We start from the raw sequence: 144179 nt of genomic DNA on the forward strand, positions 1-144179 counted from the left end.
CAGCCACTTCACAAAAATCTACGTGTGGTATCAGGTAAGATTCTATAATTGCATGTAAAAATACATGTGCTGAATAGACTACAGAGACAGGGAAACAGGAATTCACATATTTGTTAACTTTAAAACACATGGAGAAATATTTTAACAAATAATTGACTAGATTTATAACTCCTACCCTAAATAATGCAAAAGGCAATTCCACTATACACCATGCCTTCTCTGAACTGCTTGTATTTCTATTTTTTTTTGGTTTATTTTTCTCCATCTTATTAGGATTAGTTGTCAGAGTCTAGTAGGGTAAGTGTTAGTGTGAGGTATTCAGTATTTTGAAAGGAAAATTGGAAAATGAATCCAAAGTGTATGTAAATATGTGGTACACAAAAATCTTCCCACTCTCATCCAGAACAATGCCTTGACATTACAATCGCGCAGAGTAAGACACAATTAGAAGAGAAGAGTTAGAAAATCTGTGAATAAATATCTGGAATGGAATATGCTCAGGAGTTCACAACCTTGGAGGAGGTAGAGGAGATTCCAAAAGTAAGGGACAGTGTAATCATTCCAAAAACATGGAGCTCTGCTGGCGTAAAGACTTCTTGAGAAACTGCCTCTGAGGGTGGGCACTTGAAATATATGTTGTTGTCGGGAGCTTCAGCTTCGTTTGTAGTGAGACCATCAAATCAGCGTCTTCATCTATGTGACCTGGAGGACATGGTTTCTTATTTTCCCTGAACATGAGTCAGCAGTGCTGAATACTCTCTTTGTAGGTAAACTGTGGATACGAGGGGCTAAGTGTATCCACATGGGCCTGTGAAGCTATTTGGTCATTCTCCACTTTTCGTGGTGTTTCTTGCTGCTGCACTGGGATTTTGGTATTTGCTTCAAGAAATACAAAGAATTCAACTGTTACTCTGTGCGTGAGGGGGTTCTATCACGTGTGGTGGGTCAGGGTCTGCAGGAGAATGCACCTAACAGGCTTATATCCCACATAGTTGCCCTCTTGACCATAGCAACCTGATTCTAAATATTTCCCTAAAATCTCTGCATATAACAAGATGCCTTTACATTGAAGGGACTGCTGGCTGCACCACATCAGTCACAAGCCATTTGGAAGCCAAAGGCAGATCCACATGAACACACCGCAGATGTTTTATCACACACCTGCCCACCAATGCTCTAGGCCCATTCCTCAGCAGGGTCCAGCTTCCTGGCATCACTGTTCTGCACGATTTTTATGAAAACCAGTCAATCAAGGCACTGACTGTTATTCTTATGATCGGCCACAGGATATCCAAAGAATCTCCAGTGCCAACTTGTCATGGGAATTTTAAAAATTTCATGATATATTGACCTAGCCATTTTTCAAGGATGAAGTTGGAGGCATTCTGGAACTATTAAATGGTGAGGAAGCTCATTTCAATGAAATATCTGGAGATCTCTCACAGGAAAGACTTCCCAAAGAGTGGCCAAAAGGTCACATGAATCCAGGAACATTGAGGTCTACAATGTGAGGTCCATGTGTGTTTTGACTCTCAACAATGTTTGCCAAGTTTTTCAAACAAAATCATGTGATATCCTGGCTGAGATTTCCAGTGTTCTGTGAATAATTACCCTGGGCCTAGATCTCAGTTTCCAAGGGCGACTCTCATGCGTGGCCTCCTAAAATTCCAACACTATTCATGGCAATACTTCTCTGAGTTCAGTACGAGAACTCAGTCTTTATGCAGAATCCCACCAAAGTTCAAGCCAAGGTGGACCATGTAATCTCTACTAACCGCCACAAAAATGACTACAATTAAAACCAAAACACTCCCACATGGCCCTCATTTTCTTCCATACAGACACTCATCATAACCTCTGGCTGGAGGTTTCCGTGAGGGGTGCAGCCCAAGACAGTGTCCAAAATAAGCTTCCTTGCCCCTCATTTGCCTAAAGTCAGGGTGGCCTGGACACCCTTCCTGTGAACTAAGAGTCATCAAATAGGCCTGCCGTTTATTTTGCTCTGCTTCTTAAATTTGAGGCCTACTGATGGTGGGATTTAGATTCCTCATGTGAATTGGAGTCATGAGAAAACCCAATCACCTATGGGCTAGAATCTGCAGGGCTTTGAAGAACTTATTTGACCCAAAGGAGGCCTATTCTCACTTAATGGAGGTCAGGAACCTTACCACGGAAGGAGAGAGACTTCATCCACAATGATTGCTCTTTTGGACATTTTGCTTTTGGATGCATACATGGGATCTCTCTTTAGATCCATCAGGTGCAGAGAATCTAAGCCACAGAATTACACAAGGCCAAGAGGCTGATTAAGACATATCCCTTTCCAAAGCAATTAAGCAAAGAGCCACAGTTGATGCCCCTTCATTTGCAGTTGAAAACTTTTCTTCAGGCTTCAAAAAGGGTGGCCTGAGGCAAAGACTTTCCTGACATTCAGGGCAACAGAACATTAGGTAAGGAAAAGGCCCAAAGCATGGTTTCTCCACTGAGTCTTTACTGGTCACACTGATATCTGAGTTTTCTGAGATGCTCGCCATGCCCTTCATTTAACCAACACATGGCCGTGTCATAGAGCTTGGAGGTGGTACATATCTTGGACACAAAACCATGAGCCTATTCTGGAGAGTGGCCAGAATTCAGGAAGCAAACAGTAACTTAGGAAGATAGCAGGTGTTGCCGGTCCATAAGGCAAGCCGCAGTCCATTCATAAATTGGGAAGGATGAATGCTGGGAAGCTTTCTACTAGACAAGACTCATCCATTGATGCATTCTCTTTGCTAATGTCTACAACCACTGACACAGTGAGATACACAGACATAGAAACACTCGCCTTTTCATACGACTTTCTGGAAACACTTTACTCCAAACCAAACAAACCGCCTTTCAGACATATTCTCAGAGCATGAGAAAAAAACCACAAACCCACACCCCCAGCCAGATAAGCACTTCCTTCCTCCAAGTAGGTTTGTGACTATCCGGAGTGTCCTCTGACTGATAGGCCATACTATGTTCCCCTGAAATGGCCTCTCCTATCTCACATCTGGTGTCCATGGCCAATTCTGTGAAGTTGTCAGGAGCCAGCAGTTAGCCACTGCCTTCTTTCTCAGGAAAGGCCCCTCTTAAGAGCTTTCCTGTCATTTGTCCATTCTCACATCAGTAGATACCAAGAAAGACTGACTCTGTCCTTGTTATATCAAACAAGTGAGACCACTGGGTCTGGGACTGAGACAGGCTCTAGGTGCCTGGCTTCCTGGATCCCAAGTTCAGAAAGTGCCATGAACAAAAAAGTGAGGTGAGGTAACTTCTTTCAGGAACTGAATGAGGTTACTGCCTTGGCAACCAGTTTGTCCTAACACATGCATCCAAGTGTCCCATGACATGTAGGCTGACCGTATTTCTGTGACACTTTCACAAGTTAGAATGGTATATCAACCATAGGCACCTGGGAACAGCTCTCCACACAGGCCTCATTTGGTCCATCTTCTCTAGATTAAGAAGAGAGAGGCTGATTCAGACAAAAGCCTTCATCCTGACCAGGTTGTTTGGCATGGAAGATGACTTTTGATCTCTCAGGACCTTCATACCTGCCTACATCTTCTCCAGGGATCAATTCTGCATGGACCTTTGAGGTTCTCAGCAGGTGGACAATCCCCTACTTTCCTGTATTGTAAGACCAACTCTGTCCCTGCTCTTTTGTAAATGTAGATTGAGGGAACAGTTTATGGTTAGGGTTAATTACATGTTTGTTTTGGGTTAGGAATCATTTTGCTGGATGAATAATGGTATTGGGAATCTGTGATATATATAAGAACATAGAGTTGAAAAATATGTATGAAAACAGAAATGTAGTAAGATTTAAAGTCCATATTGGCATTGGGCCTTTGATTTGGATACTTAGCTTTGAATTACGTTCTGCAGTGATGTATCAGATAAATTGATTATCAATGACATAGGACCTTGTACCTTGGATGATAGATTGTAGAAAAGAACATCCACTCAAACAGGGATAGTCCATAGGATTAGGAAGATAGTCGGTAGGTTTTGCAAGAAGTGTGAGTACAGGATATGGACCAAAAGTTCTTTATCAATAGGGTTTCAGTAATAGAATGAAGGTCAATGTCAGCACATGTGAAGAGTCAGTCACATAGGTAAACTGGGGAAAATATGTAGGAAAGGAAACATCAATAGAGACAGTAGGAAATCAGGCAAAGTATAGAGTGAGTGATAGGATTAGACATTTTAACAGGGTTGATGTTGACTATATAATCTTCGAAGAAACAAATATGTAGTCACCAATAGGATGGACATTTGAGAGAATTAGGCAACCTAGACATCAATGTTTTTAGTAATCCATGCTCCCATTCAATTTAGGCTTTTGTACAAACATATGTGTGATCTTTGCATTTTGTATCCAAAATAGTACTGTGATAAAATGTATAGGTAGATCAGGTGACATAAGTATTTTTTCCACCATTTCAGGGAGCAATATTTTGAAGATGTATAAATTAGTATTGCGGGTACAAAGAGGTGTACCCTGTGTGTATGAATATAGAGATAATGCATGAATAGATGATACTGTGAATAAATAATATAACTGATTCCACTTTAAATAATGGATTAAATTGATATCTTAAAATTTACAAGAAATCTTATATTGATACACAGTCATTCATTCCTATCAGTTATACATCTAATGGTAATATGAGGGTTATGGTTTGTCATTAAGGGTGTGTGAGTTTTGCTTCAAAAGTAATTATGGAAATCGAAAATAATGTGTTTGTAAAGAAGTCTCATGAAGAGACTAGTCAAGAAACATGGAGGAATACGTGTGTTCTGAAGCAGGAAGTAATTGAAAGTGAAACAAATTGATATAAATTAGCGAACTTGTGGATGAAATATATATCCCATGATGTGCATAAACTGAAGAAATAGTAATGTACCAGTGTTGAATACAAATGAACGTCAAAATACATATCATGTCCCATAGGAATCTACTTGCATTGATGTTAAACTTGGTCAGTAACTGTAGAAATATTAGGATTTGTATGCATCATTCACTGAAGTTAGTTTTCAGTACTAGGAAACAAATATGTATTTCAGGTGGATGAATATTTCTGAGAATAATCTTGTGAAAAGTTGACAATAAATCCACATAAATGAACATGAATAAATTTTGGGAGTGTATAATAAGACACATATATTTCATATTTTCAAAAATCTGGAGAGTGTGTATATATATATATATATATAGATAGATATAGATATAGATATAGATATATATAGATATATAGATATATAGATATATAGATATATAGATACATATATATACATATGCCTATATATATATACACACACACACACTCACACAGACATTAAAAAGTAGCAATATATATGCCAATCGAAATTTATTACGAAATATATATAATCCACACATCCCAAAATATACTTTTTACTGAACATGGATTTATATATAATTTTGTTCAGCTAGAAAGGTCACCAATAGTTTGAATTTTCAGTTCCAACAGCATTAAGAGGAGTGATCTCTTCTCACAATTTGCATCTGCCAAGTCAGCAACCTCTCAAGTATATACATGTGATACCAGGTAGGATTCTATATGTGCATATAAAAACACATGTGCTGAATAGGCCACAGAGAAAGGGAGAGAGGAATTCACATATGTGTTAACTTTAAAAACACATGGAGAACTGTTTTAATTAAAAATTGAGTAGATTTATAATTCCTAGCCTATATAATGCAAAAGGCAAGTCCAATTATACAACATGACTCCTCTGAACTGCTTGTATTTCTATTCTGTTTTGGTTATTATTCTCCATCATGTTAGGATTAGTAGTCAGAGTCTAGTGGGGTATGTGTTAGTGTCCAAAATAAGCTCTCTTACCCCTCATTTGCCTAAAGTCATGGGGGCCTGGACACCCTGCATTTGAACCAGGAGTGATAAAATAGGACTGCAGTTAATACTGCTCTGCTTCTCCATTTTGAAGCCTACTGCCTGTCAGGTATAGATTCTTTATGTGATTTGGAATAATGAGAAAACCCAAGCACTTCTTTAGGGCTTTGAAGATTTCATTTGAACCAAATGATCCCTATTCTCACTTGATGTAGGTCAGGAACATAACAAAGGAAGGCAAGACACTTCATCCACCATAACTGATCTTTTTGCCATTTTGGTTTGGATGCACACATGGGATCTTTCTTTAGATCCATCAGGTGCTGAGAATCTAAGCCACAACCTCACACAGGTCCAAGAGGCTGATTAAGACACATCCATTTCCAAAGAAACTAAGCAAAGAGCCACAGGTGATGACCATTCATTTTCATTTGAAAACTGTTTTCTTCAGGCTTCACAAAGGGATGGCCTGAGGCAAAGACCTTCCTGACATTCAGGGCAACAGAAACATAGGTAAGACAATGGCCCAAAGCAGGGTTTCTCCACTGAGAATTTCCTGGTCACACTGATATCTGAGTTTTCTGAGATGCTCGCCATTCCTTACCGCTATCTAGTACATGGCCATGTAACAGAGCTTGGAGGTGGTACATATCTTGGACACAAAACCATGAGCCTATTCTGCAGAGTTGCCAGAATTCAGGAAGAAAACAGGAACTTAGGAAGATAGTAGGTGTTGTCCCTCCATAAGGCAAGCTGCAGTTCATTCATAAATTGGGCAGGATGAATGCTGGGAAGCTTTCTACAAGACAAGACATATCCATTGATGCATTCTCTTTTCTAATGTCTACAACCACGGACACAGTGGGATACACAGGCATAGAATCACTCACCTTGTCAAAAGACTTACTAGAAACAGTCCATTCCAAACCAAACAAACTGTCTTTCCTACCTATTCTCAGAACATGAGACAAAACCACAAACTGACACTCACACTCACAAAGGCATCTCCTTCCTGCAAGTAGGTCTCTGACTATCTGGAGTGTCCTCTGTCTGTTGGGCCGTATTATGTTCCAATGAAATGTCCTGTCCTGTCTCAGATCTGTCTCCTTTGCAAACTCTGTGAAGTTCTCAGGAGCCAGCGGTGAGCCACTACCTGCTTTCTCAGGAAAGGCCCCTCTTCAGATCTGTCCTGACATTTGGCAATCCTCACATTAGTAGATACCAAGAAATACTGACTCTGTCCTTGGTACATCCAAACAAGTGAGCCCACTGGGATTGGGACTGGGACTGGCTCTGGCAGCCTGGCATCTTGGATCCCAAGTTCAGAGAGTTACATCACCAAGGAAGTGAGGTAGGTCACTTTCTTCAGGAAATGTATGAGGTCACTACCTTGGCAATCACTTTGTTTTAACATTTGCTTCCAAGGGTCCCATGAGATAGAGGCTGCCCCTACTTTCGGTGACAAGTTCACAAGATAGAATAGTATAACAAACATAGGCGCCTGGGAACATCTCCCCACACAGGACTGGTTTAGTCCATCTTCTCTACATTTAGATAGAGAGACTGATTCAGACACATCCCTTCATCCTGACAAGGGGGTTTGCCATGCAAGATGACTTTTGCTCTCTCAACTCCTTCATAGCTGCCTACGTCTTCTCCAGGGATCATTTCTGCATGGACCTTTGAGGATCTCAGCAGGTTTAAGAACCCCTACATTCCTGTATTGTAAAAGCAACTCTGTCCCTGCTCTTCTGTAAAGTTTGATTCAGGGAAGAGTGTATGGTTACGGTTAATTAAAGTTCAATTTGGGTTAAGAAACATTCCACGGCATGAATAATGGTATTGGGAACCTGTAATATTTACAAGAATGTAAAAGTGAAATATAAGAATGAAAACAGAAATCTAGGTAAGATTTGAAGCCCAGAAGGGCATTGGGCCCTTGATTGGGATACTTAGCTTTGAATTATGTTCTGCAGAAATGTCTCAGATAAATCAATGTTCAATGGCATAGGACTTTCTACCTTGAATGATGGAATGTCAAAGAGAACTTCTAGTCAAGAAGGGATAGTCGGTATTATTAGAAAGATAGTCTGTAGGTTTAGAACTAAGAGTGAGTATAGGATTTGGACCAAAAGTTCTTTTGCAATAGGGTTTCTGGTAGAGATTGAATGTAAATGTGAGCACATGTGAAGAGTCAGTCACAATGATAATCTGGGGAAAATATGTAGGAAAGCAGATATCAATAGAGACATTAGGAAATCAGGCAAATGAAAAAGTGAGTGATAAGATTAGACATTTTCAACGGGCTTGAGGTTGAATATATAATCTTAGGAAGAAACAAATATGTAGTCAAGAATAGGATTCACATTTGAGAGCATTAGGCAAACTGGACATGGAAGTTTTTAGTAATCCATGTTCACTTTCCATTTAGGTTTGGTAAAATCATAAGTGTCACCTTTGCGTTTTGTGTCCAGAATATTACTGTGATAAAATGTATATGTAAATCAGGTGACATGTGCATTTCTTCCACCATTTCTGGGAGCAATATTTTGAAGACGTATAAATTAGTATTGGGGGTACAAAGAGGTGTATCCTGTGTCTATGAATATAGAGATAATGCATGAAAAGACCATACTGTGAATAAATAATATAACTGGTTCCACTTTAAATAATGGATTTAATTGATATCTGAAACTAAGTAAGAAATCTTATATTGATATACAATCATTCATTCCAGCTAGTTGTACATCTAATGGTAATACTAGGGTTTGGTTTATCATGACGGGTGTATGAGTTTTGCTTCAAATGTGATAATGGAAATCGAAAATAATGAGTTTGGAAAGAAGTCTCATGAAAAGAGCAGTCAAGAAACATAGAGAAATACATGTGTTCTGAAGCAGGAAGTGACTGAAAGTGAAACAAATGCGTATAAATTAGCGAACTTGTGGATGAAATATATATCCTATGATGTGCATAAACTGAAGAAATAGTAATGTTCCAGTGTTGAATAAAAATGAATGTCAAAATACACATCATGTCCCATAGGAATCTACTAGCCTTGATATTAAACTGGGTCAGTTACTATAGAAATATTAGATTTTTTTTTGGTGTTATAATAGAATTTATTTTACCACTAGCATGCCACAGAATGTTGAGGAAAGAGCAATGGATTTTTAGTTATCGCACTAATAATCTAACATTTAATGACTCTTTTGGATAGTCTAGAAATTACATAAGGCTATGTAACATAATTTTTTTAATTTAACATTCATAAAAGCTTGGAGTTTTGGTAATATTTCTACTTTTTTATTTTTAATTTTTTCAGTTGTGATTGACCTTCATTTTGTTTATTTGTTTGTGGTGCTTAGAATAGAACCCAGTGTCCCACACATGCTAGAAAAGCATGTTACCACTGAACCACAAACCCAGCCCCTCCACTTTTATCTTTACATCGAACATGCCTCTCCCTCATCTTTACTCACTTTCTTCCTCATTTTCCCCCTTCTCTCTCTTGCTTTTTCGTTTTCCTTTCATATCTGTTTTTCTCTCATGTCATTACAAACAGTAGTATGCTATGAAATTTAAATTTAAGACTGTTTTTTATAGTCATTGTTCTTTTCTTGAGAAAATTTAATAATTATAATCACCTGATAGATATATTAAAATAAATTTTTATACATATGTATCTATATTCATGCATATGCATTACATATTATATATATATACATACATATACATTTAAAAGTACTTTGATTAGCCTGTTAAAAATAATATAGACCAAAACTTTCTTAATTCTCAAGCCTTCCAGAATTAACATCTTACAGTGAAAATCAAATAAACATATTTAAATAAACAGGTATCATTCTTTTTATCAATACTGATAATTTAAGGTTTTATATCACATTAAGCTATAATACGGCATATTAAATCTTATGAATTAGAAAAAGTTTTTTGAATAACCTATTATTTAAGGACCATATGCACTGACATTTTAAAGGCTTTCTTGTGATTTCAATTTCTATCAATTGTGTATTAATTGCCAAATGCTTATTTTAGTACTTTTCATATTCATAATTGATATAAAGTCAATTGTTTAATTCTTCTTGTAAATAATTACTTATTACAGTAGGGACATTATTAATAATTCTAAATCTGTATAAGAAAATAGTACAAAGATATTTTCATGCAAAATTAAGAATAATTGTGTGCTCTAAATGTCTGATTGTTGATACATATAACAAAGAGCTTTTGATGAGTCTCTTCCCCAGTTTAACATAAAATGCAAAGATATTGTTGGGTATATATGTGCAAATAAAGATAAAGAAAATACACATTATCAGCTAGAAACTATTAAATAAAAGGTGAAAACAATAATCCAACACATTGTACGAATTTGTCAGATGAGGTAGTATTCTGGAAGAATAGCCTAAGACTAGACCTGGTCCATGACAAAATATTCACGAAAAAAAATGAAATATGAAAAATATAGAAAATGCTATGAATTTTTCATGAAGGTAGGTGAATTATCCTTTAATCTCAATTTATGTGCATTTTCAAAAGCCAATTTCCTGGTAAAATAAATTTGTGATAGTTACAACTAAACGAAACAAAGTTTCTGCTTAGCAAAATGAATGCATCTCAACCCATTTTTAGCTGATTTCTTCCCTCTCAATTTTAAACCGTTATTTATTTATTTATTTCTATTGGTTGTTCCAAACATTACAAAGCTCATGATATATCATCTTTGATACATTTGACTCAAATGGGTTATGAACTCCCATTTTTTCCACAAATATGAATTTCAGAATCACATTGGTTACACATTCACATTTTTGAACAATAGCATATTAGTGACTGTTGTATTCTGCGACCTTTCCTATCCCCCACTATCCCCCCTCCCCTCCCCTCCCATCTTCCCTCTCTACCTCATCTGCTGTTGTTCAATTCTCTCCATTGTTTCCCCTCCATTTCCCCTCAAATCCTCTTATATGTAATTTTGTGTAACATTGAGGGTCTCCTACTATTTCCATATGCTTTCCCTTCTCTCTCCCTTTCTCTCCCCCAACTCGTCTTTGTTTAATGATAAACTTTTCCTCATGCTCTTCCTCGATGTTCTGTTCTTAGTTGCTCTTTTAATATCAAAGAAGACATTTGGCATTTGTTTTTTTAAGGATTGGCTAGCTTCGCCTAGCATAATCTGCTCTAATGCCATCCATTTCCATGCAAATTCTATGATTTTGTCATTTTTTAATGAAGAGTAATACTCCATTTTGTATAAAAGCCACATTTTTTTATCCATTCATTTATTGAAGGGCATCTAGGTTGGTTCCACAGTCTAGCTATTGTGAATTGTGCAGCTATGATCATTGATGTGGCAGTATCTCTACAGTACGCTCTTTTAAGATCCTCAGGAAATAGTTCGAGAAGGGTGATAGCTGGGTCAAATGGTGGATCCATTCCCAGCTTTCCCAGGTATCACCATAGTACTTTCCAAATTGGCCTCACCAATTTGCAGTCCCACCAGCAGTGTACAAGTGTACCCTTTTCCCCACATTCTCACCAACACTTATTTTGTTTGACTTCATAATGGCTGCCGATCTTACTGGAGTGAGATGGTATCATAGGGTGGTTTTGATTTGCATTTCTCTGACTGCTAGAGATAGTGAGCATTTTTTCATGTACTTGTTCATTGATTGAATGTCCTCCTCTGTGAAGTGTCTGTTCAGGTCCTTGGCCCATTTGTTGATTGGGTTATTTGTTATCTTATTGTTTAATTTTTTTGAGTTCTTTGTATATTCTGGATATTAGGGCTCTATCTGAAGTGTGAGGGGTAAAAATTTGTTCCCAGGATGTAGGCTCTCTATTTACCTCTCTTATTGTTTCTCTTGCTGAGAAAAAAAAATTAGTTTAAGTGAGTCCCATTTGTTTATTCTTGTTATTAACTCTTTGGCTATGGGCATCCTATTAAAGAATGTGGAGCCCGACCCCACAGTATGTAGATCGTAGCCAACTTTTTCTTCTATTAGACGAGTGTCTCTGATTTGATATCTAGCTCCTGGATCCATTTTGAGTTAACTTTTTGCATGGTGAGAGAAAGGGATTCAGTTTCATTTTGTTGCATATGGATTTCCAATTTTCCCAGCACCATTTGTTGAAGATGCTATCTTTCCTCCATTGCATGTTTTTAGCCCCTTTATCAAATATAAGAAAGTTGTAATTTTGTGGATTGGTTTCTGTGTCCTCTATTCTATACCATTGGTCCAGCTGCCTGTTTTGGTACCAGTACCACGATGTTTTTATTACTATTGCTTTGTAGTACAGTTTGAACTCTTGTATCGCTATACCTCCAGATTCACACTTCCTGCTTAGAATTGCTTTTGGTATTCAGGGTCTTTTGTTTTTCCATATGAATTTCATGATTGCTTTATCATTTCTACAATAAATGACGTTGGGATTTTTATTGGCACCGATTTAAACCTGTAGAGAACTTTGGGTAATATCAACATTTTGATGATGTTAATTCTGCCTATCCATGAACAAAGTACATTTTTCCATCTTCTAAGATCTTTTTCTATCTCTCTCTTTAGGGTTCTGTAGTTTTCATTATATAAATCTTTCACCTCTTTCGTTAGGATGATTCCCAAGTATCTTATATTCTTTGTGGATATAGTGAATGGAGTGGTTTTCCTCATTTCAATTTCAGAAGTTTTTCTGCTGATATACAGGAATGCCTTTGATTAATGCGTGTTGACTTTATATCTTGCCACTTTGCTGAATTCATTTATTAACTCTAGCAGTTGTTTGTAGACCCTTTTGAGTCTGTTAAATATATTATCATGTCATCTGAAAATAGCGATAATTTAAGTTCTTCTTTTCCTATTTTCATGTCTTTAATTTCTTTTGTCTGTCTAATTGCTCTGGCTAGTATTTCAAGAACTAAATCGAATAGAAGTGGTGATAGAGGGCATCCCTGTCTTGTTCCAGATTTTAGAGGGAATGCCTTCAGTTTTTCTCCATTTACGATGATGCTAGCCTGAGGTTTAGCATATATAGCTTTTACAATGTTGAGGTAAGTTCCTGTTATCCCTAGTTTTTCTAGTGTTTTGAACATAAAGGGAGGCTGAACTTTGTCGAATGTTTTTTCTGCATCTATCAAGATGATCATATGGTTCTTGTCTTTAAGTCTATTGATGTGGTGAATAGCATTTATGGATTTCCGTATATTGAACTAGCCTTGCATCCCTGGGATGAATCCTACTTGATCATGGTGCACAATTTTTTGATATGCTTTTGTATTACATTCACCAGGATTTTATTGAGAATTTTTGCATCCTAGTTTATTAGAGATATTGGTCTGTAGTTTTGTTTCTTTGAAGTGTTTTTGTCTGGTTTCGGGATCAGGGTGATTTTGGCCTCATAGAATGAATTTGAAAGAGCACGTTCATTTTCTATTTCTTGAAATAGCTTGAAAAGTATTGGTATTAATTCTTCTTTTAAGGTTTTGTAGAGCTCCGCTCTATACCCATCCGCTCCAGGGCTTTTTTTGGTTCGTAGTCTTTTGATGGCTTCTTGTATTTCTTCCTTTGTTATTGGTCTGTTTAAATTGTGTGTGTCTTCCTGACTCAATCTTGGCACATCGTATGACTTAAGAAATTTATTGATATCTTCACTATCTTCTATTTCATTTGAATATAGGGTTTCAAAATACTTTCTAATTATCTTCTGTATTTCTGTAGTGTCTGTTATGATAATGCCTTTTTCATGCCGTATGTTAGTAATTTGAGTTCTCATTCTTCTTCTCTTTGTTAGCATGGCTAAGGGCCTGTCGATCTTATTTATGTTTTCAAAGAACCAACCTTTAGTTTTATCAATTTTTTCAATGTTTTTTTTTGTTTCAATTTCGTTGATTTCTGCTCTAATTTTAATTATTTCTTGTCTTCTACTACATTTGCTGTTGTTTTTCTTTTCTTTTTCTAGGTTTTTGAAGTGTAGTGTGAGTTCATTTATTTTATTTTATTTTATTTTTTTGAGGAAAGAACTCCAAGAAATGAATTTCCCTCTTAAAACTGCTTTCATTGTGTCCCATAGATTCCAGTATGTTGTGTCTGTATTGTCATTTGTCTATAAGAATTTTTTATATCCTCCTCTATGTCTTCTGTAACCCATTGATCATTCAGTAGAATATTGTTCATTTTTCCATATGATGTAGGATTTTTCCTTCCTTCTTTTATCATTTATTTCCAGTTTCATTCCAATATGATCAGATATGGTGCATGGTATTATCTCCAAGCCTTTATATTTACTAAGGGTTGCCCTATGGCATAATATATGAACTATCTTTGAGTAGGATCCTTGTGTTGCTGAGAAGAACGTGTATCCACTTGAGGATGGTTGATATATTCTATATATGTTGGTTAAGCCTAGGTTATTTATTGTGCTGTTGAATTCCATAGTTTCTTTATTCAGTTTTTGTCTAGAGGATCTTTCTAATGGCGAGATCAGTGTGTTGAAGTCACCCGTAGTTATTGTGTTGTAGTCTATTTGACTCTTGAACTTGAGGAGAGTTTGTTTCATGAGCATTGCAGCTCAATTGTTTGGTGCATACAAATTGATAATTGTTATGTCTTGTTGGTGGATGGTTCCTTTTAACAGTACATAGTGTCCTTCGTTATCCCTTTTTATTAACGTAGGTTTGAAATTGATTTTATTTGATATGAGTATGGCTACTCCTGCTTGCTTCCGAGGGCCATGTGAGTGGTATGATTTATCCCAACCTTTTACTTTCAGCCTGTGTATGTCTTTACCTATCATATGAGTCTCCTGAAGGCAGCAGACTGTAGGATTTGTTTTTTTGATTCAGGTTACTAACCTATGTCTCTTGATTGGTGAGTTTATGCCATTAACATTTAAGGTTACAATTGAAATATGATTTTTACTTTCATTCATGTTTATTTATTTATTTATTTTTAGTTTGGCTAGTTTTTACTTTTTGGTTATTTTTCTCCCCCTTTACTGAGATACCTCCTGCTGTTAGTTTGGGGCACTATTTTTCAATTCCTCTTCTTCTAGTATTTTGCTCAAATGCTTTGCAGTGCTGGTGTTCTTTCTGCAAATTCTTTTAGCTTTTGTTTATCGTGAAAGACACTAATTTCATTGTCAAATCCCAAACTTAATTTTGATGGATACAGTACTCTTGGTTGGAATCCATTATTTTTCAGCGTTTGAAATACATTGTTCCAGGATCTACTCGCTTTCAAAGTTTGTGGTGAAAATTCAGTCGTTAACCTAATTGGTTTACAACAGAATGTAATCTGCCTCATTTCTCTTTTAGCTTTTAATATTCTCTCCTTGTTCTGTATGTTAGCTATCTTGATAATTCTATGTCTTGGAGTTGGTCTATTATGGTTTTGAATGTTTGAGGTCATGTAGGCTTCAAGGATTTGGCAATCCATTCCATCTTTTATCTCTGGGAAGTTTTCTAGAATTATTTCATTTAATATGTTGTCCATTCCTTTGGTTTGAATCTCTATGCCTTCTTCTATCCTGATGACTCTCAAATTTGTTTTTTTATGACATCCCATATCTCTTAAATAGATTGCTCATGGGATATAAGCATCTTTTCTGTGTTCACTATATTCTTTTCAAGTTGATAAACTTTGTCTTCATTATCTGATCTTCTGACTTCTACTTAATCTAGTCTATTTACAATATTCTCGTTTGAGTTTTTAATGTGGTTTATATTTTTCTGCATTCCTAGGATTACTGTTTGATTTTTTTAAGAACTCTGTCTTTTGGTAAAGCTCCTTCTTTGCCATTTGAATTTGTTTGTTTAATTCATTTTCAAAATATTCTTTTATTGCTTGGACTTGCTGCCTCATGTCTTCTCTAATATTTCTTTCCATCTGAGTTAGGGATGCATTGAGTTTTTTCCCTATCCCTGTTTCTGATGATTCTAGGTCCTCCTGTAGAATTAAGTTGTCCGGCATTATTTGTACAACTTTTTCCCTTGTTTTTTCATGAAGTTCACATTACTTTCCAGCTCCGTTTGATTGCTGTGTTTCTGCTCTCTTCTATATATTTGTTTTGGTTTTATATATCTCTATTGTAGCTCCTTTGTGTTGGTAGACTGTGCATGCTAAAGTGGATTCCACTGGGAAGGAATTCCGACGGCCGAGCTCCAGTGATGTCACCTCTCTGCTATGGTGGGCCCCAGGCTCTTTGCCCGGGTGTTCACATGGGTGTGTGGGACTGTACTGTCTCTGTTTGTTTTCAGCTCCTGGTCGCGGGTGTGCAGGCGGTCACAAGCTGTCCAGTCACGCAGTCAGCGGGTGGGCTGTCACCGGCGGTTGTGCGATCTCTAGCCACCCATTAGGGCAGGCATATGGCAGGTGATTGGTCGCTGGTGGGCAGGCGGTCTCCAGCCGTCCAGTCGCACCTGCAGCGGGCCGGCTGTTGCCAGCGGGCGAGCGTTCTCCAGGCGCCCAGTCACGCGGGCCTGGCCTCTAGTCCCCTGGTTTCTCCTGCTAGTCCTGGTTTCTCTTGCTACACCAGTTTTCCCCTGAGTAATGCCCTCGGCAGCTCAAACTGTACTCTGGCCTGCCGTTTCTTGGGTGTGGATTGTGTCTATTGGGAACCCCAGCACTCTATTGTTTTTTTTTTTTTTTTTTCCGTTTGCCCCTTCCCCATCGCTGGCTAGAGAGATTTTGTTTTCACCACTGATGGGAGGGGGAGTAGAAGGTCAGGTGCCTCTAGTTTCCCCCCCCCATCTTTATTCAGGCTCTCTCTGATAATCCCTCCCCTGGAAAGCTTAGGAAAGATTTTATGCAAATATCCTACTGTATGGGAGATGAGCGGAAAACACACAACTGTTTTATTGTTGCAATCTGTCGGAGAGTGGCGGTGGTTACTTCAGCTCTCCAAGATGGTTGCTGTTGGTTTCCTTGGTGGAGTTTCCGTTGTGGGGGATAGAACTGTAGCGCTTCCTTCCCTGACTGAGATCCCGAACTCCGCCTGGGGCTCAGTGGGGGGTCAGCCGGCAGGATTCCACAGAATCTGCAGCAACGTTTCTCCGTGGATGCTAGTCGCTTCTCGGTGGTGCCCCGACGTCTGTAGCCACGGGGCGGGCCGCACGGATCAGTAAGCCCAGATCTCCGGTTGCATATTCAGCTCACGTTTGAGACTCAATTACCGGACCTCGTTGGTGGAAATCATTCTTTTAGGTTTCGGTGCACACTCATTTTTCTATAAGATCCTAACAAGATAGTCTTTTGTCATTTTAACTCGTTATTCACCTGCAATGTGGCGTGGTACACTGGGTGTGATGCACTCTATTCACGGCCAACTTGCAATGTCGAAATATTATGTTTTGTATGCACCATTTACTGAAGATAGTTTTCAGTACTAGGCAACCAATATGTAATTCAGGTTGATGAATATTTCTGAGAATTATCTTTTGAAAAGTTGATTATAAATCCACATTCATGATATGAATGAATTTGGGGAGTGCACAATAAGGCACATATATTTCATATTTTGAAAAATCTTGAGAGTATATATATATATATATATATATATATATATATACACACAGAGAGACATTACAATGTAGCATTATGTATGCCAACGGAAATTTATCGTGAAATACATATCATCCAGAGATCCAAAAATATTAATTTTACTGAACATGGATTTATGTATAATGTTGTTCAAATAGGAGGCTCAGCCATAGGTTGAATTTTCAGTTTCAACAGCATTTAGGAGGAGTGATATCTTCTCACAATTTGTATCTGCCAAGTCAGCCACCTCACAAAAATGTACGTGTAATACTAGGTAGGATTCTATATATGCATATAAAAATACATTTGCTGACTAGGCTACAGAGAAAGGGAGACATAAATTCACATGTTTGTTAACTTTAAAAACACATGGAGAACTATTTCAACAAAAAAATTGACTAGATTTATAACTCCTACCCTATATAATGCAAAAGGCAAGTCCAAGAATACCAAACATGCCTCCTCTTAACTGCTTGTATTTCTATTCTGATTGGGTTATTATTTTCCATGATATTACGATTAGTAGTCAGAGTCTAGTAGGGTAGGGGTTAGTGTCAGGGATTCAGTATTTCAAATGGAAAATTGGAAAATGAATCCAATGTGTATGCAAATATGTGCTACACAAAAATGTTCCCACTCTCATCAAGAACTATGGCTTGACATTACTTTTGCCCCAAGTAAGACACAATTAGAGGAGAAGTGTTAGAAAATCTGTGAATACATATCTGGAATGGAATATGCTCAGTAGTTCACAACACTGGAGGTGGTAGAGGAGTTCCCAAAAGTAAGGGATAGGGTGAACACTCCACAAACATGAGGCTCTGCTGGCCTAAAGACTTCTTGAAGAACTGCCTCTGAGGTTGGGCACCTGAAAAATATGTTGTTTTCTGGAGCTTTAGCTTCATTTGTAGTGAGACCATCAAAGCTGGGTCTACATCTATGTGACCTGGAGGACATGGTTTCTTATTTTCTAGTGAAGATGAGGCAGCAGTGCTGAATTTGCTCTTTGTAGGTAAACTGTGACCACTGGGGACTAAGTGTCTCCCCATGTGGACTGTGAAGCCATTTGGTCATCCTCCAAATTTCATGGTGTTTCTTGCTGCTACACTGGGAGTTTGCTATTTGATTCAAAAATACAAGGAGTTCTAGTGGGTCACAGTGCTGGAGGGAGTTCTGTCACATGTGGTGGGTCAGTTTCTGCAGGAGAATGCACCAAACATACTTCTAGCCCACATATATTGCCCCATTGACCATAGCAACTTGATTCTGAACATTGCCCTGAAATCTCTCAGTATTACAAGATGCCTTTATATAGAAGGGACTGCTTGCTGCACCATGTCAGTCACAAGCCATTTGGAAGCCAATGGAAGATCCACAGGCCCCACCACAGATGTTTTATCATACACCTGACCACCACGGCTCTAGGCCCACTACTCAGCAGGCTCCAACTTATTGGCATCTCTGTTCTACACGATTTTCATGAAACCGAGTCAATCAAAGCACTGTCTGGTATACTCATGATCAGCAACAGGACATCCAAAGGTCCTCCATTGCCACCTGGTCATGGGAAATTCAAAAATTTTATGGTATTTTTGTAGCCATTTTTCAATGATGATGTTGGAGGCACTGTGGGTTAAAATTCACTCCAGAACCATTAAATGTAGAGGAAGCACATTTCAATGAAAGCTTTGGAGAATTCTCACAGGCAAGGCTTCTCAAAAAGTGGCCAAATGGTCACATGAAGCCAGTCCCATTGAGGTCTACAATGAGGTCCATGTGTGTTTCGACTCTCAAATATGGCTGACAAGTCTTTCAGAATAAAATCACGTGATATCTTGGCTGTGATTCCCAGTGCTCTGTTGAAAGCCACCCTGCACATAGATCTCAGTTTTCAAGGGGGACTCTCATGCATGGCCTCCGAAAATCCCAACGCAATTCATGGCAATAATTCTCTGAGTTCAGTTCCAGAACTCAGTCTCTAAGGGGAATCACACCAGAGTTCATGTAAAGGTGGACCCAGTCATCTCTTCCAAACACCAAACAAATGGCCACAATTAAAACCAAAACACTCCCACATGGCCCTCATGATCTTTCATATAGACACTCATTATAACCTCTGGCTGGATGTTTCCATGAGGGGCGAAACACAAGACAGTCTCCAAAATAATCTCCCTTGCCCCTTAATGGCCTAAAATCAGGGTTGCCTGGACACACTTCCTGTGAACTAGGAGTGATCAAATAGGCCTGCTGTTAATACTTCTCTGCTTCTCCAATTTGAGGCCTACTGACTGTGGGGTTTATTTTTTTATGTGAATTGGAGTCATTATAAAACCCAAGCACATATCGGCTAGCTTCTGCAGGGCTTTGAAGAAATCATTTGACCCAAAGGATCCCTATTCTCACTTGATGGAGGTCAGGAACCTAAAAGAGGAAGGGGAGAGACTTCATCCACAATGACTGCTCTTTTGGCCATTTTGGTTTTGAATGCACACATGGGATCATTCTTAAGATACATCAGGTGGTGAGAATCTAAGCCATTGCCTCAAACAGGGCCAAGAGGCTGATTCAGACACATCCCTTTTCAAAGCAATTAAGCAAAGAGCCACAGGTGATTCCCATTTATTTCCATTTGAAACCTGTTTTCTTCAGGCTTCACAAAGGGGTGGCCTGAAACAAAGACCTTCCTGACATTCAGGGCAACAGAACAATAGGTAAGCAAAGCAGGGTTTCTCCACTGAGACTTTATTGGTCACACTGATATCTGAGTTTTCTGAGATGCTCGCCATTCCCTTCAGCTATCCAGTACATGGCCATGTAACAGGGTTTGGAAATGGTACATATATTGGACACAAAACCATGAGCCTATTCTGTAGAGTGGCCAGAATTCAGGAAGAACGCACGAACTTTGGAAGATAGCACGTGTTGCCCATCAATAAGGCAAGCCAAAATCCATTCATCAATTTGGCAGAATAAATGATGGGAAGCTTTCTACTAGACAGGACACATCAATTGATGCATTATCTTTTCTAATGTCTATAACCATGGACACAGTGGGATACACAGATATAGAAACACTCGCGTTGTCAAATGACTTACTAGAAACAGTTCACTCAATACCAAACAAACCGCCTTTTCTATCTATTCTCAGAACATGAGGCAAATCCACAAACACACAGCGACACCCACAGAGGCACCTCCTTCCCCAAAGTAGGTCTGTGACTATCCAGAGTGTCCTCTGACTGGTGGGTTATAGTATGTTCCCCCGAAATGGCCTGTCCTGTCTCAGATCTGGTCTCTTTAACCAACTCTGTGAAGATGTCAGGAGCCACTGGTGAACCACTATCTGCTTTCTCAGGAAAGGCCCCTCTTTAGAGCTTTTCTGGCTTTTGGCCATTCTCATATCAGTAGGTACCAAGAAAGACTGACTCTGTCCTTGGTATATCCAAACAAGTGAGACCACTGGGACTGGGACTGGGACAGGCTCTGGGTGCCTGTCTTCCTGCATCCCAAGTTCTTAGAGTTCCATCACCAAGGAAGTGAGGTGAGGTCACTTCCTTCAGGAACTGAATGAGGTCACTGCCTTAGCAACAACTTTGTCCTAACAGTTGCTTCCAAGGGTCCCATGAGATGGAGGCTGCCCCTACGTCCTGTGACACTTTCACAAGTTAGAATGTATATCAACCATAGGCACCCGGGACCAGCTCTCCAAACAGGACTGTTTGAGTCCATATTCTAATGGGTGGCACTAGAGCAGATAATGCTTAGTGAAGCTGGCCAATCCCTAAAAAACAAATACCAAATGTCTTCTTTGATATAATGAGAGCAACTAAGAATAGAGCAGGGAGGAAGAGCAGGAAGAAAAGATTAACATTAAACAGAGACATGAGGTGGGAGGGAAAGAGAGAGAAAAGGGGAATTGCATGGAAATGGAGGGAGACCCTCATTGTTATACTAAATTACATATTAGAGGTTGTGAATGGAATGGGAAAATAAACAAGGTGAGAAATGAATTACAGTAGATGGGGTGGACAGAGAAGATCCGAGGGGAGGGGTGGGGGGATAGTAGAGGATAGGAACGGTAGCAGAATACAACAATTACTAGTATGGAATTATGTAAAAATGTGGATGTGTAACCGAAGTGATTCTTCAATCTGTATCTGGGGTAAAAATGGGAGTTCATAAATCACTTGAAGCTAATGTATGCTAATGTATGAATATGTTATGTCAAAAGATTTGTAAGGTTTTGAACAACCAATAATAAAAAAAAGAACAGAGAGGCTGATTCAGTAACAACCTTTCATCCTGACCAGGTTGTTTGCCATGGAAGTTGACTTTTGCTCTCTCAGGTCCTTCAGTGGTGCCTATATCTTCTCCAGGGATCACTTCTGCATGAAACTTTGAGTTTTTCAACAGGTGGAAGATTCACTACATTCCTCTATTTTAGGACCAACACTGTCCCTGCTCTTCTGTAAAGTTAGATTGAGGGAACAGTGTATCGTTTCGCTTAATAACAGGTTTGATTTGGGTTAGGAATCATTCTGCTTGATGAATAATGGTATTGGGAACCTGTGATATTTATAAGAATATATAGGTGAAATATAAGTATGAAAACAGAAATCTAGGTAAGATTGGAATCCCACTAGGGCATTGCGCTCTTGATTGGGATACTTAGCTTTGATACATGTTCTGCATAGATGTTTCAGATAAATCAATAATCAATGGCATAGGACCTTGTACCTTGGATGATTGAATGTAGAAGTGAGTATCCACTCAAACTGGGATAGTCGGTAGGATTAGGAAGATATTCTGTAGGTTTCAGAAGAAGAGTGAGTACAGGAATTGTAACAAAAGTTCTTTAGCAATAGGGTATCACATAGACAGTGAATGTAAATGTCAGCACACGTGAAGTGTTAGTCAAAATTGTGAACTGGTGAAAATATTTAGGAAAGCAGACATCAATAGAGACATTAGGAAATCAGGGAAAGTATAAAGTGAGTGATAGGATTAGACATTTACAACAGGGCTGAGGTTGAATATATAGTCTTAGGAAGAAACAAATATGTTGTCATAAATAGGATTGACATTTGAGAGCATTAGGCAACCTGGACATGAATGTTTTTAGTAATCCATGCTCACTTTCCATTTAGGCTTTGGTACAATCATAAGTGTGACCTCTGCTTTTTGTGTCCAGAATATTACTGTGATAAATGCATACGTAGATCAGGTGACATGAGTATTTCTTCCACCATTTCTGGGAGCAACATTTTGAAGACGAATAAATTAGTATTGGGGTTACAAATAGATGTACCCTGTGTCTATGAATGTAGAGATAATGCATGAATAGACCATACTGTGAATAAATAATATAATTGGTTCCAACTTTAAATAAAGGATTGAATTGATATCTGAATATATACAGAAAATCTTATATTGATATACAATTATTCATTCCAACCAGTAATACATCTAATGGTAATATTAGGGTTATGTTTTATCATGAAGAGTGTGTGAGTTTTGCTTCAAAATGATTATGGAAATCAAAAATAATGTGTTTGAAATGAAGTCTCATGAAAAGACCAGTCAAGAAACCTGGAGGAATACATGTGTTCTGAATCAGTAAATGACTGAAAGTGAATCAAATGCCTATAAATTTGTGAACTTATGGATGAAATATATGTCCTATGATGTTCGTAAACTATAGAAATTCTATTGTACCAGTGTTGAATAAAATGAACTTCAAAATACACATCATGTCCCATAGGAATCTACTTGCATTGATGTTAAACAGGGTCAGTTAATGTAGAAATATTAGGATTGTATGCACCATTCACTGAAGTTAGTTTTCAGTAATAGGAAACAAATATGTATTTCAGGTGGATGAATATTTCTGAGAATAATCTTGTGAAATGTTGATTATAAATCCACATACATGAACATGAATGAATTTAGGTAGTGTATATAAGACACATATATTTATGAACATGAATGAATTTAGGTAGTGTATATAAGACACATATATTTTATATTTGGAAAAATTTGGAGAGTATATATATATATATATATATATATATATATATATATATATATTAAAAAACACACACAGACAATAAAATGTAGCAATATATATGCTAATCGAAATTCTTCATGAAATGTACATCAGCCACAGATGCAAAAATATTTATTTTACCGAACATCGATTTATGTATAATGTTGTTCTACTAGGAGGCTCACCCATAGGTTGAATTTTCAGTTCCAACAGAGTTTAGGAGGAGTGATCTCTTCTCACAATTTGTATTTGCCAAGTCAGACACCTCAGAAGAATATACGTGTGATACCAGGTAAGATTCTATATGTGCATATAAAAATACATGTGCTTAATTGGCTACAGAGAAAGGGAGACAGGTATTCACATATTTGTTAACTTTAAAAACATGTGGAGAACTATTTCAGTTAAAAATTAGCTAGATTTATAACACCTACCCTATATCATTCAAAAGGCAAGTCCAACTATACACCATGCCTCCTCTGTACTGCTTGTATTTCCATTCTGTTTGGATTATTTTTCTCCATCATATTAGTATTAGTAGTCAGAGTCTAGTAGGTTATGGTTTAGTGTCAGGTGTCCGGGCCGGCTGGACACTTCAACGTGGGCGTTGAACCTTGTTGGGGAGGAATGAAGGGACAAGAGTGATGAGAGAAGACAGCAAGACAACAGTTCTGATCATGCTGAAAACTTTTATAGTTCTCACAGTGTATTTATATGCTGCGGATGAGAAAGCTCTCTTATCGGCAGTTGCTGGATGTCTTCACAGGGTGAGATAACCTCAGGATATTTTAGGAAGACGGATAGCCGCAGGATGTCTCAGGGTGATAGATGGCTGCGGGATGTCTCCCAGGCAGGAAATCTCGCAGGGGTCTATTTCTTGTAAGTGTCAGGCTATTCTTTGAAGGAGAACTTCCTTCTAGCCCCTGACATCTTCCCCCTTTCTTATATTAAATATTTGACCATACCTTACAGGCCAATGTTTTAGGGGGTTATAGAGGCTCTGTTTCTCTAACAGGCCTTAGAATATCTCCTGATCTGATCGAGCATGTTTACTAGGAGATTTCGTGGTGGCCTAGGCATGTTTTTTAAGGAGACGGCTTTGAGGGGGAAGCATGCCAACTGCCATGCACCAGAGCATGTCACTCAGAAGACTTGGGTTTTGGGAACCATGGATCCATCCTCCTGCAGTCCTTCCTGCACCCTCTGTTATTATGGCCTAACGTCCTCACTCCATGGGTGTTTCCTCCCCCAAACAGAGGGGCCCATGGAGGACGAACCCTTATGGCAAGGGCAGAAGATGGTTGGTCAGAGCTGTTACTTAGAGTTTTATATAAGAAAGCGAGATCTGTGGGCATGTAACCTTAAGAAATAAGCTTGTGAGGAGGGTAGAACATCCTTTTAAATGTTGGCAGCACGGTCTTTCATATCCAGGCGATGATAGTGGACCTGTAGGGGCTTAGAGGCCAAAATATTAATCTGTTCTTTAATAAATTGTAACAGCCTGTTTATAATGCAGGGTCCTAGGGACACCATTAAAAGTAAACCCAACAAAGGGCCTAATAGGGGAAGAAGATAGGGCAGAAATCCATTAAGCCCAGTCCAGAGGGGATTTTCAAATATTTCCCTTCGTCTCTTTTCTAGATCTTCTTGAAGCTGCTTAATTTTAGTGCATACTATGCCAGAATTATTGGCATAAATGCAGCATCATTCCCCTAAGGCCAAGCAAATACCTCCCTGGTTAGCTGTCAGCAAATTTAAGCCTCGTCTTTTTTGAAGGAACACTTCTGCCAGGGAGTCTATTTGGTCCTGCAAATCTTTAATGGTTCATGATAGAGTTTTTATCAGTTGTTACTGATAGAGTTTATAATTTGTTGAGACAGGCGATGGTAAGAGTGAATAGACGTGCCTAAGCCAGTGTACCTGTGCCCACAGGAACTGTTATTCCAAGGCTGGCAGATTGTTGGCTGCATCTGAAAAAGAAGAAATTTTGTCCTCATGAGGAGTCCCTCTGTCCCTGTTTTGAGGTAAGTCATTAACCTGTTTAACCAGGAGTTCTGGTAACCATCTTGGGGCTGTTTGATCTTGGTCCAAAACATAAGCTGAGCCTCCTCCCCAGATGAGGACAGGATCTGGGCCTTTTTATTTATTTGTAAGGGGATTGTGTCACATAACAGGTGGGCGAACAGAATTGGACGAGGGATGGCAGTGTCTGTCTGCTGCCAAATGGCCTTCATTGTCTAGGGTAAGAAAAATAAGGGCAAATAATGCATTGTTAAGGCGATGCCTGGGTGTGGTAAATACAAGGGAGGAAGCCTTAAGGAGGGTTAGCCAAGTTTTTAAGGTAAGGTGGGCAAGTTCCACAATGCCTTGGCCCTGAGGTTTGTATGGAATTCCAGGAGTATGACAAATTTGCAAGGTAGCACAAAACTGTTTAAACTTGGCAATGGTATATGTAGGATAAATATCTGTTTTAATATGTATTGGTTTACCCATAACAGAAAAGGCTGAAACAAGATGAGAAAGGACATTTTTGGTAGCCTCTCCAGAATGTGGTGATGCAAAAATAAAGCTGCTGAAGGTATCTACAGAAATGTGTATATATATTTGGCTATTACAAATTCAAGAAAATGAGTAACATCCATTTGCCAAAACTGATCGGGCAGTAATCCTAGGGGTTAACTCCCAAGTGTTGAATGGGGAGGGAGGCAGCGCAACTAGGGCATGCTTTTACTATTTCTCGTGCCTGTTGCCTGGTAATTTTACAAAGTAATCAAAGGCTCTGGAAATTTAAATGGTGTAGATTGTGTAACTCCGTGGCCTTTTGAATGGAGCCACAAAAATTGGAAAGATGGAACGAGTTGCTGCATCAGCTTGGGCATTACCTTGAATTAGAGGGCTGGAAAGATCAGAGTGTGCCCTTATGTGTCCTAAGAAAAATGGGTGTTGTCTGACCTGAATTAGCTGCTGAAGCTGGTGAAACAGAAAGGCCGCATTGTTAGAAGCCTTAATGGGGGGTGAAATCACCAGCAGGTGCACAGAATGAGCAATGTAGCCACTGTCTTTATAAATATTAACAGGATTATAAAAAATGTTATAAAAACTTGTGTTATGTCAAACAATTCCACAAACTGTGGTGACTGATAGACAGTATCAAAGGTGGTAGGCTGGTTATTGACAACAAAGACCGCTCGGCCATTACAGGAACCATCTGTAAAGACAGTAAGGGCTTGAGGAATGGGAGCATTTTGAGTAATTTCAGGAAAAGTAAATGGATGTAACTGGACAAAATGTAAAGGGGGGTCATTGGGGAGGTGGTGATCAATTGTTCCCAAAAGCCTGATAGGGAAATACCTCATTCATCCCTTGTCTCTAGTAAAAATTGGGTTTGGTCCTTAGTATATGGAATAAAAATATTATCAGGGTCTTTGCCAAAATGTTGTAGAGAAATCAAATGACCTTTAAAAATAATAGAAGCTACCTGAGCAAGATAAACAGTAATAACCTTCGAGGATGTGGTGGGTAAATGGACTCAAAACAAGGGGCAGTCTTTATTATTAAAATGTGGATCTCGCTGCCAAAATATTCCTGTGGGTGTATGAGGAGTGTGTAAAATAACCAGAACCAGAGGAAGGTTATAAGAAATTTGCGTAACAAATTGTTGGGCAATGGCTTCTGTGACATGGTTTAATGCCTGTTATGCCTTGGGAGTAAGATTTTGAGGGGAGGAGGGGTGGGAATTACCTCTCAAAATATCATTAAGGGTCAAAAGTACACAAGTGCATAATTTTAAATATGTTATTAGCCATTGAATATGCCTCAGTAATTTCTGAAAATCTTTAAGGGTGTGAAGATGGTCCACACGTAGTTGTATTTTAGAAATTTGGATCTGATTTCTGTAGAATTTTAAGGCCCAAACTTTTATAAGAGTCCTGTGTTTGAACCTTATTAGGAGCTATCTGTAGTCCCAAGGTAGTGAGGATTTTGTAAAAGTCCAAGTAACAATTATTAAGATCATGGGTATTAGGTGCAGCAATTAACAAATCATCCATATAATGTAAAATATAAATTTGTGGCCCTCGCTCTCTCACAGGGTCTACTTCTTGAGCAACGTATTTTTGGCAAAGAGTAGGGATGTTGGCCATACCTTGGGGAAGAACCTTCCATTGAAGTCTCTGCATAGGGCCCTGAATATTAATGCAAGAAAGACTAAAGCCAAAATAGGGTCTATCCACAGGATACAAAGGAATGGTAAAAAAGCAATCTTTTAAGTCCATAACCAGTTTACAATAGTTTTTGGAAATAGCCACTGGTGTGGGAATGTCTGGCTGTAGTGCTCCCATCGGGAGTATAACTTTATTAATGGCACACAAATCTTGTAAAAGGCGCCACTTGCCTGATTTTTTCTTGATAACAAAAATAGGAGTGTACGATGGTGAGGTTGAGGGCTCTACATGGCGGGCTGCCAGCTGTTCCTTCACTAACATGGAGGCAGCCTCCAAATTTTCTTGGGTAAGGGGCCTCTGATCCACCCACACAAGAGTCTGAGTCTCCCAAATAATTTTATCTCCATGGGAACAGGAGGGTCAGGAACCGACACTAAAAATCCAAATATCCAAGTCCATATGTATTTTTTTTTATTGGATGTATAGGCTCCACCAGTCCTTGTCTCAGCCTCCCAAGGCCTGTACCAGGGACAAAATTCATACGGAGCATTTGATGAGTCACCATGGAATTGGGACTGGCAAGAATAACTTCTATTTGACTCAAAATATCTCCAGCCTATAGGTAAACAGGGAGGTCAGGAACAATGAAAGAAGTGACAGTTCCCTTATTACCCTCTTTATCAGTCCAGCTAAGAGCAGTAGAGCTGACCAGAGGATTTTTTGACTTTCCTATCCCTTTAAGGTCAGTCAAGGATGGGGTGAGGGGCCAACATGATCGCCAGTATTTTTGAGAAATAATTGTCGCATCAGCTCCAGTAAGTACAATTGCTTGGTATTCCTTTCCTTCAATAAGTAAGGTAAGGGTGTGTCTAATATGAGAAATGGGATGAACCCAATATACCTCAGAGGAGCCCAAGGAGGCAGTCCCCCACAGTAGGTTTGGGAGGTGGAAATGCCCCTTAATCTAAGGGAAGAAGTATTAATTGTGCAAGACTTTTTCCTCCTGGGATGGCCGCAACTCTATTAATAACTGTGGCCATTATTTTTATTTCTCCAGTGAAATCATTATCATTAATGCCAGGGAAGACCTGAACACCTTGTAAGGTAGTAGAGGCTCTTCCAAGAATAAGGGCACACGTATGAGATGGAGGGGCACCCATAATTCCAGTTGGTATTATCTGGGGCCCTTGCATTGAGTCTAATATTGTATCAGTGGTGGCACAGAGGTCCAATCCTGCACTGCCTGGAGTGGGTAGTTGGAGGGAGCCAATTGTGGAGAAGGATTTTGAGGTAGGTTGGGAGTTTGGGAGGGAACAAACCTCATTGCCCCAGGGAGTTTCCTGAGAAGTAGGAAGAAATAGGCTGTCTGAGGGCATTTGTCATTGATCTACACTCACTGGCCCAGTGATGACCTTTACCATATCAAGGACAAAGTGTAGCTGGGGTCGGTTTAGCTCCAGTTTGAGGAGACACTATTCTTACTCTTTGTTTGCCCGTCGGACACCTGCATGCAAAATGGCCTGGTTGTTTACAAGTAAAGCAAGTACTTGAGCCAGTATTGTAAAAGGCCTTGGTAAATGCGGCACTAATTTGAGACCCATCGCATGGGCTGCACCCACGCCTGCACAGATTCTAATAAAGTCAGAAAGTTTCCCTTTATCCTTATGATGTCGAAGAACATCCTGACATGCCGGGTTGACATTTTCAAAGGCAAGATGTTTTACAAAGGTGCTTTCGCTTTCGCTTGGTCCAAGCAAGCATTCCACAGCTAGGTAAAGCCGGGGAACAAAGTCGCTATAAGGCTCATCGGGCCCTTGTCGAGTTCTTGCCAGGGAAGTGATAGCCGAGGCCCTTTCAGGGAGGCGTCTCCAAGCAACTAAGCCAGCCATCTAAATCTGCGCAAAAAGTCCAGCAGGGAAACGTGCCCGTTTAGTTTTAGTGTCAAAAGTTGCATTGCCCACTAGCTTAACATAAGTCCAGGATTTAGAGGAGGCCTTTGTTAATTTTTTTTGAGTAGTTTCTGACAGGGCTCTTTGAAATCTGCATTCCATAGCGGGAAGTCTCTGGCACTGAGGGCAGCTAGGTCTAAAAATTTCCAATCATTGGGAGTAAGAAATTGTGTGCTGCCGCTTTCTAATAAAGCCAACGTATAGGGCACAGTGGGGCCATAGTGAGCACAAGCCTTTTTAAGTTTTTCAAGAAAATGGAGGCTAAATTTTTTGTAGACACTCTGGGTTCCTTCCTGCCTAGGGGTGAACTCCTCATCCTCTAAGTCCTGATCTCCTTGATCCATTTCCCCCGCTTCCTCCTCTTTTTCCTCTTCTAAGTCTTTGACCTCAGCCTGGGCAGGCTTATCTATCTGACTGGTGGTGACTGGAAGGCGAGCACAGGCCGATGGAGCGGCTTCGCCTTTGTATTAGACCACTGTGGGCCAGCTTGTGTTGACTCCATTCCTAAGGCTAATGAAGAGAGCTCAGAGTCAAGGGATCTTTATTCTTTTAAAAATTGGATCTGTTCCTGTCCATGTTGGAGAGACTCTCTCAAGGGAGCCAGGTTAGGCAAGGGAAGTGGGGGAAAAATATCTGGGGGGACATTTGGCCCCTTAAGGGCCAGAGCAGAAAAGGCAGGAGGGATATAGGAGGGAGGGGAATGTGTAAGTCCTATAGTCTGTGGCAGGGTCCTGAGAGGTGGAGAGTCTTCTGAATGGTAGCGAGCTGCTTCCTTCTCCAAGGTAGCCTCCTCCCCAGGGGTCAATGTTTCTCCGGGATTTAAAAGTGCATAAAGGCGGTTGGAAACCATTGGAGCCTTATTCATTAGGGTGGGATTTTGAGGAAGATCAGGAAGGTCCCAGGGTCCTGGGGAGACTAAGAAGGGTCTATGTCTATACTAACCCATGGGCATGCCGAGAAGGGACGAGAGGTCTTTTGCATAGTCTCTTCCCCAATCCTGACAAGTATTAAGGTACCATTGTCAAAGGGTGAACTTTTAAGAATTTCACTAATTTATTTCCAGAAAGAAAAGGTAGGAACAGGCACTTTTTCTGGGCCAAAGGATTCATAATAATCTTTTAAAATGTCTCCTACTCTAAGCCATCTTTTACCATCAATGGTACCTTCAAGGGGAAACCATGGAAAAAATTCTTCGATGTATGAAAAGAAAAATATTAAGTCATTTTTCTTAACACGTGCCCCCCATGTATTTAAGGATTCCTTGTGGCCTGACAAAAACAAATCATGTGACGAAACTGCTTGTCCCATGGTGGGTCACTCACTGTGCGTCATCCCCACTCTCCTCCTGGATCTGTCTCTCAGTGGTGTCTGCTGAGGCAATCGCGAGCTCCACTTGTCCAAATCTTCCAGGAGGACAGGGTTCCCCCTCAGTCAAAGGCTCGAGCCCCAGTCGTTGGGCGCCAGTTGTCCTGGCCTGCAGGACACATCAAAGTGGGTAGCAAACCTAGGTGGGGAGGAATGAAGGGACAAGAGACATGAGAGATGACAGCAAGACAAAAGTTCTGATCAAGCTGCAAACTTTTATTGTTCACACAGAGGAATTTATATGCTGGAGATTTGAAAGCTCTCTTATCAGCAGTTCCTGGATGTCTTCACAAGGTGAGATAACCTCAGGATATTTCAGGAAGACAGATGGCCACAGGATGTCTCAGGAACACAGATGACTACAGGATGTCTCCCAGACAGGATGTCTCCCTGGGGGCTGTTTCTTGTAAGTGTCAGACTATTCTTTGAAGGAGAATTCCTTCTACCCCTTACAGTCAGGGATTCAGTATTTCAAATGGAAAATTGGAGAAAGAATCCAATGTGTATGCAAATATGTGCTACCCAAAAATCTTCCCACTCTCATCCAGAACAATGCCTTGACATTACCTTCACCCCAAGTAAGACACAATTAGAGGAGAAGAGTTAGAAAATCTGTGAATACACATCACGAATGGAAAATGCTCAGGAGTTCACAACCTTGGAGGTGGTAGAGGAGTTTCCAAATGTAAGGGAGAGGGTAAAACTCCACAAACATGGAGCTCTGCTAGACTAAAGACTTTTTGAGAGACTGCCTCTGAGGTTGGGCACTTGAAATATATGTTGTTGTCAGGAGCTTTAGCTCCCTTTGTAGTGAGACCATCAAGCTGGGTCTGCATGTATGTGACCTGGAGGACATGGTTTCTTATTTTCCAAAGGACATGAGGCAGCAGTGCTGAATTCTCTCTTTGTAGGTAAACTGTTGTCACTGAGTGCTAAGTGTCTTCCAGTTTGGAAACCATTTGCTCATCCTCCAATTTTGTTGTGTTTCTTGCAGCTGCACTGGGAGTTTGGTATTTGCTTCATGAAATACGAAGAGTTCAACTGGGACACAGTACTGGAGGGAGTTCTGTCACATGTGATGGGTTAGGGTCTGCGGGAGAATGCACCAACCAGGCTTCTATCCCACATAGCTTGCCCCCTTCACAATAGCAATCTGATTCTAAACATTGCACTGAAACCTCTCCATATAACAACATACCTTTACATACAAGGGTCTGGGGGCTGCACCATGTCAGTCACAAACCATTTGAAAGTCAATGGCAGATCCACATCACCCAACCACAAATGTTTTAACACACACCTTCACACCACTTCTCTAGGCCGACTACTCAGCAGGGTCCAAATTACTGCCATCTCTGTTCTACACCATTTTCCTGAAACCCAATCAAACAGGCACTGTCTGGTATACTCGTGATCATCAATAGAACATCCAAAGATTCTACAGTGCAAAGTGGTCATGGGAATTTCAAAAATTTCATGGTAATTATCAGACATTTTTCAAGGATGAAGTTGGAGGCACTGTGGGTTTCAATTCATTCAGGAACCATTAAATGGAGAGGAAGCTCATTTCATTGAAAATTCTGGAGAATTCTAACAGGCAAGGCTTCCCAAAGACAGGCAAAAAGGTCACATAAAGCCAGGCGTTTGAGGTCTACAATGTGTGGTCCATGTGTGTTTTGACTTGCAACTATGGCTGCCAATTCTTTAAGAATAAAATTATGTGATATTCTTCCTGAGATTCCCAGTGCTCTGTGGAAAGCCACCCTGGGCCTAGATCTCAGTTTCCAAGGGCAACTCTCATGTGTGGCATCCTAAAATCCCAACACAATACATGGCAATACTTATTTGAGGTCCATTCCAAAACTCAGTCTCTAAGGGGAATCACACCAGTGTTCAAGACCAGGTGGACCCATCATCTTTTCCAACAGCCACAAAAATGACCACAATTAAAACCAAAACACTTCCACATGGCCCTCATCTTCTTTCATATCGACACTCATCATAATCTCAGGCTGTAGTTTTTCATGAGGGGCACAGCCAAGGACAGTATCCAAAATAAGGTCCCTTGCCCACATTTGCCTAAAGTCAATGTGGCTGGGAAACCCTTCTAGTGAACCAGGAGTGATCAAAGAGGCCTGCCCTTAATACAGCTCTGATTCTCCATTTTGAGGCCTAATGAATGTGGGGTTTAGATTCTTTATGTTAATTGGAGTCATGAGAAACCTATGAACGTATGATCTAGTCTCTGCAGGGCTTTGAAGAACTCATTTGACCCAAAGGATCCCTATTCTCATAGATGGACGTCAGGAACCTTACAGAGGAAGGTGAGAGACTTCATCCACAATGACTGCTCTTTTGGCTCTTTTGGGTTTGGATGCAAACGTGGGATGCTTCTTTAGATCCATCAGGTGCTAAGAATCTAAGCCATAGCCTCACACAGGGCCAAGAGGCTGATTCAGACACATCCCTTTCCAAAGCAATTAAGCAAGGAGCCACAGATGATGCCCATTCATTTCCATTTGAAAACTCTTTTCTTCAGGCTTCCCAAAGGGGTGGCCTGAGGCAAAAAACTTCCTGACATTCAGAGCAACAGAACAATAGGTAATTAAAAGTACCAAAGCAGGGTTTCTTCACTGAGACTTGTCAGAAGCCAGTGGTGAGCCACTATCTGTTTTCTCATACAAGCCCCCTCTTCAGAGCTTTCCTGGCATATGGCCATTCTCACATCTGTAGGTACCAAGATAGGCTGACTCTGTCCTTGGTAATTCAAAACTAGTGACACCACTGGGAGTGGGACTGGGACTGGCTCTGTGTGCCTGGCTTCCTGGATGCCAATTTCCATCACCGAGGAAGTGATGTGAGGTCACTTCCTTCAGGATCTGAATGAGGTCACTGCCTTGGCAACCACTTTGTCCTAACAGTTGCTTCCAAGGGTCCCATGAGATGGAGGCTTCCCCTACTTAATGTGACAATTTCACAAGTTAAAATGGTATATCAACCATTGGCACCCGGGAACAGCTCTCCATACAGGCCTGATTTGGTCCATCTTCTCCACATTAAGAAGAGAGAAGCTGATTAAGACACAACCCTACATCCTGACCAGGTTGTTTGCCATTGAAGATGACTTGTGGTCTCTCAGGTCCTTCATAGCTGCCTACATATTCTCCAGGGATACTTTCAGCATGGACCTTTGAAGTTCTCAGCAGGTAGAGGATCCCTACATTTCAGTATTATAAGACCACCTCTGTCCCTGCTCTTCTGTAAAGTAAGATTGAGGGAAAACTGTATGTTTAGGGTTAATAACAGGTTCAATTTGGATTAGGAATCATTTTCTGGATGAATAATGGTATTGGCAACCTGTGAAATTTATAAGAATATAGAGGTGAACTGTGTGTATGAAAATAGAAATCCAAGTAAGATTGGAAGCCCAGAAGTGCATTGGGCCCTTGATTGTGATACTGAGCATTGAATTACATTCTGCACAGATGTCTCAGATAAATTGATATACAATGGCATAGGACATTATACCTTGGATGATTGAATGTAGAAGCGAACATCCGGTCAAAAAGGGAGAGTCAGTAGGAATAGGAAGATAGTAGGTAGGTATAGGAAGAAGGGTGAGTGTATGATTTGGAACAAAATTTCTTTAGCAACAGGGTTTCGGATAGAAAATGAATTTAAATGTCAGCACATGTGAAGAGTCTGTCACAATGATGAAGTGGGAAAAATATGTAGGTAAGCAGATATCAATAGAGACATTATGAAATCAGGGTTGAGTTTGAATATGCAATCTTAGGAAGAAACAAATATGTAGTCATCAATAGGATTGACATTTGAGAGCATAAGTAATCTTGGACATGGATGATTTTAGTAATCCATGTTAATTTTCCATTTTGGCTTTGGTACAATCATAAATGTGAACTTTGAATTTAGTGTCCAGAATATTTCTGTGAATAAATGTATATGTAGATCAGGTGACATGAGTATTTCTTCCACCATTTCTGGGAGCAATATTGACTGACTACTTCTGATTGATAGGTACAGATTCTTTATGTGAATTGGAATCATGAGAAACCCAAGCACCTCTTCAGGGATTGAAGAACTCATATGACCCAAAGGATCCCTATTCTCAATTGATGGAGGTCAGGAATCTAACAGAGGAAGGGAAGATACTTCATCCAAAATGACTGAACTTTTTGCCATTTTGGTTTTGGATGCACACATGGGATCTTTCTTTAGATCCATCAGGTGCTGAGAATCTAAGTCACAGCCTCACACAGGGCCAAGATGCTGATTCAGACACATCCCTTTCCAAAGAAATTTAGCAAAGAGCCATAGGTGATGCCCATTCATTTCCATTTGAAAACTGTTTTCTTCAGGCTTTACAAAGGGTTAGCCTGAGGTAAAGAACTTCCTGACATTCAGGGCAACAGAAAAATAGGTAAGCAAAAGGCCCAAAGCAGGGTTTCTGCACTGAGACTTTCCTGGTCACACTGTCCCTGCTCTTCTGTAAAGTTAGATTGAGGGAACAGTGTATGGTTAGGGTTAATAACACGTTCGATTTGGGTTAGGAATCATTCTGCAGGATGAATATTCGTACTGGGAATCTGCAATAATTACAAGAATATATAGGTAAAATAAAAGTATGAAAACAGAAATCTAGGCAAGATTTGAAGCTCAGATGGGCATTGGGCCCTTGAGTGGGTTACTTAGCTTTGAATTATGTTCTGCACAGATGTCTCAGATAAATCGATATACAATGACATAGGACCTTGTACCTTGGATGATTGAAAGTTGAAGAGAACATCCAGTCACAAAGGGAAAGTCCGTAGGTTTAGGACGATAGTCTCTAGGTTTAGAAACAACAATGAGTATAGGATTTGGACCAAACGTTCTTTAGCAATTGGTTTTCAATAAGAGAGTAAATGTAAATATCAGCACATGTGAAGAGTCAGACACAATGATGAAATGGGGAAAATATGTAGGAAAGCAGATATCAATAGAGACATTAACAAATCAGGCAATGTATAAAGTGAGGGATAGGATTAGACATTTTCAACAGGGTTGAGTTTGAATATATAATCTTAGAAAGAAACAAATACATAGGATTTATCAATAGGATTTACATTTTAGAGCATTAAGCAACCGGGACATGGATATTTTTAGTAATCCATGCTCACTTTCCTTTTAGGCTTTGCTACAATCATAAGAGTGACTTTTGCTTTCTGTGTCCAGAATATTACTGTGTTAAAATTTATATGTAGATCAGGTGACATGAGCATTTCTTCCACCATTACTGGGAGCAATATTTTGAAGACGTATAAATATTGGGGGAACAAAGTGGAGTACCCTGTGTCAATGGATATAGAAATAATGTATGAATAGACGATACTGTGAATAAATAATATAACTGGTTCCAACTTTAAATAGTGGATTGATTTGATATCTGAAAATATACTGGAAATCTTAAACTGATATTCATACATTCACTACAACCAGGTATACATCTAACGGTAATATTAGGGTTATGGTTTATCATGAAGAGTGTGTGAGTTTTGCTTCAAATGTGATTATGAAAATCAAAAATAATGTGTTTGGAAAGAAGTCTCATGACAAGACCAGTCAAGAACACTGGAGGAATATATGTGTTCTGAAGCAGGAGGTGATTGAAATTGAAACAAATGCCTATAAATTTGTGAACTTGTGGATGAAAGATATATCATATGATGTGCATAAACTGAAGAAATAGTAATGTACCACTGTTTAATAAAAATGAACCGCAAAATACACATCATGTCCCATAGGAAAATGCTTGCATTGATGTTGAACTTGGTTTTACTGTAGAAATATTAGGATTTGTGTGCACCATTCACTGAAGTTAGTCTTCAGTACTAGGAAACAAATCTGTATTTAAGGTGGATGAATATTTCTGAGAATAATCTTGTGAAAAGTTGATCATAAATCCACATACATAAATATGAATGATTTTAAGGAGTGTATAATAAGATTCATATATTTCATATTTTGAAAAATTTGGAGAGTATATATATATATATATATATATAAATAAATACACACACACACACACACACACACACACACACAGACAGACATTTAAACTAGCAATATATTTGCCAATTGAAATTCATCATGAAATATGTAACATCCACAGGTGCAAAAATATTGATTTCACTGAAAATGGATCTATATATAATGTTGTTCTAATAACAAGCTCACCCATAGGTTGAATTCTCAATTCCAACAGTGTTTAAGAGGAGTGATCTCTTCTCATAACTTGTACATGCCTAGTCAGCAACCTCACAAAAATGTACGTTTGATAACAGGTAGGATTCTATATGTGCATATAAAAATACATGTGCTGAATAGTCTACAGAGAAAGGAGACACCAATTTGTTGAGAGCCACAGCTTAAGGGGCCCCATCAAACTTCCAGTTACCAGCAACATTCCCCTGCGAGATGATTATTGGCTCACAGCGGCCCCAGCAACATCTAGCTGATTGGCTCCTCTGTGGTGATGCACAATGGAGATGCTCATTGAGCTTTTTCCCCGCTCTTTCCGACTGCCAGCTGATGATTGGCTCACAGCAGCCCCAGCAACATCAAGCTGATTGGCTCCTCTGCGATGATGCACATTGGGCAGTTTCCCTGCCCTTTCAGACCACAGAGCTGCTCATTGTGGGACTTTTTTGGTTCCACCCACCTGACCCAGCCATATGGCCTCAAGAGCAGGAGGATTGTGGGAGGTGGAGAGGCTTGTGGGTGTGACAGAAACTTTGCAAGGAAGCCAGTGGTGGCAGTTGGGCTCTGAGGGTTTTTCCTAAGGAGCTGTTTTGCTTGGCGTGTGTGGTTCTAAAAATAAACTTTGTTTCTTTTGAAAAGTCGCTCTTGAATCGTGCCCAGCCAGACTGCAGCATTTGGTAGCTCGCACGGGGAGCCACTGAGGGTAAGTGATAAGGTAAACTGCTAGCCCCTGAGGGAAGGGCGAGAGGATCGGTAGCCATTTTAAGATTCCTCTTTTGTTTTGCTTCACTTTTGTTGCCTGTCCATGGAGATGAGTGAGATGGATGAAAAACCGCTCACATCTGAGAAAAAAAATTATTTACTTCTGAGGAACAGATAGGGAGAAAGGACGGATGCACATGTCAGTAGGATATAAAGGCTATAATGACTTTTTGTTGTTCCCTTTTTATTTTATTCTGTCTCGGTTTTGTTTGGCATCGTCTTGTTGGGTTGTATTATAGTAGAAATACAGGATCAGAAATTAGTAAAAAAACAAACTGAAAGAGTGTTAAGTAAATTGTTAGAGGAAGGAGGCACCTCAGTAAAGTCAAGGACAGTCAGGGCATACGTTGATACAATACAAAAATGTAGCCCATGGATTTTTAAGGAGTTGTTAAATATACCATAATGGAACCATCATGGTGAAGATTTAAAAGGGGGGAAAAGAACAGCCCAGGGACTCTGACAGTTGGCACATTGCCATTGAGGACGTTTATATCTGGTTTGCTTAGTCCGAAGACTTCAGATCAGACAAAGATAGAGGAACAAAGCTTAGGTCAGAAAAAGCCATCAGGGGCAAAGTTACAAAAGGAGACTGCTACTAACAACTTTCAATAACTAGAGGGCGTAAGTGTCCAACCAACAGCGCCTCCTCTACAGGAGACTGTTACTAACACCTTTCTATCACCAGAGTATGTAAATGTCCAAATAACAAGGCCACCTCCATATGCTAGGAGGCCCCCAAACCCCGCAGTTGATAGTTCGGTTCCTGAGACAGGATCTCAAGTATTAACATGCCCTGTATTTGAGGTAGGAGGGCAGCGAATTCACCATGCTTTAAATTTCAAAATAGTGAAGCAGCTAAAAGGGGCTGTAACAACCTATGGTCCTCAAGTACCCTTCATTGTAAGCTTGGTCGAATCCATTAACAACTTGAATATGATGCCAGTAGATTGGGCTAATATGTGTAAAGCTGTGCTAAATGGAGGTCAATACCTTTTATGGAAGGTTGCCAATGAGGAATTTTGCAAGGAGACGGCTAGGTGAAATGCAGAAGCTGGTTATCCTCAGAGAAATCTAGATATTTTGTTAGGAAAGGGACCTTATGAGGACCAGCAGCAACAAATTGCATATGATCCTGGCGTATATGCACAAATTGCTGCAGAGGCGGTTAGGGCATGGAAGACTTTACAAGGACATGGAGGTTTACAAGGTCAATTATCTAAGGTAATACAAGGAGCTAATGAATCTTACACTGAATTTGTAGATAGGCTTATTCAAACAGCTACCAGAGTTTTGGGGAATACAGAACAAGCAATGCCATTAATAAAAACTGGCTTATGACCAAGCGAATCGTAGGTGCAGAGATATCACTAGACCATGGAAACATGAAGATTTAAACACATATATTAAATTATGTAAAGACATTAATGAATAAGAGGAAGTCATGGCAGCTGCAGTAAAACAGGCTTTAGATGCCAGAGACATCAATGAACAAGGGCAATTTGTGGCAGCTGCATTAAACAGGCTTTAGATGCAAGGCCAGGAACATGCTACAATTGTGAACAAACAGGACATTTTAAAAGGAATTGCTCCATAGGAAGAGGGTTTAACAAAAATAGGTACCAAAGGAGTAGAATACTGGGTATTTGCCCACGATGCCGTAGAGGGAGACATTGGGCTAATGAATGCCGTTCTCAAACCACCATAGAGGGTACTTCATTATCAAAAACGAACAAGGACTAGCTGTTTATCCACGATATCATGGAGAAAGGCACCGGGCTCCATTGCCAAAAAATGGACAGGGGAGCCCAATGCTCTGGGGCCCAAAACCACAAATATACGGAGCACTGGAGGAACCCAGCAACCCCATCAGTGTAGTGCCCAGGACACATTGTGCATCAGACGCCTCATCAGACAAATCAGAGGGAGCGCAGGGTTAGACATCTGCACCTCCGTCAGATCAGTACTAACTGTAGAGATGGGGGTTCAAATCATTCACACATGGTGAAAGGACCTCTTCTCAAAGGAACAGTAGGCTTATTATTGGGACGCAGCTCTTCTAATCTAAAAGGACTTATGATAAGTCCTTGGGTAATTGATCCCGATTATGAAGGTGAAATAAAATTTATAGCCAGTTCTCCAAAGGACACATCAGTAATTTCACCAGGAGATAGAATAGCACAGTTACTAATAATACTCAGTCTGCATGATAAATTTTCCAGTCGTGCTGTAGAAAGAGGTTCCAAGGGATTAGGCTCCACAGGTGTAGATTTGGTTATGCTTTCTTTAAATTTAGATTCTCGCCCCAGGCTAAAACTAAATATTCAAAGACACGAATTCAATGGGCTACTTGATACAGGTGCAGATGTTAGCATTGTCTCTCATCAAGAATGGCCAAAACATTGGCCATTACAACAATACACTCAAACATTTTGAGACCTAGGAGTGGCAACTAATCCCCATAGAAGTGCAATGGTATTGGATTGGAAGGATCCTGAAGAATGTGAAGGAACTATACAGCCATATGTATTGGATAATCTTCCCGTAAATTTATTGGGATGAGATGTCCTAGATCAATTAGGTTTGACATTAACAAATAACATCAATCAAAATGTACACACTATTATGGCTAGAGAAGGTTTTAGGAAAGGAAAAAGATTAGAAAAACAAGAACAAGGTATAGCAGCGCCAATACAAATAGACCAAGCAACAGAGAGACATGGGTTGGATTTTCAGAAAGGGCCACTGAGACAATAAAAATTACTTGGAAATCAGAAAGACCAGTATGGCTTCTTCAGTGGACCCTGACTAAAGAAAAGATACAAGCAGCCCAGTTCCTGGTCAAACAACAATTAGCGGAAGAACATATACAACCTTCTGTATCTCCCCATTATACTTTCATTTCTGTCATCAAAAAGAAATCTGGTAAATGGAGATTATTGCAAGATTTAAGAGCCATTCATAATGAGATGGTTATTTTGGGACCTGCTCAATCAAGGATTCCTCAATTGTCTGCTTTCCCCAAAACTTGGTATGTTTTAGTTATACATATTAAAGATTGTTTTTTTTTTCATTTCCAATTCTTCTTGAGGATAGTCCAAGTTTTGCATTTACTATCCCTGCACTGAATCATGAAGGTCCTGATCAGAGGTATGAGTGGAAAGTACTCCCTCAAGGGATGGCTAACAGCCCAACTATTTGTCATATTTATGTTAACAAAGTAATCCAGCCACTTAGAAATCAAAATCCTGAACTACAAATATTTCACAATATGGATGATGTGTTATTAGCACACAAGTTAAAAACCCATTGCTAGAATGTTATGCCACACTTACAAACTTATTAAAAAATTATAATCTAGGGATATCAATTGATAAAATACAATTAAATTTTCCAATTAATTATTTAGGAGTTCTATTATCCTCAACCATGGTCAGTCCACCAAAAATTCAAATACGAGTAGATCAACTCAAATCAATTAATGACTTTCAGAAGTTATTAGGAGACATTAATTGGATAAGGCCTTATCTAGGTATACCAACAGGACAGTTGGGACCTATATTTGATATCCTAAAAGGTCCATCTGATCCAAATTCACCCAGAATGTTTACGCCTGAAGCAATAAAGGCATTAAAAATCATTGAAACATATATGGGAAATATGCATTTGGATAGATTTGATAAAATAATGCCTTTATTATTTATTGTACTACCAACAAAAAATATTCCTACAGGAGTATTTTGGCAAGAAGGTCCATTATTATGGATACATTTATCTTATTCTTCTAACACTATTATTACTAGGTATCCTGAGGCTGAGGGACAATTAATACTCATAGGAATAAAAGCAGCAAAGGGAGTGTTTGGAATTTCTCCCAATAAAATTATTACTCCATACACTATGAATCAAATTGATGAATTAGCTAATGAGTTAAATACTTGGGCAATAATCATGTGTAAATCTAATGTTTTATTTGATAACCACTTACCATCTAATCTTTTATTGTCTTTTGGGTCATTGCATCCTGTAATTTTTCCAAAAATTACAAGAAAACTCCTATCATGAATGCTCCAAATATATTCACTGATGGGTCAAGTAATGGTACAGCAGCAATAGTTACACCTGATCAAATTTTTACATTTTTAGCACCCCAAAAATCAGCTCAAAAGGTAGAGCTTAATGCAGTATTATAAGCTTTTGTGATGTTTAAAGATTCTGTGTTTAATTTATTTTCCAATAGTCAGTATATAGTTAATGCTATAGTATCTCTTGAAGATGCTGGTAGGATTTCCCCTTCCTCTACTGTTTTCTCTTTCCTTTCCAGTATACAAAGTCTAATCTGGGACAGAAAATATCCATTCTTAATAGGACATATCTGGGCACATACAGGATTGCCTGGAGCCCTTAGTTTGGGCAATGATTTAGCAGGTAAAACTACACATGACATACATACATATTTTCTGTACACTAGAAGAAGTTATAAATTTTCATAAAAAGTTCATTATCAATGCTAATACTTTACAAAAGCATTTTAAAATAACTAAGGAACAAGCTAGACAAATAATAAAACAATGTCAAAATTGTGTGACCATTTTACCACATTTTAATCTTAGAGTCAATCGTAGAGGATTGATACCTTACCATATATGGCAGATGGATGTCACACACTTGCCAGAATTTGGAAAATTAAAATATTTGCATGTTACAGTTGATACTTCTTCTGGATTTTTGATGGGCTCCCTTCATGGGGGAAAAAAACTAAAGATGTTATAGCTCATTGCTTACAAAATTTTGCCACTGTGGTCATTCCAAAGCAGTTAAAAACTGATAATGCCCCCGGTTATACTTCTACCTCTTTTAAACCATTTTGCTCATCATTTGGCATTACTCATATATCAGGAAACCCATACAATCCACAGGGACAAGCCATAGTTGAAAGAGCACATCACACTATTAAAATGTACTCATTAAAGTAAGAAGACAGAATTGGGAAGGGATATAAATTCCCCAAAGATAAACTTAAAATAACCCTTTTTACTCTAAACTTTTTAAATTTGGATTTTCAGGACTTAGTGCTGCAGAAAGGCATAAGTGTCCAAAAAATGTGTATAAGCCCGAGGTACTTTGGAAGGATATTCTAACAGGACAATGGAAAGGTCCTGACCCATTAATTTTCTGGAGTTGGAGGTCTGTTTGTGGGTTTCCACAGGAAGAACAGCAGCCGATTTGGATTCCAGAGAGATTAACTAAGATCCCGACCCAGTGATTGCCTGGAGTCGGGGGTCTGTTTATGTGTTTCCACAGGGAGAACAGCAGCCGATTTGGATTCCAGAGAGATTAACTGAAGCGATTTCGATAGACCAAAATAAGATGATTTGGCTCAAATCCATAACAGCTGATATCCAAAACTCCAGTTTGGCTATCCTTACATCTGCGACAGAACAGGGATGCTTTTTTCAATATCTATTTTATTATTGCCCTTTCTCAAATCATGAAGTTCTCTTTTGTTTTTTTGAGCTCATACAGACCTAGGTTAATGTTTTGCTTATCAGTTCTATTTTTTGACTGTAGAGTTTTTAAACATTGCAATGATGATTTCACATGTAAAATGTTATAAGGCCTTTACTATTATATTATGTGTTGTATGTATTTATTATGTGTGCACACTTGTGTTTTGTGTTATATATTTGAATGTGCGTATGTCCATATATCACATATGATGAGTGCTAATGAAATAATATATCCATTTTTTTTATTCACGTGAATTAAATTGTTTAATTTAAATTGGGTAAACAACTGTTCAGGATTGTTTTAATATGTGAAAAAATAGGAGGTTAACAGACGTGTTTGTTTACTTTCACTTTTCCTTTTCATTATATTTAATTATTCTCTTCAAGATAACGTAAATTGTTAAGAAAATTGTTTTCTTTTAGTGCCTTCAGGAATGTTACAGAATTTTTTCTTTAGCCATTATTGCCAGAATTCCTATCTTCATCCCAGTGCCGGTGAAGACAAAGATAAAATCAATCTACAGATTCTGCAATAGCCATCACTGAACTGCTTGTAGAACTTGCCTGGATTATGTATCACTTGTATGCATTGTGAACTCACTTGTATGCATTGTGAACTATCTGCTGGTGCAGCGAATTGTGGCAGTGTTGGGGTACTTATGCTGATGCTGTCATCAGTGATAGAATTTTTCCAATAGGAGCCATCAATTGACTTGGTGTATCTTCCCTATTCTCACTTGATAGAGGTCAGGAAACTTACAGAGGGAGGCGAAAGACTTCATCAGCAATGACTGCTCTTTTGGCAATTTTGGTTTTGGATGCACACATGGGATTTTTCTTTAGATCTATCAGGTTCTGAGAATCAAAGCCACAACCTCACACAGGGCCAAGAGGCTGATTCAGACACATCCCTTTCCAAAGTAATTAAGCAAAGAGCCACAGGTGATGCCCATTCATTTTAATTTGAAAACTGTTTTCTTCAGGCTCCACAAAGGGGTGGCCTGAGGCAAAGACATTCCTAACATTCAGGGCAAGGGAACCATAGGTAAGCAAATTGCCCAAAGCAGGGTTTCTCCACTGAGACTTTTCTGGTTACACTGATCTCTGAGGTTTCTGAGATGTTCCCATTCCCTTCAGCTATCCAGTACATGGCTATGTCACAGAGTTTGGAGGTGGTACATATCTTGGACACAAAACCATGAGCCTATTCTGGAGAGAGGCCAGAAATCAGGAGGTGAACAGGAACTTAGGAAGATAGTAGGTGTTGTCTATCCATAAGGCAAGCCGCAGTCCATTCATAAAAAGGGCAGAATAAATGCCTGGAAGCTTCCTACTAGTCAGGACACCTCCATTGATGTATTCGCTTTTCTAATAACTACAACCACGGACACAGTGGATACACAGACATAGAAAAACTCGCCTTCTCAAATGACTTACTAGAAACAGTCGACTCCAAACCAAACAAACAACCTTTGCTACCTATTCTCAGAACATGAGACAAAACCACGAACTCACACCCACACCCACTAAGGCACCTCATTCCCACAACAAGGTCTGTGACTATCCGGAGTGTCCTCTGACTGGTGGACCATACTATGTTCCCCCAAAATGGCCTGTCCTTTATCAGATCAGGTCCCTTTTGCCAACTCTGTTAAGTTGTCAGGAGCCAGCAATGAGCCACTACCTGCTTCCTCAGGAAAGGCCCCTCTTCAGAGTTCTCCTAGCATTTGGTCATCCTCACATCAGGAGGTACCAAGAAAGACTGACTCTGTCCTTGGAAAATTCAAACAAGTGTGCCCACTGGGAATGGGACTGGCACTGGCTCTGGGTGGCTGGCTTCCTGGATCCCAAGTTCAGAGAGTTCCATCACCAAGGAAGTGAGGTAGGTCACTTCCTTCAGGAACTGAATGAGGTCAATACCTTGGCAACCACTTTGTCCTAACAGTTGTTTACAAGGGTCCCATGAGATGGAGGCTGCCCCTACTTTCTCTGACTCAGTCATAAGTTAGAATGGTATATCAACCACAGGCACCATGGAACAGCTCTCCACACAGGCCTGGTTTTGTCCATCTTCTCTACATTAAGAACAGAGCGACTGATTCAGACACAATACTTCATCCTGACCGGTTTTTTTGCCATGGAAGATGATTTTGTGCTCTCAGGTCCTTCATAGCTGCCTAAGTATTCTCCAGGGATCATTTCTGCATGGACCTTTGAGGATTTCAGCAGGTGGAAGATCCCCTACATACCTGTATTGTAAGACCAACTCTGTCCCTGCTCTACTGTAAAGATAGATTGATGGAACAGTGTATGCTTAGGGTTAATAACAAGTTTGATTTGGCTTAGGAATCATTCTGTGCAATGAATAATGGTTTTGGGAACCTGCGATATTTACAAGAATATATAGGTGAAATATAAGTATGAACACAGAAATCTAGGTAAGATTTGACGCCCAGAAGTGCATTGGGCCCTTGATTGAAATACTCAGCTTTGAATTATATTCTGCACAGATGTCTCAGATAAATTGATATACAATGGCATAGGACCTTGTACCTTGGATGATTGAATGTCAAAAAGAACATCCAGTCAGAAGGATAGTCAGTAGGATTAGGAAGATATTCATAGGTTTAGAAAGCAGAGTGAGTATAGGATTTGAACCAAACGTTCTATAACAGTAGGGTTTCGGGTAGAGAATGAATGTAAATATCAACACATGTGAAGAGCCAGTCACATTGATGAACTCTGGAAAGTATGTAGGAAACCATATATCAATAGAGACATTAGGAAATCAGGCAAAGTATAAAGTACGTGATAGGATCAGGCATTTTCAACAGTGTTGAGGTTGAATATATAATCTTAGGAAGAAACAAATATGTAGTCACCAATAAAATTGACATTTGATAGCATTAGGCAACCTGGACATAGATGTTTTTAGTAATCCATACTCACTTTCCATTTAGACTTCGGTACAAACATAAGTGTGACCTTTGCATTTTGTGAAAGAAGTCTCATGAAAAGACCAGTCATGAAACCCTGTGGAAAACATGTTTTCTGAATTAGGAAGTGATGAAAAGTAAAACAAAATGCCTATAAATTTCTGAACTAGTGAATTAAATATATATCCTATCATGTGCATTAACTGAAGAAAAAGAAATGTACCAGTATTGAATAAAAATGAATGACAAAATACACATCACGTCCCATAGGAATCTACTTGCATTGATATAAAACTGTGTCAGTTACTGCAGAAATATTAGGATTTGTATGCACCATTTACTGTTAGTTTTCAGTAATAGGAATCAAATATGTAGTTCAGGTGGATGAATATTTCTCAGAATAATCTTGTGAAAAGTTGATTATTAATCCACATACATGAATATGAATGAATTTACGGAGTGTATAATAAGACACATATATTTCATATTTTGAAAAATCTGTAGAGTGTGTGTGTATATATATATAAACATACACACACACACACACACACACACACACACACACGCACACACACAAACAGACATTAAAAAGTAGCAATATATCCCAATTGAAATTCACCACGAAATATATGTCATCCACAGATCCAAATAAATTTGTTTTACTGAACATGGATTCATGTATAATTTTGTTGTACTAGGAAGCTCATCAATAGTTTGAATTTTCAGTTTCAACAGCGTTTAGGAGGAGTGATCTCTTCTCACAATTTGTGTCTGCCAAGTCAGCCACCTCACAAGAATGTACGTGTGGTACCAGGTAGGATTCTATATGTGCATATAAAAATACATGTGCTGAATAGGATACAGAGAAAGGTAGACAGGAATTCACATATTTGTTAACTTTAAAAACACATGGAGAACCATTTCAACAAAAAATTGACTAGATTTATAACTCCTACCCTATATAATGCAAAAGGCAATTCCAATGATACACCATTCCTCCTCTGAACTGCTTGTATTTCTATTCTGTTTGGGTTAATTTTCTCCATCATATTAGAATTAGTAGTCAGAGTCTAGTTGGCATGGGTTTGTGTCAGGGATTCAGTATTTTGAATGAAAATTTGGAAAATGATTCCAATGTTTATGCAAATATATGCTACAAAAGTATCTTCCCACTCTCATCCATAACAATGCCTTGAGATTACCTTGGCCCCAAGTTAGACACAATTAGAGGAGAAGAGTTAGAAAATCTGTGAATACATATCTGGAATCAAATATGCTCACGAGTTCACAAACTTGGAGGTGGTAGAGGAGATTCCAAAAGTAAGGGACAGGGTAAACACTCCACAAACATGGAGCTCTGCTGGACTAAAGACTTCTTGAGGAACTGCCTCTGAGGTTGGGCACTTGAAATATATGTTGTAGTCAGGAGATTCAGCTTCCTTTGTAGTGAGACCATCAAATCTGGGTATGCTTCTATGTGACCTGGAATACATGATTTCTTATTTTCCAATAAACATGAGGAAGCTGTATTTAATTTTCTGTTTGTAGGTAAACTGTGGCCACTGGGGGCTAATAGTCTACTCTTGTGGACTCTGAAGTCATTTGGTCATCCTCCAGTTTTCCTGGTGTTGCTTGCTGCTGCACTGGGAATTTCGTATTTGCTTCACAAATTACAAGGAATTCACCTGGGACAAAGTGCTGGAGGGAGTTCTGTCACCTGTGGTGAGTCAGGGTCTGCAGAAGAATGTACCAACCAGGCTTCTATTCCACATAGCTTGCCTCCTTGACCATAGCAACCGGATTCTGAACATTGGCCTGAAACCTCTCCATATAACAAGATACCTTTACATAGAAGCATCTGCTGGATGCATCATGTCAGTCACAAGCCAATTGGAAGCCAATGGCAGATCCACATGGCCCCACCACAGATGTTTTTTTATCACACACCTGCCCATCACTGCACTAGGCCCACTACTCAGCAGGGTCCAACTTCCTGGAATCTCTGTTATACACCATTTTCATGAAACTCAGTCAATCAAGTCACTGTCCTGCATAATCATGTTCAGCAACAGGACAACCAAAGTTTCTCCAGTGCCATCTGGTCATGGGAATTTCAAAAATTTCATGGTATTTATCTAGCAATTTTTCAAGGATGAAGTTGGCAGCATGTGGGTTTCAATTTATTCAGGGACCATTAAATGTTGTGGAAGTTCATTTCAAATGAAGTTCTGGAGAACTCTCACAGGCAAGGTTTCCCAAAGATTGGCCAAAGGGTCACATAAATCCAGGCCCATTGAGGTCTACAATGTAACGTCCATGTGTGTTTTGACTCTCAACTAAGACTGCCAAGTCGTTAAGAATAAAATCATGTGATATCAAGCCTGAGATTCCCAGTGGTCTCTGGAAAGCCACCCTGGGCCTAGATCTCAGTTTCCAAGGGTGACTCTCATGCTTGGCCTTCTGAAATCCCAACTCAATTCATGGCAATACTTCTCTAAGTTCAGTTCCTGTACTCAGTCTCTAAGGGAACCACACCAGAGTTCAAACTCAGGTGGACTCAGTCATCCCTTTCAACTGCCACAAAAATAACCACAATTAATACCAAAACACTCCCACATGGCCCTCACCTTCTTCCATATAGACACTCATCATAACCTCTGACTGTAGATTTCCATGAGGAATGCAGCCCAAGACAGTGTCCAAAATACGCTTTCTTGCCCCTCATTTACCTAAATTCTGAGTGACCTGGACACCCTTCCTGTGAACCAGGAGTGATCAAATAGGCCTGCCGTTAATACTGATCCACTTCTCAAATTTGAGACCTACTGACTGTGGGGTTTAGATTCTTTATGTGAATTGGAGTCATGAGAAAACCCAACCACCTATGTGCTAGCCTCTGCAGGGAATTGAAGAACTCATTTGACCTAAAGGATCCCTATTCTCACTTGATTGATGTCAGAAACCTTACAGAAGAAGGCGAAAGACTTCATCCACAATGACTGCTCTTTTGCTATTTTGGTTTTGGATGCACACATGGGATCTTTCTTTAGATCCATCAGTTGCTGAGAATCTAAGCTACAGCCTAACACAGGGCCAAGACGCTGATTCAGACACATCTCTTTGCAAAGCAATTAAGCAAAGAGCCACAGCTGATGCCCATTCTTTTTTATTTGAAAAAGGTTTTCTTCAGACTTCACAAAGCGTTTTCCTTAGGCAAAGACCTTCCTGACATTCAGGGAAACAGAACAATAGGTAAGCAAAAGGCCCAAAGCAGGGTTTCTCCAATGAGACTTTACAGGTCACACTGGTATGTGAGTTTTCTGAGATGCTCGCCATTCACTTCAGTTATTCAGTACATGGCCATGTCACAGAGCATGGAGGTGGTACATATCTTGGATACAAAACCATAAGCCTATTATGGAGAGTGACCAGATTTCTGGAAGAAAACAGGAACTTAGGAAGATCGTAGGTGTTGCCCATCATTATGGCAAGCCACATTCTATTTATAAATTGGGCAGCATGAATGCTGGTAAGCTTTCTAAAAGACAGGACACATCCATTGATGCTTTCTCTTTTCTAATATCTACAATCACGGACACAGTGGGATACAGTGACACAGAAACACTCGCATTGTCAAATGACTTACTAGAAACAATTCCCCCCAAACCAAACAAACCTCATTTCCTACCTCTTCTCAGAACATGAGCCAAAACCACAAACCCACACCCACACCCACAAAGGCACCTCTTTCCTCCAAGTAGGTTGTGACTATTTGGAGTGTCCTCTGACTGTGGGCCATTCTAGGTTCCCCCAAAATGGCCTGTCCTGTCTCAGATTTTGTGTCCTTTGCCAAGTCTCTGAAGTTGTCAGGAGCCAGCAGTGAGCCACTACCTGTTTTCTCAGGAAAGGCCCCTCTTCAGAGTTTTCCTGCCATTTGGCCATCCTAACATCAATAGGTACCAAGAAAGACTGACTCTGTCCTTGGGAAATTCAAAAAGTAAAACCACTGAGACTGGGACTGGGGCTGTCAATGTTTGACTGGCTTCCTGGATGGCAAGTTCACAGAGTTCCATCACCAAGGAAGTGAGGTGAGGTCACTTCCGTCAGGAACTGAATGAGTTCACTGCCTTGGCAACCAATCTGTCCTAAGAGTTGCTTCCAAGCTTCCCATGAGATGGAGGCTGCCCCTGCTTCCTGTGACCCTTTCACAAGTTAGAATGGTATATCACCCATAGGCACCCAGGAGCAGCTCTCCACACAGTTATCATTTGGTCCATCTTCTCTACATTAAGAATGGAGAGGCTGATTCAGACAGAACCCTTCACCCTGACCAGGTTGTTTTCCATGGAAGATGACTTTTGCACTCTCAGGTCCTTCAGAGTTGCCTACATCTTCTCCAGAGATTATATCTGCATGGACCTTTGAGGTTATCAGCAGGTGGAAGATTCCCTATATTCCTGTATTGTAACACCAACTCTGTCCCTGCTCTTCTGTAACGTTAGATTGAGGGAACCATGTATGGTTAGGGTTAATAACATGTTTGATTTGGGTTAGGAATCATTATGCTGAATAAATAATGGTATTGGGAACCTGCAATATGTATAAAAATATATAGGTGAAATATATGTATAAAAACAGAAATCTAAGTAACATTTGAAGCCCAGAAGGGCACTGGGCCCTTGATTGGGATACTTAGCTTTGAAAAAATTGATATACAATGGCATAGGAGCTTGTACTTTGGATCATAGAATGTAGAAGAGAACATCCAGTCAAAAAGGATAGTCGGTAGTGAAAGGTTAATAAAATAGGTACTTGTCACTTACTGTTTTTCTGTATGCTTAACAAAACACTGTTGAAATCTTGAGAACTGTTTGCTAATCTTGTTCCCAGAATGTGCTGTCCCCAACTGCCAAAGTGTAGAATGTACTCCCTCACCCTGTTGCATGCAAACCGACCACTCGCCCTGACCCATCAGTATACTTCCCTCCCTGCCCTCTCCAAGGAAAATATATATGTTCTGCTTAAACTGTTCTCAGGGCTCTCTGCTCTATTCAAGTGAGCTCCGAGCCCCAGCATGCTGGACCCAGAATAAACCCTTTGCTGTTGGATAAGACAGTCTGTTAGTGGTCTCTTCCTTCCATGCTCACCCGACCTTTACATATGGAGATTCCACCGAGTTTTGGCAGCGGTGGACAAAAGACCGTAACGGGTTCCTCTTGGGTTAAGTAAGGCGCCTCTTTCTTGTTTCAGTGTTAAGGTTAGTGCTGGGCAAAATGGCTGTCGATGAAGAGCGTGAGTTCTCTCCGATGGTGGCTGACAGACGTGTCACAGAGCCACAGGCCACGTCCCTGGGGAACTTCCCAAAGACTCGGGAAATCGAGGAACAATAGTCTCTTCGAGTCAGTAATATTTTGTATCTGATTCGGAATTGCCAGCCCATTGGGTTTTGCTGGCTACTCAGTCCTGGTCTCAGTTTTGGATGTCCATTGAATGTCTTTATTGTCTTGTCTTGTCTGTGTCGTGTGTCTTGCATTCACTCTTTGTGTATCTTTCATTATGGGACACAGCACTTCAATGCCCCTGTCCCTGACCCTTGATCACTGGACCAAAGTCCGCTTAAGGGCTCAGAATCTTTCTTTTTTAGTTAAACGCTGGACCTTTCAGAATCTCTGTGCCTCAGAATGGCCCACCTTTGAATTTGGATGGCCCCTAGAAGGATCTTTCTACTTCCCACTAATTTAAGAAGTCAGAGATATTGTCTTTCACCCGGGCACACATAGCCATCCGGATCAACAGCCATATATCTTAACTTTGCTGGACCTCTGCAAATCTCCTCCTCAATGGGTGAAGCCTTTCTTTGTCCCTTCCCCTGCTCCTACTCCTTCCCCCATGATCTCTCAAACCCTCTGCTCCTCCTCCTCCTCCACCCTTTGTAATCCCTGAGTCAAAAGATTTGACTCTTCTGGACTCTCTTCCCCCTTATTATACCCTGCCTTCGTCCCCCAACCACCAACACCCTCTAAGTGATTCCCCTGCAGCTGACTCAGCCTCTCTACCACTGGAGGAATATAAGCTGGCCCAGCGCCCTCCAGATAACTCCCCCGCAGCACACACAGGCCCTCCTTCGCAGGAGGAAGCTAGCCCAGCTAAGGAAACTTGATGGTGGTGAATGATTGAAAACCCTGGAACTCCTGTGATGCTCCCACTATGTCTCTACAGACCATTGATTGACGAAGGCCATGGGGGGAAAATGCAAGCCTACAAATATTGGCCTTTCTCCTCTTCCGACCTATATAACTGGAAATATAACAATCCCCCTTTTTCCGAGGACCCCACAGGGCTCACAGGTCTGGTTGAGTCATTGATATTTTCACATTTGCCTACTTGGGATGACTGTCAACAATTCCTAGGGACTCTCTTCACGACAGAGGAACAAAAGAGAATATTCCTGGAAGCTATAAAAAAATGTCCTCCGACCAGATTGGAGAGTGATACATCTTCCCAACTTAATCAAAGCTGGTTTTCCTTTGAAACAACCCAACTGGGACACCAATACCATTGAAGTTAGAAAGCATCTGTCCACTTATCGCCAGGTTCTAATAGTGGGCATCCGAGTGGCCACTAGGCGACCAACTAATTTGGCCAAGGTAATAGAGATTATTCAAAGGCCTGATGAATCTCCCTCTATGTTTCTAGAGAGAATTATGGAGGCAAGTAGGAGATATACTCCTTTCAATCCTCAGGCAGAGGATCAAAAGGCATCTGTCATGATGGCCTTTATTGGGCAAGCTGCCCTGGATATTAAAAGAAAGTTACAATGCTTAGATGGATTACAAGATATGACTTTGAGAGATTTAGTCAGAGAAGCCAAGAAAATATACCTTAAGAGAGAAACTGAGGAAGAGAATGAAGCAAAGTGAGGATAAAAGAAACAAAAGACAGAATAAGGCGTTGACTAAGGTCCTGGTCACAACAACAAAAGGGCCAGAAATTAAGAAACAGGGAGACAGGAAGGGATACCTGGGCCCACGCCAGAGGCCACTCCTTGCCTCAGATCACTGTGCCTACTGTAAAAAAAAAGGACACTGCGCCAAAGAGTTCCCTAGAAAGAGACAGCCACTCCTGCCAGCCATTCTGACTCTTGAGGATGACTCCAAAAGTCGGGGCTAACATCCCCTCCCGGAGCTCAGGGTAACTTTTGAAGTGTAGGGGACCCCAGTAAACTTTGAAGTGGATACAGGGGCAATATACTCAGCCCTCAAGGCCCCATTGGGCCATCTATCAAATAAAAGGTCTCTAGTTCAAGGGGCAAATGGCAGTAAGTATCGGGCTTGGACAACTAAGAGGACCATAGACCTGGGAAAAGGAAAATCCATCAATCCTTCCTAGTAATCACAGAATGCCTGGCCCCATTGATGGGCAGAGATCTGCTCACCAAGTACCGGGCCAAAATAACTTTTAACCCTGAAGGCCCCCAAGTGGAAATTCTAAATCCTTCACTAAAAACTCCTATAGTCACAGCTCTAAATATGTCAGTAGAAAATGCACATCAACTCACTCACCTTGGTTCAAAGAAACTGCAGGTATTTCTGAAGTATCAAGAACAGAGTTTTCCACTAACTGACTCACAGCAAAAAGAAATAACTAAATGGGTAAAAAAAGCCTGTCGAGTCCATCAATTGGTAAATGCTTACCCTTCCAAGCTTCCTGCAGGAAAGCACCTACGAGGAACCAGACCAGGACAATTCTGGGCAGTTGACTTTACTGAAATTAAGCCAGCAAGGTATGGACATAAATATCTTCTAGTCTTTGTAGATACATTTTTAGGATGGATTGAAGCCTTCCCGACTAAAAGAAAAAAAAAAAGAAACAGTGCAAATGGTGGTCAAGCAGATCCTGAAAGACATTTTTCAAAGATACGGCCTGCCAAAGGTAATACGGTCTGATAATGCACCGGCGTTCGTGGCCCAAGTAAGTCAGGGGTTAGCCAGGAACCTGGGGATTCATTGGAAGTTTTATTGTGCTCACAGACCCTAGAGTTCAGGACAGGTAGAAAGAATGAATAGAACCATTAAAGAGACCTCAACAAAATTAAGCTTAGAGACTAGCATAAATGATTGGACTGTGCTCATGCCTTATACAATGTTTCGTGCAAGAAATACGCCCTCTGTTTCTTTGAGTAACCACACCCCCTGTGAATATCTAGGGTGCCTCTCCTCCAGTAATGGACCAAAGCCCAACTCTAAGACCTAACGATCCCTTTCACACCCCCTTGCTTGACAGACTTAAAGCTCTTGAAAGATCTCAGTGATACCTGTGGAAAAAGCTGGCCACTGCCTACCAAACTGGGGACGAGGGGACTCCACATCGATATCAAGTAAGAGATTCATCTACATAAGATGATATCAGGTGTCATCCCTGGAACCCCACTGGAAAGGACCATACCAGGTGGTACTTATAACATCTACAGTGGTAAAGGTAGACGGAATCACTTCCTGGATCCATGCCTCTCATCTCAAGCCTGTGCCCTGTCCACACTCTGGCTGGAAACTGGAAAAGACTGGTAACACTTTCAAATTGCATATTCACCATGTGGATAAGCCTATAGACTCTCCCCTCAGCCACAAGTAGTCCTAACCCTCATCAGCCCGTTCAGCAGCGTTGGCTGATCACAAATTCTACTGGAAAAGAAGTATAATCTATCTCGCATACAGCCCACTTAGGGACCTGGTGACCATCTCTCCACCCAGACATTTGTCAGCTGGCTATAGGTCTTTCCTAATGGGATATCCCTGATGAAGAGGATCCCACTAAAATTCCATTAAATCCCTTCCTTACCATAGATAATGGAAACAAACATTATGGATGTAGGGACACACGAGCCAGATGCAGGTTGGCTAGCCTAGATTACTGTGTTTACCCGGCCGACTGTCAAAGCCATAAACAGCCATGGCTATGTGGGGGAAAAGCCGACTTCTTCTGTAAGTCATGGGGATGTGAGCATACAGGGGCTGCCTGATGGAACCCAAACTCCGCATTAAATTCAGTACACAGCATTGGCCATATTACGAATTAGAAAACAAAAACTGATGGCAACCAGAGGGGACTCTAGATCCTCAAATCCTGTGTGACCTGGTGCTCAAAAGGGTAAAAGGAGATTCCACTATGTAGAGGCCTTTTCCCTTCTTCGCTCACATCCTGAACTATGCTTACCCAATAGATCCTCACCTTCAGCCTTCTGCTCCAGAGTCTCTGCTGTCACTCCCACCTCAGCAACCTGATTTCTCCACTACAATTATTAGATCAAAAATCCAAATCTCTGCTGGTTCTCAGACCATTGCCCCCTTGCTGACGTAGCAGGTACTGAGGTACCCCTCCACCCACTCACTCCTCTCTTCTCCTGTCAGTGCCCGCACCGGGTCCCACCAGGTCCTCTTACCAACTAACCCAAAGCTCAAACCAGCTGAGGAGAGCCCTCAGACCCATATCCAAGATGTAATGAAAATGGCCTTTAAAGTTGCTTTGTCATCACTGAAAACAGTTTACTAAGAATTTAAAGTCCCTAACATGTGTTTTGGGATACTCACAACCATCTTCTTCTTTGCTCTACCTGTTCTACTGCTCAAATATTTGTTGCTAGGAAAATTCCAAACCACTTTCCAATTATTTTTTTACATCTCTCTTTTCTCATTCTCAGATACTCTGAGCTGCTCTCAGCCCCACCTTCTCCGTCTTTCCCCTCTGTACCAGGCCCACAGAAAAGTCTTTAACTGACCTTCTCCAGAAGTCTTCACCATGGCTGACTTTAGGACTTTCAGCAAAAGAGTCCCTATAAAAAAGTTCAATGTAGTTAAACTTCCTATTTTCATGTTGCCCTGTTCTACTTGGCCACTGGCTAAAAAAATTAGCACTCCTAATCAAGACACCCCCTTACTAGTTTTTCACAAAAATATGTGAACAAGGCCTCTGGCCTTGACATGGGGCTTCACAGAGATGGCTACATTTCTAAGTTAACGAAGTTAGCAACTGGGCTCCGTGGTAACAGCTGGAAATGGGAAAATAAGAAAGGGAAGAAAAAGCTCTTTTCCTCCCAGGTGTCCTTGAAAAGTTAACTTGCCCAGAACCGAGGAAAAAAACAGAAACAAAACTGCTTTTTTCAACTTCTGCAGACTGTGAACTTCTGAGCCCCTTCCATTACATGTTGGGTACAAAATTCTGAAACTACCTAAACTTGGGTTTCAGAGGATTACTTGATTACAACAGAATCAATGCCCTCTGAATCTGGTTGCCACCAAATAGGACTGTTTCCCTGTCTTCAGTGCTATCTTAGGTGAGTTGCCTTGTCCGTCCCTACTACAGCATGATTCTATATACTTAAACATTGTTAATGTTTTCATGAAATGGTCAACAGATGTGATTAATTGTGTAATCGTGCAGATGTTTCCCAGAGTGCTCTATCACAATGCAGGTTCATTTGAAGATCAAATAGGGGGGCATTCAACCTGGTTCCACTGAAAATATATATCCCTCAACTTAGCCATCATATTAGGAATAGAAATTGCTGCACTGGTGGCCACGGGAACCACTGCCTTTGTCCATGGGACTCAACAAATGACCCAACAAATGACAGCAATAGACCAAAACTAAGATATTAGAAACCTCCATCAGAGCTTTGCATGAGTCTTTTACCTCTCTCTCTGAAGTTGTTTTTCAGACCACTCGAGGGTTGGACCTCCTTGTCATGAGAGAAGGGGCCTCTGTGCTGCATTGAGAGAAGAAAGTTGTTTGTATGCCGAGCATACTGGAGTTGTAATAAAATCTAAGAGTAAATTAAAAAGATGCCTTGAAAAGCATCAAAGAGACAGAGAGGCCCAAAAAAGGTGGTTTGAGTCTTGGTTCACACAGTCTTCCTGGTTAACTACGTTTTTTTATCAACCCTGGCCGGTCCAATAATAATCCTCATATTATTGCTAACTATTAAACCCTGTTTTCTCAACCGTGTAATTTCTTTTCTCCAGGCTCAAATTGGACGAGTTAAACTTATGGTAATACCCCACTAGTATACATAGAATGTGACACCCCCCAATGATCATTTTTATGATTAAAAGTAGCCAGAAGAAGAAGTGGGGAATAAAAGGTTAATAAAATAGGTACTTGTCACTTCCTGTTTTTCTGTATGCTTAACAAAACACTGTTGAAATCTTGAGAAATGCTTGCAAATCTTGTTCCCAGTATGTGCTGTCCCCAACTGCCCAACTGCAGAATGTGCTCCCTCACCCAGTTGCACGCAAATCGCCCACTCGCCCTGATCCATCAATAAACTTCCCTCCCTGCCCTCTCCAGGTAAAGTATATAAGCTCTACTTAAGCGATTCTCAGGGCTATCTGCTCTATTCAAGTGAGCTCTGAGCACCAGCATGCTGGACACTCAATAAACCCTTTGCTGTTGCATGAGATAGTCTGTTGGTGGTTTCCTCCTGTGAAGCTCGCCCGACATTTACTATAATGATTGAAAGTAGAAGAGAACATCCAGTCAAAAAGGGATTGTTCATAGAAATAGGAAGATAGTACGTTTAGGAAGAAGTGTGAGTATAGGATTTGGAACAAAAGTTCGTTAGCTACAGGGTTTCGGTTACAGAGTGATTGTTAAAGTCAGCACAGGTGAAGAGTCAGTCACAATGATGAACTGGGGAAAACATGAAGTAAAGCAGATATAAATAGAGACATTACAAAATAAGGCAAAGTATAAAGTGAGTGATAGGATTAGACATTTTGAACAGGGTTGAGTTTGAATACATAATTTAGGAAGAAACAAATATGTAGTCACCAATAGGATTGACATTTGAGAGCATTAGGCAAATTTCAGGTGGATGAATATTTCTGAGAATAATCTTGTGAATAGTTGATTATAAGTCCACATACATGAACATGAATGAATTTAGGGAGTGTACATAAGACACATATATTTCATATTTAGAAAAATCTGGAGAGTACACACAGACAAAAAAAGTAGCAATATATGTCAATCAAAATTCATCATAAAATATATATCATCCACAGATCCAAAAATATTCATTTTACTGAACATGGATTTATGTATAATGTTGTTCAACTAGGAAGCTCACCCATTGTTTCAATATTCAGTACCAACAGGGTTTAGTAGGAGTGATCTCGTCTCACAATTTGTATCTGCCAAGTAAGCCAAATCACAAGAACAAACGTGTGGTACCAGGTAGGATTGTATATGTCCATATTAAAATACACATGCTGAATAGGCTACAGAGAAAGGGAGACAGGAATTCACATGTTTGTTAACTTTAAAAATACATGGAGAACTATTTCAACAAACAATTGACTAGATTTATAACTCCTACTCTGTATCATGCAGAAGGGAAGTCCAACTATACACCGTGCCTCCTCTGAACTACTTGTATTTCTATTCTGTTTGGGTTATTTTTCTCCATCATATTAGGATTAGTAGTCAGAGTCTGGTAGGGTATGGGTTAGTGTCAGGGATTCAGTATTTTGAATGGAAAACAGGAAATTGAATCCAATGTGTATGCAAACATATGCTACAGAAAAATCTTTCCACTCTCATCCAGAACAATGCCTTGACATTACCTTCGCCTCAAGAAAAACACAATTAGAGTAGAAGAGTTAAAAAATTTGTGAATACCTATCTGGATTGGAAAATGCTCCCGATTTCACATCATTGGAGTTGGTAGAGGAGTTTCTAAAAGTAATGGACAGGGTAAACACTCCACAAACCTCGAGGTCTGCTGGCCTAAATATTTTTGAGGATCTGCCTCTGAGGTTGAGCACTTGAAATATATGCTGTTGTCAGGAGCTTTAGCTTACTTTGTAGTGAGACCATCAAAGCTGGGTCTGCATCTATGTGATCTGGATGACATGGTTACTTACTTTCCAATGAAATGAGGCAACAGTGCTGAATTCTTTCTTTGTAGGTAAACTGTGGCCTCTGAGGGCTAATTGTCTCTTCGTGTGGACTGTGAAGCCATTTGGCCATCCTCTAATTTTCGTGGTGTTTTTGCTGCTGCTCTGGGAGGTTGGTATTTGCTTCACAAAATACGAGTTCAACTGGGACACAGTACTGGAGGAGTTCTGTCAGGTGTGGGGGGAAGGGTCTGGAGGAGAATGCACCAAACAGTATTTTATCCCACGTAGCTTGCCCCCTTGACAATAGCAACATGATTCAGAACATTGCCCTGAAACCTCTCCATATAACAAGATTCCTTTACATATAAGGGTCTGCTGGCTACACCATGTCAGTCACAAGCCATTTGGAATCCAATGGTAGATCCTCATGGCCCTACCACTGATGTTTTATCAAACACCTGCACACCACTGCTCTGGGCCACTACTCAGCAGGATCCAACTTACTGGCATCTCTGTTCTAAACCATTTTCATGCAACCCAGTAAATCAAGGTACTGTCTGGTATACTCATGATCAGCAACAAGACATCCAAAAGTTTTCCAGTGCCACCTGGTCATGGGAATTTCAAAAATTTCATGGTATTTATCTAACCATTTTTCAAAGATGAAGTTGGAGTCACTGTGGGTTTCAATTCATTCAGGAATCATTAAATGGTGAGGAAGCTCATTTCAATGATAGCTCTAAAGAACTCTCACAGGCAAGGCTTCTGAAAGAGTGCCCAAAGAGGCCACATAAAGCCAGGCCCATTGAGGTCTACAAGGTGAGGCCCATGTGTGTTTTGACTCTCAACTCAGCCTGCCAAGTCTTTAATAATAAAATCATGTTATATCCTGGCGGAGATTCCCAGTGCTCTGTGGAAAGCCACCCTGGGCCTAGATCTCAGTTTCCAATGGCGACTCTCATGCATGGCCTACTAAAATTCCAACAAAATTCATGGCAATATTTCTCTGACTTTAGTTCCACAACTCAGTCTCTAAGGGGAATCACACCAGAGTTCAAGCCCAGGTGGACACAGTCATTTTTTCCAACCGACACACAAATGACCAAAATTATAACCAAAACACCTCCACATGACACTAATCCTCTTCCATGTAGAGACTCATCCTCACCTCTGGCGAAGGTTTCTATGAGGGGCGCAGCCAAAGACAGTTTCCAAAATAAGCTCGCTTGCCCCTCATTTGCCTAAAGTCAGGGTGGCCTGGACACCCTTCCTGTGAACCAGGAGTGACAAAATAAGCATGCCTTTAATACTGCTCTGTTTCTCCAATTTGAGCCCTACTGATTTTCAGATATAGATTCTTTATTTCATTTGGAGTCATGTGAAAACCCAAGCACCACTGCAGGGCTTGGAAGAACTCATTTCATCAAAAGAATCCCTATTCTCACTTGATAGAGGTCATGAACCTAACAGAGGAAGGCAAGTGACTTCATCCACAATGACTGATCTTTTTGCAATTATGGTTTTGGATGGACACTAGCGATCATTCTTTAGATCCATCAGGAGCTGAGAATCTAAGTCACAGCCACACATAAGACCAAAAGGCTAATTCAGCCACATCCCTTACCAAAGCAATTAAGCAAAGAGCCACAGATGATGCCCATTCATTTCCATTTCAAAACTGTTTTCCTCAGGCTTCACAGAGGGGTGGCCTGAGGCAAAGGCCTTCCAGACATTCAGGGCAACAGAAAAATAGTTAAGCAAAAGATCCAAAGTAGGGTCTCTCCTCTGAGACTTTCCTGGTCACACTGATATTTGACATTCAGGGCAACAGAACAATAGTTAAGCAAAAGATCCAAAGTAGGGTCTCTCCACTGAGACTTTCCTGGTCACACTGATATCTGAGTTTTCTGAGAATCTCGCCATTCTCTTAAGCTATCCAGTACATGGCCATGTCACAGGGCTTGGAGGTGGTACATATCTTGGAAACAAAACCATGAGCCAATTCTGGAGAATGGCCAGAATTCAGGAAGAAAACAGGAACTTAGGTAGATAGCAGGTGTTGCCCATGGATAAGACAGGTTGCATTCCATTCATTAATTGGCCAGGATGAATTATGGGAAGATTTATACTAGACTAGACATATATTAATGCATTATCTTTTCAAATGTCTACAACAACGGACACAGTGAAATACACAGAACACTAGTCTGGTCAAACGACTTACTAGAAATAGTCCACTGCAAACGAAAAAACCGACTTTCCTACCTATTCTCAGAACATGAGACAGAACCACAAACACACACCCACTCCCACAAAGGCACCTCCTTCCCTCAAGTAGGTCTGTGACTATCCAAAGTGTTCTCTGACTTGTGGGCCATACTATCTTCTCCCAAAATGGCCTGTCCTCTATCAGATCTGGTTTCCTTGGCCAACTCTGTTAAGGTGTCAGGAAAAAGTGGTGAGCCACTACCTGCTTTCTCAGGAAAGGTCCCTCTTCAGAGCTCTCCTCCATTTGTCCTTCCTCACATCAGTAGGTACCAAAAAAGACTGACTCTGTCCTTGTTAAATCCAACCAAGTGAGCCCACTGATACTGGGACTGGGACTGCTTCTGGGTGCCTGACTTCTTGGATACCAAGTTCAGAGAGTTCCATCACCAAGGAAATGAGGTATGTCACTTTCTTTGGAACTGAATGAGGTCACTGCCTTGGCAAACACTTTGTCCTAAGAGTTGCTTCCAAGGGTCCCATGAGATGGAGCCGGCCTCTACTTCTTGTGACACTTTCACTAGTTAGAATGGTATATCAACCAGAGGAACCTGGGAACAGCTCTTCACCCAGGCCTGGTATTGTCCATCTTCTCTACAATAAGAAGAGAGAGGCTGATTCAGACACATCCCTTCATCCTGACCAGGTTGTTTGCCATGGAAGATGACTTTTGCTCTCTCAGGTCCTTTATACCTGCCTAAATCTTCTCCAGGTATCATTTCTGAATGGACCTTTGAGGTTCTCGCAGGTGGAAGGTACCCTAATTTCCTGTATTGTAAGAACAACTCTTTCCCTGCTCTTCTGTAAAATGAGATTGAGGGAACAGTGTATGTTTCGGGTTAATAACAGGTTCGATTTCAGTTAGGAATCATTCTGTGAGATGAATAATGGTATTGGGTACCTACGATATTTATAAGAATATAGAGTTGAAATAAATGTACAAAAACAGAAATCTAAGTAAGATTTGAAGGCCAGAAATCATTCGGCCCTTGACTGGGATACTTAGCTTTTAATTATATTCTGCAAAGATGTCTCAGATGATTCAATAATAAATGGCATAGGACCTTGTACCTTGGATGATTGAATGTAGAAGAGAACATCCAGTCAAAAAGGGATAGTAGGTAGGATTAAGAAGATAGTCGGTAGGTTTAGGAAGAAGAGTGAGTATAGGATTTGTATCAAAAGTTCTTTCCTAATAGGGTTTTGGTTAGAGGGTGAATGTTAATGTCAGCACATATGAAGAGTGAGTCACTATGATGAGCTTGGGAAAATATGTAGAAAAGCAGATATCAATAGAGACATTATGAAATCATGCAAAGTATAAAATGAGTGATAGGATTAGACATTTTCTACAAGGTTGAGTTTCAATATATAATCTTATGAAGAAACAAATATGTCGTCACCAATAGGATTGACATTTGAGAGCATTAGGCAACCTGGACATGGATGTTTTAGTAATCCATGTACAATTTCCCTTTTGGCTTTGGTACAGTCTTAAGTGTGACCTTCACATTTTTAGTTCCGAATATTACTGTGATAAAATGTTTATGTAGATCAGGTGACATGAGTATTTCTACCACCTTTTCTGGGAGCAATATATTGAAGACATAAAATTAGTTTTGGGGGTACAAAGAGGTGTACCCTGTGTTTATGAATATAGAGATAAAGCATGAATAGACCATAATGTGAATAAATAATATAAGTTGTTCCAAATTTAAATTATGTATTGAACTGATATCTGAAAAATTACAGGAAATCTTATATTGATATACAATCATTCATTCCGACCAATTATACATCAAATGGTAATATTAGTGTTTTGGTTTATCATGAAGAGTGTGTGAGTTTTGCTTCAATAGTGATTATGGAAATTGAAAATAATGTGTTTGGAAAGAATTCTCATGAAAAGACCAGTCAAGAAACCCTGATAATACATGTGTTCTGAAGCAATAAGTGATTAAAGTTGAAACAAATGCCTATAAATTTGTGAACTTGTGGATGAAATGTATATCCTATGATGTGCAAACCCTGAAGAAATAGTAATGTACCAGTGTTGAATACAAATGAACGTCAAATTACATATCATGTGCCATAGGAATCTACTTGCATTGATGTTAGACTGGGTTAGTTACTGTAGAATTATTAGGATTTGTATGCACCATTCACTGAAGTTAGTTTTCAGTACTAGGAAACAAACATGTATTTCAGTTAAATGAATATGTCTGAGAATAATCTTGTGAAAAGTTGATTATAAATTCAAGTACATGAACATGAATGAATTAAGAGAGTGTATATAAGACACATATTTCATATTTTGAAAAATCTACAGAGTGTATGTATATATACAAAAAAAAACACAAATAGACATTAAAAAGTAGCAATATATATGCCAAACAAAATTCATCATTAAATATATATCATCCACAGATGCAAAAATATTTATTTTACTGAACATGAGCTTATGTATAATGTTGTTCTACTAGGAAGCTTGTAGGTTGAATTTTCAGTTCCAACAGCGTTTAAGAGGAGTGAACTCTTCTCACAATTTGTATCTGCCAAGTCAGCCACCTCCCAAAAATGTACATGTGATACCTGGTAGGATTCTATATATGTATATAAGTATACATGGGTGAAATGGCTACAGAGAATTGGAAACAAGAATTCACATATCTGTTAACTTTAAAAACACATGGAGAACTATTTCAATTAAAAATTGACTAGATTTATAACTCCTACCTTATATAATGCAAAAGGCAAGTCCAAATATACAACATGCCTCCTCTGAACTGCTTGTATTTATATTTGTTTGGGTTATTTTTCTCCTTTTTATTAGGTTGAGTAGTCTGAGCCTAATAGGTTCGGGTTAGTGTCAGGGATTCACTATTTCAATAGGAAAATTGAAAAATGAATCCAATGTGTATGCATATATGTGCTGCATAAATATCCTTCCACTCTCATCCAGAGCAATGCCTTGTCAATACCTTTGCCCCAATTAAGACACAATTGGAGGAGAAGAGTTAGAAAATCAGTGAATACATATCTGGAATGGAAATGCTCAGGAGTTCACAATCTTGGAGGTGGTAGAGGAGTTTCCAAAAGTAAGGGACTGGGTTAACACTCCACAAACATGGAGCTCTTCTGGCCTAAAAACTTTTTGAGAAACTGTCTGTGAGGTTGGGCACTTGAAAAAATATGTTGTTGTCAGGAGATTTGACTTCTTTGCGTGAGACCATCAAAGCTGGGTCTGCATTTATGTGACCTGGAGGACATGGCTTCTTATATTCCAATAAAGATGAGCAGCAGTGCTGCATTATCTCTTTGTAGGTAAACTGTGACCACTGGGGACTAAGTTTCTCCCCATGTGGACTGTGAAGCCATTTGGTCCTGGTCCACTTTTTGTCGTGTTTTTGCTACTGCACTCGGAGTTTGGTATTTGCTTCATGACATACAAGGAGCTAAACTGGGACACAATGCTGGAGGGAGTTCTGTCACGTGTGGTGTGCCAGGGTATGCAGGAGAATGCACCAACCAGGCTTCTATCCCTCATAGCTTGCCCCATTGCCCCCTTGTCCATATCAACCTAATTCTGAACATTGCCCTGAAACCTCTCCATATAACAAGATGCCTTTACATATAAGGGTCTGCTGGCTGCACCATGTAAGTAACATGCCATTTGGAATACAATGGTAGATCCCCATGACCCTACCACTGGTAATTTATCACACACCTGCCCAAAACTGCTCTAGGCCCACTACTCAGCAGGCTCTAACTTACTGGCATCTCTGTACTACACCATTTTCATTAAACCCAGTCAATCAAGGCACTGTCTGGTATACTCTTGATCAGCAATAGGACATCCAAAGGTTCTCCAGTGCCACCTGGTCATGGGAATTTCAAAATTTTCATGGTATTTATCTAGCCATTTTTCAAGGATGAAGTTGGAGGCACTGTGGCTTTCAATTCATTCAGTAACCATTAAATGTTGAGGAAGCTCAATTCAATAAAAGCTCTAGAGAACTCTCACAGGCAAGGCTTCTGAAAGAGTGCCAAAATGGTCACATGATGCCAGGCCCATTAAAGTCTACAATGTGAGTCCTATGTATTTTTCGACTCTCAAATATGGCTGCCATGTCTTTGAGAATAAAATCATGTGATATCCTGGCAGAGATTCCCAGTGCTCTGTGGAAAGCCACCCTGGCCCTAGATCTCAGTTTACAAGGGCGACTCACATGCGTGGCATCCTAAAATCCAAACAAAATTCATGGCAATACTTCTCTGAGTTCAGTTTCACAACTCAGTCTCTATGGGGAATCACACCAAAGTTCAAGCCCAAGTGGACCCAGTCATTTCTTCCAACCGCCAAACAAATGGCCAAAATTAAAACCAAAACATTCCCACATGGCCCTCATCTTCTTCCATATAGTCACTCATCGTAACCTCTGGCTGGAGTTTTCCATCAGGGGCACAGCCCAAGACTGTGTCCAAAAAAAGCTCGCTTGCCCCTCATTTGGCTAAAGTCAGGGTGGCCTTGACAGCCCTCCTGTGAACCAGAAGTGATCAAATAAGCCTGCCGTTAATACTGCTCTGTTTCTACAATTTGAGGACTACTGACTTTCAGGTATAGATTCTATATGTGATTTGGAGTCATGCGAAAACCCAAGCACCTCATCAGGGCTTTGAAGAACTCATTTGACCCAAAGAATCCCTATTCACACTTGATGGAGGTCAGGAACCTAACAGAGGAAGACGAGAGACTTCATCCACAATGACTGATTTTTTGCCATTATAGTTTTGGACGCACACATGGGATCATTCTTTATATCCATCATGTGCTGAGAATCTAAATCACAGCCACAAAGAAGGCCAAGAGGCTAATTCAGCCACATCCATTTCCAAAGCAATTAAGCAAAGAGCCACAGGTGATGCCTATTCATTTCCATTTCAAAACTATATTCTTCAGGCTTCACAACGGGGTGCCCTGAAGCAAAGACCTTCCAGATATTCAGTGTAACAAAACAGTACTTAAGCAAAAGGTCCAAAGCAGGGTCTCTCCACTGAGAGTTTCTTGGTCACACTGATATCTGAGTTTTCTGAGATGCTCGCCATTCTTTTCAGCTATCCAGTACATGACCATGTCACAGAGCTTGGAGGTGGTACATATCGTGGACACAAAACCATGAGCCTATTCTGGAGACTGGCCAGAATACAGGAAGAAAACATTAACTTGGGAAGATAGCAGGTGTTTCCCTTCGATAAGACAAGCTGCAGTTCATTCATATATTGGGCAGGATGAATTTTGGGAATATTTATACTTTAAAGGACACATTCATTAATGCATTTTCTTTTCTAATGTTTACAACAACGGACACAGTGGAATACACAGACATGGAAATACTTGCCTTGTCAAACGACTTACTAGAACAGTCCACTGAAAACCAAAAACAAAACAAAAAAAAAACAACAAATAAAAAACGCCTTTCCTACCTATTCTCAGAACATGAGACAGAACCACAAAGCCATACCCACTCCCACAAAGGCAGCTCCTTCCCCCAAGTATGTCTGTGATTAGAAGGAGTGTCCTATGACTGGTGAGCCATACTATGTTCTCCCAAAATGGCCTGTCCTCTTTCAGATCTGGTTTCCATGGCCAACTCTGTGAAGTTGTCAGGAAAAAGTGGTGAGCCACTACCTGCTTTCTCAGGAAAGGTCCCTCTTCAGAGCTCTTCTGGCATTTGGCCATCCTCACATCAGTAGGTACCAAGAAAGATTGATTTTGTCCTTGGAAAATCCAAACAAGCGAGTCCACTGGGACTGGAACTGGGACTGCCTCTGGGTGCCTGGCTTTTTGGATACCAAGTTCAGAGAGTTCCATCACCAAATAATGAGGTATGTCACTTTCTTTGGAACTGAATGAGGGCACAGACTTGGCAACCACTTTTCCCTAACAGTTGCTTCCAAGGGTCCCATGAGATGGAGCCGGCCCCTACTTCCTGTGACACTTTCACAAGTTAGAATGAAATATCAACGATAGGCACCCAGGAACAGCTCTACACACAGGTCTGGTTTTGTCAGTCTTCTCTACAATAAGAAGAGAGAGGCTGATTAAGACACATCCCTTCATCCTGACCAGGTGTTTTGTCATGGAAGATGAGTTTTGCTCACTCAGGTCCTTTATACCTGCCTACAACTTGTCCAGGTATCATTTCTGCATGGACCTTTGAGGTTCTCAGCAGGTGGACTGTCCCCTTCTTTCCTGTATTGTAAGAACAACTCTGTCCCTGCTCTTCTGTAAAATGAGATTGAGGGAACAGTGTATGTTTCGGGTTAATAACAGGTTCGATTTGTGTTAGGAATCATTCTGTGTGATGAATAATAGTGTTGGGGACCTTCGATATTTAAAAGAATATGGAGGTTAAATATAAGTATGAGAACAGAAATCTAGGTATGATTTGAAGCCCAGAAGGGCATTGAGCCCTTGATTGGGATAATTAGCTTTGAATTATGTTCTGCAAAGATGTCTCAGTTAATTCAATACACAATGGCATAGGACTTTGTACCTTGGATGATTGAATGTAGAAGAGAACATCCAGTCAAAAAGGGATAGTCAGTAAGATTATGAAGCTAGTCGGTAGGTTTAGGAAGAAGAGTGAGTATTTGATTTGGACAAAAGTTCTTTAACAATAGGGTTTCGGTTAGAGAGTGAATGTAAATGTCAGCACATATGAAGAGTCAGTCACTATGATGAGCTGGGAAAAAATGTAGAAATGCAGATATCAATAGAGACATTATGAAATCAGGCAAAGTATAAAGTGAGTGATAGGATTAGACATTTTCAACAGGGTTGAGTGTGAATACATAATCTTTTGAAGAAAAAAATATGTAGTCACCAATAGGATTGACAGTTAAGAGCATTAGGCAACCTGGACATAGATGTTTTTAGTAATCCATGTTCACTTTTCATTTAGTCCTTCGTGCAATCATAACCGTGACCATTACATTATTTGTCCAGAATATTACTGTGAAAAAATGTATATGTAGATCAGGTGACATGAGTATTTCGTCCACCATTTCTGGAAACAATATATTGAAGACGTAAAATTAGTATTGGGGGTACAAAGAGGTGCACCCTGTGTCTATGAATATAGAGATAAAGCATGAATAGACAATACTGTGAATAAATAATATAACTTGTTCAAACATTAAATAATATATTGAACTGATATCTGGAAAATTACAGGAAATCTTATATTGATATACAATCATTCATTCCCACCAATTATACATCTAATGGTAATATTAGTGTTTTGGTTTATCATGAACAGTGTGTGAGTTTTGCTTCAAAAGTGATTATGGAAATCGAAAATAATATGTTTGGAAAGAAGTCTCATGAAAAGACCTTTCAGGAAACCTGGAGGAATGCATATAGTGTAAAGCAGGAAGCAATTGAAATTCAATCAAATGCCTATAAATTTGCTAATTTGTGGATAAAATATATATCCTATGATGTGCATAAACTCATGAAATAGTAATGTACCATTGTTGAATAAAAATGAACGTCAAAATACACATCATGTCCCATAGGAATCTACTGGCATTGATTTTAAACTGTAGAAATATTAGGATTCTCGTGCATTATTCACCGAATTTAGTTATCTCTTTTTTTAAATTTTTATATATGGTTGTTCAAAACATTACATAGTTCTTGATAAATAATATTTCACACTTTGATTTATGTGGGTTATGAACTCCCATTTTTGCCCCGTATACAGATTGCAGAATCACATCAGTTACACATCCATTGATTCATATATTGCCATACTAGTGTCTGTTGTATTCTGCTGCCTTTCCTATCCTCTACTATCCCCCCTCCCCTCCAGTCTCCTCTCCTCTTCTCTCTCTACCCCCTATACAGTAATGAATTTCTCCCCCTTGTATTATTTTTCCCTTTCCCCTCACTTCCTCTTGTATGTAATTTTGTATAACCCTGAGGTTCTCCTTCCATTTTCATGCAGTTTCTCTTCTCTCTCCCTTTCCCTTCCACCTCTCATCCCTGTTTAATGTTAATCTTCTTCTCATGCTCCTCGTCCCTACTCTGTTCTTAGTTACTCTCCTTATATCAAAGAAGACATTTGGCATTTGTTTTTTAGGGATTGGCTAGCTTCACTTAGCATAATCTGTTCTAATGCCATCCATTTCCCTGAAAATTCTATGATTCTGTCATTTTTTAATGCCGAGTAATACTCCATTGTGTATAAATGCCACATTTTTTTCATTCATTCTTCTATTGAAGGGCATCTAGGTTGGTTCCACAGTCTTGCTATTGTGAATTGTGCTGCTATGAACATCGATGTAGCAGTGTCCCTGTAGCATGCTCTTTTTAGGTCTTTAGGTTTTAGACCGAGAAGGGGAATAACTGGGTCAAATGGTGGTTCCGTTCCCAGCTTTCCAAGAAATCTCCATACTGCTTTCCCATTTGCCTGCACCAATTTGCAGTCCCACCAGAAATATACAAGTGTACCTGTTTCCCCAGATCCTCGCCAGCACTTGTGATTGTTTGACTTCATAATGGCTGCCAATCTTACTGGAGTGAGATGGTATCTTAGGGTGGTTTTGATTCACATTTCTCTGACTGCTGGAGATGGTGACCATTTTTTCATGTACTTGTTGATTGATTTTATGTCCTCCTCTGAGAAGTGTCTGTTCAGGTTCTTGGCCCATTTGTTGTTTGGGTTATTTGTTATCTTATTGACTAATTTTTTGAGTTCTTTGTATACTCTGGATATTAGTGCTCTATCTGAAGTGTTAGGAGGAAAGATTTGTTCCCAGGATGTGGGCTCCCTATTTTCCTCTCTTACTGTTTCTTTTGCTGAGAAAAAACCTTTTCAGTTTGAGTAAGTCCCATGTGTTGATTCTAGTTATTAACGCTTGTGCTATGGGTGTCCTATTGAGGAATTTGGAGGCGACCCCACAGTATGTAGATCGTAGCCAACTTTGTCTTCTATCAGACACCATGTCTGATTTGATATCAAGCTCCTTGATCCATTTTGAGTTAACTTTTGTGCATGGCGAGAGAAAGGGATTCAGTTTCTTTTTGTTACATATGGATTTCCAGGTTTCCCAGCACCATTTGTTGAAGATGCTATCATTCATCCATTGCATGCTTTTAGCCCCTTTATCAAATGTAAGATAGTTGTATTTTTTGGATTGGTTTCTGTGTCCTTTATTCTGTACCATTGGTCCACCCACCTGTTTTGGTACCAGTACCATGCTATTTTTGTTACTATTGTTCTGCAGTATAGTTTGAAGTCTGGTATCCCTATACCGACTGATTCACACTTCCTGCTTAGTGTTGTTTTTGCTATTCTGGGTCTTTTATTTTTCCATATGAATTTCATGATTGCTTTCTCTATTTCTACAAGAAATGCCGTTGGGTTTTGATTGGCATTGCACTAAACCTATAGAGAACTTTTAGTAATATCGCCATTTTGATGATGTTAGTTCTGTCTATCTATGAACAGGGTACATTTTTACATCTTCTAATATCTTCCTCTATTTTTCTCTTTAGGTTTCTGTAGTTTTCCTTGTATAAAACTTGCAACACTTTTGTTAGGTTGATTCCCAATTATTTTTTTTTTTTTAGTATATTGTGAATGGAGTGGTTGTCCTCATTTCCGTTTCAGAGGATTTGTCACTGATATTCAGGAATGTCTTTGATTTATGAGTGTTGATTTTATATCCTGCCACTTTGCTGAATTCATTTATTTGCTCTATTAGTTTCTTTGTAGACCCTTTTGGGTCTGCTAGGAATAGAATCATGTCATCTGCAATAGTGATAATTTAAGTTCTTCTTTTCCTATTTATATGCCTTTAATTTCTTTCATCTCTCTAATTGCTCTGGCCAGTGTTTCGAGAACTATGTTGAACAGAAGTGGTGAAAGAGGGCATACCTGTCTTGTTCCAGATTTTAGGGGGAATGCCTTCAATTTTTCTCCATTCAGAAGTATGCTAGCCTGAGACTTAGCATAGATTGCTTTTACAATATTGAGGTATGTTCCTGTTATCCCTAGTTTTTCTAGAATTTTGAACATAAAGGGATGCTGTACTTTGTCGAATGCTTTTTCTGCATCTATCGAGATGATCATATGGTTCTTATTTTTAAGTCTATTGATGTGATGAATAACATTTATTGATTTCTGTATATTGAACCAGCCTTGCATCCCACGGATGAATCCTACTTGATCATGGTGCACAATTTTTTTGATATGCTTTTGTATCTGATTTGCCAGAATTTAATTGAGGATTTTTGCCTCTAGGCTCATTAGAGATATTGGTCTGTAGTTTTCATTCTTTGAAGTGTCTTTGTCTGGTGTAGGAATCAGAGTGATGTTGACCTCATAGAATGAATTTGGAAGTTCTCCCTCTTTTTCAATTTCCTGAAATAGCTTGAAAAGTATTGGTATTAGTTCCCCTTTAAAGGTTTTGTAAAACTCTGCTGTATACCCATCAGGTCCTGGGCTTTTCTTACTTGGTAGTGTTTTGATGGTTTTTTCTATTTCCTCAATTGATATTGGTCTGTTTAGGTTGTCTATATCCTCCTGACTCAATCTGGGCAGATCATATGACTTAAGAAATTTATCGATGCCTTCACTGTCTTCTATTTTATTAGAGTACAAAGATTCAAAATAATTTCGGATTATCTTCTGTATATCTGAAATATCTGTTATGATATTGTCTTTTTCATCCTGTATGCTAGTAATTTGAGTTCTCTCTCTTTTTGTCTTCGTTAGCATGGCTAAGGGTCTGTAGATTTTTTTTTATTTTTTCAAAGAACCAAATGGGTTGATGTGTCTGCTGTGCTTGCAGGCCGCTAGTCCTGTTCCGCCGGTCAGTTGCAGGTCTGCCTACCTTGCGGGAGCGGGTGGTGGCTCTGCTTTGGCCCTACTGCAATTGTGGTGTCGTGACTACCATGCTGGCAGATCGCTGGGCCTGGTCCGGGTGCGGGCAAAGACTCTGCTCTGCCCCTACTCCAATTGGGTTGACGTGACTACCACGCCATTGGGCCGTTGTGCTTGTACTGGGCGCGGGAGAAAGCTCTGCTCTGCCACTACTCCAATTGGGGTGTCATGTCTACCATGGTGGCAGGCCTCTGGGCCTGTTCCGAAGGTCAGTCACAGGTCTGCTTTTGTGGCGGGCGCGGGGGGCAGCCTGCTTGGCCCCTACTACAATTTGGGTGACGTGACTACCACACCAGCTGGTGGCTGGGCCTGATCCGGGAGCAGGCAGTGGCACTGCTCTTTCCCTACTCCATTTGGGGTGACGTGGGTACCACGCCTGCGGGCCTGATGAATCTTCCTCTATGTTTCTAGAGAGAATTACGGAGGCATATAGGAGATATACTCCTTTCGATCCTCATGCAGAGGATCAAAAATCATCTGTCACAATGGCCTTTATTGGGCATGCTGCCTTGGATATTTAAAGAAAGTTACAATGCTTAGATGGATTACAAGATATGACTTTGAGAGATTTAGTCAGAGAAGCCGAGAAAGTATACTATAAGAGAGAAACTGAGGAAGAGAAGGGAGCAAAAGGAGGATAAAAGAAACAAAAGACAGACTAAGGAGTTGACTAAGGTCCCGGTCACAATAACAAAAAGGCCAGAAATTAAGAAACAGGGAGACAGGAAGGGATACCTGGTCCCACGCCAGAGGCCACCCCTGACCTCAGATCAATGTGCCTACTGTAAAGAAAGAGGACACTGGGTTCAAGAGTTCCCTAGAAAGAGGCAGCCACGCCAGCCAGCCTTTCTGACTCTTCAGCATGACTACGAAAGTCGGGGCTCAGATCCCCTCCCTGAGCTCAGCGTATCTTTTGAAGTGGAGGAGACACCAGTAAACTTTGAAGTGGATACAGGGGCAATAAACTCAGCCCTTAAGGCCCCATTGGGCCCTCTATCAAATAAAAGGTCTCTAGTTCAAGGGGCTAATGGCAGTAAATATCGGACTTGTATAACTAAGAGGATCATGGACCTGGGGAAAGGAAAAATCCATCACTCCTTTTTAGTAATCCCAGAATGCCTGGCAGACTTTTGCTGTACGTCATGGGGATGTGAGCATACAGGGGCTGCCTGATGGAACACAAACTCCTCATCAAATTCAGTACACAGCATTGGCCATATTACCAATTAGATAACCAAAACCGATGGCCCCCAGAGGGGTCTCTTGATCCTCAAATTCTGCGTGACCATTTTTTTTTAAAGAGAGAGGTGAGAGAGAGAGAGACAGAGAGAATTTTTAATATTTATTTTTTAGTTTTTTGCTGGACACGACATCTTTGTTTGTATGTGGTGCTGAGGATCGAACCCGGGCCGCACGCATGCCAAGCGAGCGTGCTACAAATGAGCCACATCCACAGCCCTGTGTGACCTTTTTAACTTCTGCAAGTGCTCAAAAGGGTGAAAGGAGATTCCCCTATGGGCATGCCTTTTCCATCCTTCACTCATATCCTGAACTATGCTTATCCAATCAATCCTCACCTTCAGCCTTGTGCTCCAGAGTCTCTGCTGTCACTCTCACCTCAGCAACCTGATTTCTCCCCTCCAATTATTAGATCAAAAACCCAAATCTCTGCTGGTTCTCAGACCATCGCCATCTTGCTGAAGTAGCAGGTACTCAGGTTCCCATCCACCGACTCACTCCTCTCTTCTCCTGTCCGTGCCCGCCCCGGGTCCCACCAGGTCCTCTTACCAGCTAACACAAAGCTGAAACTAGCTGAGGAGAGCCCTCAGACTCCTATCAAAGATGTAATGAAAATGGCCTTTAAAGTTGCTTTGTCATCACTGAAAACAGTTTACTAAAAATTTAAAGTCCCTCACATGCATTTTGGGATACTCACTCTTGTCTTCCCCTCTGCTCTACCTGTTCTACAGCTCAAGTTTTTGTTGCTAGGAAAATCCCAAACCCCTTTCCCATTATTCTTTTACATCTCTCCTTCCTTATTCTCAGATCCTCGGAGCTGCTGTCAGCCCCACCTTCCCTGTCTTCCCCTTCTGTACCAGGCCTACAGAAAATTCTTAACTGACTTTCTACAGAAGTCTTCACCATGGCTGACTTTAGGACTTTCAGCAAAAGAGTCCCTATAAAAGAGTTCAATGTAGATAAACTTCCTCTTTTAGTGTTGCCTTGTTCTACTTGGCCACTGGCTAAAAAAATAAGCACCTCTATGCTAGACACCCCATTACTTGTTTTCCACAAAATAATGAACAAGGCCTCTGGCCATGAGCTGGGGCTTTACAGAGATGGCTATATTTCTAAGATAAAGAAGTTACCATCAGGACTCCATGGTAACAGCTGTCAGGGGTGAAAAATAAGAAAGGTAGGAAAAAGCTCTTTCCCTCCCAGGTGTCCTTGAAAAGTTAACTTGCCCAGAACTGAGGTAAAAACAGAAACAACAACGGCTTTTTTGAACTTCTGAAGACTGTGAACTTCTGAGCCCCTTCCCTTACATGTTGGGTACAAAATTCTGAAACTACCTAAACTTGAGTTTCAGGAGAATAATTGATTACAACAGAAGCAATGCCCTCTGAATCTGGTTGCAACCAAATAGGACGGTTTCCCTGTCTTCGTTGCTATCTTAGGTACCTTGCCTTGTCCGTCCCTACAACAGCATAATTGTATATAATTAAACATTGTTTATGTTTTAAAGAAATTGTCAACAGATGTGATTAATTGTGTAATGGTGCAGATGTTTCCCAGAGTGCTCTGTCATGATGCAGGTTCATTTGAAAATGAAATAGAGGGGCATACAACCCGTTTCCACTGGGGACATATATCCCTCACTTTAGCCATCCTATTCGGAATAGGAGTTGCTTCAGGGGTGGGCACAGGAACCACTGCCCTCGTCCATGGGACACAACAAATGACACAATTAGAAGAAGCAATAGACCAAAACTAAGATATTAGATACCTCCATCAGAGCTTTGCATGAATTTTTAACCTCTCTCTCTGAAGTTGTTTTACAGAACAGGCGAATGACACAAAACACACACACACACACACACACACAGAAAAAAAAATAGCAAAATATATGTCAATCAAAATTTTCATAAAATATATATCATAAAAAGATCCAAAAATATTCATTTTACTGAACATGGATTTATGTATAATGTTGTTCAACTAGCAAGCTCACCCATTGGTTGAATATTCAGTTCCAACACGGTTAATTAGGAGTGATCTCTTTTCACAATTTGTATCTGCCAACTCATCCACCTCACAAGAATGTATGTGTGGTACCAGGTATGATTCTATATATCCATATAAAAATATATGTGCTGAATAGGCTACAGAGAAAGGGAGACAGGAATTCAAAATTTTTTAACTTTAAAAACACATGGAGAACTATTTCAACAAAAAATTGACTAGATTTAACTCCTACTCTGTATCATGCAAAAGGCAAGTCCAAATATACACCATGCCTCCTCTAAACTGCTTGTATTTCTATTCATGGCAATACTTCTCTGAGTTCAGTTCCAGAACGCAGTCTTTAAGGGAAATCCCAACAGAGTTCAAGCCCAGGTGGACCAAGATATTTCTTACAACCACCACACAAATGACCACAATTAAAAACAAAACACTCAAACATGGTCCTCATCTTCTTCCATATAGTCACACATCGTAACCTCTGTCTGGAGGTTTCCATGAAGGGCTCACCCAAAGACAGTGTCCAAATAAACTCCCTTGCCCCTCATTTGCCTAAAGTCATGTTGGCCTGGACACCCTTTCTGTGAACCAGGAGTGATCAAATAAGCCTCCCGTTAATACTGCTCTGTTTCTCCAATTTGAGGCCTACTGACTTTCAAGTATAGATTCTTTATGTGATTTGGAGTCATACGAAAACCTAAGCACCTCTGCAGTGATTTGAAGAACTCATTTGACCCAAGGAATACCTATTCTCACTTGATGGAGGTCAGGAACCTAACAGAGGAAGACGAGAGACTTCATCCACAATGACTGATCTTTTGGCAATTATGGTTTTGGATGCACACATGGGATCATTTTTAGATCCATCAGCTGCTGAGAATCAAAGTCACAGCCACATACAAGGCCAAGAGTCTAATTAAGACACATCCCTTTCCAAAGCAACTAAGAAAGAGCCACAAGTGATGCCCATTCATTTCCATTTGAAAACTGTTTCCTTCAGGCTTCACAAAGGGGTGGCCTGAGGCAAAGACCTTCCTGATATTCAGGGCAACAGAACAATAGGTAAGCAAAAGGCCAAAAGCAGGGTATATCCACTGAGACTTTCCTGGTCACACTGATATCTGAGTTTTCTGAGATGCTGGCCATTCCCTTCAGCTATCCTGTACATGGCCATGTCACAGACCTTGGAGTTGTTGCATATCTTGGACACAAAACCATGAGCCTATTCTGGAGAGTGGCCAGAATTCAGAAGAAAACAGGGACTTAGGAAGGTAATAGGTATTGCTCATCCATAAGGCAAGCCGCACTCCATTCATAAATTAGGCAGGATGCATAATGGGAAGCTTTCTACTAGACAGGACACATCCATTGTTGCATTATCTTTTTTCATGTCTACAACCACGGACACAGTGGGATACACAGACATAGAAACACTCATTTTGTCAAACGACTTACTAGAAACAGTTCACTCCAAATCAAACAAACCGCCTTCCCTACCTATTCTCAGAATATGAGACAAAACAACAAACCCACACTCACAAAGGCACCTCCTTCCCTCAAGTAGTTCTGTGACTCTCCGGAGTTAACTCTGACTGGTGGGCTATATTATGTTCCCCCGAAATGGCGTGTTCTCTATCAGATCTGCTTTCCTTGACCAACTCTGTAAAGTTGTCAGGAAAAAGTGGCGAGCCACTACCTGCTTTCTCAGGAAAAGTACCTCTTCAGTGCTCTCCTGGTGTTTGGCTATACTCACATCATTAGGTACCGAGAAAGACTGACTCTGTCCTTGGAAAATCCAATCAAGTGAGCCCACAGGGACTTGGACTGGGATTGCCTCTCGGTGTCTTGGTTCTTGGATAGCAAGTTCAGAGAGTTCCATCACCAAGGAAATTAGATATGTCACTTTCTTTGGAACTGAATGAGGCCACTGCCTTGGCACCCCTTTTTCCTAACAGTTGCTTCCAAGGGTCCCATGAGATGGAGGCTGCCCCTACTTCCTGTGACACTTTCACAAGTTAGAATGGTATATCAACCATAGGCACCCATGAACAGCTTTCCACACAGGCCTGATTTGGTCCATCTTCTCTACAATAAGAAGAGAGAGGCTGATTAAGACACATCCCTTCATCCTGACCAGGTTGTTTGCCATGGAAGATGACTTTTGCTCTCTCAGGTCCTTCATAGCTGCCTATAACTTTTCCGGGTATCATTTCTGTATGGACCTTTGAGGTTTTCAGCAGGTGGAAGGTCCCCTACTTTCCTGTATTGTAAGAACAACTCCGTCCATGTTCTTCTGTAAAATGAGATTGAGGGAACAGTGTATGTTTAGGGTTAATAACAGGTTCAATTTGGGTTAGGAATCATTCTGTGCGATGAATAATGGTATTGGCAACCTGTGAGATTTACAAGAATGTAGAGGTGAAATATAAGTATTAAAATAAAAATCTAGGTATAATTTGAAACCCAGAAGGGCATTGGGCCCTTGATTGGGATACTTAGCTTGATTTATGTTCTCTAAAGATGTCTCAGATAATTCAATATACAATGGCATAGGACCTTGTACCTTGGATGATTGAACGTAGAAGAGAACATCCAGTAAAAAGGGATAGTCAGTAGGTTTAGAAAGATTGTCGGTAGGTTTAGGAAGAAGAGCGATTATAGGATTTAGACCAAAAGTTCTTTAGCAATATGGTTTTGGTTAGAGAGTGAATGTAAATGTCGGCACATATGAAGAGTCAGTCACTATGATAAACTGGGAAAATATGTAGAAATGCAGATATCAATAGAGACATTATTGCATCAGGCAAAATATAAACTGAGTGATAGGATTAGACATTTTCAACAGGGTTGAGTTTGAATATATAATCTTAGGAAGAAACAAATATGTTGTCACCAATAGGATTGACATTTGAGAGCATTAGGCAGCATGGACATGGATGTTTCTATTAATCCATGTTCACTTTCCTTTTAGGCTTTGGTACAGTCATAAGTGTGACCTTTACATTTTTTTTCAGAATATTATTGTGATAAAATGTATATGTAGATCAGGTGACATAAGTATTTCTTCCACCATTTCTGGTAGCAATATATTGAAGACGTAAAATTAGTATTGGGGGTCCAAAGAGGTGTACACTGTGTCTATGAATATAAAGATAAAGCATGAATAGAACATACTGTGAATAAATAATATAACTTGTTCCAACTATAAATAATGGATTGAATTGATATCTGAAAAATTACAGGAAATGTTATATTGATATACAATCATTCTTTCCAAAATGGTATACATATAATGGTAATATTAGTGTTTTGGTTTATCACGAAGGGTGTGAGTTTTACTTCACCAGTGATGATGGAAATCGAAAATAACTTGTTTGGAAAGAAGCGTCATGAAAAGACGAGTTCAGAAACCCTGATAATACTTGTGTTCTGAAACAGGAATTGATTAAAGTTGAAACAAATGCCTGTAAATTTGTGAACTTGTGGATGAAATATATATAGTATGATGTGCAAAAACTGAAGAAATAATAATGTACCAGTGTTGAATACAAATGAACCTCAAATTACATATCATGTCCCATAGGAATCTACTTGCATTGGTGGTAAACTGGGTCAGTTACTGTAAAATTATTAGAATTTGTAGGCACCATTCACTGAAGTTTGTTTTCAGTACTAGGAAACAAATATGTATTTCAGGTGGATGAATATTTCGGAAAATAATCTTGTGAAAAGTTGATTATAAATCCATATACATGAACATGAATGAATTTAGAAAGTGTATATAAGACACATATATTTTATATATTGAAAAATCTGAATAGTGTGTGTGTGTGTATACATATATATATACACACACACATACAAACTACACACAGACATTAAAAAGCAGCAATATATATGAAAATCAAAATTCATCAGGAAATATATATCATCCACAGATGCAAAAATAATTATTTTACTGAACATGAGTATATGTATAATGTTGTTCTACTAGAAAGCTCCCCTATAGTTTGAATCTTCAGTTCTAACAGCGTTTAAGAGGAGTGATCTCTTCTCACAATTTGAATCTGCGAAGTGAGAAACCTCACAAAAATGTACGTGGGATTCCTGGTAGGATTCTATATGTGCATATAAATATACATGTGTGAATTGGCTACAGAGAAAGGGAAACAGGATTTCACACATTTGTTATCTTTAAAAACACATGGAGAACTATTTCAAATAAAAATTGACTAGATTTATAACTCCTACCTTATATAATGCAAAAGGCAAGTCCAACTATACAAGATGCCTCCTCTGAACTGCTTGAATTTCTATTCTGTTTGGGTTATTTTTCTCCATTATATTAGGATGAGTTGTCTGATTCTAGTAGGTATGGGTTAGTGTCAGGGATTCAGTATTTCAAAAGGAAAATTGGAAAATGAATTCAATGTGTAAGCAAATATGTGCTTCACAAATATCTGTTAAGGTCTGATATCCTCTCACTCTCATCCAGAAAAATGCCTTGACATTACCTTCACCACAGGTAAAACATAATTAGAGGAGAAGAGTTAGAAAATCAGTGAATACATATCTGGAATGGAAAATGCTCAAGAGTTCATAACCATGGAGGTGGTAGAGGAGTTTCCAAAAGTAAGGGACAGGGTAAACACAACACAAACAGGGAGCTCTGAGAGCCTAAAAACTTTTTGAGAAACTGCCTCTGATTTTGGGCACTTGAAATATATGTTGTTGTCAGGAGATTTGGCTTCTTTAGTAGTAGGACCATCAAAGCTGGTTCTGCATCTATGTGACCTGAAGGACATGGTTTCTTATTTTCCAATGAAGATGAGGCAGCAATGCTGAATCCTCTCTTTGTAGGTAAACTGTGACCACTGAGGACTAAGTGTCTCTCCGTGTTGACTGCGAAGCCATTTGGTCCTCCTACACTTTTTGTGGTGTTTTTCCTGCTGCACTGGGAGTTTGGTATTTGCTTCACGAAATACCAGGAGCTCAACTGGGACATATTGCTGGAGGGAGTTCTGTCACGTGTGTTGGGTCAGGGTCTGCAGGAGAATGCACCAACCAGGCTTCTATCCCTCCTAGCTTGCCCCATTGCCCCCTCGTCCATATCAACCTGATTCAGAACATTGACCTGAAACCTCACCATATAACAAGATGCCTTTACATATAAGGGACTGCTGGCTGCACCATGTCAGTCACAAGCCATTTGGAATCCAATGGTAGATCCTCATGGCCCTACCACTGATGTTTCATCACACACCTGCCCACCACTGCTCTAGGCCCACTACTCAGCAGGCTCCAACTTACTGGCATCTCTGTTCTACACCATTTTCATGAAACCCAGTCAATCAAGGCATTGTCTGGTATACTCATGATCAGCAACAGGACATCCAAATGTTCTCCAGTGCCACCTGGTTGTGGGAACTTCCAAAAATTCATGGTATTTATCAAGCCATTTTTCAAGGATGAAGTTGGAGAAACTCTGGGTTTCAATTCATTCAGGAACCACTAAATGTTGAGGAAGCTAATTTAAATGAAAACTCTGGAGAACTCTCACAGGCAAGGCTTCCCAAAGAGTGGGGAAAAGGTCACATGAAGCCAGGCACATTGAGGTGTAAAATGTGAGGTCCATGTGTGTTTTGACTCTCAACTATGGCTGCAAGTTTTTCACAATTATATCATGTGATATGCTGGCTGAGATTCCCAGTGCTCTGTGGAAAGCCAGATCTCAGTTTCCAAGGGCAACTCTCATGCGTGGCCTCCTAAAATTCCAAAACAATTCATGGCAATACTTCTCTGAGGTGAGTTCCAGAACTAAGTCTCTATGGGGAATCACACCAGAGTTCAAGCCCAGGTGGACCCAGACATTTCTTCCAACCGCCACACAAATGACCACAATTAAAACCAAAACACTCCCACATGGCCCTCATCTTCTTCCATATATTCACTCATCATGACCTCTGGCTGGAGGTTTTCATGAGGGGTGCAGCCATTGGTAGTGTCCAAAATAATCTCACTTGCCCCTCATTTGCCTAAAGTCAGGGTGGCCTGGACACTCTTAATATGAACCAGGAGTGGTCAAATAAGCCTGCCGTTCATGCTGCTCTGTTTCTCCAATTTGAGGCCTACTGACTTTCAGGTATGGAATATTTATGTGAAATAGAGTCATGAGAAAAGCCAAGCACCTCGGCAGAGATTTCAAGAACTCATTTGACCCAAAGGATCAGTATTCTCACTTGATGGATGTCAGGAACCTAACAGAAGAAGGCGAGAGACTTCATCCACAATGACTGATCTTTTGGCCATTTTGGTTTTGGATGCGCACATGCGATCATTCTTTGGATCCATCATGTGCTGAGAATAAAAATCACAGCCACATACAAGGCCAAGAGGCTAATTCAGACACATCCCTTTCCAAAGCAATTAAGCAAAGAGCCACAGGTGATGCCTATTCATTTCAAATTTAAAACTGTTTTCTTCAGGCTTCACAAAGGGGTGGCCTGAGGCAAAGACCTTCCTGACATTCAGGGCAACAGAACATAAGGTAAGCAAAAGGCCCAAAGCAGGGTTTCTCCACTGAGACTTTCCTGGTCACACTGATATCTGAGTTTTCTGAGATGATCTCCATTCTCTTCAGCTATCCAGTATATGGCCATGTCACAGAGCTTGGAGGTGGTACATATCTTGCACACAAATCCCTGAGCCTATTCTGGAGACTGGCCAGAATTCAGGAAGAAAACAGGAACTTAGGATGATAGCAGGTGTTGCCCATCGATAAGACAAGGTGCAGTCCATTCATAAATTGAGCAGGATGAATTATGGTAAGATTTATACTAGACAGGACACATCCATTAATGCATTCTCTTTTCTAATGTCTACAACAATGGACATAGTCGGATACACAAACATAGAAACACTCACCTTGTCAAATGACTTACTCGAAACAGTCCACTTCAATCCAAACAAACCGCCATTCCTACCTTTTGTTAGAACATGAGGCAAAACCACAAACCCACACCCACTCCCATAATGGCACCTCCTTCCCCCATGTAGATCTGTGACTATCTGGAGTGTCCTCTAACTGCTCGGCCATACTATATTCCTTCGAAATAGTCTGTCCTCTCTCAGGTCTGGTTTCCTTGGCTAACTCTGTGAAGTTGTCAGGAAATAGTGGTGAGCCACTACTGGCTTTCTCAGAAAAGGTACCTCTTCAGTGCTCTCCTGGCATTTGGCCATCCTCACATTAGTAGGTACCAAGAAATACTGACTCTGTCCTTGGTAAATCCAAACAAGTGAGACCACTGTGACTGGGAATGGGATAGCGTCTGGGTGCCTGGCCACTAGGATACAAAGATCATAGAGTTCCATCACCAAGGAAATGAGGTATGTCACTTTCTTTGGAATTGAATGAATGAGGTCACTGCCTTGGCAACCAGTTTGTCCTAACACTTGCTTCCAAGGGTCCCATGAGATGGAGGCTGCTCCTACTTCCTGGAACACTTGCACAAGTTAGAATGGTATATCAACCATAGGAACCTGGGAACAGCTCTCCACACAGGTCTGGTTTAGTCCATCTTCTCTAACATAAGTAGAGAGAGGCTGATTCAGACACATCCATTTATCCTGACCAGGTTGTTTGCCATGGAATAGGACTTTTGCTCTCTCAGGTCTTTCATACCTCCCTACAACTTCTCCAGGTATCATTTCTGCATGGACCTTTGAGGTTTTCAGCAGGTGGAAGGTCCCCTAATTCCCTGTATTTTAAGAACAACTCTGTCGCTGCTCTTCTGTAAAATGAGATTGAGGGAACAGTGTATGTTTAGGGTTAATAACAGGTTCAATTTGGGTTAGGAATCATTCTGTGCGATGAATAATGGTATTGGGAACTTGCGATAATTAAAAGAACATAGAGGTGAAATATAAGTATGGAAACAGAAATCTAGGTATGATTTGAAGCACAGGACCTTGTACCTTGGTAGATTTAATGTAGAAGAGAACATCCAGTTAAAAATGGATAGTCGGTAGGATTAGGAAGATAGTCGGTAGGTTTAGGAAGAAGAGTGAGTATAGTATTTGGACCAAAAGTTCTTTAGCAATAGGGTTTCGGTTAGAGAATGAATGAAAATGTCAGCACATATGAAGAGTCAGTCACAATGATGAACTGGGGAAAATAAGTAGGAAAGCAGTTATCAATAGAGACATTATGAAATCAGGCAAAGTATAAAGTGAGTTATAGGATTAGACATTTTCAACAGGGTTTAATTTGAATATATAATCATTGGAAGAAACAAATATGTTGTCACCAATAGGATTGACATTTGAGAGCATTAGGCAACCTTCACATGGATGTTTTTAGTTAAACATTTTCACTTTTCTTTTAGGCTTCGGTACAATCATAAGTGTGACCTTTACATTTTTTGTTCAGAATTTTACTGTGATAAAATATATATGTGGATCAGGTGACATGAGTATTTCTTCCACCATTTCTGGGAGCAATATTTTGAAGACATATACATTAGTGTTAGGGGTACACAGAGGTGTACCCTGTGTCTATGAATATAGAGATAATGCATGAATAGACCATCCTGTGAATAAATAATATAACTGGTTCCACTTCAAATAATGAATTGAATTGATATCTAAAAATATATAAGAAATCTTATATTGATATATATATATATATATATATATATATATATATATATACACACACACACACACACACACACACACACACACACGCACACGCACAGACATTAAAAAGTAGCAATATAAGAGATCCAACATGGTGGCGGACATGGAGAAATCAAGTATCTGACCTCATTAGCTGCGCAGGCATAGGGAGTCGTAAACTGTCTAAATGCTGTTTGTTCAGAATCACTAGGCAATGCTGACCTGACGTGGATCTGGTGCGAACAGTCTGGGCCCCTGAGAAAACACACAGAGCCCGGATCGGCTGCATAGAAGCTCAGATTTGCCTGCTTCTTGTGACTCAGAACTAACGTTCCCTCTGAAATAACTGGTCGGCCCTTCTGAATTTACAGAGGTAAAAGGCCACTGGATTGAAATGGGGCTTTGGAGACACAGTCAGGACCCATCCATTGCATTGGTCACCTGGCAAAAGGAACGAATGGTTACCATTTGCATGGGATACCACCGTGGAAGAGAACTGATGTCATGGGCAGAGGAGATAACTTCATTGAAACCAGTATGACAGGTGTGTAATTCCCTATGCATCTCTCTCCACACAGCGGGGAAACATTAAGGGCCCCTCCCAGCTCTCCCTTAAGGGGCCCTCCCAGGTCTCCCGTGAGAAAGATGGCCAGACCGAGGGAATCATGTGTGCTGTGGGACTTGTGGCGTGGAATTCCTGGCTACCGCTCCTACCAGTGCTGACAACTGAGGTCTCTTACACCAGCTAATGTGGGCATGGATACCAGAGAGCAAGCAAATTCGCTGGGGGTTCCCAGCCCCAAGCTCTATAAACTTAGGGTCTGAGGGAGGCAAACAGGGAGAGAGTGCCAAGCGTTGATGAAAACAGGGCTACCAGGAGCAGAGACCTGACGTGTAGCAAGTATTGTGGTGAGTGTCACAGTTGAGCGGAGCCTGGCTTGAGGAAACACTAGAGAAGGTCCTAGGCACTCAGGATTAGAGACCCGCCCAGTCTGGGAGGAAGAGCTGCTGCACAGTGATTGGTTCCCACCTATTGAGAGGAGAAGCTTGGCCCAGTGAGCACAGCTCCACCTACTGGAAGAGAAGTTAATTGAACTCTATGACTGCATGTATTATTATTATTATTATTATTTTATTTTTATTTTTTTTCTTTCATTTAAATTTTTTGTGTTGTTCTTTAACTTATTTTAATGTTTTTATTTTTTTAATTTTACTATTATTATTATTTTAAATTTTAATTTTCATTTTTTAATTATCATTATTATTTTAAAAAAATTATTTCTTTCTTTATTTTCTATTTTTTTCTTTTGTCTTTTCATTTCTTTTCAATTTTCTTATTCCCCCATCCTTGAATTCTACCTGCCTATTCTCATTCTCTTTAGTGACTTCTTCCCATCCCTTCTAATATCTTTCCTCCCAAGCTTCAAATAAATTTATAAGAATAAGAAGTAACTCAGCACTCAAACAGAACAAGAAGTAACATGAGCAGCATCAAAAAGCAAGAAAGAAAAGGAGTACAAACAATGAAGGATAACCTAAATATTCAGGAGGACCTAGAATTATCAGAAAAATGGTCATATAAAGAACTCAAGGAATACCTTATACAGATGAAATGGAACCTTAAAGAGGATACGAGAGAGCAAATAAATACAGTGAAAGAACACATTGAAAATGAATTACATAAACAGATAAAAGAAGAAGTTAATCTTCTTTATCAGGAGATAGAGATTATAAATATTCAAAGAATATTTCTAGAAATGAAGGAAACGATAAACCAAATTAAAAACTCAATTGAGAGTATCACTAACCGTGTGGAGCAAGTAGAAGACAGAATGTCACATAATGAAGACAAAATATATCATCTTGAAAAGAGTCTAGCCAACACAGAAAGGCTGGTAAAAAATCACGAGAAAAACATCCAAGAGATATGGTATAACATAAAAAAACCAAACTTATGAGTCATCTGGTTAGAGGAAGGTACAGAGATTCAAACTATGGGAATGAAAATTTTCCAGAAATAAAAAAGGAAATGGATATACAAATTGAAGATGCTTACAGGACACAGAGCACACAAAATCACAGTAGACCAACGCCAAGACACATTGTTATGAAGCTATCCAATATACAGAACAAAGAGAAAACTTTAAAAGCTTCAAGAGAAAGGAGGAAGATTACATTCAGGGGTAAACCAATAAGGTTAGCAACCTATTTTTCATCACAGACACTGAAAGTGAGAGGATCCTGGAACAACGTATTTCAAACATTGAAAGACAATGGATGCCAAACAAGAATTCTGTATCCAGCAAAATTCAGCTTCAGGTACGACAACGAAATAAAAATCTTTCATGATAAACAAAGGTAAAAGAATTTGCAGCCAGAAAACCACCATTGCAAAGTGTCTTGAGCAAAACACTACACGAGAAAGAAATGAAAAACAACAACCAAAACCATCAGTGGGAAGTGCCTCAGTAATGACAGAGGGCGGGGGAAAAGCTAATCATGGAGAAACAAAGTAAATTTTAAAAAGCGATAAATATTCAAACATGGCTGGCAGTAGAAACCATATATCAATAGTTACACTAAACATTAATGGCTTAAACTCTCCAATAAAGCAACATAGGCTTGTAACTTGGATTCAAAAAACAAATCCAACAATATGTTGCCTCCAGGAGACATATCTGAATGGAAAAGACATACACAGGCTGAAGGTGAAAGGTTGGGAAAAAATATACCATGCACACGGTCCTCATAAGCAAGGAGTGGTGGCCATCCTCAAATCGAATTAAATCGACTTCAAGACTAATTTAATCAAAAGGGATAATGAAGGAAATTATATACTGTTAAAAGGAACCATTCACCAACAAGACATAAAAATTATCAATATTTACGCACCATTAAATGGTGCTGTGACGTTCATAAAACAAATTCTCCTCAAGTTCAAGAATCAAATAGCCCACAACACAATAATTATGGGTGACTTCAACACACCTCTCTCACCATTGGACAGATCCTCCAAATAAAAGTTGAATAAAGAAACTATAGAACTCAATATCACAATCAATAACATTGACTTAACTGACATATATAGAATATATCAACCATCATCAAGTGGATATAATATTTTTTAGCAGCACATGGATCCTTCTAAAAAATAGACCATATATTATGCCATAGAGCAACCTTCAGTAAATATAAAGGGTGGACTTAATACCATGAATTTTATTGGATTGTAATGGAATGAATCTGGAAACCAATGAAAAAGAAGGAAGGAAAAATCCTACATCACATTGAAAATGAACAACATGTTACTGAATGATTAATGTGTTACAGAAGACATAAATGAGAAAATCAAAAAATTCTTCAAGATAAATGAAAATACAGAAACAACATATCGGAGTCTATGGGACACAATGAAAGGTGTTTTAAGAGGGAAATTCACCACCTTGACGTCATTCCTCAAAAATAGGAAAGAACAACAAATAAATGAGCTCACACTTCATCTCAAAGCCCTAGAAAAGGAAGAGCAAAACAACAGCAAATGTAGCAGAAGGCAAGAAATAACTAAAATCAGAGCGGAAAACAACAAAATTGAAACAAAAGAAACTATTGAAAAAATTACAAAACTAAAGCTTGGTTCTGCAAAAAATAAATAAGAAGGATAGACCCTTAGCATCCCTTTATGTTCAAAACATTTGAAAAACTAGAGATAACAGGAATTTACCTCGACATTGTAAAAGCTATCTATGTTAAGCCTCAGGCTAGCATTATTCTGAATGAAGAAAAATTGAAGCATTCCCTCTAAAATCTGGAACAAGACAGAGATGTCCTCTACCACCACTTCTATTAAATATAGTTCTCGAAACACTGGCCAGAGCAATTAGACAGATGAAAGAAATAAAAGGCATGAAAATAGGAAAAGAATAACTTAAATTATCACTACTTGCAGCTGATATGATTCAATATATAGAAGACCCAAAAGGGTCTACAAAAAAAACTACTAGAAGTAAGAAAGGATTTCAGCAATGTGGCAGGATATAAAATCAACATTCATAAGTCTAAGGCATTTCTGTATATCAGTGACAAAACTTCTGAAACGGAAATGAGAAAAAAAAAAAAACACTCCATTCACAATATCCTCAAAAAATAAAACTAAAATCCTTGGGAATCAACCTAACAAAAGAGGTGAAAGATTTATACAATGCAAACTACAGAACCCTAAAAAGAGAAGTAGAATAAGATCTTAGAAGATGGAAAAATATACACTGTTCATGGATAGGGAGAACTAATATCATCAAAATGGTGATATTCCTAAAAGTTCTCTATAGGTTTAATGTAATGCCAATCAAAATCCTAACGGCATTTCTTGTAGAAATAGAGAAAGCAATCATGAAATTCATATGGAATAATAAAAGATCCAGAATAGCAAAAGCAATTCTAACCAGGATGTGTGAATCAGGCGGTATAGCGATACCAGATTTCAAACTAAATTTCAGAGCAATAGTAACAATGACAGCATGGTACTGGTACCAAAACAGGCGGGTGGACCAATGGTACAGAATGGAGGACACAGAGATTAATCCACAATGCTACAACAATCTTCTATTTGATAAAGGAGCTAAAAGCATGCAATGGAGGAAGGATAGAATCTTCAACAAATGGTGCTGGAAAAACTGGAAATCCATATGTAACAAAATGAAACTGAATCCCTTTCTCTTGCATGCACAAAAGTTCACTCAAAATGGATCAAGGGCCTTGATATCAAAACAGAGACATGGCGTCTGATAGAAGAAAAAGTTGGCTACGATCTACATACTGTGGGGTCGGGCTTCAAATTCCTCAATAGGACATCCATAGCACAAGAGTTAATAACAAGAGTTAATAACTAGAATCAACACATGGGACTTACTCAAAGCAAAAAGTTTTTTCTCAGCAAAAGAAACAATAAGAGAGGTAAATAGGGAGCCTAAATTCTGGGAACAAATCTTTACTCCTCACACTTCAGATAGAGCCCTAATATCCAGAGTATACAAAGAACTCAAAAAATTAAACAATAAGATAACAAATAACCCAATCAACAAATGGGCCGAGGACCTCAACAGACATCTCAGAGGAGGACATATAATCAACAAGTACATGAAAAAATGCTCACCATCTCCAGTAGTCAGAGAAAGGTGAATCAAAACCACCCTAAGATACCATCTCACTCCAGTAAGATTGGCAGCCATTATGAAGTCAAACAACAAGTGTTGGTGAGAATGTGGGGAAACAGGTACACTTGTACATTGCTGGTGAGACTGCAAATTGGTGCATCCAATTTGGAAAGCAGTATGGAGATTTCTTGGAAAGCTGGGAATGAAACCACCATTTGACCCAGCTATTCCCCTTCTCGGTCAATTCCCTAAAGACCTAAAAAGAGCATGCTGCAGGGACACTGCTACATCGATGTACATAGCAGCACAATTCACAATAGCAAGACTGTGGAACCAACCTATATGCCCTTCAATAGATGAATGGATTAAAAAATGTGGCATTTATACAGAATGTAGTATTACTCTGCATTAAAAAATGACAAAATCATAGAATTTGCAGGGAAATGGATGGCACTAGAGCAGATTATGCTAAGTGAAGCTACCCAATCCCTTCAAAACAAATGCCAAATGTCTTCTTTGATATAAGGAGATTAACTAAGAACAGAATAGGTATGAAGAGGATGAGAAGAAGATTAACATTAAAACAGGGATGAGAGGTGGGAGGGAAAGGGAGAGAGAAGGGATATTGCATGGAAATGGAAGGAGACCCTCAGGGTTATACAAAATTACATACAAGAAGAAAGGGAAAAATAATACAAGGGGGAGAAATTTATTACTGTAGAGGGGGTAGAGAGAGAAGAGGGGAGGAGAGGGGAGGGGAGGGGGGATAGTAGAGGATAGGTAAGGCAGCAGAATACAACAGACACTAGTATGGCAATATGTGAATCAATGCATGTGTAACTGATGTGATTCTGCAATCTGTAAACGGAGTAAAAATGGGAGTTCATAACCCACTTGAATCAAAGTGACAAATATGATGTATCAAGAACTATGTAATGTTTTGAACAAGCATAAATAAAAATTTAAAAAAAAAGAAAACTAACTTCGGTGAGTGATGCACGCGAATCCTAATATTTTTACAGTAACTGACCCAGTTTAACATCAATGCAAGTAGATTCCAATGGTACATGATGTGTACTTTGACGTTCATTTTTATTCAACACTGGTACATACTATTTCCTCAGTTTATGCACATCACAGGATATATATTTCATCGACAATTTAGCAAATTTATAGGCATTTGTTTCACTTTCAATCACTTCCTGCTTCAGAACACATGGATTCCTCCATATTTCTTGACTGGTAATTTCATGAGACTTCTTTCCAAACACATTATTTTCGACTTCCATAATCACTTTTTAAGCAAAACTCACACACACTTCATGATAAACAATAACCCTAAGATGACAATTAGATATATAACTGGTTGGAATTATTGATTGTATGTCAATATATGATTTCTTATATATTTTCAGATAACAATTCAATCCATTATTTAAAGTGGAATCAGTTATATTATTTATTTACAGTATGTTCTATTCATGCATTATCTCTATATTCATAGACACAGGGTACACCACTTTGTACCCCCAATACTAATTTATATGTCTTAAAATATTGCTCACAGAAATGGTGGAAACAATACTCATGTCACATGATCTACATATATATTTTATCACAATAATTTTCTGGGCACAAAATGCAAAGGTCACACTTATGATTGCACCAAATCCTAAATGGAAGTTGAATATGGATTACTAAAAACATCCATTTCCAGTTTGCATAATGCTTTCAAATGTCATTTCTATTGGTGACTACATATTTGTTTCTTCCTAAAATTATGTATTCAATCTCGATCCTGTTGAAAATGTGTAAACCTATCATTCACTTTACAATTGCCTGATTTTGTAATGTCTCTATTGATATCTTCTTTCCTATATTTTCCGCAGTTCATCATTGTGACTGACTCTTCGCATGTGCTGACATTTACATTCACTGTGTAAATGAAACCGTATTGCTAAAGAACATTTGATCCAAATTTTATACTCACTCTTCTTCCTAAACCTACCGACTCTCTTCCTAATCCTACCGACTATCCAAATTTGAGTGGATGTTCTCTTCTACAATCAATCTTCCAAGGTACAAGGTCCTATGCCATTGATTATCAATTTATCTGAGACAAACGTGCAGAACATAATTAAAAGCTAAGTATCCCAATAAAGGGCCTCATTTCCTTCTGGGCTACAAATCTTACCTAGATTTCTGTTTTTATACTTATATTTCACCTCTATAGTTTTATAAATATCGCAGGTTCCCAATACCATTATTCATCAATCAGAATGATTCCGAACCCAAATTGAACATGTTATTAACCCTAACCATACACTGTTCCCTCAATCTAACTTTACAAAAGAGAAGGGACAGGGTTCGTCTTGCAATACAGCAATGTAGGGGATCTGCCACCTACTGAGAACCTCAAAGGTCCATGCATATTTGATCCCTGGAGAAGATGTAGGCAGCTATGAAAGACCTGAAAGACCAAAACAACCTGGCAAACAACCTGGTCAGGATGAAGGGTTGTGTCTGAGTAAGCCTCTCTCTTCTTAATGTAGAGAAGATGGACCAAATGAGGCCTATGAGGAGAGCTGTTCCGCAAACTGGTGCGGCCAATTTGAAAAGCAGTATGGAGATTCCTGGGAAAGCTTGGAATGGAACCACAATTTGACCCAGCTATTGCCCTTCTTGGACTATTTCCTGAAGACCTTAAAATAGTGTAACTCTGGGATACTGCCACATCGATGTTCTTAGCAGTACAATTCACAATTGCTGCACTGTGGACCCAACCTAGATGCCCTTCAATAGATGAATGGATAACAAATGTGGCATTTATACACCATGGAGTATTACGCAGCACTAAAATATGACAAAATCATGGAATTTTCAGGGAAATGGATGGTAATAGAGCAGATTATGCTTAGTGAAACTAGCCAATCCCTAAAAAACAAATACCAAATGTCTTCTTGGATATAATGAGAGCAACTAAGAACAGAGCAGGGAGGAAGAGCAGGAAGAAAAGATTTACATTAACAGAGACATGAGGTGGGAGGGAAAGGGAGAGAAAAGGGAAATTGCATGGTAATGAAGGGAGACCCTCATTGTTATACAAAATTACACATAACAGGTTGTGAAGGGAATGGGAAAATAAACAAGGAGAGAAATTAATTACAGTAGATGGGGTAGAGAGAGAAGATGGGAGGGGGAAAGAGGGGGGATCTTAGAGTATAGGAAAGGTAGCAGAATACAACATTAACTAATAGGGCATTATGTAAAAATGTGGATATGTAACCAATGTGATTCTGCAATCTTTATTTGGGGTAAAAATGGGAGTTCATAACCCACTTGAATCTAATGTATGAAATATGATATGTCAAGAGCTTTGTAACGTTTTGAACAACCAAAAAAAGAAAAAAAGTAGCAATACATATGCCAATCGAAATTCATCATGAAATATATATAATCCACAGATGCAAAAATATTCATTTTACTGAACATGGATTTATGTATAATGTTATTGAACTAGGAAGCTCACCCATAGGTTGAATTTTCAGTTTGAACAGCGTTTAGGAGTAGTGATCTCTTTTCACAATTTGTATCTGCCAATTCAGCCACCTCACAAGTATGTACGTGTGATACCAGGTAGGATTCTCTATGTGCATATAAAAATACATGTGCTACAGAGAAAGGGAGACAGGATTCCCATTTTTGTTAACTTTAAAAACACATGTAGAATTATTTCAACAAAAAATTGACTAGATTTATAGCTCCTATACTATATAATGCAAAAGGCAATTCCAACTACACACCATGCCTCCTCTGAACGGCTTGTATTTCTATTCTGCTTGGGTTATGTTTCACCATCATATTAGGATTATTAGTCAGAGTCTAGTAGGGTATGGGTTAGTGCCAGGAATTCAGTATTTCAAATGGAAAATTGGAAAATGAATCCAATGTGTATGCAAATATGTGATATACAATAATCTTCCCACTCTCATCCAGAACAATGCTTTGACATTACCTTTGCCCCAAGTAAGACACAATTAGAGGAGAAGAGTTAGACATTCTGTGAATACTTATCTGGAATGGAAAATGCTCAGGAGTTCACAACCTTGGAGGTGGTAGAGGAGTTTCCAAAAGGAAGGGACAGGGGTGATCACTCAACCTGATCTTTCATTAATATTGGGAGCCATCTTGCCACAAAGCCATGGAAAGATAATTTTTGCTTTACTATAAATTACTGCAAATTCTGAACCTGCTTGGAATGCCTGCCCATGCCTTGAACTCACCCATGCCTGTCTTACTGACCAGATCACAGCCCTCTCTGAAACCTTACTGAAACCTCATAAATATTGGCCTTCCCTGGCCAGACAACGACCCTCTCTGAGGCTCTAATGGTCCTCATAATTTCTGATGCTGGGGCCAGCAAATAAAAAATGTAAACTACAATTAGTGTGATGCTTGTCAAAGTTCTGTTTTCTGATACTCCCTTTTTGTGTAACTTTTTGGGCTATAAAGCTGGGGTGTAGGAAAGGTGGGGATGCTGTCTTTTTCCAGCCGTTTTGAGAAGGAGAGTCAGCCTAGCCGGTTGAACTAATAAGCTTGCCTTAATTTGATTTTAATTGGAGTCAGTGGTATTTTCTTGCATCCTGGTCTAACATTTTGGAGTTCCCCAGCGAGATGACGTTACCAGATCATAAGACCAGACTGCTGGAAATTCTGACGCTGGCCTTTCCTCCAGGGCTCAGGGCTGGAGAGCCAAGTTCCAAAGCCTTGGAGTGAGCATTTGGTCCAGGGAGCACTGCAGTGAACCATCGCACTAAAACTATTAGCAAGCACCTGGTGGAGGAGGCCTCCATAGGTAGGTGGTGCCTTTATAACATCTGATATCCGGTTAAGGGAGATGTCTTCTGATGACAGAGAGGTGGCCTGGGGAGGCTCACATGTACTCCTGTCCAGGACAGTAACAAAAATTGTTCTGTCCTCTGTTCTGTTCTGTATGGAATTTCTCTGAAAGGGTAGAAAGGTGCAGCCGGGCACGCAGGAGCTCCTACCCCGGAGCTTCAGCAAGACATTTCATTGCTCCTCTGTTTTTCTGTATCTTCACCAGGTTTCTGTTTCTTTGTGTTTTGTTCTGTGTTCTATATGTTTTCTTGTTTGTTTGTTTTTGTGCATTTTGTTGTGTGATTTCTGTGGTAAAAACTTAAAGATATTGGACGTAAAAATGGGTAATAAAGCAAGTAAGCCTTACACCCTTTGGACTGTGTTCTAAAAAACTGTGTTGAAGTTTACCCCCCTTTGTTAAGCAGGATGAGAGAAGCCCCTAGCTGGCAGCCTGGAACTCACCCACTGCAGAGGGCAATGCCTGCTGGCCACCAAAGAACAGAGTATCTCCCAGGTTAACAATGGAAACTCCTTTAAAACCCCTTGTTGCTCCAGTTCAAGAGAGTCACAACCTTTGGGCAGAGTCCCCTGTGTCTCTGCTTTGTTAGCAAAGCAGTAAACCTCCCTTTTTATTTTTCTCAAACCCTGTCCTCATTATTAAATAGGTATTAATTCGCTTCAAGGTCAGAAACCGAAATTTAAGTTACAAATTTTGATAACCCCCCGACCCTGGAACTTTTTGAGAGCTGACTACTGAAATGTTAGGAGATGGAGCGAGATTGGGGTGGAACCAAACCAGAGGAGTTAATCCTATAAGTAAAAGGAGGGACTGAGGGACTCCCAGGATCTACCAAAGCCCTGTTGCTTCAGGGAATTCCTTCCTTCGTTCCCTGCACTGTAAGGATTATGCCACCTCTGTCTTCTTAAAAAAAAGAAAAAGAAAAAGGAGACACTAAATGCAGTAAAGTCACCATGGAAACCCTTGATATTACATTTCAGGTTGCCGTCTGTGAAAACATCTGATCCCCTTGTGAGGACATGTATCCTGCCACTGGTGTAGGAGATTTTTCTCTTATCTGCTCTGTTTTTAAGGCTTCTGTCTGTCAGCCATAGTCTGGAGCTCCTTTCTGTCTGTCTTGTGTCTTTGTTTCTGGCCCTTTAAGACATGTGCAATAATGTGCTGATATTATAAATTGTTTCTTGGGAATGATATTAGTTCAATGTGTGTCTAAATGATGGTGTTTTATTGTAACAATCTGGTATCTGGATGGGTTTTTGTAGCATTGCTCAATCTTGCAGTTAAAAGTCGGGTTTAGGTAATTGTTTAGTTTATGATTTCAGATAATTCATGCCAGATAACTTAAATGCTTAGGATGGAAAACTAAAGCACTCTACTTCCAAGTTGGCAAGTAACTTCCCAAACATTCAGTTTTATTTTTCACCAATTTTGAATTGGGTAGACTGAGAAAATATCACAGTGTGTACCAGTGCATTAATTTGGACAAGGATAGTAAATCATATTATGGTATCTGTTGACAAAACAAGATGTAAAGATATAAAATTTTGTGAATTTCATCTTAAAATTGTATCATAATTTTCAACATCCGAACCTCAAAATTATGGTTAAAATGCCTTAGGCCTGAGGTGTCTGCTCAGAATAGCAGTTTTACCCTGCTCCTTTCAGACCTCAGCAAGGACTTTTGTTGAAATGCAAATGAAAGAAGCCTGCAAGCTCAGTAGGAGACTGATCTGAGGCCTAAGGCAGGAAAAAAGGTAAATTGTATGCTATTTACTAATTACTGGCCAGTCATTTTTTCTAGGACTCTTATTTTTTTTCCTTAGATTCTGTATTCTTTTTTTGAGCTCATGATTTTGATCCTACAGACCTAGGTTAATGTTTTTCTGATCAGCTCTATCTTTGACCAACAGTGGAGTTTTTGAAACATTGCAATGGAGATTTCAACTGCAAAAAGCTACAAGGCCTTTACTATTATTATGTGTGCACACTTTTGTTAGTGTTGTATGTCTATATATACATATATCCCTATATCATATATATGTTATACAAATTAACACATATAAGGAGCACTCATAAAAAAAGCACTCATATAAACAAATTTTAAAACGTGGATCCAAAGATCTTAAATTCTCATGATTTAATTGGTGCAATTTAAATTGGATAAACAGATAAAAATAAATGTCTTTAAATTTAACCTTACAAGTTTTTCTAGGTGTTCAAAAATCTAATAAAATATTAATGCCGACAAAAGGCCTAATATGCCTTGGTTCTAGAACTTTTTCTTCAACAAAAAATGGTACACTGTTCAATACATTTGTCTAATATTTTGATAAATAAGTAAAGTAAATTTGATATGGGATTACTCATTCATGAGTACTTTTGTTAGATATCTGATTGATTTACTAAGGTCTGTATAAGTTTGTCCTAAAGTCTGTATAAGATTGTAAAAATCAGTCATGTGTTAAAGAGACAAAAATTTCTCAAAACATAATTTTACCCATAACATTGTGGTTATTAAGTTTTATTTTTCTAGAGCAAGCAACCATAAAAATTAAACAACTGATTAAATAAGAACTGTTATTTTAGAGCACTGTACTGCCATTTCTTTAAAAGCTAAACTTGGTTAATGTAGAAACATCAATGCAATTGTGATGCTATTAATGTGCTCATATCTTCCAGGTATACAAGTCTGTAAGGTAGAAACTTTAAAAGAGCATTATATCAAGGTGGTGTTCTGAAGTTGTATGGTAAAATATATATATACATATATATATAGGATTTATTTACCTGTTGTCAATAAGATATGTAAACTTTTATGTTACTTTTTATATTGGGGAACAATTTAAATGTATTTTAAGTTAATGAGAGCCTAATCTATGTAAAGGTTAAAAACTTTCAGCCTTTTTTTAATTCATGTTTTAAAAGCTATATCATACGGTGTTAGCTAATGTTCATGTGACCTCAAATAATTTATGTAAACTTTGTAAAATGATATTTAAAAAACAAAGATTAGCTTTAGAATTAAAACACTTAAGATTAATAAAGAGCCCTGCCTTACCTGAGATAAGGCTCTGTGTCCCATCTTATTATGTGAGAATGACTGCGAAAGCAGTAGGTCAGATATTATTTCATTTAAAGTTATTTTCAAAAGTTTTTTTTTTTTTCCTGTCAACATTACTAGCATCTCAAACAGAGGATATAATGTATAACTCAGCCAAAAATTTTAGGGTAGCTATTACACGAACTAAGTTTGTTTACTGTTGTTAATTTTATTTTGTAATTTCCTTATGGGTGATATAAAGATTCCCTGTTAGTGTTTTACAGCAGTGTTGCTTTAAGAACACAACATTGGTTAATTTAAGATAATTAGCCATCACCTACAAGACAGACAGAATAATACAGATCCCAAATAATAAAAAGATAAATAATTTTAAATTATAGACATTAAAGCCCAGTATTCTTTATATAAGTCTGTTAAAATTTATTTGATGGATGTTTAAGATTAGGATTTAAAATTAAAGTTATATGAAAAGGGACAAGAAAACCAATATTTGGCTCTTGCCCTCTGAGTCAGTCTGTATCCAGGGAACAGCGGACTTCTCTAAAGAGCTTTGCAACTCTGAACCGCATAACCTCCTGATCAGGGAGATTAATGAGACCACTGGAGAACAGAAAGCCAATCAGTGCATTTGCTAAGAAGAGGAGAGTCATCAGAGAAGGGAAACATCCCTGATGCTTCCGAGGGAAGCCACATGGTCAAGCAAGACCTGGACCCACCTAGCGCAAATGGCACTAGCAGAACTGAGAAGCTGCTCTCAAGTTTCCCCAGGAATGACTCCCATAAAATCTCAGCTGACTGTTCAGAATAGATAGAAACAAAAGTCAGTTTGACTGCTTCATCTTAAACACTTAGAAAAGACAGTTAAAAACAAATTACAGCCATTTCTGGGCATTTTATATAATAATAGTAATAATAATATTTTAAGGTATACACTTTATGTTAGCCTCCCAAAATAAGTAAGACTGGAGGCTACAAAGAAGGATTCTCAGACAGGAATGCCTGATAACTATAAAAAGAGGCTATCAAGATTATCTGCCAGTGGCAGAAGTTTTTAGTTGAAGGCCTACAGATATTCTTAACCTAAACACATAGGCTTGGTATTTGTTAGTATGATTATCCAGCAATGAGTAAGAGAATTAAAGGTTTCTCTATTAGACACAGAGGTCATACTAGTAAAAATATTTTGCAAGATCAGATGACATTAAATTATTAAACTGAATCTTATGGGGAGGGACAAATGTAACACTAAAAGTTAAATATTAAGTTGACAGTCCTGATAACTGGGGATATTAAAGACTGGTGAGGGAACTTCTATACAGTGACATGTTCCAGCTGCTGCAACATTTATTAAGTACTCATGTTTTTTTGTTTCTCTCATAGAAGAACCCATTCCCAGATGACTTTACTACCTGTTCTTCCCCATCCAGACTTCAAACCTAACTGACTTCTAAAAGGCGACTAATGTCCCTCAGGCGGTGCCCCCTCACGTCACCCTCTCTCATCTCAGAAGAAGTCTAAATGAGTGACGCCTCTCTTCTTACAACAATGGAGACAAAAATAAATAGAATATCAATATAAGTAATTAATTAAGTCAGGTAAAATCAGGGAGACCTGTTTTTGGGTGAGTTCAAAAAATCGGGAGACTATTACCTGAGGGATTAAAATTCCCACAGTGCTCTTCCTACCCAATCAAATATATGAAAAAAACACATTAGAAAAGGGGGGAATGATTGACCCAACCTGATCTTTTATTAAAATTGGCAGCCATCTTGCCACAAAGCCGTGAAAAGATAATTTTGGCTTAACTATAAATTGCAGCAAGATCTGAACCTGCTTGGAAAGCCTGCCCGTGCCTTGAACTCACCCATGCCTGGCTCTCTGACCACATAACAGCCCTCTCTGAATCTTTGTTGACACCTCATAAATATTGGCCTTCCTTGGCCAGACGACACTCTCTGAGGCTCTAATGGTCCTCATAAATTCTGATGTTGGGGCCAGCAAACAAAAATGTAAAATACCATTAGTGTGATGCTTGTCAGAATTCTGTTATTTTTAACCCCACTTTTGTGTAACTTTCTGGGCTATAAAGCTGGGCTGCTCTCCTGTTCCCAACGTTTTGGGAGGGAGAGGCAGCCAGGGTGGTGGAAATAATAAGCTTGCTTTAATCTGATTTTAATTGGAGACAGTGGTCTTTTCTTGCAACCTGGTCTAAAAGGTAAACACTACACAAACCTGGAGCTCTGCCGGACTAAAGACTTCTTGAGAAACTGCCTTTGACGATGGGCACTCGACATATATGTTGTTGTCAGAAGCTTTAGCTTCCATTCAAATGAGACCATCAAAGCTGGGTCTACATCTATGAGACCTGGAGGATATTGTTTCAATTTTTCCAAAGAACATGAGGAAGCAGTGCTGACTTCTCTCTGTAGGTAAACTGTGGCCACTGAAAGCTAAGTGTCTCCGCATGTGGACTGTGAAGCCATTTGGTCATCCTCCACTTTTCATGGTGTTTCTTTCTACTGCACTGGGAGTTTGGTATTTGCCTCATGAAATACAATGACTTCAACTGGTACACAGTGATGTAGGGAGTCCTGTCACGTGTGGTGGGTCAGGGTCTGCAGGAGAATGCACCAACCAGGCTTCTATCCCACATAGCTTGACCCTTTGACCATAGCAACCTGATTCTGAACATTGCCCTGAAACGTCTCCATATAACAAAATGCCTTTTATGGAGAGGTTTCAGACATATAAGTGATTCCTGTCTGTAACATGTCAGCCACAAGTCATTTGGAAGTCAATGGCAGAATCACATGTCCCGACCACAGATGTTTTATCACACAGCTGCACACAACAGCTTTTGGCCCACTACTCAGCAGGCCCCAACATACTGGCATCTCTGTTCTACACCATTTTCATAAAACCCAGTCAATCAAGGCACTGTCTGGTACACTCAGGATCAGCAACTGTACATCCAAAGGTTCTCCAGTGGCAGGTGGCCATGGGAAGTTCAAAAATTTCATGGTATTTATCTAGCCATTTTCAAAGACGAAGTTGGAGAAACTGTGGGTTTCAATTCATTAAGGAACCATTAAATTTAGAGGAAGCACATTTCAATGAATAATCTAGAGAACTCTCACAGGCAAGGGTTCCCAAAGACTGCCCAAAAGGTCACATGAAGCCAGCCCCATTGAGGTCTACAATGTAAGGTCCATGTGTGTTTTAACTCTCAACTATGGCTTCCAAGTCTTTCAGAAAAAAAATCATGTGATATCCTGGCTGAGATTCCCAGTGCTCTGTGGAAAGCCACTCTGGGCTTAGATTCGGTGTCCAAGGGCGACTCTCATGTGTGGCCTCCTAAAATCCCAACACAATTCATGGCGATACTTCTCTGAAGTCAGTTCCATAACGCATTCTCTAAGAGGAATCACACCAGAGTTCAAGCCCAGGTGGACCCAGGCATCTCTTACAACCACCACACAAATGACCACAATTAAAACTAAAACACTCCCACATGCTCCTCATCTTCTTCCACATAGACACTCATCATAAACTCTGGCTGGAGGTTTCCATGAAGGGCACAGCCCAATACACTGTTCAAAATAAGCACCCTTGCCCCTCATTTGCCTAAAGTCAGGGTGGCCTGGACACCCTTGCTGTGAACCAAGAGTGATCAAATAGGCCTGCCCTATATCTGATCTGCTTCTCCAATTTGAGGCCTAATGACTGTCTGGTATAGATTCTTTATGTGAATTGGTATCATAGAAAACCCAAGCCCCTATTGGCTAGGCTCTGCAGGGATTTGAAGAAATGATTTGACCCAAATGATCCCTATTCTCACTTGATTTAGCTCAGGAAGCTTACAGAGGAAAGTGAGAGACTTCATCCACAATGACTGCTCTTTTGGCCATTTTGGTTTTGGATGCACACTTGGAAACTTTCTTTAGATCCAACAGGTGCTGAGAATCTAAGCCACTGCCACCCCACCGGGCCAAGTGGCTGTTTCAGACACATCCTTTTCGAAAGCAATTAAGCAAAGAGCCACAGGTGATGCCCATTCATTTCCATTTGAAAACTGTTTTCTTCAGGCTTCACAAAAGGGTGGCCTGAGGCAAAGACCTTCCTGACATTAAGGGTAATAGAATCATAAGTAAGAAAATGGCCCAAAGCAGGGTTTCTCCACTGAGACATTACTGGTCACACTGATATCTGAGTTTTCTGAGATGCTCGCATTCCCTTCAGCTATCCAGTACATGGTCATGTAGCAGAGCTTGGACGTGGTACATATCTTGGAAACAAAACCATGAGGATACTCTGGAGAGTGGCCAGTATTCAGGAAGAAAAGAGGAACTTAGGAAGATAGTAGCTGTTCACCATCCATTAGGCAAGCCGCACTCCATTTTTAAATTGGGTGGGAAGAATGCTGGGAAGCTTTATACTAGACAGGACACAACCATTGATGCATTTGCATTTCAAATGTCTACAACCACGGATACAGTGGGATACACAGACATAGAAACACTCGTGTTGTCAAACGACTTTCTAGAAACTTTCCAGTCCAAACCTACAAACCGCCATTCCTACCTATTCTCAGAACATGAGACAAAACCACAAACTCACACCGACACCCACAACGGCACCTCCTTCCCCCAAGTATGGCTGTGACTATCCTGAGTGTCCTCTGACTGGTGAGCCATAATATGTTCCCACGAAATGGCCTGTCCAATCTCAGATCTGGTCTTCTTTTCAAACTTTTAGAAGTTGTCAGGAGCCATGGTTGAGCCACTACCTGCTTTCTCAGAAAAAGCCACTCTTCAGAGCTCTCCTGAAATTTGGCCATCATCACATAAGTAGGTACCAAGAAACACTGACTCTGTCTTTGGTAAATTCAAACAATTGAGACCACTGGGACTGAAACTAAGACTTGCTCTGGGTGCATGGCTTCCTGGATCCCAAGTTCAGAAAGTTCCATCACCAAGGAAGTGTGGTAGGTCACTTCCTTCAGGAACTGAATGAGGTCACTGTGATGGAAAACCACTTTGTTCTAACAGTTGCTTCCAAAGGTCCCATGAGATGGAGGCTGCCCCTACTTCCTGTGACACTTTCACAAGTTAGAATGGTATATCAACCATAGGCATCTGGGAACAGCTCTGTACACAGGCCTGGTTTGGTCCATTTAATCTACATTAAGAAGAGAGAGGCTGATTCAGACACATTCCTTCATTCTGACCAGGATGTTTGACATGGAAGTTGACATGGATTTGACTTTTGCTCTCTCAGGTCCTTCATAGGTAAAAAGGTCGGTCAAAAGTCGGAGGAAAAGACCACCAAGAGACTGTCTCATGCCACAGCAAAAGGTTTATTGGGCGTCCAGCATGCTGCGGCTCAGAGCTAACTTCAGAGGAGCAAAGAACAAAGAGCCCCAAAAACAACTTGAGCAGAGTTTATTTACATTCTTTAGAGAGGGCAGGGACTTTGCATACATCATAGCCTCCTTTAGCAAATCAACATACCACGGGAAAATCAAATAACAACCCAAAAACATGATTATCACATTCATTGGCAGGAAGAGGTCGGACAGGGGGTGATTGGTTAGCCCTGAGAAGGGGTATACGTTTAAACTGATTGGTTGAAGCCCTGAGATGTATACGTGATGAGCTGCACGGTTTCTGGGAAGGGGTTGTTTAGCAACTAGGTGGTCAGGGAAGATTTCAACACACATCTAATTGGCAGTTCCGGGAATTGTCTTAACTGCCACAGGAATTTCAGGTTCTGAGTGCAGCTTGGAAACTTTACAAAACCTGGTTCTTTATGTTTCAATTTTAATTTCTTTTATTCTTTCATTTCCCTCTCCTTTTTCTTACTACATTTAATCTTAAAAGTAATGAATCATAATTATTGCGGGGTCTCACACTCTATTTCTGCCAGTGGAGCGTATTTCTGTCTGATTACCATGAGTTTTTCCTGCCCAATTTGAGCCTGGAGAAACGAAACTATGCGGTTAAGCAAACAAGGTCCCAAAGTTAGCAACACCATAAGGATGATCAGGGGTCAAGCTAAGCCTGATAGGAGTGTAGTTAACCAGGGGGACTGGGTAAACCATGACTCAAACCACCCTTGTTGAATCTCCCTTTCTCTCTGGCGCTCTTCAAGGCATTTTCTCAATTTACTCATGGATTCTTTTACAACTCCAGTATGGTCAGCATAAAAACAACATTCTTCTCTCAGTGCAGCACAGAGGCCCCACTCCCTCATGAAGAGGAGGTCTAATCCTCGCCTGTCCTGTAAAACAACTTCAGAGAGAGAGTTTAAGGATTCCTACAGCACTGTGATGGAGGTCTCTAATGTCTTCCAGTCTTGATCTATTGCTGTTTCTAATCAGGCCATTTGTTGTGACCCATGGATCATAGCAGCTGTTCCTGTACCCACTCCTGCAGCAGCTCCTATCCTGAATAGGATGGCTATAGTAAGGGACACTGGATGCCAGCAAAATCAGGTTGTTTGTCCCCCTAGTAGACCTTAAAATGATTCTGCATCATAATAAACCACCCTGGGAAGTATCTGCACCATTAAACAATAATTTACAAAGCTGTCAAATACATGGGTTGAAATGCAAGGAGTTCTGACTGTGTGGAGTTCAGTACAATTAAGGTTCCTTTAATTAGTTCCCAGGGTCAGGAGTCAGCTGTACTCTGGACTGGGGAAGTAGGCAAAGATGGAAACTGGGAAGTATGAGATGGTTGAGGGGTTCTGGTAGATCTAGGCATGGGAGGTTTTGGAGGCTTAATTCCTGGCTTGAGGGGATTGGGCCCTATTGCTGTGGGATTTTCTTCCTTTTTAAGCAGGATGGTGAACCAGTGACCAAAGTCATAACGAGGGCCATAAATATAGAATCGCATTTCCCATGTATTTCCCATAGACCATGTTGTTCTGAGGTAGCCCCTTTTTTTGGAAGTGAAAGTTATATTGAGGGGGTAACATAGACTATTCTTTCCTCAGCGAGTTTTTGACACAACTTGGCTAGTGGCACATTTCTTGGGATCAATCCAGGTGTCATTTTTTCCTACCTGAATGATACTGTCTGCGGAGTTTGGGTTCAACCATGTAGCTCCCGTTTGTTCACAACCCCAAGATCTTAAATAAAAGTCACTGGGTCCTCCACAGGTTTGGGCCTGTTTGCGACTTAAGAAATCAGCTATGCACACATAAAAATCAAGACTGGCTAGTTTACACCTGAGCTGGGGAAGATGATATCCATAATTCATGGGGTAAGGTGGTCTATGTTGCCCTGGTTTGGGTTTGAGTGGGATCTGTGTGAAGTCCTCTATGTCAGGGAGATCCCAGTCAGAGAGGCCTATGTCAAGCTGACAAATGTCCAGGTAGAGAGATGGCCACCAAGTCCATAAGAGGGCTGTATGTGAAATAGACCACACTACTTGCCCAGTAGGATTTATAGCTGCCATTGTTGCTGAACAGGCTGATGGTGATTAGGACTGCTGGTGGTCAGGGGAAGAATCCATAGCCTTACCCACACGACGGACACGCAACTTGAGAGGGTTACCAGTCTGTTCCAGTTTCCAGCCGGAGGCTGGACAGGGCGCAGGCTTGAGATGGGTGGCATGGATCCAGGAAGTGATTCCATCCACTTTCACCACTGTAAGTGTTATAAGCAGCACCTGGTATTGTCCTTTCCAGCGGCGTTCCAGGGATGATACCTGATGCCGTCTCACGTAGACGAAGACTCCCACTTGTTATCGATGTGGGGTTCCCTCGTCTCCAGGCTGATAAGCACTGGCCAACTGTTTCCACAGGTATCGCTGGGTGCTGTGTTTGTTCAAGGGCTTTAAGTCTGTCAAGCAAGGGGGTGTGAAAGGAATCATTAAGTCTCAGAGTTGGGGTTAGGTCCCTTACTAAAGGAGGGGCACCATAGAGAATTTCATAAGTGGTGAGTTTACACAAAGAGGCAGAGGGTGTACTTTTTGCACGAAACAGTGCTTAAGGTAGGAGCATAGTCCAATTTTTTTATGCAGGTCTCCAAGCTTAATTTCTTTAAATTCTCTTTGATGGTTCTAATCATTTTTTCTACCTGTCCTGAGCTCTGGCATCTATAAGCACAATGTAACTTCCAATTAATCTTCAGGGTCCTGGTGAATCCCTGACTTACCTGGGCAACAAATGCCGGTCCATTATTGGACCCTATTACCTTAGGCAGGCCAAACCTTGGAAAAATGTCTTCTAGAATCTTTTTGAGCACCGTCTGAGCCGTTTCTTTCTTCATGGGGAAGTCTTCAACCAATCCTGAAAGAGTATCTACAAAGACTAGGGGATATTTAAGTCCATACCTTCCTGGCTTAATTTCAGGAAAAGTCCACTTCCCAAAATTGTCCTGGTCTGGTTCCTCGTAAGCGCTTCCCTGCAGGAAGCTTGGATGGGTAAGCATTAACTAATTGGCAGACTTGACAAGCTCTAGTCACCTTCTAAGCTATTTCTTTCCTCTGTAAGTCAGTCAATAAAAAATCCTTTCTTCGGTCCTTTAAGTGTGCCTATAACTTCTTTGAGCTTAAGTGGGTGAGCTAGTGTACGTCTTTGACATAAAGGTGGGCTTTTTGAAATTGTAAACTTGGCTCTGTAGGGTCCCAGAGTTCTGCATCTGTCTCCTCAGATGATAAGTTGCCTGAATGTTCCAGTGTGGCCAAGTCTCCTGAATGTTGATCCCTCTGGTGTGGAAAAAGTTAACAGAGTCACTCCGTTTAGGGCTGCCAATTAAGCTTCCTCATTTGCCCTTCTGTTTTTAACTGCAACGAGGTCGTTTCCCTTCTGGTGCCCTGGACAGTGCACTATAGCTAGTTCCTTAGTGCCCTTCACTGCTGAGAGAAGGTGGAGAATCTCAACTTTGTTCTTTATTTTTTTCCCAGTGGAGGTTAATAGCCCCCTTTGCTGGTAAATAGCCCTGTGCACATTAGCATTGCCAAATGCATAGTGGCTATCAGTGTATATGGTGGCCCTTTTGCCTGTTGCTAGTTCCAATGCTTTCGTAAGGGCAATCAGTTCTGCCATTTGGACTGATGTCTCTTCTGGGAGACCAGAGGATCAGATGACATTAGTTTTGCTAACTACTGCTGCTCCAGCCCACCACATACCATCTTGGAGGAAGCTGCTCTCTTTCGTAAACCATACGACTTCAGGGTGAGGCAGTGGCTGGATCCTTCAAGTCTCGTCCTATACTGGTTTCCTCTGCCAGTATGTGTTGACACTCATGAGCGACAGGTCCTGATGATTCTTCTGGCAGCCAGGTTGAGTGGAGCAGAAGGTCTAAGAGTTATTCTGTCTTTGCTAATCCAGAGGCTCTGGTAGTAGTTTATTCTGGAGTTTGATAGCCACCTATCTGGAGGTTGACAGATGATGCTCTCTAGGGCATGGGGGGCTATAATGGATAGCTTCTGTCCCAACGTTCATTAATGAGCATCTTTTATTAGAAGCGCTGCCGCTGCTATAGCTCTTAAGCAACGGGGCCACCCAGTAGCCACTGGGTCCAGTTTTTTTGATAAGAATGCTACCGGCCTTTTCCAAAGTCCCAAAGTCTAAGTGAACACTCCCCATGCTATTCCTTTCTTTTTCTCGATGTAGAGAGTAAAGGGTTTATCTATATCTGGGAGTGCTAAGGCCGGAGCAGATAGCAGCACCTTTTTTTGACATTATCAAAAGCTTGTTGGTGCTCAGGGGTCCATTGGAATTGGGCATTCCACTTTATCAGCGGGTATAAAGGGGCAGCCAGAGAGGCGAACCCAGGAATCCATCACCTGCAAAATCCAGCAGTCCCAAGAAACTCTCTGAGTTGTCTCTTATTAGATGGGGGTGGTATCTGCACAATGGTTTGTTTTCTGTTCTCAGTTAGCCATCATTTGCCACCCCTAAGAGAATAACCCAGGAAGATTACTTCTTGCTGACAAATTTGGGCCTTTTGGCAGAAGCCCTATATCCAAGCCGAGCAAGCTCGGATAATAGTGCTTGGGTCCCAGACTCATAGTTTTCCTTGGTGTCCGCTGCCAGTAGCAGATCATCCACATATTGGAGTAGTGTGACTTCGGGGTGTGCAGTTCTGAAGTCGTTTATGTCCCTGTGGAGGGCTTCATCAAAGAGAGTGGGGGGGGGGTTTGAACCCCTGTGGGAGTCTAGTCCAGGTTACTTGGCCAGATGTTCCAGTTTCTGGGTCTATCCACTCGAAAGCAAACAGCAACTGACTGTCCTTATGTAGGGGCAAGCAGAAGTAAGCATCTTTTAAGTCCAGCACAGTGTAGCATTCCCGGTCCAGATTCAGAGTGCTAAGCAAATTATATGGATTGGGTACTGTGGGGTGAATGTCCTGCACTCTGTTGTTGATCTCTCTTAGGTCTTGAACAGGACTGTAGTCCCTAGTTACTGGCTTTCTTACTGGTAGCAGGGGGGTATTCCAGGCTGATTGACAGGGCCTTAGGACCCCAAGGGCCAATTATTTCTGAATATGGTGACTTATCCCATCCTTAGCTTCTTTGCTTAGAGGATATTGTTTAACACTGATTGCAGAGGCAGAGGCTTTTAATTCTACTACTATTGGAGGTTGTTTTATGGCTAGACCTAACCCAGCAGTTTCTGCCCAGGCATTAGGATAATCTTTTATCCATTTCTGTTGTAGTTTGCCTCTTTGATCAGTCCTAGGGGGCACGAAGTGTTGATGTTCATCTTCTATGGACATAGTCAATTCTGTGACTATGGGAGTTTTTACTGAAGGTTTTAGAACATCCACTTGGGGACCATCAGGGTTAAAGGTTACTCTAGCCCCGAGTTTGGTAAACAGATCCCTGTGCATCAATGGGGCTGGGCATTCTTGGATTACTAGGAAAGAGTGGTGGACTTTACATTTTCCTACTTCCATAATCCTCTTAGTTGTCCAAGCCCGATAAGTAGTGCCATTAGCCCCTTGAACTAGGGACCATTTATTTGATATGGGGCCCAGTGAAGCCTTAAAGGCTGAGTATACTGCTCCTGTATCCACTTCAAAGTTCACTGGAGGCCCCTCCACTTCAAATGTTACCCTGAGCTCGGGGAGGGGATCCGAGTCCTGACATTCCTAGTCCTCTTCTAGAGTCAGCATGGCGGGCTGCCGTGGCTTCTTCTTTTTGGGGCACTCTTTGACTCAGTGTCCTTTTTCTCTCCAGTAGGCACATTGATCTGAGGCCAGGGAAAGCCTTTGGCGTGGGCCCAAGTATCCCTTTCTGACTCCCTGCTTTTTAATTTCTGGCGTATTTGCTGCTGTGAAGAAAATCTTAGCCAATGCTTTTGTCTACCTTTTGCTCCTTTCATCCTTTTTTTCTTCCCTTTCCTTCTCTCTCCTCTGTTCCGTGTCCTCCTCAGTTTCTCTCTTATAATATACTTATATACTTATAATATATACTTATAATATATATCTTATAATATACTTTCTCAGCTTCTCTGTCTAAATCTCTTAAGGTCGTATTTTGTAACCCATCTAGACATTGTAACTTTCTCTTAATATCTTGGGCAGCCTGCTCAATAAAGGCCATTGTAACAAATGCCTTTTGGTCATCTGCCTGAGGATCAAAGGGAGTATATTTTCTATATGCTTCCATAATTCTCTCCAGAAACATAGAGGGAGACTCATTAGGCCCTTGGATAATCTCTCTTACCTTTGCTAAATTGGTCGGCTCTCTGGCGGCCACTCTGAGACCCGCTATTAGAGCCCGGCGATAAGTGGACAGATGCTTCCTACCTTCAAAGGTGTTGGGGTCCCAGTTGGGTCGGTTCATGGGCCCATAGGGATGGAGAGAGAGCATCACAGGGGCTTCTGAGTTTTCTATTATCCATCGCCGGTGGGTTCTTTTAGGTTGCCCATCTTCCTCCAGGGGAGGAGGGGTTGCTGCTGCTGTGGGGAAGTCCCCTGGAGGGCTTGGGTCTGGCCCAATTGCCTCTAGCAGTGGAGAGGCTGAGTCAGCGGTGGGAGGATCATCAGGAACTGTGTTGGGGGTTGGGAAGGGAGAGTAGACAATAAGGAGGGGGTGGAGTGTCCAGTCTTGTGACTCAGGGAGAATGGAAGGAAGAGGGAGAGGAGCGGAAAGTTTGAATGATAGGAATGTGGGGGAAGGAGTATATGGCTGTTGATCTGGGTGGCCACGTGGCCCCGGCTGAATGACAATATCTCTGAATTTTCGGATTAGAGGAAAGTGGAAGGATTCTTCTGGGGCCATCTGAATTCGAGGATGGGCCATTCTGAAGCACAGAGAGTCTGCCAGGTACGGTGTTTTACTGAAAAAGAAAGATTCTGGGCCCTTGAGCGGACATCAGTCCAATGATCAAGGGTCAGGGACAGAGAAGAGGAAGTGCTTTGTCCCATAATGGGAGTTACTCAAACAGGGACATTGAAGACACAAACACAACACAAAGACAAACAGTAAACGTTTAACATGAGTCCAAGACAAAGATTTGAACTGAGTAACTGGAAAATATTGATGGGTTAGACAATAAAAACAGACAGTAAACTCAACATGAGTTCAGAACAATGACCAAAACTGAGTTACCGGCAAAACCTGATGGGCTGGCAAATCAAATCGTGAAGCAAAACATAACCGAGTTGAGGAAACTACTATTCCTTGAATTCCCTAGTCCTCCGGAGTGTCCCTCAGGGACGTGATCTTGGCTCTGTGACACGTCTGTCACACCATAGGAGAGAGCTAATGCTCTTCACCAACAGCCACTTTGCCACGCCCTAGCCTGAAACCCGAAACCAGAAAGAGGCACCTTACTTACCCCGAGAGGACTCCCTTGAGGTCTTCCATTCACCGCTCCCGGATATCTCACCTGGGGCCTCCAGATGAAAAGGTGCTGCGAACATCAAAGGAAAAGACAACAAAGAGGATTTCTCATGCATCAGCAAAGGGTTTATTGGGGGTCCAGAATGCTAGGCCTCAGAGCTCCCTTCAGAGGAGCAAAGAACAAAGAGCCCCGAGAACAACTTGAGCAGAGTTTATATACATTCTTTAGAGAGCTCAGGGACTTTACCTACATCATAGCCTCCTTTAGGAAATCATCATGTACCACGGGAAAATGAAATAACAACTCTAAAACATGATTAGCACATTCATTGGCGGGAAAAGTTGGGGCAGGGGGTGATTGGTCAGCCCTCAGAAGGGGTATACATTTAAACTGATTGGTTGAAGCCCTGAGATGTATACGTGGTGAGATGCACGGCTTCTGGGAAGGGGTTGTTAAGTAACTAGGTGGTCAGGGAAGATTTCAACACACATCTAATGGGCAGTTCCAGGAATTGTCTTAACTGCCACAGGAATTTCAGGTTCTGAGTGCAACTTGGAAACTTTACAAAACCTGGTTCATTACATTTCGATTTCAATTTCTTTTATTCTTTCAGAACCTTACAGTGGAAGGTGAGAGACTTCATTCACAATGACTGCTCTTTTGGCTATATTGGTTTTGGATGCACACATGGGATCATTTTTTTGATCCGTCTGTTGCTGATAATCTAAGCCACAGCCTCACACAGGGCCAAGAGCCTGATTAAGACACATCTCTTTCCAAAGCAATTACTTCTCTGAGGTCAGTTTCAGAACTCAGTCTCTGAGGAGAATCACACCAGTGTTCAAAACCAGGTGGACCCAGTCATCTCTTCCAACTGCCACACAAATGACCACAATTAAAACCAAATCACTCTCACATGGCACTCAACTTCTTACATATATACACTCATTATACCCTTTGGCTAGAGGTTTTCATGAATGGCGCAGCCCAAGAGAGTGTCCAAAATAAGCTCCCTTGCCCCTCATTTGCCTAACCTCAGGGTGGCCTGAACACCCTTCCTGTGAACTAGGATTGATCACATAGTTCTTCCTTTAATACTGCTCTGCTTCTCCAATTTGAGGCCTACTGACTGTCAGGTTTAGATTCCTTATGTGATTTGGAGTAATTAGGAAACAAAAGCAACTTTGCAGCGCTTGAAAGAACTTATTTGACCCAAATGATCCCTATTCTCACTTGGTGGAAGTCAGGAAACTTACAGAGGAAGGCGAGAGACTTCATCCACAATGACTGATCTTTTTGCCATTTTGGTTTTGGATGCACACATTGCATCTTTCTTTAGATCCATCAGGAGCTGATAATCTAAGCCACAGCCTCACACAGAGCCACAAGGCTGATTCAGACACATACTTTTCCAAAGCAGTTAAGCAAAGAGCCACAGGTGATGCCCATTCACTTCCATTTGAAAACTTTTTTCTTCAAAATTCACAAAGGGGTGGCCTGAGGCAAAGACCTTCCTGACTTCAGGGTAACAGAACAATAAGTCAGCAAATCCCAATGCAGGGTTTCTCCACTGAGACTTTACTAGTCACAATGATTTCTGAGTTTTGTGAGATGCTTGCAATTCCCTTCAGCTATCCAGTACATGGCCATGTCACAGAGCTTGGATGTGGTACATATCTTGGACAAAAAAACATGAGCCTATTCTGGAGAGTGGCCAGAATTCAGGAAGAAAACAGGAACTTAGGAAGATAGTAGGTGTTGCCCATCGAAAAGCAACCAACAGTCCTTTCCTAAAATGGGCAGGATGAATTCTGGGAAGCTTTCTACTAGACAGGATACATCCATTGATCTATTCTGCTTTCTAATATGTACAACCAAGGACACAGTGGGATACACAGACACAGACACAGTCGCCTTGTCAAAGGACTTTCTAGAAACAGTCCACTCTAAACCAAACAAACCACCTTTCCTACCTATTCTCAGAACATGAGACAAAACCCCAAACTCACACCCACAATCAAAAAGTCACCTCCTTCCCCCATGTAAGTCTGTGACTATCCAGAGTGTCCTCTGACTGGTGGTCCATACTATGTTCCCCCAAAATGGCCTGTCCTGTCTCAGGTCTGGTCTTCTTGTCCATCTCTGTGAAGTTGTATGGAGCCTGTGCTGACCACTACCTGCTTTCTCATTAAAGGCCCATCTTCAGAGCTCTACTTGCATTTTGTCATCCTCAAACCATTAGGTACCAAGAGAGACAGACTCTCTCCTTGGTAAATCCAAACAAGTAAGTCCACTGGGAATGGGACTGGGACTGGCTCTGTGTGCCTGGCTTCCTGGATCCCAAGTTCAGAGAGTTACATCACCAAAGAAGTGAGGTAGGTCAATTCCAACAGGAAGGGAATGAGGTCACTGCCTTGGCAACCACTTTGTCCTAACACTTGTTTCCAAGGGTCCCTTGAGATGGAGGCTGCCCCTACTTCCTGTGACACTTTCAGAAGTTAGAATGGTATATCAACCGTAGACACCAAGGAGAAGCTCTCCACACAGGGTTGGTTTGGTCCATCTTCTTTATATCAGTAGGAGAGAGGCTGATTCAGACACATCACTTCATCCTGAACAGGTGGTTTGGCATGGAAGATGACTTTTGCTCTCTCAGGTCCTTCATAGCTGCTACATCTTCTCTAGGGATCATTTCTCATGAAACTTTGAGGTTCTCAGCAGGTGAAAGATCCCCTACATTCCTGTATTGTAAGACCAACTCTGTCCCTGCTCTTTTGTGAAGTTAGATTGAGGGAACAGTGTATGGTTAGGGTTAATAACATATTCTATTTGGGTTAGGAAACATTCTGCGGGATGAATAATGGTATTGGGAACCTGCGATATTCACAAGAATATATAGGTGAAATATAAGTATGAAATCTGAAATCTAGGTACGATTTGAAGCCCTGAAGGGCAATGGGCCCTTTAGTGAGATACTTTGCTTTGAATTATGTTCTGAACAGATATCTCAGATAAATCGATGTGCAATGGCAAAGGACCTTGTACCTTGGATGATTAAATGTCCTAGAGAACATCCAGTCAAAAAGGAATAGTCGGCAGGATTAGGAAGGTTGTCAGTAGGTTTAGAAAAAAGAGTGAATATAGGATTTGAACGAAAGTTTCATTAGCAATAGGGTTTTGGGTAGAGAGTGAACATAAATGTGAGCACATATGAAGAGTCAGTCACAATGATGAACTGGGGAAAATATGTAGGAAAGCAGATATCAATAGAGACATTAGGAAATCAGGCAAAGTATAATGTAATATTGTTAGACATTTTCAACATGGTTGAGGTTGAATATATAATCTTAGGAAGAAAGAAATATGTTGCCTCCAATAGGATTGACATTTGAGAGCATTAGGCAACCTGGACATGGTTGCTTTTAGTAATCAATGCTCACTTTCCATTTTGCTTTGGTGAAAGGTTAATAGGCACTTGTCACTTCCTGTTTTTCTGTATGCTTAACAAACCACTGTTGAAATCTTGAGAACTGTTTGCTAATTTTGTTCCCAGGATGTGCTGTCCCCAACTGCCAAACTGCAGAATATACTCCTTCACCCGGGTGCATGCAAACCGCACACTCTCACTGACCCATCAATAAATTTCCCATTCTGCCCTCTCCAAGAAAAGTATATAAGCTCTGTTAAAGCTGTTCTCAGGGCTCTCTGCTCTATTCAAGTGAGCTCTGAGCCCCAGCATGCTGGACCCCCAATAACCTCTTTGCTGTGGCCGAGTGAAAATGCTATACTGTTCTGTACTTAAAAGATGCTTTCTTTTGCTTGCCTCTGCATAAAGATAGTCAGTTGCTGTTTGCTTTCGAGTAGGTAGACCCAGAAACCGGAACGTCTTGTCAACTAACTTGGACTAGACTTCCACAGGGGTTCAAAAACTCCCCCACTCTCTTTGATAAAGCCCTTCACAGACATCTCTACAACTTCAGAACTACGCACCCCGAAGTCATTCTGCTTCAATATGTGGATGTCCAGCTACTGGCAGCCAACACCAAAGAAAACTGTGAGTCTGAGACCCAAGCACTATTATCTGAGCTTGCTCAACTTGGGTAGAGAGCTTTGGACAAAAAGGCCCAAATTTGCAAGCAAGAAGTAATCTTCCTGGGGTATTTCCTTAGGCGCGGTAAATGATGGCTCACTGAGCCCAGAAAACAAACCGTTGTGCAGATACCACCCCCATTTAACAGGAGACAACATAGAGAGTTTCTTGGGACTGCTGGCTTTAGCAGGTTATGGACCTGGGTTTGTGTTCTTAGCTGCTCCTTTATACCCGCTGTTAAATGAGAATGCCCAATTCCAATGGACCCTTGAGCACCAGCAAGCTTTTGATAACATCTAAGAACACTGACACTGAACTCCTCAACTTCACTGAGCCCAGCCTGCAATTTCAGAAAGCCCTACACTACATTAAAAATGTACATCAACTCAATCAACTTGGTTCAAAAAAACTGCCGGCATTACTGTAGGATCAAGAACAGAGTTTTAGACTAATTCACTCACAGTGAAAGGAAATAATTGAATGGGTAACAAAAGCCTGTCAGTTCTGTCAATTGGTTAATGCTTACCCTTCCAAGCTTCCTGCAGGAAAGCACCTATGAGGAACCAGACCAGGACAATTCTGGGAAGTGGACGTTACTGAAATTAAGCCAGCAAGGTATGGACTTAAATATCTCCTAGTCTTTGTAGATACATTTTCAGGATGGATTGAAGCCTTTCCCACCAAAAAAAAAAAAAAAAGAAAAGAAAACCGGCACAAATTGTGGTCAAGAAGATCCTGAAAGATATTTATCAAAGACACGTCCTGCCTAATTTAATATGGTCTGATAATTGAACAGCCTTCATGGGCCAGGTAAATCAGGGGTTAGCCAGGACCCTGGGGATTAATTGGAAGTTACATTGTGCTTATAGACCCCAGAGCTCAGGACACTTAAAAAAATAAATAGAACCATTAAAGAGACCTTAACAAAATTAAGCTTAGAGACCAGCATAAAAGATTAGACTATGATTCTGCCTTATGCACTGTTTCATGCAAGAAATACTCCCTTTCTTTCTTTGTGTAACCTCACCCCCTATGAAATTCTCTATGGGGCCCTTCCTACACTAAGAGACCTAACCCCGACTCTAAGACCTAAGGATCCCTTCCACACACCCTTGCTTGACATACTTAAATCTCTTGTAAGAACTCAGCTATACCTGTGGAAACAGCTGGCCACTGCCTTCCAACCTGGGGACGAGGGGAATCCACATTGATATCAAGAAAGAGACTTCCTCTACATAAGATGACATCAGGTGTCATCCCTGGAACCCCGCTGGAAAGGACCATTCCAGGTGCTACTTATAACACCTACAGCAGTAAAAGTAGAGGGAACCACTTCCTGGATCCATGCCTCTCATCTCAAGCCTGTGCCATGTCCAGACTCTGGCTGAAAACTGGAAAAGACTGTTAACCCTTTCAAATTGCATATTCGCCACGTGGGTAAGGCTATAGACTCTCTCCTTGGCCACCCGTAGTCCTAACGCTCATCAGTCGCTTCAGCAGCGATGGCTGATCACAAATACTACTAGACAAGAAGTATGGTCTATCTTGCATACAGCCCCCTTAGGGACCTGGTGGCCATCTCTCCACCCAGACATTTGTCAGCTGGCTATAGGTCTTTCCTATTAGGATATCCCTGATGAAGAGGATCTCACTAAAATTCCATTAAATCCTTTCCGTACCATAGATAATGGAAACAAACATTATGGTTGTAGGGACAGGCAAGCCAGATGCAGGTTGGCTAGCCTATATTAGTATGTTTGCCCGGCAGACTATCAAAGCCACAAACCGCCACGGCTGTGTGGGGGAAAAGCCGACTTCTTCTGTAAGTCATGGGGATTTGAGCATACAGGGGCTGCCTGGTGGAACCCAAACTCCTCATCAAATTCAGTACACAGCATTGGCCATATTACCACTTAGAAAACCCAAACTGATGGCCAACAGAGGAGTCTCTAGATCCTCAAATTCTGTGTGACCTTTTTAACTTCTGCAAGTGCTCAAAAGGGTGAAAGGAAATTCCCCTATGTGAAGGCCTTTTTCCTCTTTCGCTCACATCCTGAACTATGCTTCTCCAATAGTTCCTCAAACTCAGCCTTCTGCTCCAGACTCTCTGCTGTCAGTCCCACCTCAGCAAACCTGATTTCTCTTCTCCAATTACTAGATCAAAAACCGAAACCTCCGCCGGTTCTCAGAGCATTGCCCTCTTGCTGAGGTAGCAGGTACTGAGGTACCCATCCATCCACTAACTTCTCTCTTTTCTTGTCAGTGCCCACACCGGGTCCCACCAGGTTCTCTTACCACTTAACCCAAAGCTCAAACCAGCTTAGGAGAGCCCTCAGACACCTATAGAAGATGTAATGAAAATGGCCTTTAAAGTTGCTTTGTCATCACTGAAAACAGGTTACTAAGAATTTAAAGTCCCTCACAGACTTTTTGGGATACTCACTCCCGTCTTCCTTTCTGCTCTACCGATTCTACTGATCAATTTATGTTGCTAGGAAAATCCCAAACCCCTTTCCCATTATTCCTTTACATCTCTCCTTCCTTATTCTCAGATCCACGGAGCTGCTCTCACCCCCCGCCTTCCCCGTCTTCCCCCTCTGTACCAGGCCCACAGAAAAATCTTCACTGAACTTCTCCAGAAGTCTTCACCATGGCTGACTTTAGGACTTTCAGCAAAAGAGTCTCTATAAATGAGTTCAGTGTAGATTAACTTCCTCTTTTTCTGTTGCCCTTTTCTACTTGGCTACTGGCTGGAAAAATCAGCACTCCTAAGCTAGACACCCCCTTAATAGTTTTTCACAGAATATGTTAACAAGGCCTCTGGCCTTGAGCTGGGGCTTCACAGAGATGGCTACATTTCTAAGATAAAAATTTCCAAACTGGGCTCCATGGTAACAGTTGGCAGGGGGATAAAAGAAAAGGAAAAAAAAGCTCTCTGCCTCCCAGGTGTCCTTGAAAAGTTAACTTGCCCACAATAAAGGAAAAAACAGAAAAAAAAGCTTTTTTTTGTGAATTTCTGCAGACTGTGAACTTCTGAGTCCCTTCTCTTTCATGTTGGGTACAAAATTCTGAAACTACCTAAACTTGGGGTTCAGGATGTTAATTGATTACAACAGAAGCAATGCCCTCTGAATCCGGTTGCAACCAAATAGGACTGTTTCCCTGTCTTTGGTGCTATCTTAAGTGCCGTGCCTTGTCCGTCCCTACAACAGTATAATTCTATATACCTAAACATTGTTCATGTTTTCATGAAATGGTCAACAGATGTGATTAATTGTGTAATGGTGAAGATGTCTCCCAGATTGCTCTATAATGACCCAGGTTCATTTGAAGTTCAAACACGGGGGCATACAACCCGGTTCCACTGGGAACATATATCCCTCACTTTAGCCATCATATTAGGAATTGGAGTTGCGGCAGTGGTAGTCACAGGAACCACTGCCCTGCTCCATGGTACACAACAAATGACCCAAATAGAAGCAGCAAGAGACCAAAACTTAAAGATAATAGAAACCTCCATCACAGCTTTGCAGGAATCTTTTACATGTCTCTCTGAAGTTGTTTTACACTCCAGTTGAGAGTTGGACCTCCTCTTCATGAGAGAAGGGGGCCTTTGTGCTGCATTGATGTAAGAATGTTGTTTTGATGCCGACCATACTGAGGTTGTAAAAAAAACCTTTGAGTAAAATAAAAGGATGCCTTGAAAAGCATCAACGAGAGAGAGAGGCCCAAAAAGGGTGGTTTGAGTCTTGGTTCACACAGTCCCCCTGCTTATCTACGCTTTTATCAACCCTGACCTGTCCAATAATAATCCTCATATTATTGCTAACTATAAAACCCTGTTTGCTCAACCATGTAATTTCTTTTCTCCAAGCTCAAATTGGATAAGTTAAACTTATGGTAATACCCCACTAGCAGACATAGAATGTGACACGTCCCAATAATCACTTTTATGATTAAAAGTAGCAAGAAGAAGAAGTGGGGAATGAAAGGTTAATAAAAAAGGTACTTGTAACTTCCTGTTTTTCTGTATGCTTAACAAAACACTGTTGAAATATTGAGAACTGTTTGTAATCTTGTTCCCAGATTGTGCTGTCCCCAACTGCCAAATTGCAGAATGTATTCCCTCACCCAGTTTCACACTAACCACCCACTCGCTCTGACCCATCAATAAATTTCCATCCCTGCCCTCTCCAAGGAAAGTATATAAGCTCTGCTTAAGCTGTTCTCAGGGCTCTCTGCTCTATTCATGTGAGCTCTGAGCCCCAGCTTGCTGGACCCCCAATTAACCCCTTGCTGTTGCATGAGACACTATCTTGGTGATCTCTTCCACCGACGCTTGCAAGAACATTACTTGGATGTTTGAATGTAGAAGAGAAAATCCAGTCATAAACGGATAGTCGGTAAGATTAAGAAGATAGTCGGTAGGTTTAGGAAGAAGAGTGAGTATAGGATTTGGAAAACAATATCTTTAGCAATAGGGGTTCGGTTAGAGAGTGAATGTAAATGTCAGCACATGTGAACAGTCACAATAATGAAGTGGGAAAAATATGTAGGAAAGCAGATATCAATAAAGACATTACGAAATCAGGCAAAGTATAAAGTGCGTGATACGATTAGACATTTTCAACAGAATTGAGTTAGAATATATAATCTTAAGAAGAAACAAATATGTAGTCACCAATAGGATTGTCATTTGAGAGCATTAGGCAACTTTGACATGGATGTTTTTTGTAATCTATGCTCACTTTCCATTTAGGCTTTGGTACAATCAAAAGTGTGACCTTTACATTTGTCTCCAGAATACTACTGTGATAAAATGTATATGTAGATGTGGTGACATGAGTGTTTCTTCCACCATTTCTGGGAGCAATATTTTGAAGACATATAAATGGGTATTGGGGGTACAAAGAGGTGTACACTGTGTCATTGAATATACAGATAATGCATGAATAGACCATAAGTGAATAAATAATATAACTGGTTCCACATTAAATAACGGATTGAATAGATATCTGAAAATATATAAGAAATCTTATATTGATATACAATCATTCATTCCAACCAATGATACATCTAATATTAATATTAGGGTTACGGTTTATCATGAAGATATGTTAGTTTTGCTACAAAAGTGATTATGGAAATCGAAAATAATGTGTTTGGAAAGAGTCAGTCATAATGCTGGCAATATGTAAACAAGGCCTCTGGCCTTGAGCTGGGGCTTCACAGAGATGGCTACATTTCTAAGATAAAGAAGTTACCAACTGGGCTCCATGGTAACATCTGGCTGAGAGAAAAAAAAAGAGAAGAAAATAGCTCTGCCCCATTCCCGGTATCCTTAAAATGTTAACTTGCCCAGAACAGAGAAAAAAAAAACAGAAACAAAAACTGCTTTTTATAAACTTCTGCAGATTGTGAACTTCTGAGCCCCTCCCATCCATGTTGGGTACAAAATTCTGAAACAATTTAAACTTGGGGTGCAGGGGATTAAATGATTACAACAGAAGCAATGCCCTCTAAATCCGGTTGCAACCAAATAGGACTGTTTCCGTGTCTTCGGTGCTATCTTAGTTGCCTTACCTTGCCTTGTCCATCCCTTTTCTCATGAAAAGACCAGTCGAGAAACATGGAGGAATGCATGTGCTCTGAAGCAGAAAATGATTGATAGTGAAACAAATGCCTATTAATTTTCTAACTTGTGGATGAAATATATATCCTATGATGTGCATAAATTGAAGAAATAGTAATCTACCAGTGTTGAATAAAAATGAACGTCAAAATACACATTATGTCCAATTGGAATCTACTTGCATTGATGTTAAACTGGGTCAGGTACTGTAGAAATATTAGGATTTGTGTTCACCATTCACTCAAGTTACTTTTCAGTATAGGAAAGAAATATGTTTTTATGGTTAATGAATATTTCTAAGAATAATCTTTGGAAAGTTGATTATAAATTTACGTATATGAATATGAATGAATTTCGTGAGTGTAAAATAAGACACATATTTCATATTTTGAAAAATCTGGAGAGTGTATATATATATATATATATATATATATATATATATATATATATATATATGTGTGTGTGTGTGTGTGTGTGTGTGTGTGTGTGTGTGTGTGTGTGACTAAAGTCACGGTGGCCTGGACACCCTTCTTGTGAACCAGGAGTGATCAAATAAGTCTGCCATTAATACTTTTCCACTTCTCCAATTTGAGGCCTTCTGACTTTGGCGTTTAGATTCTTTATGTGAAATGGAGTCAAGAAAAAACCGAAGCACTTATGGATTTGCCTCTGCATGGTTTTGAAGAATTCATTTTACCCAAAGGATCCCTATTCCCCTTGATGGAGGTCAGGAACTTTACAGAGAAAGGCGAGAGACTTCATCTACAATGACTGCGAATTTTTGCCATTTTGATTTTGTATGCACACATGGGATCTTTCTTTACATCCATCAGGTGTTGGTAATCTAAGCCACAGCCTCACACAGGGCCAAGAGACTGATTCAGACACATCCCTTTCCAAAGCAGTTAAGCAAAGAGCCACAGGTGATGCCCACTCATTTCCATTTGAAAACTGGTTTCTTCAGGCTTCAGAAAGGGGTGGCGTGAGGCAAAGCCCTTCCTGACATTCAGGGCAAAAGAACAATAGGTAAGCAAAAGGCCCATAGCGGGGTTCCTCCACTGAGACTTTACTGGTCACACTGATATCTGAGTTTTCTGAGATGCTCGCCATTCCCTTCAGCTATCCAGTACATGGCCATATCACAGAGCTTTGAGGTGGTAAATATCTTGGACACAAAACCATGAGCCTATTCTTGAGTGTAGCCAGAATTCAGGAAGAAAATGGGAACTTAGGAAGTTTGTAGGTGTTGCCCTTCGATAATGCAAGCCACAATCCATTCATAAATTGGGCAGGATTGATGCTGGGAAGCTTTCTACTAGACAGGACACATCCATTGATGCATTCTCTTTTCTAATGTCTACAAAAACAGACACATTGGGATACACAGACATAGAAACACTTGCCTTGTCAAACGACTTACTAGAAACAGTTCACTCCAAACCAAACAAACCGCCTTTCTTACCTTTTCTCAGAACATGAGATAAAACCACAAACACACAACAAAAACCACAAAGGCAACGCCTTCCCCCAAGTAGGTCTGTGACTATTCGGAGTGTACTCTCACTGGTGAGCCTTACTATGTACCTCCAAAATGGCCTGTCCTGTCTCAGATCTGGTCTCTTTGGCCAACTCTGTGAAATTGTCAGGAGCCCGTGGTGAGCCACTACTTGCTTTCTCTGGAAAGGCCAGTCTTCAAAGCTTTCCTGGCATTTGGCCATCTTCACATCAATAGATACCAAGAAAGACTGACTCTGTCCTTACAAAATCCAAACAAATGAGCCCACTGGGACTGGGACTAGGACTGGCTCTGGGTGCCTGGAATCCTGGATCGCAAGTTCAGAGAGTTCCATCACCAAGGAATAGAGATGAGGTCACTTTCTTCAGGAACTGAATGAGGTCACTGCCTTTGCAACCACTTTTTCCTAACAGTTGCTTCCAAGGGTCCCATGAGATAGATGCTGCCCCTATTTCCCGTGACCCTCTCACCAGTTAGAATACTATATCACCCATAGGCACCCGTGAACAGCTCTGCACACAGGCCTGGATTGGTCCATCTTCTGTACATTAGGAACAGAGACACTCAGTCAGACACAACCCCTCTCCAGACAGGGTTGTTTTCCATGGAATATGACTTTTGCTCTCTCAGGTCCTTAATAGCTGCCTACATCTTCTCCAGGGATTATTTCTGCATGGACCTTTGAGGTTTTCAGCAGGTGGTATATCCCCTACATTCCTATATTGTAAGACCAACACTTTCTCTGCTCTTTTATAAAGTTAGAATGAGGGAATAGTATATGGTTTGGGTTAATTACATGTTCGATTTGGGTTAGGAATCATTTTGCTGGATGAATAATGGTATTGGAAATCTGTGATATTTATAAAAATATAGAGGTGAAATATATGTATGAAAACAGAAATCTAAGTAATATTTGAAGCCCAGAAACGGATTGGGCCCTTGATTGGGAGACTTAGCTTTGAATTATGTCCTGCACAGATGTCTCAGATAAATCAATACACAATGGCATCGGACCTTGTACCTTGAATGATTGAATGTCGAAGAGAACATCCATTCAAAAAAGGATAGTCAGTAGGATTTGGGAGATGGTTGGTAGATTCAGAAAGAAGAGTGAGTATAGGATTTGGACCAAAAGTTATTTAGCAATTGGGTTTCAGGTAGAGAGTGAATGTAAATGTCAGCACAAATGAACAGTCAAAATGATGAACTGGGAATTTATGAAGGAAAGCCGATATCAATAGAGACATTAGGATATCAGGCAAAGTAAAGTGAGTGATAGGATTAGACATTTTCAACAGGGTTGAGTTTGAATATATAATCTTAGAAAGAAACAAATATGTAGTCAACAATTGGATTGACATTTGAGAGAATTAGGCAACCTGGACATGGATGTTTTTAGAAATCCATGCTCACTTTAAATTTAGACTTTGGTACAATCATAAGTGTGACCTTTGCTTTATTTTCCAGAATATTACTGTGATAAAATGTATATGTAGATCAGGTGACATGAGTATTTCTTCCACCATTTCTGGGAACAATATTTTGAAGACGTATAAATGAGTATTGGGGGTAGAAAGTGGCGTAGTATCTGTCTAAGAATATAGAGATAATGCAAGAATAGACCATACTGTGAATAAATAATATAATTGGTCCGCTTTAAATAATGGATTGAGTTGATATCTGAAAATATACAGAAAATCTAATGTTGATATAAAATCATTCATTCCAACCAGTTATACTTCTAATGGTAATATTAAGGTGATATTTCATCATGAAGAGTGTGTGAGTTATGCTTCAAAAGTGATTATGGAAATCGAAAATAATGTGTTTAGAAAGAAGTCTTGTTAAAAAACATGGAGGAATACATGCGTTCTGAAGAATGAAGTTATTGAAAGTGAAACAAATGCCAATAAATTTGCTAACTTGTGTATGAAATATATATCTTATGATGTGCATAAACTGAAGAAATAGTAATGTACAAGTGTTGACTAAAAATGAACATCAAAATACACATCACGTTCCATAATTATCTACTTGCATTGGTGTTAAACTGGGTCAGTTACTGTAGAAATATTAGGATCCGTATGCACCATTCACAGAAGTTAGTTTTTATTTCTAGGAAACAAATATGTATTTCAGGTGGATGAATATTTCTGAGAATAATCTTTTGAATATTTGATTATAAATCCACATACATGAATACGAATAAATTTAGGGAGTGTACATTGAGACCCATATATTTCATATTATGAAAAACTTGGAGAGTGTACACACACACACACACACACACACACACACAGACATTAAAAAGTAGCAATATATATGGAAATCGAAATTCATCATGAAATGTATATCATCCACTGATCCAAAAATATTCATTATACTGAACATGATTTTATTTATCATGTTGTTCATCTACGAAGCTCACCCATAGGTTGAATTTTCAGTTCCAACTGTGTTTAGGTGGAGTGATCTCTTCTCCCAATTTGTATCTGCAAAGTCAGCCACCTCACAAGAATGTACATGTGATAACAGGTATGATTCAATATGTGCATATGAAATAACATGTGCTGAATTGGCTACAGAGAAAGGCAGAGAGGAATTCATCTATTTGTTAACTTTAAAAACACATGGAGAACTATTTCAACAAAATATTGACTAGATTTATAAGTCCTACCCTGTATAATGCAAAAGGCAAGTCCAGCAATACACTATGTCTCGTCTAAACTGCTTGTATTTCTATTCGGTTTGGGTTATTTTTCTCCATTATATTAGAATTAGTAGTCAGAGTCTACTAGGGTATGCGTTAGTGTCAGGCATTCAGCATTTTGAATTGAAAATAGGAAAATGAATCCAATGTGTATGTAAATATGTGCTTCACAAAAATCTTCCCACTCTAATCCAGAACAATGCCTTGACTTTACCTTCACTCCAAGTAAAATACAATTAGAGTGGACGAGTTAGAAAATCTGTGAATACATATCTGGAATGTAATATGCTCAAGAGTTCACAACCTTGAAGGTGGTAGAGGAGTTTCCAAAAGTAAGGGACAGGTAAATACTCCACAAAAATGGAGCTCTTCTGGACTAAAGACTTCTGGTGAAACTGCCTCTGAGTTTGGGCACTTGAAATATTTGTTGTTGTCAGGAGTTTTAGCTTTTTTTGTAGAGAGACCATCAAAGCTAGGTATGTATCTAAGTGACCTGGAGGACATGGTTTCTTATTTTCTAATGAACATGAGGCAGCAGTGCTGAATTCTCTCTTTGTAGGTAAACTGTGGCCACTGCGGGCAAACTCTTTCCGTGTGGACTGTAAAGCCATCTGGCCATCCTCCACTTGTCGATGTGTTTCTTGCTGCTGCAATGTGAGTTTGGTATTTGCTTCACAAAATACAAGGAGTTAAACTGGGACACAGTGCTAAAGGGAGTTCTGTCACGTGTGGTGTGTCAGGTTCTGCATGATAATGAACCAACCAGGCTTCAATCCCACATAGCTTGCATCCTTAACCATAGCAATCTGATTCTGAACATTGCCCTGAAAACTCTCCACATAACAAGATGCCTTTACATAGAAGGGTCTGCTGGGTGCACCATGTCAGTCACAAACCATTTGGAAGCCAATGGCAGATCCACATTGCCCCACCACAGATATTTTATCACACAACTGCACACGACTTTTCTAGGCCCATTTCACATCAGGCTCCAACTTACTGGCATCTCTTTTCTACACCATTTTCATGGTCATGGGAATTTCAAAAATTTCATGGTATTTATCTAGCCATTTTACAAGAATGATGTTGGAGGCACTGTGTGTTTAACTTCATTCAGGAACAATTAAATGGTGAGGGAGCTCATTTCAATGAAAGCTCTGGAGAAATCTCACAGACAAGGCTTCCAAAGAGTGGCCAAAATTTCACAGGAAGCCAGACCTATTGCTGTCTACAATGTGAGGTACATGTGTGTTTTGACTCTCAACTATGGCTGCCATGTCTTTCAGAATATAACCATGGGATATCCTGGATTAGATTCCCAGTGCTCTGTGGAAAGCAAACCTGGGCCTAGATCTCGGTTTCCAAGGGCGACTCTCATGCGTGACCAACTAAAATCCCAACATATTTCATGATAACACTTCTCTAAGTCAGCTCTAGAACTCAGTCTCTAAGGGGAATCACACCAGAGTTCAGCCCAGGTATACCCAGTCATATCTTCCAACTACCACACAAATGACCACAATTAAAACCAAAACACTCCCACATGGTCCTCATTTTCTTCCATATATACACTCTCATACTACGCTCTGTCTGGAGGTTTCCATGAGTGGCGAAGTCCAAGACAGTGTCCAAAATAAGCTTTCTTGCCCTTCATTGCCTAAAGTCATGGTGGCCTGGACACCCTTCCTGTGAACCAGGTGTGATCAAATAGGCCTGCCCTTAATACACCTCTGCTTCTCCAATTTGAGGCCTACTGACTGTCAGGTATAGATATTTTTATGTGAATTGGAGTCATGAGAAAACCCAAGAACCTATGTGCTAGACTCTCCAGGGCTTTGAAGAACTCATTTGACACAAAGGATGCGTATTCTCACTTGATGGAGTTCAGTAGACTTACAAAGGAAGGCAAGAGACTTCATCCACAGGGACTGCTCTTTTGGCCATTTTGGGTATGGATTCACACACGGAATGATCCATCAGGTGATGAGAATCTAAGCCACAACCTCACACAGGTCCAAGAGGCTGATTCAGACACATTATCAGGATCAATCACTTGATTTTTTCCTCTGTCTAACTAGCTAGAGAGACCTTCTCTTTTAATTGAATTTTTATCTCTGTCTGACTAGCTCGAGAGACCTTCTCTTTTACTTGAATATTTCTACTATAACTATAATACAACCCAAGAAGATAAAATTATTACTCCATATACTATGAATCAAATTGATGATTTAGATAATTAGTTAAATTCTTGGGCAATAATCATGTGCAAATCTAATGTTTCATTTGATAACCACTTACCATCTAATCCTTTATTGTCTTTTTGGTCATCACATCATGTAATTTTTCCAAAAATGACAAGAAAAACACCTATTATAAATGCTACAAATATATTCACTGATGGGTCAAATAATGGTACAGCAGTAATATTTACACCTGATCAAACTTTTACATTTTTAGTACCCAAACAATTAGCTCAAAATGTAGAGCTTAATGCAGTATTACAAGCTTTTGTGATGCTTAAAGCATCTGTAATTAATTTATTTTCCGATAATCAGTATATAGTTAGTGCTATAGTATCACTTGAAGATGGTAGAAGGATTTCCCCTTCCTCTACTATTTTCTCTTTGCTTTCGACTATACAAAGTCTAATCTGGGACAGGAAAGATCCGTTTTTTATAGGATATTTCATGACACATACAGGATTGCCTGGAGCCCTTTGTTTGGGCAATTATTTAGCAAATAAAACAACACATGACATTCATACATATTTTCTATACACTAGAAGAAGCTACAAATTTTCATAAAAAGTTTCATGTCAATGCTAATACTTTACAAAAGCGTTTCAAAGTAACTAAGGAACAAGCTAGACAAATAATAAAACAATGTCAAAATTGTGTGACCTTTTTACCACAAGTTAATCTTGGAGTCAATCCTAGAGGATTGATACCTAACCATATTTGGCAGATGAACGTCACAAACTTGCCAGAATTTGGAAAATTAAAATATTTGCATGTTACAGTTGATACTTCTTCTGGATTTTTGATGGGCTCCATTCTTGCTGGAGAAAAAAAACTAAAGATGTTATAGCTCATTGCTTACAAAATTTTGCCACTGTGGGCGTTCCAAAAGAGTTAAAAACAGATAATGCCCCTGCTTATACTTCTACTTCTTTTAAACAATTTTGCTCATCATTTGGCATTACTCATATAACAGGAATCCCATACAATCCACAGGGAGAAGGCATAGTTGAAAGAGCACATGAAACTATTAAAACGTACATATTAAAGCAAAAAGAACAAATTGGGAAGGGGTATATATTCCCCAAAGGTAAACTTAAAATAACCCTTTTACTCTAAACTTTTTAAATTTGGGTTCATCAGGGCTTAGTGCTGCAGAAAGGCATATATGTCCAAAAAATGTACATAAGCCCAAGGTACTTTGGAAGGATATTCTAACAGGACAATGGAAAGGTCCTGACCAAGTAATTGTCTGGAGTCCGGCGTCTGTTTTTGTGTTTCCACAGGGAGAACAGTAGCCAATTTGGATTCCAGAGAGATTAACTAAAGAGATTTCTACAGACCAAAAATAAGATGATTTGGCTCAAATCAATAAGAGCTGATATGCAGAACTCCAGTTTGGCTGTTCTTACATCTGTGACAGAACCAGAATGTTTTTTTCAAATCTATTTTATTATTCCCCTTTCTCATATCATGAAGTTTTATTTTGTTTTTTTTAGCTCAAACAGAACTAGGTTAATGTTTTGCTGATCAGTTCTATTTTTGGACAATAGAGTTTTTAGACATTGCAATGGAGATTTCACCTGTAAAAAGTCATAAGGCCTTTAATATTATGTCATGTGTTGTATGTATTATATTATGTGTGCACTTGTGTTTTGTGTTATATGTTTGATTTCACATCTTTTCTGTGTTGACTATATTCTTTTCAAGTTGATATACTTTGTCTTCATTATCTGATGTTCTGACTTCTACTTGATCTAGTCTGTTTGTAATATTCTCATTAGCGCTTTTAATCTGATTTACGGTTTCTTGCATTTCTATGATTACAACTTGATTATTTTTTAACACCTCTATCTCCTGATAAAGCTCATTCTTTGCGGATTTAATTTGTGTGGTTAGTTCCTCTTCAAAATATACTTTCAATGCTTGGATTTGCTGTCTCATGTCTTCTCTAATATTCCGTTCCATCTGAATTAGGAATGCCTTGATTTCTTTCCCTGTCCATATTTCTGATTCTTCTAGGTCCTCCTGTATATTTAGATTGTCCTGCATTGTTTGTAACCCCTTTTTCCCTTGTTTTTTCATATTGTTCACGTTGCTTTCCAGCTCTGTTTGACTGCTTTGTAACTGCTTTCTCCTATACATTTGTTTTGGCTTTGTATATCTCTGTTGTCTCTCTTTTGTGGTGGAAGATTATGCCTAAAAATTTTTGGCTTTGTTGTACTTTAAAGCTGATTCATTTAATTCATATAAGGCTTCTAGGTTCTGTATGCATATAATGATTTGCTGTTTGTTCTTAGGACTATATGTTTAGGTTGGGTGCTCTGGTGGTACAATGGTTAGTATGTCTCGGCTACTTTAGAAGATTGCTCCACTGAAGGTGGATACTACCAGGCAATTGGATCAGGGTGTTGGTAGTAGCTAGGTATTTAGGAGTCTTATAGACAGCCTCGAGACATTCACCTATTTGCATTTAGACAATTACACACAATGAAAGATGTAATGCTTGGAATGAGAGTTGGGGGGTAGGAGAATGAAGGTGCTCTTAAAAAGAAAAAAAGGATAGAGGGAGAGATAGATTAGAGGGGAATGAAAAGAACAATAAAACTTGAAATGGGATAGAAAGAGAGAAGGAAAAGGGGGGAAAGGAACAGGGAGAGAAGAAGGAGAGAAAAAAATATCAACAACAGCAACAACAACAACAAAAAAATTAAAGTCTTAGAGATCCACCTTCTTCTCTTCCAGTAGGCGGAGCTGTGCCTTCCAAGCGGAGTGTCTGCTCTCTACCTGCCGAGAGCTATCCCTGTAGGGCGTCTTCTGGGGGTCTCTCAGACTTGTCAGTCCAGAGCCATTTCACTTCTCCAGCTCTTAACCCCCTTCCTCCTGTCAGCCTGCCAGCCAGGTCCTGTTCCCCAGAAGTGATTCTCCAGAGATCTAGTTACACTTGCAGCCCCACCGAGTGCCCCTTTTAATCCTCAGTGCTGTGGTAAACTGGCGGATAAGACCTTAGGGGTCACCACTGGTGATATGGGGGCCTTGGGTTCTGGGCTCCCCTCTGCTTCCCTACGGACACGACCCCTGAGAAGTCAATGAAGTTTCCTGGCTGCTTGTATCAGTATGGGGAGTCACACACCTGCTAAAGTGGAATTTGCTGGGAAGGAATTTCGCCGGCCGAACTCCGATGATGTCACCTCTCTGCTATGGTGGGCCCCAGGCTTCTTGCCGGATTGACCGAGGGGAGGGGTGGGACTGGTCCAGCCCAGTTCACCTCAGCTCCTGGCGCGTGGAGGCTTGGCTAAAGACTTCTTCCTGCCAAGCTGTGTCTCGGCGTCTAGCAGGACCCAGTCACTTTGGCTGCGGGCTGGTGGACGGATCTGCAGCTGTGCCCGAGGTGCGCAGACTGTGGCTGGTGAATCTCGAACTCTGCGTCTAGTGGCAGGGTCCCACTCGTCCGGGTCACACAGACGCTTCAAAAAAATTCTTGTAGCTCCCGGGCAGTCTCCCTTCAGTGGAATTTTGCTAGGAGAATCTCCGTTGGTAGAATCAAAGAGTTATCCTTGCGACTTTATGACCCCATCACTGGGAGTGCATTAAAAGCGCAGCCTCTCTGCCCGCCGCCATGTTGGATCCACCTTTTCTTTTCATTATATTTAATAATTCTCTTCTAGACAATATAAATTGTTAAGAAAATTGTTTTCTTTTAGTGCCTTTTGGAATGTTACATAATTCTTTCTTTAGGCATTGTTGCCAGAATTTCTATCTTCATCCCAGTGCATGTGAAGTCAAAGATAAAACCAATCTACAGCTTCTGCAATAGCCATCACTGAACTGCTTGCAGAACTTGCCTGGACTATGTATCACTTGTATGCATTGTGAACTCACCTGCCTGAATTGTGAACTATCTGTTGGTGCAGTGACGTGTGGTAGTGTTGGGGTATTTCTCTGATGATGTCATCGGTGGTACAATTTTTTCAAAAAGAGCCATCAATTGCCTTGGTGTATCTTCCTCCCTTCTGCTTGTCATGGTTGTTCAGCTAAAATTAGGGGGCCAACAGAGATGAGGCAAAGAGCCTCACCCGCCCGCTGGTACAAAGACCTCTCCACAGGTGTGGATGTATACTGGACCTGTAGTCAGTGACGGGTAAGATCCAATTACAATGGTACCAATCTAAGACAGGAGGCTGACACCTTGAGGTCAGCTCATTCGATAATGGATAAGAATCATATGTACTATTGGACAACCTAAGGCAGGCATGGTCCCTAAGCCACATGCTTGTTGTTTAAACAGAGAGGGTTAGATGTTGAGAGCCACAGCCCAAGGGGCCAAAGCAAACTTTCAGACTGCCAGCTGATGGTTGGCTCACAGCGGCCCCAGCAACATCTAGCTGATTGGCTCCTCTGCGGTGATGCCCATTGGGCTGTTTCCCCACCCTTTCAAATTATGGAGCTGCTTTTTGGGGGACTTTTTTGGCTCTGCTCAAACAACCCAGCCAATCGACCTCAAGAGCAGGAGGAGAGGGGAGGTTGAGAGCTTGTGGGAAGCCGGTGGTGGCAGTTGTGCTCTGAGTGTTTTTCCCGAGGAGCTATTTTTTGGCGTGTGTGGTTCTAAAAATAAAGTTAGCTTTTGACAAGTGGCTCCTGAATTGTGCCCAGCCAGACTGTGTCAATCCTAAATTGATGGAGCAAAATAACCAAAACAGAATAGAAATACAAGCAGTTCAGAGGAGGCATGGTGTATAGCTGGACTTACCTTTTGTATGATAAAGGGTAGGTGTTATAAATCAAGTCAATATTAAATTGAAGTAGTTCTCCATGTGTTTTAAAGATAACAAATCCGTGAATTCCTGTCGCCCTTTATCTGTATCCTATTCAGCACATGTATTTTTGTATGCACATATAGAATCCTACCTGGTATCACATGTACACTTTTGTGAGGTGGCTGACTTGGCAGATACAAATTGTCAAAAGAGATCACTCCTCCTGAACGTTGTTGGAACTGAAAATTAAAACTACGGGTGAGCTTCCTAGTTGAACAAGATAATACATAAATCCATGTTCAGTAAAATGAATATTTTTGGATCTGTGAAAGATATATATTTCATAATAAATTTCGATTGGCATATATATCGCTACCTTTTAATGTCTGTGTGTGTGTGTGTGTGTGTGTATATATATATATATATATATATACACACTCTCCAGATTTTTCAGAATATAAAATATATGTGTCTTATTATACAATCCCTAAATGCATTCATATTCATGTATGTGGATTTATAATCAAATGTTCACAAAATTATTCTCAGAAATATTCATCCACCTCAAATACATATTGTTTCCTAGTACTGAAATCTAAATTCAGTGAATGGTGCATAGAAGTCCTAATTTTTCTACAGTATCTGACCCACTTTAACATCAATGCAAGTAGATTACTATGGTACATGATGTGTATTATGACATTCATTTTTATTCAACAATCTTACATGACTATTTCTTCAGTTTATGCACATCATAGGATATATATTTCATTCACAAGTTTTCAAATTTATAGGCATTTGTTTCACTTTCTATCACTTCCTGCTTCAGTACACATGTATTCCTCCATTTTTTTTGTCTGGTCTTTTCATGAGACTACTTTTCATTTTAGATTTCAATAATCGCTTTTGAAGCAAACCTCACACACTCTTCATGACAAACCATAACCTTAATATTACCATTAGATCTATAAATGGTTGTAATGAATGTATGTATATCAATATAAGATTTCCTGTATATTTTCAGATATCAATTCAATCCATAATTTAAAGTTGGAACCAGTTATATTATTTATTCACAGTATGGTCAATTCATTCATTTTATCTATATTTGTAGACACAGGGTAGACCTATTTGTACACCCAATACTAATTTATACATCTTCAAAATATTGACCACAGAATTGGTGGAAGAAATACTCATGTCACCTGATCTACATATACACTTTATCACAGTAATATTCTGGACACAAAATGCAAAGTTCACACTTATGATTGTACCAAAACCTAAATGGAAAGTGAGCATGGATTACTAAAAACATCCAAGTCCAGATTGCCTAATGCTCTCAAATGTTAATCCTATTGGTGCTAAATATTTGTTTTTTTCTAAGATTGTATATTCAACATCTACCATGTTGAAAATGTCTAATCCTATCAATCAATTTATACTTTGCCTGATTTCTTCATGTCTCTATTGATATCTGCTTCCCTATATATTTTCCCTAGTTAATCATTGTGACTGACTCATCACATGTTCTGACATTTACATTCATTCTCTACGAGAAACCCTATTGCTAAAGAACTTTTGGACCAAATCCTATACTCACTCTTCTTCCTAAACCTACTGACTATCTTTCCAATCCTACCGACTACCCTTTTTAAGTGGATGTTTTCTTCTACATTCAATCATCCAATTTACAAGGTCCTATGCCATTGTTTATCGATTTTTCTGAGACATCTGTGCAGAAGGTATTTCAAAGCTAAGTATCCCAATCAAGGACCCAATGCTCTTCTGGGCTTCAAATCTTACCTAGACTTCTGTATTCATACTTATATTTCACCTGTATATTCTTGTAAATATCACAGGTTCCCAATGCCATTATTCATCATGCAGAATGATTCCTAACCCAAATCGAACCTGTTATTACCCTAACCATACACTGTTCCCTCAATCTAACTTTACAGAAAACCAGGGACAGAGTTGGTCTTACAATCAGGAGTGTAGGGGATCTTCCACCTGCTGAGAACCTCAAAGGTCAATACAGAAATGATCCATGGAGAAGATGTAGGCAGCAATGAAGGACCTGAGGGAGGAAAAGTCAACTTCCATTGCAAACAACCTGGTCAGGGTGAAGGGATGTGTCTGAATCAGCCTCTTTCATCTTAATGTAGAGAAGATGGACCAAACCAAGCCTGTGTGGAGAGCTGTGCCCAGGTGCCTATGGTTGATATACCATTCTAACTTGTGAAAATGTCACAGCAAGTAGGTGCACCCTCCATCTCATGGGACCCTTGGAAGCAACTGTTAGGACAAAGTGGTTGCCAAGGCAGTGACTTCATTCACTTCCTGAAGGAAGTTACCTCACATAACTTCCTTGGTGATGGAACTCTCTAAACTTGGGATTCAGGAAGCCAGGCAACCACAGCCAGTTCCAGTCCCAGTTCCAGTGGTCTCACTTGTTTGGGTAAACCAAGGACAGAGTCAGTCTTTCTTGGTACCTAGTTATGTGAGGATGGCCAAATGCTAGGAAAGCTAAGAAGAGGGGCCTTTCCTGAGAAAGAAGGTAGTGGCTCACCAGTGACTTTTGACAACTTCACAGAGTTGGCCAAGGAGACCAGAACTGAGACAGCACAGTGCATTTCGTGGAAATATAGTATGTCCCACCCATCATAGGACACTCCGGATAGTCACAGACCTACTTTGGGAAAGGTGGTGTCTTTTTGAGTGTGGGTGTGAGTTTGTGGTTTTGTCTCATGTTCTGAGAATATGTAGGAAAGGCGATTTGTTTGGTTTGGAGAGGACTGTATCTAGTATGTCCTCTGACAAGGTGAGTGTTTCTATTACTGTGTATCCCACTCTCTCCGTGGTCTTAGTATTAGAAAAAGAATGCATCATGGATGTGTTCTGTCTAGTAGAAAGCTTCCCAGCATTCATACTGCCAATTTATGAATGGACTGCGACTAGCCTTATCAATGGGCAAAACCTACTATCTTTCTAAGTTCCTGTTTTCTTCCTGAATTCCGGACACTCTCCAGAATAGGCTCAAAGTTTTGTGTCCAAGCTATGTAGCACCTCCAAGCTCTGTCACATGGCCATGTACTGGATAGCTGAAGGGAAGTGGAGCATGTCAGAAAACTCAGATATCAGGAAACTCAGATACCAGGAAAGTCTCAGTGGAGAAACCCTGCTTTGGGCCATTTGCTTACCTATTTTTCTGTTGCCCTGAATGTAAGGAAAGTCTTTGGCTCAGGCCACCCCTTTGTGAAGCCTGAAGAAAACAGTATTCAAATGGAAATGAGTGGGCATCACCTGTGGCTCTTCGCTTAATTGCTTTGGAAATGGATGTGTTGAATCAGCCTCTTGGCGCTCGGTGAAGCTGGGGCTAAGATTGTCAGCTCCTGATGGATCTAAAGAAATATCCCATGTGTGCATCCATAAACAAAATTCAAAAAGATCAGTCATTGTGGATGAAGTCTCTCACCTTCCTCTGTTAGGTTCCTGACCTCCATCAAGTGTGATTATTGACCCTTGAGTAAAATGAGTTTTTCAAAGCCCTGCAGATGTGCTAGTGTTGTCTCATGACTACAAACCACATAAGAATCTATACCTGACAGTCAGTAGGCCTCAAATAGTAGAAGCAGAGCAGTATTAATGGCAGGCCTATTTGATCACTCCTGGTTGACAGGAAGAGTGTGCAGGCCACACTTACTTTAGGCAAATGAGGGGCAAAGAAGCTTATATTGGACACTGTCTTGAGCTGCGCCACTTATGGAAACCTCTAGCCAGAAGTTATGATGAATATCTATATGGAAGAAAATGAGGGCCATGTGGGAGTGTTTTGGTTATAATTGTGGTCATTTTTGTGGCAGTTGGAAGAGATGACTGGGTCCACCAGGGCTTCACTCTTGGGTGATTCCCCTTATAGACTGAGTTCTGGAACTGACCTCAGAGTAGTATTGCCATGAATTGAGTTGGGATTTTAGGAGGCCACGCATGAGATTCACCCTTGGAATCTGAAATCTAGTCCCAGGTTGGTTTTCCACAGAGCTCTGTGAATCTCAGCCAGGATATCACATGATTTTATTATGAAAAACATGGAAGCCATATTTGAGAGTCAAAACACACATGGACCTCACATTGTACAGTTCAATGGGCCTGGCTTCATGTGACCTTTTGGCCACTCTTTGGGAAGCCTTTCCTGTGAGTGTTGTCCAGAGATTTCATTGAAATGAACTTCCTCACCATTTAGTGGTTCCTGAATGAATTGAAACCCACAGTGCCTCCAACTTCATCCTTGAAAAATGGCTAGATGAATACCATCAAATTTTTGAAATTCCCATGACCAGGTGGCACTGGAGAAACTTTGGATGTCCTGTTGCTGATCATGAGTATACAATACAGTGCCTTGATTGACTGGGTTTCATGAAAATGTTGAAGAACAGTGATGCCAGTAAGTTGGAGCCTCCTGAGTAGTGGGCCTAGAGTAGTGGTGTGCAGGTGTGTGATAAAACATCTGTGGTGGAGTCATGTGGACCTTCCATTGGCTTCCAAATAGCTTGTGACTGACATAGTGTAGCCAGCAGACCCTTATATGTAAATGCATCCTGTTATATGGAGAGTTTTAAGGGCAATGTTCAGAATCAGGTTGCTATGGTCAAGGGGCCAAGCTATGTGGGATAAAGGCCTGGTTGGTGCATTCTCTTGCAGACCCTGACACACCACACGTGACAGAACTCCCTCTAGCACTTTGTCCCAGTTGAAATCTTTGTATTTCACGAAGCAAATACCAAACTCCCAGTACAGAAGCAAGAAACACCACGAAAATTGGAGGATGATCAAATCGTTTCACAGTCCTCACAGGGAGACACATAGCCCCCAGTGGCCACAGTTTACCTACAAAGAGAGAATTCAGCACTGCTGTCTCATGTTCATTGGAAAATAAGAAACAAGATCCTTCACGTCACATAGATGCAGATCCAGCTTTAATTGTCTCACCACAAATGAAGATTAAGCTCCTGACAACAAAATATATTTCAAGTGCCCAACCACAGAGGCAGTTTCTCAAGAAGTCTTTAGGCCAGCAAAGCTCCATTTTTGTGGAGGGTTTACCCTGTCCATTACTTTTGTAAACTCCTCTACCACCTCCAAGTTTGTGAACAACTGAGCATATTGCATTCCATATATATATGCACAGATTTTCGAACTCTTCTCCTGTAATTGTGTCTTACTTGGGGCAAAGGTAATGTCAAGGCATTGTTCTGGATAAGAGTGGGAAGATTTTTCAAAGCACATAATTACATACACATTGGATACCTTTTCCAATTTTCCATTGGAAATACTGAATCCCTGACACTAACCCTTAGCCTACTAGACTCTGACTACTTATCCTAATATGTTGGAGAATAATAATCCAAACAGAATAGAAATACAAGCAGTTCAGAGGAGGCATGGTGTATAGTTGAATTTGCCTTTTGCATTACGTAGTGTAGGAGTTATAAATCTAGTCAACTTTTGTAGAAATTTTTCTCCATGTGTTTTTAAAGTTAACAAATATGTGAATTCCTGTCTCCCTTTCTCTGTAGCCTATTTGCACATGTATTTTTATATGCACATATAGAATCCTACAAGGTACAACACGTACATTCTTGTGAGGTGGTGGACGTGGCAGATACATTGTGAGAAGAGATCACTTCTCCTAAATGCTGTTGGAAGTTAAAATTCGAACTCTGTGTGAGCTTCCTAGTTTAACAACATTATACATAAATCCATGTTCAGTAAAATGAATATTTTTGAATCTGTGGATGATATATATTTCATGGTGAATTTCAATTGGCATATATATTGCTAATTTTTAATGTCTGTGTGCATGTGTGTTTGTATGTGTGTGTGTGTGTGTGTGTATATATATATATATATATATATATATATATATATATATATATACAAACTTTCCAGATTTTTCAAAATATGAAATACATGTGTCTTTTTATACATTTCCTAAATTCATTCATATTCATATATGTGAATTTATAATCAACTTTTCACAAGAATATCGTCAGAAATATTCATCCACCTGAAATATGTATTTGTTTCCTAGTACTGAAAACTATCTTCAGTGAATGGTGCCTACAAATCCTAAAATTAATACAGTAACTGACCCAGGTTAACATCAATGCAAATTGATTCCTATGGGACATGATGTGTATTTTGACGTTCATTTTTATTCAAAACTGGTACATTACTATTTCTTCAGTTTATGCACATAATAGGATATATATTTCATCCACAAGTTCGCTAATTTAGAGGCATTTGTTTCACTTTCAATCACTTCCTGCTTCAGAACACATGTATTTTTTTCATGGTTCTTGACTGGTCTTTTCATGAGACTTCTTTCGAAACACATTATTTTTGATTTCCATAATCACTTTTGAAGAAAAACTCACACACCTTTCATGATAAACCATAACCTTAATTTTACTATTAGATGTATAACTAGTTGGAATGAATGTATGTATATCAATATAAGATTTCTTATATATTTTAAGATATGAATCCAATGCATTATTTAAAGTGGACCAGTTATATTATTTATTAACAGTATGGTCTATTCATGCATTAGCTCTATATTCATAGACACAAGGTACACCTCTTTGTACCCCCAATACTAACTTATTAATCTTCAAAATATTGCTCCCAGAAATGATGGAAAAATTACTCATGTCACCTGATCTACATATACATTTTATCACAGTAATATTCTGCAGACAAAATGCAAGGTTCACACTTATTATTGTACCAAAGCCTAAATTGAAAATGAACATGGATTACTAAACACAGCCATGTCCAGGTTGCCTAATGCTCTCAAATATCAATCCAATTAGTGACTACATATTGGTTTCTTCCTAAGATCATATATTCAAATTCAACCCTGTTGAAAATGTCTAATCCTATCACCCACTTTATATTTTGCCTTATTTCATAATATCTCTATTGATATCTGTTTTCCTACATATTTTCTCCGGTTCACTATTGTGACTGACTCTTCACGTGGGCTAACATTTACATTCACACTCTAAACAAAACCCTATTGATAAAGAATATTTTTTTTCCAAAACCTATACTCATTCTTCTTCCTAAACCTAACAACTATCTTCCTAATCCTACCGACTATCCCTTTTTGACTGAATGTTCTTTTCTACACCCAATCATCAAAGTAAACACTGGGCGAGCTTCGGAGGAAGAGACCACCAAAAGACTATCTCATGCAACAGCAAAGGGTTTATAGGGGGTCAGCATGCAGGGGATCGGAGCTCACTTGAATAGAGCAGAGAGCCCTGAGAAGAGCTTAAGCAGAGCTTATATACTTTCTTTGGGGAGGGCAGGGAGTGAAGTTTATTGATGGGTGAGGGAGAGTGGGCGGTTTGCATTCAACCGGGTGAGGGAGTACATTCTGCAGTTTGGCATTTGGGGACAGGACATTCTGGGAACAAGATTAGCAAACAGTTCTCAAGATTTCAACAGTGTTTTGTTAAGCATACAGAAAAAAAAGTGACAAGTACCTATTTTATTAATCTTTCATTCCCCACTTCTTCTTCTAGCTACTTTTAATCATAAAAGTGATCATTGTGGGGTGTCACATTCTATGTCTGCTAGTGGGGTATTACCATGAGTTTAACTTGTCCAATTTGAGCTTAGAGAAAAGAAATTACACGGTTGAGCAAACAGGGTTTTATAGTTAGCAATAATATGGAGATTATTATCGGACAGGCCAGGGTTGATAAAAAAGTAGTCAAACAGGAGGACTATGTGAACCAAGACTCAAACCACTTTTTTTGGTCCTCTCACTCTCTCATTGACACTCTTCATGGTGTCTTTTTAATTTAATCATATTTTTTTTTTACAACTCCATTATGCTCGGAATAAACACAACATTCTTCCCAGGAAGTGACAAATACCTATTTTATTAACCTTTCACTTCCGACTATCCCTTTTTGACTGGATGTTCTCTTCGACATTCAATCATCCAAGGTACAAGGTCCTATGCCATTGTATATTGATTAATCTGACAAATCTGTGCAGAACCTAATTCAAATCTAAGTATTCCAATCAAGGGCAAAATGCTCTTTTGGGCTTCAAATCTTACCTAGACTTCTGTTTTCATACATATATTTCACCTATATATTCTCATACATATCGCAGGTTCCCAATACCATTATTCATCCAGCAGAATTATTCCTAACCCAAATCACACATGTTATTAACCCTAACCATACACTGTTCCCTCAATCTAACATTACAGAACAGCAGGGACAGAGTTGGTCTTACAATACAGGAATGTAGTGGATCTTCCACCTGCTGAAAACCTCAAAGGTCCATGCAGAAATGATCCCTGGAGAACATGTAGGCAACTATGAAGAACGTGAGAGAGCAAAAGTCATCTTCCATGGAAAACAACCTGGTAAGGATGAAGGGTTGTGTCTCATTCACCCTCTCTCCTTAATGTAGAAAAGATGGACCAACAAATGCCTTTGTGGAGAGCTGTTCCCGGGTTCCTATGGTTGAGATACCAATCTAACTTGTGAAAGTGTCAGAGGAAGTATGGAAGCAACTGTTCGGAAAAAGTGGTTGCTAAGGCAGTGACCTCATTCAGTTTCTGAAGGAAGTGACCTCACCTCACTTCCTTGGTGATGGAACTCTCTGAACTTGGGATCCAGGAAGCCAGGCATCCAGAACCAGTCCCAGTCCCAGTACAGTGGGATCACTTGTTGGGATTTACCAAGGACAGAGTAAGTCTTTTTTGGTACCTACTGATATGAGGATGGCCAAATGCCAGGAAATTTTGAAGACTGGCCTTTCCAGAGAAAGCAAGAAGTGGCTCACCGCGGGCCCCTGATATTTCACAGAGTTGGCCATGGAGACCAGATCTGAGACAGGACAGGCCATTTCTGGGGAACATAGTATGGCCCACCAGTCAGAGGACACTCTGGATAGTCACAGACTTACTTTGGGGAAGGAGGTGCCTTTTTCAGTGTGGGTGTGAGTTTGTGGTTTTGTCTTATGTTCTGAGAATAGGTAGGAAAGGCGGCTTGCTTGGTTTGGAGTGGAATGTTTCTAGAAAGTCTTTTGACAAGGCGAGTGTTTCTTTGTCTGTGTATCCCACTGTGTCCGTGGTTGTAGACATTAGAAAAGAGAATGCATCAATGGATGTGTCCTGTCTAGTAGAAAGCTTCCCAGCATTCATCCTACCCATTTTAGGAATGGACTGCAGGTTGCCTTATCGATGGACAACATGTACTGTCTTCCTAAGTTCCTGTTTTCTTCCTGAATTCTGGCCACTCTCCACAATAGGCTCATGGTTTTGTGTCCAAAATATGTACCACCTCCAAACTCTGTGACGTGGCCATGTAATCCATAGCTGAAGGGAATGGCAAGCATCTCAGAAAACTCAGATATCAGTGTGACCAGGAAAGTCTCAGTAGAGAAACCCTGCTTTGGGCCTTTTGCTTACCTATTGTTCTGTTGCCCTGAATGTCAGGAAGGTCTTTGCCTCAGGCCACCCTTTGTGAAGCCTGAAGAAAACAGTTTTAAAATGGAAAGGAATGGGCATCACCAGTGGCTCTTTGCTTAATTACTTTGGAAAGGGATGTGTCTGAATCAGCCTCTTGGCCCTGTGTGAGGCTGTGGCTTAGATTATCAGCATCGGATGGATCTAAAGAAAGAACCAATGTGTGCATCCAAAACCAAAATGGCAAAAAATCAGTCATTGTGGGTGAAGTCTCTAGCCTTCCTGTGTTTGGTTCTTGACCTCCATCAAGGGAGTATTGGGATTTTTTGTGTCAAATGAGTTCTTCCAATCCCTGCAAAGGTGCTTGGGTTTAATAATGACTCCAAATCACATACTATACCTGATAGTCAGTAGGCCTCAAATTGGAGAAGTAGAGCAGTATTAATGGCAGAACTATGTGATCAATCCTGGTTCACAGGAAGGGTGTCCAGGCCACCCTGAATTTAGGTAAATGAGGAGAAGGGAGCTTATTATGGACACTCTATTGGGCTGTGCCATTTAAGGAAACCTCCAGCCAGAGATTATGATGAGTGACTATATGGAAGTAGATGAGGGCCATGTGGGATTTTTTTGATTTTAATTGTGGTAACTTGTGTGGCTTTTGGAAGAGATGACTGTGTTCACCTGGGCTTTAACACTGGCGTGATTCTCCTAGAAGACTGAGTTCTGTAACTGACTTCAGAGTAGTAATTGCTTTGGAAATGGATATGTTTTAATCAGCCTCTTGGCCCTGTTTGAGGCTGTGGCTTAGATTATCAGCACCAGATGGATCTAAAGAAAGATCCCTTGTGTGCATCCAAAACCAAAATGGCCAAAAGAGCAGTAATTGTCTATGAACTCTCTCGCCTTCCTCTGTAAGGTTCTGAAAGAATAAAAGAAATTGAAATTGAAATGTAAAGAACCAGGTTTTGTAAAGTTTCCAAGCTGCACTCAGCACCTGAAATTTCTGTGGCAGTTAAGACAATTCCCGGATTTGCACATTAGATGTGTGTTGAAATCTTCCCTGAGGACCTAGTTACTTAACAGCCCCTTCCCAGAAACCATGCAGCTCACCACGTATACATCACAGTGCATCCACCAATCAATTTAAATGTATACCCCTTCTTACGGCTGACCAATCACCCCCTGCCCAACCTGTTCCCGCCAATGAATGTGCTAATCATGTTTTAGAGTTGTTATTTGATTTTCCCGCGGTATATGATGATTTGCTAAAGAGGCTATGATGTATGTAAAGTCCCTGCCCTCTCTAAAGAATGTATATAAACTCCACTCAAGTGGTTCTCGGGGCTCTTTGTTCTTTGTTCCTCTGAAGTGAGCCCTGAGCTCCAGCACGCTATACCCCCAATAAACCCTTTGATGTTGCATGAGAAAGCCTGTTGGTGGTCTTTTCCTCCGATGTTCGCCCCACCTTTTCATCTGGAGGTCCCAGGTGAGATATCCGAAGCAGCGGATGAAAGACCCCAAGGGACTCCTCTCGGGGTAAGAAAGGCGCCTCTTTCTGGTTTCGGGTTTCAGGTTAGGGCTTGGCAAAGTGGCTGTCGGTGAAGAGCATTAGCTCTCTCTGACAGTGGGTGGCAGACGTGTCACAGAGCTACTGGCCACGTCCCTGGGGGACACTCCAGATGACGAGGGAAATCAAGGAATATTAGTTTCCTCAACTCGGTTATATTTTGCTTCAGGATTCGGTTTGCCAGCCCATCAGGTTTTGCTGGCTACACAGTTTTGTTCATTGTCCCGAACTCATGTTGAGTTTACTGTCTGTCTTTATTGTCTAACCCATCAGGTTTTGCCAGTTACTGAGTTCTAATATTTGTCTTGGACCCATGTTAAATGTTTACTGTTTGTCTTTGTTTGTGTTGCGTTTGTGTCTTCACTGTCTCTTTTTGAGTAACTCCCATTATGGGACAAAGCACTTTCACGCTTCTGTCCCTGACCCTTGATCATTGGACTGATGTCCGCTCAAGGGCCAAGAATCATTATTTTTCAGTTAAATGTCAGACCTGGCAGACTCTCCGTGCTTCAGAATTGCCCATCCTCAAAGTCGGGTGGCCCCCAGAAGGATCCTTCTACTTCAATCTAATCCAAAAAGTCAGAGATATTGTCTTTCAGCCGGGACCACGTGGCCACCCAGATCAACAGCCATATACCCCTTCCCCAGGATCCTATCATTCAAACCTTCCATTCCCTCCCCATCTTCCCCCCATTCTTCCTGAGTCACAAGACTGGACAATCCTCCCCCTCCTTATCCTCTGCCCTCGCTCCCCAACCCCCAACACATTCCAGATGATTCTCCCGCCACTGACTCAGCCTCTCCGCCACTAGAGGCAATTGGGCCAGACCCAAGCCCTCCAAGGGACTTCTCCGCAGCAGCAGCAGCCCCTCCTTTTCTGGTGGAAGCTGGGCCACCTAAAGAAACCCGCCAGCTATGGAAAATAGAAAACTCAGAAGCCACTGTGATGCTCCCTCTTCATCCTTATGGGCCCATGAACCGACCAAACTGGGATCCCAACACCTTTGAAGGTTGGTAGCATCTTTCCACTTATCACAGGGCTCTAATGGCGGGGCTCCGAGTGGCCGCCAGAGGGCCGACTAATTTGGCCATGGTAAGAGAGATAATCCAAGGTCCTAATGAGTCTCCCTCTATGATTCTGGAGAGAATTATGGAAGCATATAGGAAATTTACTTCTTTTGATCCTCAGGCAGAGGACGAAAAAACATGTGTTGCAATGGCCTTTATCCAGTTTTGATTCTGACTCCTTAATGTGTTCGACTACATGATTGGTTGCCTTAGGTGGCGTAATCAGGGTGCGGCCAACAGTCATCCACCCTGTGGGTCTTGCTGAGGTTGTCCGAGCATAGAGAGCAAACTCAACATAGCCCCAACGTTTGGCCTTGGGGTCAGGTATATCTGAAGTATACGATCCATTGTTATCGGATGAAGAGCCTTTATGCCACTTTAGATAACTAGAAGTCAACCCTTCAGAGTAGCCAAGTGAGTGGTAAGAACAGCTACCACGTTCATCATGGAACCTGCATGACCAATAGGGACACCCATTATATATCTCAGGCCACCAATGACAATAGTCTTTGGTTTGATTAAAAAGGAAGCAAATGAAAGGCCAGTTCCAGCTACCAGGGACGAAGGTCCTTGAAGGTGACAATTTTAGGGAAATAGAGGTGCAGTTGTGGATGAAGCAAGTAGTTGCATCCACTGCGCGGACCTTCTGCATGCCATGTTCTGAGTATCGTTCCCGAAGAGTGAATAAATACATGGT

This window comes from Callospermophilus lateralis, unplaced genomic scaffold (genome assembly GCF_048772815.1).
Source record: "Callospermophilus lateralis isolate mCalLat2 unplaced genomic scaffold, mCalLat2.hap1 Scaffold_97, whole genome shotgun sequence".
Lineage (NCBI taxonomy): Eukaryota > Metazoa > Chordata > Mammalia > Rodentia > Sciuridae > Callospermophilus > Callospermophilus lateralis.